The 122,701-nt window shown below is 31.6% G+C and overlaps 13 protein-coding genes and 2 pseudogenes across 33 annotated transcripts; 11 read left to right on the top strand and 4 right to left on the bottom strand.

Annotated features, from left to right (window-relative positions):
• Positions 1-15,239: 15,239 nt before the first annotated feature.
• On the top strand, positions 15,240-16,472 carry LOC100817478 (uncharacterized). The gene has a single exon (XM_003536639.5). The coding sequence runs from the start codon at positions 15,752-15,754 to the stop codon at positions 16,232-16,234; it is 483 nt and encodes a 160-aa protein (XP_003536687.1). The 5' UTR covers positions 15,240-15,751; the 3' UTR covers positions 16,235-16,472.
• Positions 16,473-22,767: 6,295 nt separating this feature from the next.
• Positions 22,768-26,898, top strand: LOC100818012 (ubiquitin receptor RAD23c). Its single transcript, XM_003536640.4, has 12 exons — positions 22,768-23,046; positions 23,968-24,129; positions 24,320-24,373; positions 24,520-24,623; positions 24,734-24,817; positions 24,960-25,137; positions 25,347-25,499; positions 25,571-25,639; positions 25,733-25,780; positions 25,863-25,972; positions 26,133-26,211; positions 26,642-26,898. Exons 1-12 carry the CDS (start codon positions 22,981-22,983, stop codon positions 26,759-26,761), a joined length of 1,227 nt encoding a protein of 408 aa, XP_003536688.1. The 5' UTR covers positions 22,768-22,980; the 3' UTR covers positions 26,762-26,898.
• A 1,482-nt stretch (positions 26,899-28,380) lies between these two features.
• On the top strand, positions 28,381-32,088 carry LOC100818548 (putative glycolipid transfer protein). The gene is made up of 4 exons (NM_001253330.3): positions 28,381-28,825; positions 30,245-30,417; positions 30,641-30,786; positions 31,734-32,088. The coding sequence occupies exons 1-4, from the start codon at positions 28,616-28,618 to the stop codon at positions 31,838-31,840; spliced, it is 636 nt and encodes a 211-aa protein (NP_001240259.1). The 5' UTR covers positions 28,381-28,615; the 3' UTR covers positions 31,841-32,088.
• Positions 32,089-36,156: 4,068 nt separating this feature from the next.
• Positions 36,157-38,317, top strand: LOC100783993 (uncharacterized). Of its 2 annotated transcripts, none has more exons than XM_003535681.5 (3): positions 36,157-36,488; positions 36,574-36,655; positions 37,874-38,317. In XM_003535681.5, exons 1-3 carry the CDS (start codon positions 36,372-36,374, stop codon positions 38,020-38,022), a joined length of 348 nt encoding a protein of 115 aa, XP_003535729.1. In that variant the 5' UTR covers positions 36,157-36,371; the 3' UTR covers positions 38,023-38,317. The 2 variants fall into 2 exon arrangements, with proteins under 2 accessions (XP_003535729.1, XP_006589695.1); XM_006589632.4 differs by having other exon boundaries at positions 36,166-36,488; positions 37,871-38,317.
• A 2,087-nt stretch (positions 38,318-40,404) lies between these two features.
• LOC100784523 (serine/threonine-protein kinase prpf4B) lies at positions 40,405-49,117 on the bottom strand. 9 transcript variants are annotated; one of them, XR_005886782.1, is made up of 17 exons: positions 48,590-49,117; positions 46,898-48,048; positions 46,585-46,757; positions 46,035-46,201; positions 45,858-45,926; positions 45,528-45,600; positions 44,854-45,010; positions 44,461-44,752; positions 44,234-44,348; positions 43,959-44,122; positions 43,630-43,704; positions 43,334-43,514; positions 43,110-43,212; positions 42,726-42,790; positions 42,178-42,229; positions 42,044-42,070; positions 40,405-41,858 (listed from the first exon to the last, which is right to left on the bottom strand). XR_005886782.1 is itself a non-coding variant. In XM_041005995.1 (13 exons), exons 1-13 carry the CDS (start codon positions 48,935-48,937, stop codon positions 43,184-43,186), a joined length of 2,994 nt encoding a protein of 997 aa, XP_040861929.1. In that variant the 5' UTR covers positions 48,938-49,117; the 3' UTR covers positions 43,010-43,183. The 9 variants fall into 9 exon arrangements, 3 of the variants coding, with proteins under 3 accessions (XP_040861929.1, XP_040861930.1, XP_014618908.1); XR_005886781.1 differs by having other exon boundaries at positions 40,405-42,070; XR_005886783.1 differs by having other exon boundaries at positions 40,405-42,070; positions 42,178-42,790; positions 46,585-46,754.
• Positions 49,118-53,528: 4,411 nt separating this feature from the next.
• Positions 53,529-55,753, top strand: LOC100785048 (cytochrome P450 CYP73A100-like; annotated as a pseudogene).
• Positions 55,754-56,500: 747 nt separating this feature from the next.
• On the top strand, positions 56,501-60,372 carry ALMT17 (aluminum-activated malate transporter family protein). Its single transcript, XM_003536642.5, has 6 exons — positions 56,501-57,397; positions 57,767-57,907; positions 58,006-58,275; positions 58,542-58,678; positions 58,754-58,900; positions 59,361-60,372. Exons 1-6 carry the CDS (start codon positions 57,019-57,021, stop codon positions 59,970-59,972), a joined length of 1,686 nt encoding a protein of 561 aa, XP_003536690.1. The 5' UTR covers positions 56,501-57,018; the 3' UTR covers positions 59,973-60,372.
• A 1,335-nt stretch (positions 60,373-61,707) lies between these two features.
• LOC100819623 (serine/threonine-protein phosphatase 2A 65 kDa regulatory subunit A beta isoform) lies at positions 61,708-67,415 on the top strand. 2 transcript variants are annotated; one of them, XM_003536643.5, is made up of 13 exons: positions 61,708-61,986; positions 62,494-62,907; positions 63,317-63,563; positions 63,711-63,823; positions 64,478-64,557; positions 64,819-64,960; positions 65,099-65,179; positions 65,857-65,961; positions 66,174-66,356; positions 66,450-66,542; positions 66,719-66,858; positions 66,952-67,018; positions 67,100-67,415. In XM_003536643.5, the coding sequence occupies exons 2-13, from the start codon at positions 62,521-62,523 to the stop codon at positions 67,217-67,219; spliced, it is 1,758 nt and encodes a 585-aa protein (XP_003536691.1). In that variant the 5' UTR covers positions 61,708-61,986; positions 62,494-62,520; the 3' UTR covers positions 67,220-67,415. The 2 variants fall into 2 exon arrangements, with proteins under 2 accessions (XP_003536691.1, XP_006589702.1); XM_006589639.4 differs by having other exon boundaries at positions 61,750-61,986; positions 62,497-62,907.
• A 4,923-nt stretch (positions 67,416-72,338) lies between these two features.
• LOC100785584 (probable carboxylesterase 17) lies at positions 72,339-73,492 on the bottom strand (annotated as a pseudogene).
• A 7,214-nt stretch (positions 73,493-80,706) lies between these two features.
• LOC100775242 (uncharacterized) lies at positions 80,707-81,644 on the top strand. Its single transcript, XM_003536645.5, has 2 exons — positions 80,707-81,279; positions 81,512-81,644. The coding sequence occupies exons 1-2, from the start codon at positions 80,943-80,945 to the stop codon at positions 81,565-81,567; spliced, it is 393 nt and encodes a 130-aa protein (XP_003536693.1). The 5' UTR covers positions 80,707-80,942; the 3' UTR covers positions 81,568-81,644.
• A 230-nt stretch (positions 81,645-81,874) lies between these two features.
• TGA12 (bZIP transcription factor 12) lies at positions 81,875-85,976 on the bottom strand. Of its 2 annotated transcripts, none has more exons than XM_041005997.1 (11): positions 85,716-85,976; positions 85,463-85,548; positions 85,311-85,384; positions 85,058-85,228; positions 84,522-84,626; positions 84,372-84,431; positions 84,044-84,106; positions 83,891-83,948; positions 82,910-83,181; positions 82,572-82,817; positions 81,875-82,289 (listed from the first exon to the last, which is right to left on the bottom strand). In XM_041005997.1, the coding sequence occupies exons 1-11, from the start codon at positions 85,784-85,786 to the stop codon at positions 82,140-82,142; spliced, it is 1,356 nt and encodes a 451-aa protein (XP_040861931.1). In that variant the 5' UTR covers positions 85,787-85,976; the 3' UTR covers positions 81,875-82,139. The 2 variants fall into 2 exon arrangements, with proteins under 2 accessions (XP_040861931.1, XP_003536694.1); XM_003536646.5 differs by having other exon boundaries at positions 84,044-84,121; positions 85,716-85,970.
• A 3,078-nt stretch (positions 85,977-89,054) lies between these two features.
• On the bottom strand, positions 89,055-93,115 carry LOC100786110 (CTL-like protein DDB_G0274487). The gene is made up of 7 exons (XM_003535683.5): positions 92,919-93,115; positions 92,349-92,797; positions 91,321-91,504; positions 90,990-91,214; positions 90,774-90,890; positions 89,962-90,195; positions 89,055-89,523 (listed from the first exon to the last, which is right to left on the bottom strand). Exons 1-7 carry the CDS (start codon positions 92,979-92,981, stop codon positions 89,308-89,310), a joined length of 1,488 nt encoding a protein of 495 aa, XP_003535731.2. The 5' UTR covers positions 92,982-93,115; the 3' UTR covers positions 89,055-89,307.
• A 4,345-nt stretch (positions 93,116-97,460) lies between these two features.
• Positions 97,461-104,276, top strand: LOC100527455 (GDT1 domain-containing protein). Of its 9 annotated transcripts, none has more exons than XM_041005556.1 (13): positions 97,461-97,709; positions 97,799-97,867; positions 98,356-98,415; positions 98,569-98,616; positions 99,130-99,218; positions 99,332-99,368; positions 99,448-99,495; positions 100,177-100,245; positions 100,340-100,384; positions 100,470-100,531; positions 100,799-100,871; positions 101,246-101,331; positions 104,151-104,276. In XM_041005556.1, the coding sequence occupies exons 1-12, from the start codon at positions 97,692-97,694 to the stop codon at positions 101,315-101,317; spliced, it is 690 nt and encodes a 229-aa protein (XP_040861490.1). In that variant the 5' UTR covers positions 97,461-97,691; the 3' UTR covers positions 101,318-101,331; positions 104,151-104,276. The 9 variants fall into 9 exon arrangements, with proteins under 9 accessions (XP_040861490.1, XP_006588417.1, XP_014618016.1 ...); XM_006588354.4 differs by lacking the exon at positions 104,151-104,276 and adding an exon at positions 102,512-103,899; XM_014762530.3 differs by lacking the exon at positions 104,151-104,276 and adding an exon at positions 101,726-102,074.
• LOC100786624 (protein SEEDLING PLASTID DEVELOPMENT 1) lies at positions 102,953-107,869 on the top strand. Its single transcript, XM_003535684.5, has 9 exons — positions 102,953-102,976; positions 104,307-104,630; positions 104,711-104,925; positions 105,459-105,609; positions 105,718-105,909; positions 106,106-106,273; positions 106,462-106,638; positions 106,717-106,878; positions 107,330-107,869. The coding sequence occupies exons 1-9, from the start codon at positions 102,953-102,955 to the stop codon at positions 107,621-107,623; spliced, it is 1,707 nt and encodes a 568-aa protein (XP_003535732.1). The 3' UTR covers positions 107,624-107,869.
• Positions 107,870-110,256: 2,387 nt separating this feature from the next.
• Positions 110,257-115,654, top strand: LOC100776333 (glycine-rich RNA-binding protein RZ1C). Of its 2 annotated transcripts, none has more exons than XM_003536647.4 (4): positions 110,257-110,415; positions 110,514-110,649; positions 114,388-114,881; positions 115,170-115,654. In XM_003536647.4, the coding sequence occupies exons 2-4, from the start codon at positions 110,539-110,541 to the stop codon at positions 115,402-115,404; spliced, it is 840 nt and encodes a 279-aa protein (XP_003536695.1). In that variant the 5' UTR covers positions 110,257-110,415; positions 110,514-110,538; the 3' UTR covers positions 115,405-115,654. The 2 variants fall into 2 exon arrangements, with proteins under 2 accessions (XP_003536695.1, XP_014618910.1); XM_014763424.2 differs by lacking the exon at positions 110,257-110,415 and adding an exon at positions 111,763-113,351.
• The last annotated feature ends 7,047 nt before the right edge of the window (positions 115,655-122,701 follow it).

Raw genomic sequence — 122,701 nt, forward strand, 5'->3', positions numbered from 1 at the left:
GCGTTGGAGAAAGATATCATGCAGGATGTGAAGGAGGGCATGAAGAATGAGAAAGAGGGTCACGTCCAAGGCAACTTGAGTTTGGATCTAAATGCCACTCCCCAAAACCCTACCTGATCTATAAATAAATAAAATGCATCCGCAACTCCTTGAGTTTTAGACTTTGTGTTCAATTATTCTTATTTTAAAAGCATATCCCTTCCCCAAGGAGAGATCATGCTAATTTGTTTTCAATTCCTTTGTGGAAGATAAGTGTAATGATAATTGGATGATAAAAATATTTAATAACATATACTTAATGTTTTTTTTTATTGTATGCATTAATTAAATGTGCTACGTTAATATTAAATATTTTACTAATATATATAAGATGTCAATAATTTTTTTTTTTTGTTCAAGTGTTTTATACATGAGTTACAGTTGCAATACTTTTCGTGAAAATAATGCTATATATGATCCACTTTTATAAATAAGGAAGAAGTTCGAATTGAACTTAAACTCAATCAAAACATATTTTACGCCAAAGTCAAGTTAGAATCGAATAAATACGTACCTACAAATTAATGTTTATTTGTTATGCTTAAACATTAGACAGCTGAGATATCCTTTACATAAAAGAACTAGCTAGCAGAGAATAAGGGATAATGTTTTCCTTGTATGCATGCGAGAAAGAAGCATTGAGAAGTAATGCAGTAGATCTTTTTGTCTATCTAAAGACTAAAGGTATGTAGTAGCAGTTACCCAGATACACGGTGGTGAAAGCCACCTACTATAATTCATTTTATTAAAAAATATATGTTTGCGTTTTTTTAATGCAATATATATTTGCATTAGTTTATTTATTGTTTGAATTTTCTCTAGTGCACGCAATTTTTCTAATACCTATCCACCGAGTCAATAAATCAATGAATATAAATTATATAGTTCTTTATATATGCAATAAATAACTTTTGTAATTTTAGTCTAATAAATTTTTTCTTTTTATTAGTGGTGAACAACGGGCTGAAGCTCAAAAGCAACAACAAACAGAATCTAAGGAACAGTCAACAGTCATTATCCTGGGCATGGAAGCCTCAATGAAAAAAAAATATTTCTTTTTTAACAGTTTTATTATTATTTTCTACGATCATAAGTAATAGACAAGGTGGATGTGATTAAAAATATCGATGCAACTTTGCAAACATGAAAGAGGCATTGAGAAGTGATGTAATAGATCCAAACTTTATCTATTTAAATTTTAACGTATGTAGTAGCAGATACCTGGATACAGGAGAAACGGTGAAAGCTAATTTAATTCATTTTATTTAAAAGAAATAATTTATTTATTGTTGGAAATATTATATATATACATCATAAGCTAATCAGATTTTAATTAAAAAATTTCAACCACCCATAATATATTCTCAAATCACTAACATACGTAAATGAAAAAAAAAAACTTATCAAATAACAGAATTCATTCGAATTTATTTATAAAAATAATTAAATCGAATAGAATGGGATTCCTAACCAAATCGGTGGCTGATTACTTCTTCTGTTTAGTGTTTATGTTCCATTTCAAAGACCTAGAAAGAAGGCTAAAAATTAAAGCAAATGCTATTGCAAACCTACATCACTAAATGAAGAGAACAGTGAGCATTCGTGGCTAGCTACTGTTATTTATGTGCCCTTTCGCCCAATGGAAAGCCAATGAGGCACTAATTTAGAAGGTATAATAAGTAACATTCTAAAATGAAAATTATGAATAAATATATATGTCGAAGATTATCAATTTTAATAAATAATTATTCTTTATTTTATTATCATATTTATTATTTTATTAAATTGTTAATTTAACAAATACATGATTAAAATTAGAGACTTATTATTATGATAGAAATTATGATAATGAGAAATAAATTCTTTATAATTTTAATCTAAAGTAAGATTATTGTGAGTAAGACATCAATAATATGGATAAATCAATATATATGTAATAGTCTTTATTGGATAAAGATTAATAAATCTTATTTATTAAATTACATATATAGATTATGTATACGTGAATCTAATCATTAAACTGATTTAATTGAGAATTCCTAATAGGTAACATTACCTTGATATGTCAAAAGTTCTCAAAAAGAAATATAATAATTTTGTTCGACATGAGATTATCATAGTAATTAACAAGTTATTTGTTATATTTTAATTTCAGACACCCAATGTCTTAGGACACTAGTTGAATGAATATTAGATATAATTAAATACTTATAAAATTAATGATTAATCAATAAGGAATTCATAAATTCTAGATAATGAGTTTGAATTTTATGATATAATTAAGACCTTAGTCAATAAAATTGAATGAAAAAAGATGAGAGTTTCTTAAGTCATTCATTAATTAAACATGTTAGCTTATTAGAGTTTGACAATAATAATGTACTCTAAAGTTAACCTTGAACTATAAATGATGCAGACAAATATAACATTATTCTTTTATTGGTTGGTTCTTGAAAGTAAAAAATATTATTTCATGTTATCTAAACGTTAAATAGTGTTGCTCGACGTCTACCTTAATTAGTACATTAATCATTATTAATTTAGTATCGATTTAGTATTAAACCTATGAAGTCACACATAAATAAGTGTTTCAATCTTTACAAAAGAAAATAATTTATTTGATAATTAAATTAGATAATTTAATTTAATCAAATACATATTTTAGTGAAATATTATTATATTTTTTGTTAGCACCAAGAATATAATTAATATAAAAAGTAATATTATTTTATAGATGTGAAAGTTGTTCATAAGATAAGAATAATATTCTATTATTACATATCAATATTAGATCATATGATTAATTATCGTAATTAATTGTAAATTATTTTTGTCTTACATAAAGAAGGAAACTTCTTAAAAGGAAACTTCTTAAAAATAAAAGATACGAGATAATTTTTGTTTTAATAAAGGTAAGGAAATATGAAATTATTTTAAATAAAATCTTTTTTTCTTTGAGTAAAGGCTCAAATTCACATCTTTTACACCTAAAAAATAAAAAGAGAATTTGTTCATAGTTTTACTTAGTAGAGATTCATCTTGTGAATATAGGCAGAGTCTTCGTATTATTAAAAAATTGTTACTTCAAAAATGCATATCCAAATAAATAAATCTATTATTCTTTATTTATTATTATTTTATATTTTGAATGTAAAATAGAATCTAATTTTTTCACTAAGTGTTAAAAATACTTTCATGTAACTATCAAAGACACCATAAAGATGTCATCCAAAACAGAAGCCAATGAGCTTGCAAGGTCACAGAATGTGGATGCCAACGTCTAAAGCATGAGAGGATTGCTGGCCTGTCCGTCACTCTACTCTCTGATCTGTGTGTCACAATGGGAAACATCCACAACTCCAACAAGAATTTCTACCGTGCACCTGAATCACCCTTTGTGATCATTTCTACCGCCTTTGTTGTAGATTCAGTTGTAATATGGTTAAAATAGTGCGACATGTTAGAGATAATAACAATCATCTCATAAGATAGTTTTTGGTTTAATTAACTCACTCTAATTCTAAAATAGTATATAAATATATTCTAGCAATTAATTATTATTGAGTTTTTTTTTAAAGGAAATTATTATTATTATTGAGTCTATTAGACTGTTATCATACCATTAGCAAATGTCTAATCTTGCAAAGGCTTTTGTTAAATAAACCAACTTTTTATATTTTTTTTATAAAATTTATTTAATTTTTTTTCTTCAAATAACATACAATGGCCCATACATGTGCCGGAGAGGACAGGAGAGGGCACCACGCATGGGAGAATCCTGATCCCATATCTTTCACTATACTCTCTCACCTGTGATTTCATTTCCCTTTCTCATTTCTCTTTTGAGCTATTTTTGATAATTTCATTTCTCGTATTATTCTCCAGCAAGGTATCATAACACTAAAAAAAACATGCGAGATATAAGTAGGAAGCTTCCATGATGAAGGATCTCATTGGAGTATTGGTTTTTTTTTTTTAATACGATATCAAACGATTTAAAATACTCACATACTCTATTCAACTAACTCAATTAGATCATCTTGGTAGTCGAGCATTGAGACCATTAGAATTTTTTATTTTACTTCTTCTTTAGTTGGTTTTTCAGCATTTTTTGACAATTTCATTTCTCATACTATTCTCCAGCAAGGTATCACTCTAAAAAAAACATACTACCTACATGTAGAAGGCTTCCATAATCAAGCATGTCATTTGAGCATTGAGACCATTTTACACCTTCCTTTATTGCTTTTCAAGTCTTAGCTGATGTAGTTTCGACCTCTTTTCTGAAGGTTTTTAATACTTTCACACAAAATCTCATTTGTCTTGCTTGTAATGGAATTTGTCGAGGCCATCTTTTGCGTGTTTGTAATGGTTTTTAGTTATTTGTGTTATTTTTATTCATTTTAGTTATTTATCTTTAAAAAAATGATTTTAGTTTCTTAACTTATAAATTTGTGTCAATGTCATTCTTCCACTGAATCATTAACGTGAAAGTAACTCGTTACATTTAAAAATTGGTCTGCATGTGTTTGCAAGATTTATAATAATTTTATATAATAGCGGTTAAAAATTGTCATAAAAAAATAATTTATGCACATGGTTAAAAATTGTCAACAATATTATTTAAAATTAAAAATCTTGCAAAAAAAAACTTTAAAAAAACATAAAAAAGAGAGCATGGGTTGCAACGGCCATTTGTAAACTAGCTAAAAGTGAGCATAAATTTTTATCAATAGGAATTGGTTTACCTCATATTTTGGGCCAAAAATTTGTTTTTTTGTCAGACCCAAAAACACCCTTGAATCATTCACACACGTTCATTGAAAGAGACCTAAACAAGTCATGCCAAGTATTGTCACTCCTACAAAACCAAAACCCAGATATACTCCCATGCAATAGAACCCGAAAGAGCTGGAGCCCTTGGTTGAAACTTGAAACGGCCATTGGACAGGGTGAAATAAGAAAATAATATAATAGAAAAGAAAAGAAAAGAAGAAGTGGCAATTTGTAGAACTACAAATATAGCGAATTTTGATTTTGATTCTTGTAAACAATTTTCTCTGTTTTTTCTATTCCTCTTAAATATGAAATCATTGTTTTTTTTTCTATGTTAAAATGAGTGAATTTCGGTTTTGATTTCTGTCAAATATTTTTTTTCATCCTTTAAAAACCCAGATTTTCTTTGTTCTGTGAATGCATGCTAATTAAATTCGTATTTTTTTATCTACCAAATAAGTTAACAATTGCCCTAAAAATATACAAATGTGGGTTTGATTATTATATTACTTAATTTGACTCTATCTAGAACACACATAAATATTTGTCATATTTTATAAGTATGATTTAGAAGACATGTACAAGAATATTGTTTGAAGAGGGTTAAATGTTGCATTTTTAATTACTTTTTCCCCTTGTTTTCTTATTGATTTTTCATTTTTATTCCATAAAAGTTATTTTGAAGTTATAACTAAAGGCATGTGTATTGTTTGAAATGTAGAACATTTACTCAAACAAACTTTAAAAATAACTTTTATCCAAATATTATACATACTCATTAGTAGTTTACAAAGTATATACACTGTCTCTCTCCACTTCAAAAATAATAGATATATATATATATATTATTCTATATGAATATTTGCAAATCACGCTTTGACACTCAAGTTAATGATGATTTTACTAGAACAATAATATGTAGTAAATGCTTAGTTAACATTAAAAGCTGACTATATTTGTATTGGGTCATTAATTACATAGGTAGATATTTTTACAGTAAGGGTTCACCGAATAGAGCAAAATTTGTTGCCTATAATTGCGACAAAAGTTGTCAAGCTCCTCACACACAATTGCCTAATTTGATCATAGTACTAAAAAATCGAAGAAAATTAAATAACCCAGTTGCAGTAAGCAAAATGAGCATTATGCATTTGTTGAACAATAATTTCTCCAAGATAGGCAAAATTTTAAGCAATACTAATTGGCAATGCAAGCTTTGATTTAAGCTGACCCCAGACCACTCAGGTAATTCAATTGTAACAGTATAGTCTAGCACCATTATATATAATAGCTCTTCGTAAAATATAAGTATACTAAGTACACAGATACCTAAATTTTTTCCCCGAAGTTTAAAAAATATGGGGCAGAATCGAACAGCTACAACAGCTTTGCTTGCACAGGGAAGTTGTATAGTAGGCCTGTATAAAAGGTCAAATAATAAAGTAACACATCACAAACACATACTTTTGTAACTTGATACATTAACTTAACACAAATAATTGCACATAAATGCAAAAGATTAGAAGTTTGTTTTGGTTTTGCATAAAATAGCTGAAATTTTACCTAGAAAGATCTTTTCTATAAAATATGTAAGTCGCATTCATGAAGGACAAAAACCTTACCATATGTTGATGACTGCAATGGAATTAATTAACATTTCACGTTTAATAAAGCACCAATAACCAAAAACAAGTTATATAGTTATAAATTAATATGGATCAAGAACCAAGTAATCCAGAAATTATGTTTTACAATTATTATCACTTGAAAAACTAGCATATTTTGGCATTCAGATTTCCCTTGGAAACAAATCTTTTCTACCTTCAAGAAGTGTGCTTGGCCTGCAATATATACATGTAATTTGGTTAGCTTTATTGAAATATGCATCGGTGATGAATATTATATATAGAAACATGATCAAACATGATTCAGATGCAGTACTAATTTTGTAAGAGCCTGAAATAGGTAAAGTGTGACATAAACTTATCAGTAAGAAACCCAGCATATGGTAAATGTTATGCAAGGATTCAACCCATAAGTTGAAAATATCTATTATTTTAAAAACAGTCTAGACATTAGAGACTCGTCCACTTCCTTGTAAGATAAAAGATGATAAACTATGAAATATTCAAGTGCTGACCTGATTCTAAAACAATCTCTGCATGCAATTACAAAAGCTCGCCCATGGAACTAGCGCAAAAAGTAACATTAATTGAAAATATCGTGCATTACAATTTTTTTTCTTTATGCAACTATTATTGATTGTTCATTGCTCGTGTTCGATGACTTTAGATAAAAATGATTATTACCACGGGAATACCTAGTTTTATTTACAACTTAGTTTTCCATAATATAGTCCCTCCCGACACCGTGGATGAAGAGGTGGCGGCGCGGTGTGCCGCGGTAGATGTGGCAGAAGCGCCACTCAACGCCGTGGATGTTGACGACGGAGATGACCTGGACAGGTGGATCGGCATGGAAGTCGAGCGGAGGGAAGCACGAGTTGGCACAGAAACGCGGCACGGAGAAGCCGCCGCCGTTGTTGGAGTCGGAGGGAGTGAGGATCTTCGCGAATGAAACAACGTCGTTGTTCTTGCCGTCCTCATCGTCATCATCGTTTCGAACCTCCTTGGTGTAAAAAATGGGAGAATGAGAGAATAAGGGAAGCACAAGTTTGTTTGACTAGGGTTTAGTGTATGTTTAAGACATGGGAGATTGCAAAAATGGGAACGCGATCAACTGCAAAGAGGTAGGGCCTTTAATTTAGGGAATGAGAACGAAGACGATTTTTAAATAAAAACTGTTGTAATTTTTATTCCACAAAATTACAGAATTATCACCAACATACGTTTTAAGAGGATTTTTAATAATCGTCTTAAAATGTTAGTTATTAATTTTTTTTTTCACTTTATTAATTAAAAAATTGTCACCGTAATACTTCTTGAAAATAATGTCATAGAATATAACATTTGTAGTAGTGTCATGTGGAATTGCCACACGGTCTTGCATGGATCGAACTTCAGTTTCACTGTACTTCTCTTACATCTATATTAATTAATATCACTATGCTTCGATAATTTAAGATATTTGGGATTTTTTTATCAAAAGACTAACAACCTAACTTCTTTAATCAATTTCGTATGTAACCTTTCTTTCTGCAATATTTTAGATGCAGGAAGCAACAACTGACAATGCCAAAAGTCTAACAGAGTTACTACATCCCATCCTTTTAGGTCGGTCAACCCAAACCACTCTACCGTTGACTCCATCAGCCAACTTATATATTAAATACTGCACACAACCCTCATCAATTTGAAGTCTATTATTGAATACAGTGCTAGTAAGGGTTCGAATTTTGAAGAGAGGAAACAAATATAATGACATAATTCTCAGAGAGAGACGGTTGCAAGCGACCTAATAACAGGAGAACGCAGGAAAGAAAAAACAAAACCAACAAACAACAACTTGTCTTTTTTGACAGCATGAGCCAAACTCGTACATGTTTATTTGTCAATAAAATATGGACCACGTTATTTGATTTTGGTTGCAAATTGGTTCTAGATACTTTATGACTAATATTTGAATTATTTTGTTTCACTTTTCCCCTTCTCTTCTGTCATTTTGTTTTTGCAAAAATTAATACAAAAAAAGGAACTTATAACGAATACTGAAATGAAAATTTCAATAGACTTGTAAACAAAAATGACAAATTCAAGATGTGTACGTGTTATAATTTGTTTTATTCTTATATATTAACGTGAAATTGATGAAAGTCATAATTATAAAATTCTCATAATCGTCAAAACCAATTTTTTATAATCTAGTTTAAAATAGCAAAATAAAAAGAGACAAATTAAAAACGCACTAACAAGTTCATCCACATGTGTTCTTGCTTACTCTAGTTAAACAAGACAAATTCAACTGCTCTCTGATCGACCAAATATGCTTTACTCGGGATTCTGTGTTTCTCCATGTGACGTAAGGTAGCATTCATGCGATGATGAGTAAATCTGTGTAGATAAATTTATGACAAAAAACAGAAAAAGTGTAGACATAAATTTATGCTCATCATCTATAGCGTTGAAAATCAACTTATGCCGTAGGACTATACATTAAAGCTAAGGTATATCCTATTTAGCCACAATGACTGGGTGGTGTGGTGTGGTGTGTATGGGAACTTTGTCCTTTTTTGTATACATTGATAGACATGGATGTTGGAATTGATTGGATTAGGTTAGGCCACGGATTTTGTTAGATTCCAAACTTATTTTTCTTGTGCTTGATGCGGACTTCGCCACCACGTAGACACGGGTGCGTCGACAGAGAGAGAAAAGGGAAGACTAATGGCTAGGTAATATTATTTCTGTTGGTTTCGAGAGGGTTGGGGAAAAAAGAAAAGGACCCTTTTCTGTACAAAATAATTCCAGAGCAAGGAACATATTTGTACGAAAAGATCATCAATAATGAATCCAACTTTATCAAAGTGTTCTCCCAAATTATAATAATTCAATTTCGTGTGAACTACAGAGAAAAGCATACCCATCCTGTTATAAAGGCCAAGTTGAAAGGAAAGTAATTAAAGGGTTGTCGACCATATTCAAACTACGAACGTCTTCTTTAGATGTTAAGAATCAAGTTTAATAACATAATGTAATTTATGATTTAAAAGTAACTTTGTTTCTTCAATTATTTATAATCTGCTATCATTCAATCATATTATTCTATAGGATTTGAATTTTAAGGAAAACGTATGTTCAATTCTTATTTTGTGTAAAATTTTCTTTTATTAGTATCGGTAACGAGATCAATTCTTAATTCAAAGAGTTAAAAAATACTTGTGATCTATGACCTAAAAATAGAATGACAAAATTTGTATATTTTATACAATTAAATGACTAAATATCTTTATTTTAAATAGGAACTCTAAAATTATAGATTTTGAAAAATATGAAAATTAAATATCTATATTTTAATATAAGATGATATATTTTGAAAAATAAGATACCAAAATTATATGCCTAAATTTATAAATTTTTGTTCCTCTTTTCCCCAAATCCACTAATATTATAGAAGAGATAAAAATAAACTTTAAACATTTTAATTCCCTCATTTTCGTATCATTCCTTCAATTTTTAAATTTTTTTTATGTAAACGAGATAAAGTTAAAGGAATAAAAATATTCATTTCTTCTCGATTATTTTCTTGGAACCAAACACACAGTTAAAATGGTTTAATTAAATTGCTTCAAAACATACAACCTTTTTACAGCTTCAATATGGAGAGAAATTGATTATCGTATACTCACATTTTTTTAGGGCATATTTTTTTTTATTCATTAGAAACATAAAAACAAAGGAACTACACAAGAAGTCTAAGTAACCCAAGTGCATCTGCTAGTAGGGATAGAAACTGTTGGGACTTGGGAAGTACAGTTATTCCAAACTAAGAAGGAACGGTCATTAGAAGCTCCATATACTTATATGTTTAATTCCACGAAGATGGATAGAAATTCAAAGTTTCAATCTCAAAAATGGGGATATGAAGCAAAATTGGTTGATTAAGAAAGAAGTCTCGATACTATATATTTGTGAACCATTCCTCTTGGATGATTATAGATATTAAGGTAGATTCAAGCATGATGCATTGTATTTGAATTGAAAAGTAGGAGAACGACGATTAATTGCTTTGAAGGAATTTTCTTTGACACGGATTTTCTAGGTGGAAAATTAACATGGCCCACCAAAAAACACAAAAAAAAGGGGATTAAAATGGGCAAATGCTTCGTCAAAAGTTAACTAAATGTCAATACCACTTCCTTGAAAACGAAGTAAATGTGATTGTGAATACTTACTAAGCCAAGTTCGTGAAGTTAGAAAGCAAATAGCCAATTAGTTCGGAAAAAGGGATTTGTAGTTCCCTCTAAACAAGGAATCGGTGGAATCAAGGATACTTAACCTCATGCTCCTAAAGTTACAAGATTGAAAATGATTGACAACTTTGCTCCGACCTTTCCATCACAACAACGCGTGTTCGGCGTGTTTAACTTCCTACATAAACAAGCAACCAAGTGATCCAGAATTCACACGGCGGAGACCTTTTTTTTTTTTTTTTTGTGAGTATACTAATGCACGAGTATTTTTTTAACCGAAAATTAGTCTCTTTCAAAGAATAAAAGTTATTGAAATAAATATATTAATTCCATACACGTTAACATAAATCAAATATCAATCAACCTTCTTAGTTCATTTACTATGTCAAACTTTGTAGATGGAAGAATCATCATCATCATCACTACCCTGGAATCTCTGATCTTAAGGGATTGCCTTGGGCAGTTCTTTTTTAATAAATTTCCCCAGAATAAAAAAAAAAACTTTATTGATGGAATCAAGTCGTCTAACTTTCATCACAGAGTTTGGTTTCATTCTTTTGAAATGCAGAGAAAGCTTGGCCATTGTACAAATCCATTTGATATGAAATTAGATTATCTTATGCGTTTGAGAATGATCATAAGATTTTATATTATTTTATCCTATGACATGTTTATCAAATATTAGTTTTTATATTTACTTTTAAATAACTATTTTTACCCTTAAAAAATAAACTAAATGGAACTACTGAGTACATGTGAAGTGGGGATGGATTAGGATGAAGACATGAAGTCGTGGTACACTGGACAGTGTGACTGACTGGTTGCCACTGTGGGCCGAGGGGGGTAGATATAATAATTTTGGGAGCAGCAACTAGCATTGAGGATCCCCAACTACCTTTTGTTCCACCTTAAAAACATGGCCAACTATTCGGGGAAGTTCCCCTAAGGAAATGAATAGAGTAAGTCTTAGGTTTCTTTAGTTTCTGGTCTAAAACAAGGATCAGGTTAAGTGGCGTGTTATTGCAATAAATTAATCCAACACCCACTCGGGCTTCGCTTTCTAACACAGCAACCCATCAAAAGGGTTCCCCCTGCCCCCGTTTTAAAATACTTTAATTTTCGTTTACTTATTGTATTATAAAGTAGTAAGGTACGACATGTTCCAATTATGTTATATTAGTAAAATTACTCGGCTATCATAATAGCAAGTTAGCAACAACTATTTGACTAGACAAGCAGACAAGCTCATCTATATTGTAAGACAATTCCACAACCAGCTAAAATTAAATTACTAGCAGTAAGTTATGAAATATCTATACAATTTTTTATTTATTAATTTAAACACTTTTTTTTCTCAAAAAGTAAACACGTGTTTTGCATTGTAATAATGGAAAATGTGTACGAACATATTATATTACTTTTTTTGTGAAATACTATATTTATAGTTTTTTTTCTGAATGATATTATATTTATAGTACTTACTTATCCTTTCTAGAAAACGATAAATAAAATGCTTCCATCTTTTATGATGAAATATTTCAATAAATGTATTCTTTTGGGGTGTATACCAATTTGTTATGACATTTTTTTTATTTGAATAATGTAACCTGTTTTTTTAATTTTATTTTATATTTCCTTGAAATTTTTTTTGGAGTGTATTATTTTTTATTTATTTATTTTTGTTGAAATTTTATGTATGTGTAAGCGTGTAGGTGAGATGAAATTAAATAAGTTTATCAATGTCTTTATCCGATTCAAAATTTAGATAGGACTATTAATTAGGATATGAATTTAACCAAAATAATATTTCACAACATAAGAAACGAGAATAAATCAGCCCAAATTATCGACATAATATATATAGTTAACTTATAAAATTAAATACGTATACAATATAACTAAAGTTATTTTATAATATATATCTCGAAAAAAATGCCATTAATATGATATAAAACATGATATTAAAATATTAATATTTCTAAACTTAAATAGTATGTTGTGAGTAGTTTAAAGTGCATCATCGGGTTAGTGGAATGAAACAAATCATAAATATTCTTATATATGTGAATACATATGAATCTTATTCTTTCTGTCAAAAATAAAAAAAAAATAAAATATATATATATATATATATATATATATATATATATATATATATATATATATATATATATATATGAATCTTATTCTAGAAGATTATAAAATATACCAGACATGGTAAAAAAATATTTTTGGGATGTATAATTTTTTTCAGTTATCCAACACGCACGACGGCGCGTTGTTTAGGTGAAAAGTTAAACAAAATATTTTACTATAAAGTTGTTTTCATTTTTGTATAAAATAATATATAATTAATTTATTTTTACAAATAATGTATCACGTGAAAGTTATTAAGATGTTTTATATTCTTTTTAATATATAAATTTTCAACTTTCAAGAAATATTCTCATTTCCTTTTGGGATTTTTTTAATGACGAGCCTTGAACCATTTTGTATGGCGTATCCAATATGCAAGCAATGTACTTATGAAATGAGACACAAAAAAATATTTAAATACTAAAAACATTGAATACATTTAACAATGACCTTAAAATATCAAAATTGTTAATACTTTACTTTATTAATATCAATGAGTCCACGATCATTTTTTATCTTGATGAGGAAAAAAAATTGCATATAAGAGTGGAGAGTGGAAGAAAATAGAGAAAGAAACTTGTATAAACACCACCTAGTTAAAAAATATAAGATTAGTTTGGTGATAAAAAGTGAAGGGAAATAGATAAGAAATTTGAATTATCCATTAATAAAATTAATAAACTAATAAGTAATATTTTCTGTAAAAAAAAAAAACACTACCCAGTTTTTTTTTATTCCTTAACTATTATTTTTCTCATTTTCTTTTTTTATCAGTTATTAGTTTTCTCATTTAAATTATTATATTATTCTCTCCATGTCTCGCTTACTTTTCTCTTTTCCAGTCTTTAATTCAACTCTCTTTTCTTATCTATTACTTTTCTATTTTTCACCTTTTTCAAATCACGCACAACATTTATGAGATTATAAATTATTGAGTAGTAAGACACTCTTAAATACAAACTTAACTTACCAAATTTTGTCAACTATCGCGTTAATAACCGATAAAATTGTTCTAACTTATTTAGTAAGTTAAAGTTTGAGTTTTAAGTATGTAGCTCTATAAAATATTAAAAAGAAAATTTTAAAGCTCAAATATATTGTATAACTTGAGTTTTTATAACATTTTTAGCTTACGACCATGACTATCTTTTACTACAAATACTCCTATTTAATCATGAACACTTATACAATGATAAGGTTAGCTTTGTGACATGGAACTGAGATTTTTATTTTCATACATAATACTTTGAAAGTAATTCCTTATTTAAGGAGAATAAAACATGCATAAGAAAAATTAATTATCCTTCATTTAAGAGCAACTGAATGCCTTACTGAGGTGGTTTTATTTTAGGGGGAAATATTTATTATAATATTCATACGAAGTTGTCACCGTAAAAACTAATAATTGATTTTTGTTGAAGATCGTAAGCATAATGACCAATAAAAATATATTACTGAGGTCGTTTTATTTTATGTCAATTATTGGTAGGTACTTTGTTTAAAGAATTAAACTATTTTAGATAAATAAGACGCTTAATTAAATAAAGGCTTAAATTGTAAAAACAAAAAAATACTAAATTGTAAGGAAAAAATATATTTAAGCCTTGACTAAATAATATTATAACAAATCATCAAATATCATCAATTTTTTATAGCAGATATAAATCAAATTCGAAGTCAAAGCAGATAAATGATAAATAATCTATGTACCAAAAAAAGATACATGATAAAATAAGACAAGTTAGAAAAACATTATTCATTGCAATGAGTTATATCTTCTTTTTTCCGAGAAGAATGAATTATATCTTAATAAATGAAATATCTGAAGAGTTGTTAAATCTTATAATGTGGATATTGTAAATGTCTTAATTTAAAATTATATATAAAATTAAGGGGGTAAGATAATTTATCTCTTATTATATCTTTATGTGTATATATACTATATAACACTACCTCTGGACTTAATAAATGAAATATGAGTAAATTAGTTAAATTTGTTTATATTTTGATTTGAAAGTAGTTTTAATTGTTAATTTTTAATGAATAATGCTTAATTTAAAAGTAAAGAGTTATTTTAAGGGAAGATATTGAAGCAGACAACTTTTGAAGCACGTGAGAAGCGTTGAGATGTGAAAAGCAAATGTTTATCTTTTTTTGCGAATAGGAATAGTTAAAATGTAGAGATAGAGAAGAGAAGAATATCTGTGTCCCATTGATTGAGGCAGAGATAGTGGGCAACATTATCGTAAAGGTTTTTAATGCAAAATTATTGACGTTCCCAGCACTCAAGTAAACCACCACCCTTTCCTTTTCTTTCATTTCAAACCTTCTAAGAAGGCCCATTCCCATCGACCAGTTTGCAATTTTGAATGAAATTTCAAGTCTAATAATTAACCAAATCCAATCAATAAAAAAAAGAACTTTCTTTCCCAAAATGCCCTCAGACTTAACCCTAATTTCCCTCCGTTTGATTTTCCTTTCACTACCAACCAGGCCGGATAAAGAAGCACGAAAGCGGTGATTGACCAGGCAAGTGGGACCCGCGCCAACTGACCCGGACTCCAACTCCAAATTTAACTCGACTTAATATTTTAAGAAAGGAAAAAGCAGCCACCATTTTCTTTTTCAAAACCAAAACCAGAAAAAGCGAAAAGCAAAAATAAGAAACATGAAAACAAAAAGGCAAAATCAAAGTGTGTATCTGATGGGCTAAGAATTGGGTCCCACGCGCCTGCGACGTCAGCATCATTACACCGTACTCTCTCTCTCTCTCTCCATTGTCCCCCTTTATATATAAGCCTCACCAGATCTCTTCGCCACCACAACCCACCGTGTCAACTCTCCTTCAAACACCAGCGATTAAACTTGTCTCTCTTTAATCTCTTAATACCAAAACGCTACCGTTTTGCTCTTTTATTTCTCTCTCTCTCTATGGATTGCAAGAAGCGAGTTCGGGATGACTCGGACGAATCAATTCTGGAATCGCCCGAGGCGAAACGACTCAGGGACGATTTACTCGAGTTCTTCGACGACGCCGATGATGCAGCTTCCACTCAGGACCTTGACTCCGTCATGAAGAGCTTGCAGGAGGAGATTTCCGGCGTGACGTCAGATTACGGCGAGTCTCAGGCGCAGATCGGATACCTCCTGGAGGCCTCCGACGACGATCTTGGGCTTCCTCCCGCCGGAAACTCGTCGGCGCCACAGGAGAAGAACGTGGAGGCCGAGTTGGTTCGAGTCGCGTCTGACTCGTCCGGAATCGGCGAGTTGTGGGAGTTTGAGGACCAGATTCCGAGATACGACTCGTTCGATTTGGGAATGGGGTTCGGTTATGAGTGCGATGCTACCGAATACGCTGCGTTTGGTGAACTTTTCGATCATTCTGATGTGTATTATGACTCGTGGCGGCAATAGAGATTTAATGAAAACTAAATGGAAAAAAGGGTTTTAGAGATGTAAATGTTTCTTCTCAGCTTTTTTATTCTTTTAGATGAAGGGAATTACAGAAGAAAGATTATAAAGAAGGACTTGGGATAACAAGATGCAAAGGAAATTGCTTCGTTATATTTTTTTATATTTTAGTAAGGGAATGCTTCTGGCTACAAACAATTTCTGCCTATGGTACTTGAAAAATTAATTTTGGTATATTGAACACCGGAGTCTGAACATAATTTTGGTCTCTTAAAATCTATCTAATTATCAAGGAGACAACCGGCCCAACAGAGGACCTAAAGTGAATTATTTACTTTTAAAAGAGAATTATATGCAGTCTTTTTTTTTTAATATATATGACTTTTTTTTATCTATATATGTGATTTTTTTAATAAAATCCAGTAATAATTATTCTTTTTAGATTTAAAGTATGTTTTAGTTGTTTTATTTTTGTATAGGTCTTGCAAGGAGATTGTGTATGTAATTTTTTTAATAAAATATTAATTTTTAGTTTTGTAAATTAAAAATAAGTATTAAAAAGTTTTACACTTTTATTAGCTTGAACGAGGTTATGTAAGGCTAAATAAATCCTCCTTATAAAATTTGTAATGGAGTTTTAGGGTGTTTGAGTGTCTAGTTTTGATGTTGAAGAATTGATTTCAAATTTATAATTTATTTTGAATAAATTTTTATATGTTTCATTTTATGTTGGAGAATAATTTGAATTTGATTCTAGGTTTGAGTAATTTTAAATAATTTAAGCGTTAAATCTAAAAATTTGTACTAAATTTATCTCTTAATTTGACTTTATAATAAAAATATTCAAAAGTATATTATTTTGAAATTAATTATAACCAAAATCAATTTTATTTGAAATTAATTATGTCAACTTTCATCCAAATATGTATTGAAATTGGAGGTGAGTTAAACTCATGATTTTTTAAGAGTACTGAAATTGGAGGTGAGTTGAACTCATATGATTTTTAAAGAATTAAAGAGTTGTTTTGTGGTGAATTCTTGGCGATTTTCTGTGTTTGCGGATGCATAAAATTAAACACAATGAAAAAACAATATTCAAGTTGATTTGGCGTTTTTGCATTGAAATATGTGATTTTTAGCATGTTTGACTAAATGTTGGTGAGACTAAGCATGATTTTGTCCACAGATCAAAATTCTTCCTTTTGTTTCATTTTGTATTGAATCGTTTGATTTTTTTTTTGTTGGGTGAATAATGGATTGTTGGATTTATCTCAAAATTCGTGCAACAACAATTTAGTTGGAGAATCGAACATGCACTTTCTTATTCGTCGCAGGTGTAATGTTTTTTCAAATATTACCTTTATCTGTTTATTGCCTTAAAAAATCATGATAAGTTTAACTCTATCAATCCAAACACACACTTACTTCATTGTTAAAATTGATGGACAATATTTTTATATAAGCAAGGGAGAAAAAAGGGATAGACATTGGTCTTAAATTTTAAAAATAAAATAAAACTAGTCCATGAGATTTGATCTGATAACTTAAATTTTAATATTTTATTATGATATTAATTTGATCATTTTCCCCCCTAATATTTAACACAATTATATATCAAATACTCTAATATCTTTGATTAAACTAAAACAACCCAAACCAGTTGATGAAATTGCTCGACAAATTGTGAAAAATATTATAATTTATGGGTATTTGACATGTTTTTTTTTTAAAGAAAATGTGTTAGTAAAATTTAATGTTGTTAGTGTAAAAAAAATAAAACAAAGAACATATAATGTTAAAATAAAAGCTTTTAAACTAAAATAATAAAATAAGATAAAATTTACCACAAATGTTTAACTAAATAAATCTCTCAAAGTCATGTTTAATTATATATTTTTTAACTTTTAATTTAATTTTTAATAAAAAAAATATAATATACTGTAAATGAAATAAATTTATTTAATGTTTACTTTTTATTTTTGTAGTTATTTTTATCTTTATTCACTTTTTTTTAATTATACAAGTATCTCTGTGGCTAACTACTTTCTCCCATCCTCACCAATCACCATTGCTCTCTCTCTCTTTCCAACCATGTCATTCCTTCCTTCCCTTTTAGACTAAAACGACTCTTGAATGCTTATCTTCTCTTCTCCTCTAACCTCCCTTTAGGTTTTAAAACAAAAACTACTTCATTATTTTCTTTTTTCTTTTTAACGGTTAGATTGGGCGGTAGGTTTGGTAAGGGTGGTTGTAGACAGTTCATTGACAAGAAAGAAGGCTGGTGGATTTTGGGCCTAACTTGTGCTGTGTTGGTTCAGTTTCTGCTTGTTGCTGAATTGTACAATTTGGGCCAGTTTTTGGTAAGTAAGCCACTGTAGCTTCTATTAGTAGGCTCACACCTCACCGCACTTAAACTCGTATCCAATTGAAGGGTTACTCAAAAATAGTGCAAAAGAGAGTTGAATTGTACAAAATAACAAAAAAATAAAAATAGTATTGTTCTTGCAAAGCACAGATAAAAAAAAAAAAAAAAATTCTAATTGGGGCGGAGAAGGACATGGTATTTAGTTTTCTTTTCTGTTCCATGTAATCTTTCTTATGGGAATATGGCTGGGGAAGAGAGTAAAGGTAGGCACACACGACAGGTAAACCTAACTCTTTGAATTCGACCCTATGCCAAAATAGAAGAAAATGAATTAGTTTGGGTAATCCAGTTGAGGAAAATGACGCCGAATACTGCAAAAGAAAAATATAAATATAATAAATAATATGATGTAATAAAGAAATAATAAATATTAATGGGTTGTTTGGAATCATCACATTAAAATATCATTATAGACGAGTTAAATTACCTTCATTTAGTTAAAAAAGTTAGTTTAAGATCTCAATTTTTTTTTACCATAAGTCACTAGTTCTTAACATTGCAAAATACTTCCTCTAAAAAAAAAACATTACGAAATACCCTCTCCAAAAAAAAAAAAAACATTGCAAAATATATCTTCTACTTCCACGGACACCTTTAATTTGTCTTGTTATCAATCAATTGCTAACGAAAAATTTGAATCCTTAATTCTTTGATAACCACGATTCTGATTCTTGAATTTGAGCCTTCCCCATTGTTACACCTTTGGACTTATTGAACATTTGCATATGCATACATGTTAGAGTTGTTAAAACTTAGGAGTGTTCACGATCCATCTCGTCCAACCAATCAAATCCAACTCAAAAAGGATTTTTTTATGAGACTGGGCTTAAGAAAATGGTAATTGTAAAAATGAATCAATTACATAAAATTTACAATTAACTATACAATCTGAACTGGTAATTTTGATTTAATATTTATAATTAAACATTTTTTATTTTTCACATTAACTTAAGATTCTTACACAATATATTTATAATGGATGCAATTGATGAAAACAAAATAAATATTTTTTTTCCTTTTTTTTAAAAAAAAAACTTTCATGATGCAAAAGAAAATGTTAATTGAACTTTCATAGCAAATTGTTTTATTATTTTTTCAACGCTACGTTAAAAATTATAAAGAAGGCAAAAGAAAATAGTAACTAACGAGAGTCGAGGAATAAATATTTCAAATTCTCATATTATAAGTTAATAAAAAAATATTCAAAAAATCTGGGCAATACGTTGTAAAATAATACTTATTAGTTTTAAATAAAAATATATTACTTATTTGATTGAAAGTAAAAAAAAAATAGTACATAACATTTTTTTTACCTTATTGATTAAAAAAATAAAAATCAATAATACTTGAATTAAGATTTTTTTAAGATAAAATTGGGAAAATTTTGTTCCTTTTCATTTGGATGTACAACTTTAGATGTATATACATTTGTTTGTATTATGGATTTCTCAGATCATAATACAAACAAACGTATTATGGACTGCTTAATTTATAATATATTTGTATTATATATTACTCGGTCCATAATTGTATAAGACTAGCGCGACATAATAGTGGTTTGATGCAGCGTGGATGTCCATGGGTCATAGTAATGCATGTGGCGGTGGGTGGTGATTGGGTGGCACTGAGTGGTTGCGGTGGTGGTGTTTGGGTGGAAGTGGGGTGCTGTGACCATGGAGGTTTGGGGAGAGGTGGTCATGGATGTTTGCTTGGTAGAAAATCAAGAGGGGATTTTTAGGGTGCTCCACACAAGAAATGAGGTGCATTAAGTAATTGCCTTATTTTGCTGTTTTTATAATTGGTTTTATTTTGTTGGCCTGCTCAAAGATCGAAATTGAGGGAGTTACAACATTATGGGTTTTATTTTGTTGCCTTGTTCCATTTGAAATATCTAAACTTTTGTTATATCAATAGGAATGAGTTGGATACTCTAGTCAATATCATCAGCATTTGCAATAACTTTATTGGAAGATGTTTTATTTCTTAAAAGATTTAAGTTGTGAGTCTGATTAACTAGTGTTCTAAAAATAATAATTAAAAAATTAAAAGATAATAATTTATAATAAAAATCACGTGAAAATACATCTAAACGTCATAAGAGAATGTATTTGCCTGGTTCTCAATAAAATATATTTTTTCTGCCTTGAGAGCACTGATTTACCTTTATCTTAAAGTATTTTGGTAGAAGAAATGCAATATTGAATTTTTCTTAAGCTTGGAAATGGTAAAAGTTGATGCTTCCACCTACTGTTGAAAAATAAAAGAAAATAGGTCAATAGCTCCCAACATATCAACATTTGAATTTCAAATTTCATCCAATACCAAATAAGTATCGAAGAAAAAAACTAAAGACATTCTTATCATTAGCTTATTGGATAGCATTTACGTTGGATGAAGATTTTTCGGGAAAAAAATTGACAAAAGATTTTTCGAAAAATTGGACCTAACATTTATGTGATTGAAATAAATATGTAAATGATTTTTCGGAAATTGGACCTAGCATTTGCATGATTAATTTAGATGAAATATTTACAGAAGGATGATAGAAAGTTTGGAGTAATGTACGCATTTAATGCACATATTGGAAGAAAGATGGATTATTTTTAATTATGATTTTAATCAAACTTCTCCCAGACTTGCAAGAATATTAACAAAATTCTTACTTATTTCTATTCCAGTGTGTAGGCCATATTTGTCATGCAAAATGTACGGGAAAAATATATGCAGAATTTATCGCGTTAATAATAAGAGATATGGTAAAAAAAATAAAAAAATTTATTATTATTATGTAACATTTTTAAACATCTTAACTAAAATAATTAGTAGAAAATTATATTTAATTAAATGTTTTTTTTACAAATATGTATACGTTATTTCATTTTTTTTATTTATTTTCATTTGATTGGATTTGGTCGTAAACATCCCTGTAGAATTAGCCCTGAATCTTAATGTGTTTTGAAGTAATCATTATTTTCTTATCTTATATGCAAAAGAACAAAGCTACCATTAATAATTTTTTATCATTGATGAATTTTCATAAATATTCCTTTTTTTTTTATCTATAAGAATTGAATATGGTATCAAATATTTTACAATACTCACACATATCCTCCTCGCATTTAGACCTCTTAGTTCATAAATATTTATTTTATACAACTGATTTTTTTTAGTTCATAATAAATAAATAATTTTAATATTTAAATTATATTTTAGATTTATAATAAATAACTTATGTCGTGGTACATTGTTTTTTTTTCAAAATTATTGATAATTTATTTTAAAAGACATTTGAAATTAAAGTTAAAACTAAAGATAATAGAATGATAAATTGAAAAAGATAAGAAATTAAGTTAAAATGTTAAATTGATATTAAAAATATAAAATAATATATCATATGTAAGTTTGAAATATATTTAAATTTTAAATATCAAATTTATATATATTTGAAATTAATTTTTAATATTCAGTTACAATTTATTAAACTATTTCGTTGATATTAAAATTTATTAAAACACTTTTTTTGTGATAATAATTAATAAAGAGAAAAAAACTAATGAGTTTGGTATCTTTAACTTTTTTATTTCTCATACTTTCTCTCCTCTCTAGTTTATTTTTGCTTTACCAAACAAATATAAGTAATATAGATATAGAAGCCCCTCACAATGTCTTCCACATTTTCTTTTGAGAATGCATATAGCCACATATCCCATACATGAAATGGTATTACTAGTCGACATATAATTTACCCTATTTTAACCCCTTATTTGTGAGTGCTAGCCATTGTTTAGGCCCACCATTTTCTTTTATCTAAGGATTAAACACATTTAATCTTTAAAAAATAGAAATAGTGGCAATCTTTATCTTTTATCTGAAAAAAAAAAAACAAACACACGATCCAAAAAATTTGATAAAAAGGTTTCAAGTGCGGAGGCGCAACAGCGCAGGATAGATAAACACCGCCCTCCATGTCAGACACATAAATCCAGCTAGCTCTCCACTTCAATTCCCATCCATCCTTCATCTCCACCGTCCACGTGGCCACCAAAATCCCATCGAAGGAGCGCGTTCAAGCACCCCCCCGTAAGCGCGTGAGGCTCATCAGTCAAATACTGCCAACATAAACTAGTATATTTTCGGGTATATCTCCTTTTATTTCAGAAAAAAAAAGAGGTTTTTTTCTTTACACTTCGCCTCACTCTCTTTTATTTCGTTCCTCTATTCGCTACGTCGTCGTTAGGGTCGTCTTCGGATCGGTGGAACTTGACTGCGCCGGCGTGAATTCCGACGCTGCGAGTGGCACCGAATTGCGATAGCGGTGACGAATATGAAGGTTTTCGTTAAGACTCTCAAAGGCACTCACTTCGAAATCGAAGTGACGCCGCAAGACACGGTTTGGCCCTCGAAACTTCTTCCGATTGGTTTTTGTTCCGTTTTTTCTTATTTTCTTTGTGTAGCCAATCGGATTGTCTCGGAAGTTTCGCCTCCTTCCAAGAGCCCTGAAATTGACTGTTAATTAGGGTTTGTTTGGTGTTTCGCTTGTTCGAATTGTTATTGAATTTTGATGGCAATTTGGATTTTCTTTATTACTTAAATGTTAAATTCTGGTTTTCAAAGTGATGACTGATTTGGTGCGTGGAATATGCTGTGGAGCGAAAGAATGAACTGTATTATTCTCGGCGGAACATTTTCTCTGGCTAGATGGCTTTTTCTTTTAAATAACTTTAATCTTCCGATTCATTGCTTGTCGGAACTAATGACAAAGTGTTTGCTGATGCTCCTCTGGATTCTAATCATTAGTGGGAATTATGTTTTCGGAGGTTTGGGATTCTTGGCACATGATAGTGAATAAGTTCCACATTACACCCTTTGGCGCATTACTTCATAGGACCATCAAACCAGTTTGTGCTATAAGAAAAATCTGGACAGATACTAGTTCTAAATTCTGATTGCTATTTCATATTCATGGGAATTTCAATAATTGAGCATATCTATCTTTATATACTGCTACAGTTGGATCAATAACCATGTTATCACTGGTTTGTCAGAATTGGCACTTCTTAACAACGAAAACTGTACTTTATATCTGAGTAATGTGTGCTTTTTGTCTTTTGAAAGGTTGCATGTTTCTAACAATTGAGATTTTCCTAAATGCTTTATATGACCCAAATTTGGAGTTTTATTTCAACAAATGCGTCAATGCTTCATCCTTTAGTCAAGTGGATTTCGTGATCTGTTTCTGCCATCCTCTGGTTTTCCTGAACTTCAATAATCAGTCTGTTACATTTGTTGTAATTGCTGCTATTCTTTTCAGGTTTCTGAAGTGAAGAAAAATATAGAAACTGTTCAGGGTGCAGATGTCTATCCTGCTGCACAGCAAATGCTAATTCATCAAGGGAAAGTTCTTAGGGATGCTTCTACCTTGGAGGAGAATAAAGTAGTTGAAAATACTTTCATTGTAATTATGCTATCAAAGGTAATTTTTTCTTTTATTTCTTTCTTTTTTAAAAACTACTACACATTGGCCTTTTGAAGTTATCGAAATATATTCCATTATTTTGTTGCATATATTATGTTGTTGTTTAAATTTTATGAACTACTGGTTTGCAATAATTATATTCATTTATTCTGCTCTAAATTACAATTATGTGCTTAAAATATGCTAGAGTAAGAGCCCATCCGGTGAAGGATCTACTACTTCAACTGCTCCATCAACCAAGGTGAGAACAGTTTGCTATGTTATGAATATTTTTAATGTTACTATCATTTTGGCTTTTCCCTTTTTTGGGATATGGTAAGACAAAAAAGCTTAATCCATCTTTAGGGGTTATGTAAACGTTATCTAACAATTATGCATTCATTGCAGGCCCCACAGACAAGTACAGTTCCTGCTTCAACCCCTCCAGCGTCAGTAGTTCCTCAAGCTTCTGCTCCTGCTCCTGCTCCTGCTCCTGCTGCAACTGGGGCACTGTGAGTGACTGATTCATCATGAGATTTTCTTGATTTGTTTTGTTAAATTTCAGTTCCATATATTTTGAAATGTATAGTATGCTATCTAAAGCTTCCTTTCAATTTGACAGGCCTGCATCAGTTACTGCACCTATATCTTCACCTTCTCCTGCTCCAGCCCCAACTCCTGCTCCTATATCTTCAGGAACTGCTGTGTAAGTATTTTGTTACCTGTGATTTTTGGAATGTGGAGTTTGAAATACCTGTTAATTCTGTATCCTGAAAGATGGAAAACACTCCAACTTGATTGATTCTTCCTTTTAAATTTTGTTGTTAAAAGAGACTTTTATGAACCAGGGAAGGGTCTGATATCTATGGGCAGGCTGCATCCAATCTGGTTGCTGGAAGCAACTTGGAGGGAACAATTCAGCAAATTCTTGATATGGGTGGAGGGAGCTGGGACAGGGATACCGTTGTCCGTGCTCTTCGAGCTGCCTACAACAACCCTGAGAGAGCTGTTGAATATTTGTATACAGTATGTGGATTTTAGATGTTAAATTCCTTGCTTAATGATTTTTATCTGCTGTATTTCAGTTTATTTTATTTTTCAAATCAGTTCAGCGTCATAGTTATTTGGGTGGAGGTTTATGTTTAGATAGGTGGTTTTTTTTCTTATTTGATATTTTGATTCTTGCTTCTTCTTCTTCTTTTTTTTTTTAACTTAATATCATTCATAAATGTTAGGGTATCCCCGAGCAAGCTGAAGCTCCACTTGTAGCCCAAGTGCCTGCAAGTGCTCAACCTACAAATCCTCCTGCTGATGCTCCACAAACAGCACAACCTGCTCCAGTTACCTCAGCTGGACCTAATGCTAATCCATTAGACCTTTTTCCCCAGGTAGCTATTACATTGTTTATTATTGAAGAGAATGAAACCTTCTGGGTGGTTCACTTAACTTTGTGTAACAGGGTCTCCCTAACGTGGGTTCTGGTGCTGCTGGTGCTGGTTCATTAGACTTTTTACGCAATAGTCAACAAGTAATCACTATCTTTCTCAGCATTTACCCCGAATTTCTTACTTCATAGATATGTTTTAAATAGACTCTTGAATTTTGTTCATTTGCATTTCAGTTCCAAGCCTTGCGAGCTATGGTGCAGGCTAATCCACAAATATTGCAGGTTTTCTTCTTTGCCTTAGTTTATCATGGTGTCCTATATTATCTTCTTCAGGGTTCCCTGATTTTTGTTCTTGCTACTGCAGCCTATGCTACAAGAGCTTGGCAAACAAAATCCCCATCTAATGAGATTGATTCGAGACCATCAAGCTGACTTCCTTCGCCTGATAAATGAACCTGCAGAAGGTGCTGAAGGGTAAGGGATCATCTTTTGCTGTTCTTTGCTAATATTTTGTGCATTTGTGTGTGGTGAGGGGGTGGGGAGGTGGGAGGGGGGGGGGGGGGGAGGTCTTGTTATCCTTTTTACCTATCAGCCTCTGTCCACTGGCTTATTTTTTGCTGTTAATATGCTTCAGGAACATATTGGGGCAGATGGCTTCTGCGATGCCACAAGCAGTAACCGTCACTCCTGAGGAGCGGCAGGCAATTGAACGTGTAAGTTTGACTTGGCTATATAAAGACTTAAATGATAGATGTTTTCTTGCTCAAGTATTTTAGGACTATGAAAACACCAGTTTAATTATTAAGTTAAAACTACATACATCTTTCTAGTGCCTTGCCACTATGTATCATGGTTCCTTGGTAGGATGTGATACATAATTTACGTATGTTGATTGAGTCTGTCAAGAATAATGATAGTTGTAGTATTAGCATTACACATTTCTAAAGCTGGATTTAAGCATAATTAGATCAAATTTAGCCCTGTTCCTTTTCCTCAGAAACATCATGGATATTGTTTTAAAATTGAGTCTATGCCTTTTTCCGTAAGTATTTTTAGATAGACCCATGCTGTTTCTGAGGAACACCAGGGGTTAACTAGTTCCTCTGTAATTTCTTTGTTTTGCAATGTTGTGTTTAACCCCAGCTTGAAGCAATGGGTTTTGATCGTGCAATCGTATTGGAGGTGTACTTCGCTTGTAACAAAAATGAGGAATTGGCTGCCAACTACCTTTTGGATCACATGCATGAGTTCGAGGAACAATAGATCTCCTTTCGAATTTGCCAAATTATTTCGTGTCATCTTTTTTCTCGATGGGTCTTTGTTACATACTATGTTTAATGAGGTAATGCTTTTGATAATGTCAAATCTCAAGTGGATAAGGGATGTTTTATTCTCCTCCATATTATTGCCCATGTATTTATCATTTCCAGCCCGTCGAGGGTTTCTTAGTATTTCATATACATAGTTGTTTGCCTTGTATTACTGGTATTGTGCATCCTTTTAACGTGTGTAATTGTGCATGCTTGTTCATTCGCAAGTCGATAGATGTGTAATTCGTTTGACACAGACTGTTTCTGGGTTCAGTTCATGTTTTTGGAAATATAATGACTTTTTGCTGTCAGTTTTATATAAAATAGTTCTGTTTTTAAAGTAGAAGGGCATTAAACTTGTTTTGACAAGACTAGTTTTTTGCTTTTGTTTTCCGAAAACCTTACATTCAGACCTCTTCCCCTATTGTTGTGTCTTTAGATCATTTCAGCAATTCCAACTTGATGCACGACTGCACATCTGAGCAGCTGAAACCGGCAACCAGGTTCCGCTGCGTTTCACTATTTTCGTTTTTAACAACTGTCGTCCCATGTTCTTAGAACCAATCATTGTTATCTGCTCGAACCACCACACCTCATTCTCATTCACCGCCGTATGGGCTCGTACATAATTCGGTGAAATAGCTGAGCAAAGAGAAGAACTTGTCAAACACGTCTTACTTTTTTTTCTTTTAAAAACATTTTATATATATATATATATATATATATATTTTAAAATTAAATAAAAAACAGAATCAGTCAAGATCATAGTCGCATTTAAATTTTGAAGTGAGAATTTCGCTGCTTAGTCATATTCACTTTGACTAAAATTAATTGAATATCTAATATATTTTTTATCCATAGATTAAAGATATGTATCATAGTTTATAATAATAATTTATGCACTTTTATCAATCAATTAAATTAGTCTCCTTTAGTAATTGAATGTCTAATATGATGTCTGGATTCTAATTATTTCAAACAAAATGCAGACATTCAAGAAAATAAGACAGGATCATGATAACTACAGAACGTTGTATCTGCTATAATTTTCAAATGATAAATAAAAATAAAAATATTGATTGTAAGATAGCATGTGATAATCTTAATCTACATCCACAAAGTGATGCTCCTAATGTATGAAGTAAGGTTAGTATTCCAGCTTCAAACGAGAAAAATGCGCATGTCCTTTTTTTCGTGGACATAAATTTTGTTTGAGAAATGATCAATTATTTTATATATGATGTTTAAAATAATTGTTACACAATTCAGCTGTCTTGCATGATAATCTACCATTGAGTGACCATAAAAAAATGTTACACTTCAAGTGTATTTAAATTAATTTTAAAGTTTAATAACAAAAATATTTTAAAATAAACATAATAGAGTTCTTTTTTACTTAATCTTTGAAATATTTTTTATTAAATTTAATTTCTAAAATCTAAAAAAAAATGTGAAGAGAAAAGAGAGAGATGGAAATAGAAATTCCAACAACATACGCATGGTCATAATGGGCTGGGCTATGGGCCCAATGGTTGCAGTTAAGTAGCGTGATAAGGAAGTAATGTAAAAGGCGCGAAGGTTGAATCGTAAAGCTCCACGAAGTTAGCAGCGGTGGACGTTTCTCTTTATGATGTGTTTCGAGGAAACGAATCGCTTAGTTATAGAATTTGGAACCTTTGGCACACCGCATTTGTAGGGAATGTTCCAACGCAATACAAAAACCCTTCCCATCTCACGCGTCTTAGACATTTCAACGATTATCAAATCAAATTTTGATATTAAAGGATTCGATCGAAGAGAGTGAAGGATGCCCGAGATGGATGAGCGCGTGGTTATACAGCAACCTCTTTCAGCCATAGCAGAGGCGTTTGAGAAACTGTCCAAGAGGGTGAAGGAGAGGAACAACGGCAACGATATTCGCTTGGACACGTTCTGCGAGGCAGCGTCTCTCGTCTCCGTTCTCTTCCGTTCTCTTGGCCTCGCCTTCAAATTCGCTGAATTGGAATACGTCGCCAAGGTTCCCTTTTCTTTCTTTTAGCGCACAATTTAGATTTCTTGTTGAGTATTGTCATTAAGGTTTTAAATATCATGAAATCATGGCTGTTGATATCGTGACAAATTACATACCAATGTCGTCCCAATTGCAGTCGCGTTATGGTTCATTTTTTAAAACCTTGCTGATCGCAGTTTTTATCATTCAAACTTCAAATTTAGATTATTGAAATCGTGATTAAATAGATAGATGTATATAACGAATTGTGTTGTTATTTAAATTTTAATCAATGTTTTCTTTTCTATTTTTTTTGTGGAAAAATTACGCTAACACTTCCTGATTCACATGATATCTTGTGAATTTCGAAGAAACCATGTGGAATATCATTGTAATTCCCTTTCCTTCTTGTTTTTCTTAATCTAACTATAACTTTTGTTTTATCAGCACAAGGATTGGGTTTGGTGCAAAAAAGTTAGTTCTTCACAGCGTAATCAATTAAGGTTTGAAATGTTTAATATCTGATTATGCATCGAATAAGATTGACTTGAAAGGAAGATATGTTTAGGAAACTATTTTTTTTTTCATCTTATATTTTAAAATTAATTCTTCACTTCATAAGAATTAAATTCCAGATTTCAATGGTTGAACGAACGCTAAGCACAAACAAGTAAATTTTTGTTTTGGTAGTGCAAGTGGAAAATTTAAACAAGAAGATTCAAAATTGGAGGCTCGTACGGGCGGGCAATAAACAATTATGATTACAATTTATACACAGTTTCGATATTTTCATTTTCTTTAAAAATTTTAATTCCTCCGGTTGCTCCTTGTGATCAAAATCATCTTTGCTTTTTTTTTTATATAATTTTTTCCAATTTGAAATTTGTGACTTTTGTTGAAATTGGATTATGTATAAGCAATTGAATAGTGAGCCAGCACTAAGTTTGCTACCAAATGTGGTAATGTACACGAAGAAAGTCAGATGTTGTGGTCAATGTGGTGTTACTAAACTTGACTCCATCTTCTACTCAGTTGTTACTAATTGAATTAATAATAACTTTACAAATAATATACAAGTTTGATGTATATGTATTTAAGTATGTGATGAATTTAATAATAAGAACATTACAAATAACATACAAGTTTGATGTAAGTAGGTTTCATGTTGGATGGATAATGGGTGGTAATATACAAGGCTTTAGATATATTATTCCTAAAGCTTCTATGCACGGTTTTATGACGCTTCATGACGCTGATTGTTTTCTTGATCATTAGTTTATTCGGAGTTACTTTTCCTTCACCCAATTCCTGTCTAGTATTCAGGGCATCGTGTTTGCTTTACTTCCCAAATTTTTTACTTTACTTCACTATGTTTTCTGGGCTCTATATTTTGAACTTCTAACCTTGTTCTAACGGTATGAATATGTGTGATGTTGATATGGTCAGCTACATGGACTATTGGAAGCATCAAAGACATGTTCCACTCTACCCGATATTCTTAACCTTGATGTCGCCAGTGACACAGTGAAAACATCTGGAAGCTTTTCACGTAATCTGCGAAGAGTTCGGCAGGGTCTTGATCTTGTCAGAGCTATATTTGAACAACTTTTGTCAACCGAGTAAGAAACCTTTTTTGTTTATAACAACTCAAATATGATGCTGAATTTTCTGTGATATACAAATAGCAAAAGAGAGTACCGTTTTCCTGTCTGTTCAGTTTCAGCTGCGTTGAACCTCTGTTCCATAATTCTATCGTTTACTTTCTTATAACATCTAATTAATTCAAGTGCCTTGTGTGGGTAGTGGGGACATCTCTGATTTGTTATTTTTTGACATTTTCAGCGATAGTTCTCTAAAAGAAGTGGCTTCAACAGCTTATGGACAGGTTTGTGCACCGTATCACACATGGGCAGTAAAAACAGCTGTATATGCTGGGATGTATACACTTCCAACGAGAGACCAACTTTTGATGAAGCTCAATGAAACAGGTAACTTACATTGTTTAATTTTGTTCGGTGAAGGGCTTATTAAAATTTATAGAATCAAATATATGATGTGTTTATATAGATATTAGTGATGAAAATAAGCTGGATCGAACAAGGTTTTGCTTAAATAATTCTGGCCTATTAAACTCAAGACCCAACTAGGTCTGTTATAGACTTTTTTCAGACCTTATCTAGCCTTTTAAGTTTGTCTTCACTTGTTAGCCTATTTAAAGGTCTATTTCATGGTAAATTAAGTATGAGATATTTAAAAATAGGCTTATGAACTAATAGGCCAATAGAGACATATTTTATGTAAAACAAAATATAAGCAATGTGAATTAAAATCATTATTTACTTAAGGTCAATGACTGATTTATTTTAAAAAAAAAAAGTATTTAGCCTGACCTAATATAGTCTATAGGCCATACACCCTTGTTGGGTGATTTGACCAGACCTATTTCTACTCCTAATAGAGATCAATTTTAAAAACGGATTCCATATGTTGATAGTTATTAGTTAATTCCTAACATGCGAGATCACCTAGTTATCCTATGAATTTTCTATTTGACAACTAGTCATCCTATGAATTTTCTATTTGACAACTCCATACGTAAAACTTATCTATTCCTTTGTTGTATGCTTAAATTAATTCTTGATTTAGAGTTTGGGGTTTAAACGGCTTACCTTTTTCTTTGTATCTTCTATTTAATTATTTTCAATTTTGCCAGAAGTTTATTTACATCAATTTCGGTGTGAACAAAGAAAATTAGCCGATCTTATTAAACAAATTAATGTAAATAAATTGGCCGATGTAAATATTCTCATCTTTTCAATTTTTTAAACAAGATTTTAATCTTTAGGAAATTGGCCGATCTTATTATCATTTTGATACGATTTTCTTGCACCAATCCATCTTACATACCTAAACTCTATCTTAAATGTTTTTGCAGAGCAATCAGCTGATAAGAAGATGAGAAGGTACATTGCTGCCTCGCTTCCAATTATAGAATACATTGATAAACTGTACCTTGCTCGAAATATTACGTTGGACTGGTGAATTTATGAAAAGAAAAACGAGAAAATCTAAGAAGTTGAATGCCCTTTCTGTCTGTTAGAAGGCAATGCTGTGGCTCCATTGTTTATCAGCAACCTTAGTACACATGCTTCAATTTTTGTACTATATATAAGATGTAATTGTGTTAGTTTTTCTCAACGGCTCTTGGCCCCTTAGGGGGAGATGCACCAAACAACCGAATAGGTTTGTACTAAATTGCTAACGAAATGCATGTGAAATTTTTAGTTCCATTTTGATTCGTAATTTTTTATACCTGTATATACATGTACATCATTTGTTTTGAATGACAGAAATCGTGATATTTTAATTCTGTGAGAGTACTAGTAATGAAATGCGGATGCAAGACATTCGGGGCATTATTAGATTATTACCGAATATCAAATCAGTTTTCTATCACTAAAATGATATATGTAGGTTTTATTGGCGGTTTGAATTGATATATATTATTCGTATTTCAGTATGCTTTTTGCTCATCTATGATTTGAAACAAAAAGATTTCTGAAAATGCAAATAACAAAAGGTTGACACAAGGCATTCAGTTCATATTGGAACATGACGCCCTACCACGGTTCTGGACTTGCCTTGGACTTAGGTCGTACTTGTATAATTTTTGAGTGTATAATTTGATTTTAATTTTTTCTTATTTTCTTTCCAAACAAAACCTTAATCCTATGACTTATCATTTATGACTTTTAGTTATTTCTTAACCTTTTTACATCATTTTTCTATTTACTCCAAACTCCTAAACAAGAATTTTATGGTAATAAAATCAATGGGAGAGAGGGTCGATACCAAAAAAAAAAAAACAATGGGAGAGAACTCCAATAAATTATAATTGAGTTAGTTAAGTCATGAAACAAAAAATAATGTGCAAAAAACAATGTTACACAATATCTTTCATTTTTTTTTATTTTATCTCCTCTTGCACTCACCGATCTACCGTGACTTTCTTTTTAGACTAAAAAATCAATAAATAATTGAGATTTTTCACTCTGATCCAACAGGGTAACAAACTTCGATTCTTCTTAGACTGTATGAATGAAGACTACCAGTTAAACCAATCAATAAATATACCATTTAAATTATCTGCTTTCTTTATGCCCCTGTTCCTTTTCTTTGACTATTCGGGGGTAATTACTTTGGTAATGAAAGCTAAGATATGAATGTAGGTGCCAACGGACTTGAGAGAATCCAATACCAAATGATGAAATGAAGGACTAAAGAGTAAAAAGATTTTTATTGAAAAATCCAATGTTTAAAATTAAAACTGCTTATTGCTTACAGGTAGATTCTCAACATAATTGCCGTTTACAACATCCCTAACTGCAAACAATTTTAAAGCTGTTTCTCCCTGTCAAAAAAATTAGTCAATGGTCCTCAGGATAGCTCCTAAATGATAAAACACAATGAAAGTTAAGGGGCAAAAATCACAAGATGTTCGGCCTTGAGCCAAGCAGCTCCTAAACAAACACTATCGATTCGTAATATGGTGGTGGACATAATTTTACGTTGGAAGTACAAAATGACTACAATGCCAGGCTTTCTGGGTTTTCAATTATTTTTGAGAATGTCTGGAGGAAAGAGGCCAAGTGAGCTCCATAAATAATTCGATGATCAGCTGTTACATTCACCTGAAAAAGGAAGTTTAGACCCAATTAATTCGATCAGAGATATTTTAAAAACAATTCTGATTCCATATATGGTCCTAACTCCTAACTATAACTGACATAAGAGTTATATCTGAAGCGTGTATTTGTCCTTGTGCTTCTTAAGAGAAGTCAATGACATGCATTAATCAAGAGTCGTATGATCATATCCATCTCTCCATATGATGCATGCAAGTTGAAGACTAGACAAATCCCTTTTTCAACAAACAAATGCATATGATCATTGTGATGTAGTAAATTTATAAAAAAAAAATTAGGATCAGTTCGTTCTAATTCCAGAATATATTTCTCTCACTGTGCACAAATTCCAATGCAAAATCATTTAAACACACATTCTAGTTACATTTAAATGGTTCAAAATCAATTCTACCCAACTTCAAAACAAAAAATTTAGTAACTACTCACTGTATACAAGATTGTGTCGCTAATACTCAGTCAACAGTATATAAGATAAACAAGTCCGTTCCTTTAAAGGGCCATGGAATGTAGCAGAATGTCAGAGTACAGTACCTAGTCACTACTCACTATATAGTATAGTAACTGATATTGTAGCTTGCTTATCTTCTCAATCTGTTAAACAATTGTGGACAGTTGGCAGTCATACACGTAGTGCTCAGTCTGCACCTAAATACTTTCTGTGTCTAATTGAGACTTTTTTTACCTTCCTCTATATTAGGGCTGGGCAAAAACCCATGAGCTGACCAAACCGACCAACTGTAAATAGCAAGCTGAACCTAACATTGTATTAGTCATCAATTTTCTTGAGTGTACACCAGTAATTTCCTGACATGTGGTTTGAGTTGGTCCAACTGCAACTTTTGTTAGCCCGAATTGGAGTTCCCACACCTTTTCCTGCCTAAAGATCAGAGGCTCCGCGGCAATTGAACGTTAGGTGACTCACCAACGTGCTAATTTTATAAACCCAACGACCACGATATTTATATTCACAGTTTAATTTCGTCGGATCAAAAGTATACTAATAAAAATGGCCTTAGTATTTGTACTGAAAAAAAATTAGTCGTAGTGGAATGCTAGCTTTAACGTAGAATAGTTTGTGGTATTCTTGTCATTGAAAATGTTCCTACATAATTTAAAACTTGCTCCAATAATAGAATTCCTCATAGAAATTTCACCACCCATGGAAGGCGATGGTTCGAGATGGAAAGCAAGTTTTGGTAATTTTGTCCTTCCGTGGAAGGATGTATTCATTTATTTAAGAAATAGGTGTTAAATCCAAGTTAACACTATGTGCGTTTCTCGTGGAAGAGCATAAAGAAAATTAGACAAGTATTTGAAATTCTTTGAGATATCGTTCCATACTTCGATTCGTCAAATAAGCTAAAGTGCCTTTAAAAGAAATGGAATACAAAAGTAGAAAGAATTTTCATTGATTTGTATGGTAATGGATTTTTTTTAATGATTATGAATGTTTAAAATATCTATTATGGACTGGGCTTATTATTAGACAAAAATAGGATGAAACTTGAAAGGCGTTCGGATGCTTTTTATCCCCTGTAGGCTGTAGGCCGTAGGTATTCGCGTCTTATATACAGTATATGTTATGATTGATATTTGGATATAAATTCTCGTTATATATATATATATATATATTTAAAAAAAATGTGTATTTTATAGATATTTTGTTAATGAAAAAGTTTAAAACACGTACATATAGTACTAGATAATAATTTTTTTTATTAAGGCAAAATCTTACATATTTTTAAACGTACGACTAATTAAAATTGTGCGCAATTTTTTTTGTTTTATCTGTTTCATGATTTCGCCTTTTCTTTTTGGTTTAAGGATTCCTTTAGGTGTGATGATTGATTGAAATGAGGGTACTAAATTTCATCAGGTTTAATCATGTTTATGTTCCTAAAAAATAGATAAAGTTTAAATAATAACTATAATTAGTGGCAATTAATGTTTTCTCCACAAAACGATTGTATCGTTAGTCCAAATCACCTCACCTCAATCGATAGTTCGAGACACCCAAGACAAAAACATAAACAAGATAATACTTGTGTTGTTCGTACATCTATTCATACATAGATGAGTCACTGTTTTCCCATTGGCGTGTTGAGTTTGATCGTCTAGACTACATGACTTTTGAAAGTAGAATGAATACCAGAACGTCAATCCATTCTACCCTGGAATGGACCCTGCTGGAGCCAATTGTTTGACTTTAGTTATACACGAGGACCTACGATAATGAATCCAATGCTTGTAATCTTTTGGATAATAATAACTATGTTACCATGATAGGTTAAATAATAAATACTCAAACATCTACCCGGCCTTTAATTTACTCTCTCACTCCAGAAATTATTATATGGTAGAATAGAACTATCATATTTTTTACTAATCTCTACATTGCATGATCAAATCTTATTAATTTTTTCTTATAATTGGTTCACTCTTCCTATTGGCTTAAGCCAAGGCACAGTGAAGGAACCACCCACTAGAAGCTTGGCCGAGTCAACTAAGCGCACCATCAGTGTAGTTGATCCATTCAATTAATTTAGTGCCGGGTTTACTAAGCAAACATGAAAAAATAATTCATAGTTAGAAAAAAATCAACCAAGCACTATATGTGGGGCCAGGTCCAGTACATAAGTGAAAGAATAATCTCCGTTAACATAGGCATAAAACCTTACCTTTTTCTCTTTCTTTTATATTCATGCTTTCTCCATTTTCTGCCCACCAAAAACAAGCATCCCAAACTGCTCTATCATCGTAGAAAGTGATTTTCATAGTCATAGATCATTTTCTGCACATTTCTGCAGGATGAAGTTGATCCTGCAAGCTTATTAGACATACCTAGGCTTTGCTAAGTTAATGCTGTTATGGCTTTTGAAAATGGTTCCAAAAAGGAGCTTCAGAAAGTTGGTCTAAAAATCTCCAAGAGCTTTCCTCTTACTAGGACTACTCTGGCATCTATGGAGTCTTTGTCCCTGCCAGTGGTACTGTGAACACCTTACTGTATTTTCAGTTTTGAGATTGGTCATGACTTTGTGTGTGATGTTTGGGTTCTTTTGCTGAGAACAGGTTCAGGAAATTGTTCTTTCTGCTGATATGCAATGTGAGAAGTGCCAGAAGAGGGTTGCTGATATTATTACTAAAATGAATGGTAAGTAAGTTGCACATGATTGTGAAATTCAGACATTGTTCATTGATTGGTTTTGGAGCTCTATAGAGAAATAAGAGATCTTACTGTTTTTTGATGAGGTTAGTATGTTGCACATGATTGATTGCATATGATTGTGAAATTCAGAATCACACACTCACTAGCTTCTCCCCTATGAAGAGGTTAAAGAGAAAAAGCGCAGTTGGCCCGTACTGTTTTTGTTGTCACTTTTGATTAGGGTAGCATGTGTTTTGGCTGCTAAACTGGGGAACACTTATTTATAGCTGTACTTTGTACTAAAACACTCTGTTTTTGGTCTTTTTCTTTTTGAAACTTTCTTATGTTTAGCTTGCTTCAACTACGATCTCCATTCCATATGTGTTAGCCACCCACACCACAATTAATTTCCTTTTCTATTTATATTCTTATTTAACAATTGATATAATAATTTATTACAAGTAATAATGAGATATTAGATAAAAAACATTTTAATTTAAATACGATAGTACTATATTTTACATCCATTAATGTAACCAAAAATAAGTTTACGCCCATTAAATGTTACTAGGTCTGCCTGTGTTATGGAATGGAGGTTGTAACTTTTTACCTGTCATCTTTTAGGTAGTCTGAACTTACCTTCTTCAGATGGCTAATATCTTAAACCTCTTGGCCTCTTCGGTACAAAAGACACAAAAAAGAACAAAACCGTCTTTAAGCTTTATCTTTTAGTCAAGCAAAAATCACCAAAAAAAAAATATATGTTCGTAAAATTAGCATTCCAAAATAGTATCATAAAGAATGTTATTTAAGTATATTCTTTATTACTGTGAAAAAAAAAGTACCACCTTTATTACAGCTTTTTTTGCATTATTTTCTTTTTGGATAACAAAATAAAAGAGATGCACATTTCGAAACTCTTTTTTTCTTTAACTTTTTCTCTCTAAATTAAGTGTTAAAAACGGTGTGGTAGTAACATTTTGTTTTATTATACCTTCACGGTGGTTTGCTTACTTGTGTCATCAGAAAATTATAGCCGCGGTTTTATGAGTTAATACCCTTTCGGTGGTTTGCTTACGTAGATTTCAGTATTTTACCTTTAAAACCGAAACAATCAGTAATGCTTTCTATTTGATGAATTTTGAGATGCAATTGTAATGGTATTTCGTTACTTTCTCTTGCTAGCTCTTATAGTTATACCACATGTTATTGATTTTTCAGCAGAGACCGAGTCAGTGGTGGTGAATGTGTTGGAAAAGAAGGTGGTACTTACTTTTAGATTACCAACTATTGGTAAAGTAATCTCACAGCAAATTACTCCTGTCCCTAAAGTTGCCATTATTAGACGGATATTTCGATCTTCACGGAGTTAACAATGACTTACAACGGATCCACACGTGCATAAGATTCGGTAAACTGATTATCCAATGTACAGCTGAAAGTGTATTTGTATTCATTTGAATTTGTTTTGTAATTGCCTTCTGAATTAGCCACTCCAAGTGTCCAAGTGATTTTACGTCTGTTTATTTTAAAGGAAAATAGAATTAATTTTGACAAAAAATAAGTTTGAGGAATGTGTAACCAAATTAATCTTTTGAAAAGTAAGTGTATTAAAATGTGTGCGGTGAGACAAATTGATGCCAAGCAGGCATGGGATTATGTATTAAACAATAATTTCTTTCCACTAGAGTTTGGACCACACAACGCACAATCCGGTGGCAAATTTCGTTCATAGAAATGGGAAAGTAACCCACCTTTCCCCTGCTCAACTGAAATTAGAATACTTAATTTTGTGCATTGAGGTTCCCTTAAGGCTGCTTATAGACTTTAAACTTAAGTGATGCTTCGGTTTTTCAGTGTTGCCTTAGGTTAAGGCAATGCAAATCGTGGGCATCAAGAGATTATTCCCTCCCCACTCTGTAATTATGTTCTCGAGTGAATTAAGCGTTGAGGTAAAGGTAAGGAAGGATAGGAAGACTTGAGGGAAAAACAACTTCCATTTCTTAGTTTAGTCAAAGTAGAATCAGATTTTAAAAGGAAGAGAATATTTTTGCACTGGTAAGACGATACACGAGAAAAATCGTCGTTTGGTCACATTCCAATTCTCAAAAAGTCAAACCCCCAAGATATCATTCTTCTATGCCTCTTTTGCTTATCCAAAATAAAACCAATCAACGGTTCTGTGACTTCTGTCACTACAAGCTCCATGTCAGAAAAGTGTTAACTATTAACTTCTCAATTCTCACAAATAAAATAAATTTATGAATTTTTTCCGAAATTATTTACAGTGTGTATTAGAATTTTTTTTAATAGACAAGTAATTACTATCTCTGGTCCCATGAACTGACAAATTTGGATATCGGTTAAATAGGATAAGAAAAATCAATTAAATACGAATAGTGTCAAGTGACTGCGAGTTAGAGATGAAAAAGATCTACCAAAACCCGCGACGGGAGAAAGGAAACAATATGACCATTCAAGTTTATGATAGATGCATTCAGAATGCGGACTTACTTACATTTTCTGCTCCAAATTTACATTTAGAAAGCTAATTTTTACAAATTTCCAAAGTTGTACCATTAAGAGCCATTGTCTCAGAAATGTTGCACATCACGCTAAGTTGTTTCATCCCGTTGTAGAGCCTCACCAGCCTCATGATTAAATATTTGAAATAACTATAACCATTTTTTTTATGGAAAATAACTACAACAATTAACAGATACCAAACTTAAAAAAAAAAACTATTTTTTCATTTTGTGTCGTAAACGCTCGTGATATTAAATTTCCATGTCATTTCAAACTTACGTCTAGTATTTTCATGACTAAATTTTATGTATTAAGTTTAAATTTATAATATTTGCTTGTCTTTTATTTATACTTTTTTTTTTCAAATACTGCCATAGTATAAACATCTTCATATAAATTATCAAACACGTTGTTTTATAAATAAATAAAAATAATAAACTTAAATAGCTATCAATTTTGATTTAAAACAACTAAAGGCAAAATTGGAAAGTTGAGTAAAAAATAAGTGAAGAGAATAGTTCTCCCTTCAAATTTCGATGCATGTTTAACAGCAGTCAGGATAACCATAAGGCTGGTCGAAAAATAGGGAGGGGGGCAGGGGGGTGTCACTAATTTGGCTTGCAAGTTTAACCATAAGGTCGTGCTCTAAGAATGCTGATCATAGCCTACTTCTCAAAAAGCGCACAAAAATGGCATAAAACACTCGACTTCGTAAAAATAGCTATAGAGCTTCTTCATCAGCAAGGCAAACACGAATGGTATTTGATTTATATTTTCAGAACTGTTTAGTTTTTAAAAACTGAAAAAATAGAAGAAAAAAGTGTTTGATGGATTAAAATGGAAATAGCTACTGGGTTTCAACTGTGGACTCCCGCATACTTGTGTCATTCCATGAGCCTGGCTTGTTGCCAATGCCTATTTTTTTCTTGTAAGCTAATCCGAAACAGCTTCACAAAGGCAGAAATACACTTATCAACCTAACTCAAACCCCGCAAATATTTCAACCCGTCTGCTTTAATTAAGAAGTGGAAAGGAAAACATCTTTCATCTGTTTCTGTTTTTTTAGTTTTTAAAACACTTTTTTTTGAACAATTTTTAAAACTAATTGATTGATGAGTAAAGGAGAACTGTTTTAGAAAACAGTTTTCGAAACAAGCATGAAAAGCAAATAAAACAAGGCCTAAATTTCTACAACCAAAACTAAATACCCCACAGCATCAGACCATTTATAAAAGGACTACCAACTCCACCAGATCGTATTTTCATTTCCATATCTCGATCTAACTTACACACGTACATCGTACATTTGTGTTTGGGTACTGCCCTGCCCAAACTATTAGTTTTTGAGAAAGTGGAATAACAATCATTTATTTATATACAAGTCTTCATAGAGTGGGGAATCAGAGACAAGTCCACGTGGGTTTCAGGGGTGAGGATATCATAGTTACATTCTTTTGCAACCCAGGTTGTTCCTCAGAGGAGGAAAGCTAATAACACATGCAATACCATGTGTAGAAGCTGGACCGGCAGGGTCAGAGAATTCTGAGAATAAAACTGAGGCCTAGGCCTACCATGCATACCGCACTACCCTGTGTAATTGCCACTTCATTTCCACTATTCTCTATATGTTCAATCTCCGTTAGCTGACTCAAAAAATATTCACTCCAAACTACCAGTCTTGCAGTATTTCTTACCCATGAAAATTGGTACTCTGGAAATCGACATTCTTTTTGGAATACTTTACAAAAATGCTTTACTTGTGGAAAATGCTATTTACAACATTACACAGCAGAAGAGATCAGGGTATTAAATGAATAAACGTGACATATATCAAGCAAAACAGAGTTTTCTAGATAATCAGGTAGAAACTACCCACATCCAAGGACAACCCCGTTTTGAAAGGTTTCCATTAATCACAACATTTGAGACAAATCTTATTTGTTTCTCCAAGATACAAGATTTATCCATAAAATAGGAAGTGGTGGTCATTAGGTAGTTGTTTCCAATTATAGAACTCAGAAATTAGTAAAGCTATGGCTATCAAGTAAATCTTCTCCCACTGGGTGAGGTTGACTTAGATCAATTGATATCATAAGCTACGGCTAATGATTATTTTATTTAAAATTTTAAAGCTATTTTATTTTCTCTTCATTCTCAAAATTGAAAATATAAAAAAAGGTAGATTAACATAATGTAAATGCCATGATGCCCAATACACTGAAGGCTACCAAAAGAATTTGGCTCACCTTGTCACCCTCTGCCCATGATGAACACTGAAGGCTACCAAAAGAATTGAGTTTTGAATCCGGAGGTGGGTTATTTGCAAGTCCCCTGTAAGGCTCTATCCCAAACCTAGACTGGGCTAACCATCCCCTCCCCCTAAATTTAGAAATACCCAAAACTCACATTAACGGAAGTGTGATTAAGAGTGTGTACGTGTATTGCGTTACTTCAAGAAATGAATTTTACCAAAAAAAATAAAACTCCGTTCCATTCTCTAAAATAAATAAAACGGAATCAACATGCTCGCCAACGAGTGTCAAGAAAAAGCACAAAACTGATCAAACAATGTTAGGGGTTTAGGAGAGCATGAAACAGAAGCATAGCCAAGAACAGCATGTTTAATCAGAAGAAACAACACTGGCACAGAACCCTACCACAAAAATGATGACCTAAACCCCATCTACATTAAACATCCGAAACACACAACAGGTAAGTTTTAACACAATTGGAAACTTGATATTCATAAAATTTAGAAACAGAATCAAGAACTTGGTGTGAAATTTCTACGAAACTGGATGCCAAGGACCATCAATGCAATCAACATTGACAAAAGATGAGAGAGGAATTGGACTTGAATATACTTACAAAAATTGCAGGGCCAAGATGCACGACCTAAAAAGATTTTAAAATGGAAAACAAATCAGATCCATTAAAATTTTGAAATTTTAATCTATACCACATACTTAACAGAGCAATAGTGTCTGAATGAAATTGCTCACCATGAAATGAATTCGCTTCAAGAACACAGCGAAACACATCCAGTGGAATTGCCTCCAGAATGACCGACCATGGATAAGATGCAACACAAGTTCATTAGGATATACATATAGGTAAATTTAAGAAAATAAATGTTAACAAAAGAATTCAAGACATCAGATGGAAAGAGATGCTCAAGTACATTTGAAGAAATAAGATATCTACACACCCAACTCAAGTTACATAACTGAAAAGAATAAAAAGGAAGCAGAAAAGGCAGTGCTTGGGATTCCATCATTTATACTGAAATGATTTAAAGGCAGTAGCAGCTAGGCAAATGTATCTGGATGAGGAAGCAGGTTCGATACTAACCATTTCCCCTCCCCCTAACCCATGTACCTAGCTAACAACATAAACAATTAATGTGCTCAGATGTGCTCAAACATCATCAACAATAAACTCCCACTCAAATGTGGCAGTTATTCTATTGGCACTGCCAATGAATTTTAATGGAAACCATAATTCATTCCAGCACAGTGAAATTAATCTCCCAATAAACAAGCCAAGGTACCTTCTCCTGGGTTGCTTTTAAGCATCTAAGCATGGAAGGGATGCCTCAAACCAGTGATATGTCTCCTGAATGAGAAATTAAATTAGAATCTCCAGAATCCAAGGAATATATATGAATTGGTGAAATATGAATTGGCAGTAATAATGAAAACCAAGGGCGATAAGAATATAATCTATGCAAATAATACTAACCAAACACAACAAGAGTTACATAATATTGCAAGCAGAAATAGATAATAGAAAAAGAGTAAATAAAGAATCTATCAAAGGAATACAAAATTGAACTTCTCATAATAAAATTTTCCGAGAATTTAATTGGAAGAGCAATGTTTGAAGTACAAATACAGCTACACTAAGGGAAACTGCCATTGGCAAGTTGTCTTACAATAGAAACAGTACATTCCACTGAAAGAACCGCCAGTAAAGTGTACGCCTGTAGCAAAATCACCATATTTCACTTCAACATGCCGACAACTGTGATGACACTCCTTGGGCCATACACAGAAGATAAATAGTACCAAATAATTAGAACCTCAATATCAATTGGATCATTATGTACAAATATCAGTATCATTTTGGGAGTCAAGTTCAGCAGCATTATTCACTTGCCAGTGATGAATGGGTGGTTCAGAGCTTGTGACACTGTCAGCCTCTTGTCTGGATCCAAGACAAAAACTTTTTCCAGAAGATCCTTAAAGTTGGCTAACATTTTTGGATCCTCCCCAGGAGAGCCAGTAATGAGTGTCCCAATATCTTTTGGCTTAATGTTGAGTATCAGCCGCTTTATGGTCTAGTAAGGAATTAAGGAATAATATTAGCACCATTACTCAAACTCTTCAAAAAAATCCATTCATTCTAACATTGACAATAGAATTCCTTGAAATACAATCTAGAGTCTAGCTTACCTTTTTTGTTACAGGATCCTCCTCAGTAGCAAGAAAATTCAGATCCTGATCAAAATGCTGTTCAGTAAATGCTCCCTGAAAGGAAGATAGTAAATAAGTAGATATCATTAACAACATAACAAATTTATTTACACCAAAAATTGAATTGAAGGTCCAGCCACATAAGAGGATTAATATAGGAATTAAAGTCACAACAGATACACAATTAAAAGAAACAGACTGGACAATAACAAACTTGTATCAAGTATTAAAATAATTCATACTCAACACTCAAACAGTGGCCAGACACTAATGATAAAAAAAAAAAAAATGAAACAATATATGTTTACCTTACGCAGCATCTTCTTTGGAAAAGGACCCTTCAGTTCCATGTGAAGCCGTAGCATGTCATTGTTTGTAAGACCTGGGAAAAGAACCTTCCCTATATACAACTCATACAAACAACAACCTACAGACCAAATATCCAATGGATGATCATATGGCAAGCCAAGTACTGCATAGAAACATTCAAAAGCCAAAACAGTTGGCATCCATGAGGCATTCAACAAGAAAAAAACAGTTTGGGATTATGAAATCATAAATCATAGCAATGAATGGAACTTACTTATTTCCGGGGCACGATAAAAACGACTCACAAGATATGGTGTAACTTCATTTTTACCAGCAAACATGGCATTGCCAAAGTCACAAAGCTTCAAAACATTTTTAGACTCATTTACCTTATCAAAAGAGGAAATTGAAGAACTAAATGTTAGATAATAGATATTTCTTCTTGAAATTAACAAAACTAGGAAAAGAAACAATCTAAACACAACAGTAATTTAGGCATACCAACATATTATCTGGCTTTATATCACAATGAAGAACACCACAGTTCCGGAGATGCTTCAGAGCAATAAAAAGCTGTTTTGCGTATGCTCTCACAGCTGTTAGCCTAAGGCCAATATTGCGACCAAACTTCTTTAAAACCTCTCGCAGATTCATATTTAGAGATTCAAAAACTAAACAAAGATGATTCCTGTATCTAAAACTTGAAAGGAAACGAACACAATGACGCTTATCATCTGGATCTGCACCTACTAATTTCTTCAATATGACCAATTCATCCATACCAGCCTTGTACCTATGCCACATTAAACATATATAACAGTGAGCAAAAAAATAAAACACTACCCAAAAGCAAAAAAGTTTACTGAGGATTCCCAAGAAAGAAACATCACTCACATGGTGTCATTACTACGAATAATTTTTATGGCTACTTCTTCTGGCTCACCATTTCCCATCTTTAGATTCTTTCCGCGAACAACTGTTGAAAAGACACCCCTCCCATGTGCAGCAGTGACTTCATATCGGCCATCAAGTATTTCACCAATACGATAGCCTGCACAACAATATCACAGCATAATATCATGAACAGAAAAACAAATGTATCCAGAGATTTTCCAACAATTGCAACAAAAATCAGATAGCCCCCAAAGGTTTTCCACATCATAATGACAGGTTTCGCCAGCAGATTCACATGAAATGCCTCATAACCAAAGATGTGATTGTCAAAATTAATAACTGAGTCTTAAGTGTCACCATTTAAGTAAAAACTAAAAAAGTTAGTTAAGGGTATTTAAATTGAGGGGAAAACTAGCATTTATGTTTTAATTGTTTTCCAGTCATCCCTTCCAAAACATCAAAAGTAATGTAACAATTTTGATGGAAAATCCGTGCTAGTCACATTTTAAAGAACAAATACAAAAACAATTTAACAATGGCCACCAAATAAAGAAGTTACATAAACAACTTAAAATATTTCTGACCAAGACATGGCCCAAAAGTTAGTCAAGCTTCCAGGCCTCAACTCAACAATCAAAAGAAAATGATCAAAGCAGCTAGATACAATTACTTACTATAATAACCCTCTGCATCGTCCCAATTGTCATGTAGGCCAGCCCTCTCAATCAGTAAACCATCTCCTTTTCCCTGAAAAGAAGGTAGGAAATCTTAATAGTTAATCTAAGAGCAAATAAATAAATAAACGAAAAATCAACTATTACCCTAAAAGGCAAGCTTGACAGAGAGGCTGTCGAAATTGTATCAAAGAATGTATACGATGAAAAGGATGCAGAAACAGGTGCTTTAAATTCATCCATAATCAGAAATGATAACATAACATACTACTAAGTCATGATATTATAAAATTAAGCAGGCACATAATTAGAATATAACCAAATACTTACTGATTTCCGAACTCCCGTTGGCGTCTCACCAAATATATCATCACAAAACTTGTCCTCTGACCTTTCACTCTGCAAGTGTAACAAATGAGATTCAAAATTAAATAGATGTAAATATATAAATTCTAACTTATAGAGTAATTTTTACTTCAATTTTAAAAAAAAAAATTAAGGACAAACCTTTGGAGTACCCTCTCCCAGACCTCCAGCAGGAGACATCTTCTTAGAAGCAACATTCACATTTTCAGGAGATTTCCCAACAGCAAATGATGGCTCCAAATAATCAGCATCATCATTTTTACCATCACGAGCTTCAGAGATGTCATTAGGAATGGCTGCCTTCTTGTCTAATAAGAGTACATTACAAAGTTACTAAAAGCAGTCCAGGTAGGAAGATAACAAGGGAGAAATGGTACAATGATCATCAATTTACCACATTATTCAACAGTTAGATTGATAAAATTTACTTATTGTCAAGTGTTATAAAAGTTTTAATTTTACACAATTTGACAGTTTGTACGGATTGACAATATCACATTTCAAGAAAAATTTAAAGGGGAGGAGGAGGGGAAGTTTCTTATGTAAGATATCGAGTAATCATTTGAAAATCAAAGTGCTGACAAGAATACTACAGATAAAGACAATGAATTATAACTTGTAACTAATGGTCATTTTAACTAATACTATGAGCCCACATTACAGATCGTTAATGAAATGGGGAAAATAATACCGTTTCCTTCATTTCCAACCGCTTCTTCTACTTGCTGATGCTGCTTCTTGTATTTCTCCATTATTGCTTCCCTTCTTCTTCTACTCTCTTCTTTGATCCTGTTGAGATCTTCCTCTTCTTGCTCAGGTAATTGTAATGTATCCTCCTCTAAGTCATCTGGTTCAACCTCACTGCTGTAATCAATATACATAAAAATAAAATAAGTATGTTATTCCAGAAGGAACTTAAAAGGGATAGAAAGGAAGAAAAAAAGAAATGGATAGAAGAAAACTCGGAAGTTTAAGAAATTTATAATATAGTTAATGAAACATACCTTGTTAGTTTGCTTTCACCCACTTCTGCAGTACTTCCCATTGAGCTATAAACCTTTACAGGATTATCAGAATTTCTTTTTCTTTCCCAACGATATTCATTTTCTTCATGCCTTGAATGTTTTCTATATCTATCTCCATTGTCGTCACCATCCTCATGATGCAGATGCCTATTCTTACCATTAGCAGTGTCTCTATCTTTGTGCCTATATTTATCATCATGTCTTTCCCTCTTCTTAATATTATCTCTTGCCCGATGCTTATCATCCCTTTCATTCTCTGGGTCTTTATCTCTCTTGCCACCTCTTATTCTGTCCCTACTTCTATCTCTTTCCTTTTCCCTTCTCCTATCCCTCTCCATCACTGTATCCCAGCTCCTATCTCTTTCCTTTTCTTGTCTCCTGTCCCTATCCTCCTCCCTCTCCCTGCTCCTATCTTTTTCTATATCCCTTCTATACCTATCACGGCTCCTTTCACGTTCCTTTCCCCTTTTGTGTTCCCACTCAATCTCTTTACCCCTGCTAGTTTCCTCTTGCTTCTTTTCTCCGTGCAAGTCTCTATCCACATCTCTATCCCTGGCCTCTCGATTGTGATATCTGATACCGTATTCCCTTCTATCATCTACCACACTGCCATGACCATGCTCCCTTCCACGTGCCCTCACTCTTTCCTCATCATGGTCATAGTCAAAGCGCCTTCTCTTAGAATGAGGATATTCGTCTATGATACTACGAGAGCGAGACCTGTCTCTAGTATGACCAATTGATCTTGATCGACTTCTATATCTACCATGAGAAGGAGAACTTCCTGACATTCTATACTTTTCCCCTCCACTTTCGGAGGATGAATTCCTATGGTAATGTGCTTTCCTCACGTTAGCCTCCAGTGTTGGGTCATGAAAGTCACCTTTTAGTTTCTCATTACCTTTAAAATGTCCAAGTTCCCCATTCTGCCACTTATCCCCTTTGGAAGATTTAGGATCCAAATAACCATTGCCCACACCATCTGTACGAGCTTGAGCATGCTTTCCATCTCGAGTCTCAGAACTTGAACGATTAGGAGAGACATCATCTTGTGCATCAATTGCAGGACTAATAAATTTATCATCCCTAATGTCTTCATTTCTAGTTTCTGAAATTTTAGTGAGGGGTTCCTGTCCAACACAAAGAAGAAATTGAGTGCAGATGCAGAGAATCACAGTGCTTGAGGTGATGCTAAATGAATTAAACAGTGCATTAAATCAGTCCATGAGCAAAAATAAATTTACAAAACTCATAACCAGCTCTTACAAATTAACTGTAAGCCACCAGTCTTCACTGAAACGCCTAGAGAGACTTCTTTTGCAATTCACTCATGTTCGTGTAGTGCAACCAGGTTCTTACATATCTATGAAACACTGACAGGGTACTATACCAAAGCTCTCAAGGATAAAAAAAAAACTCATTATACCGTCCGAAAACAAAGAATCACAGTGCTCTGCTTGGTCACCAAGAGGAAGTGAGATACACTGAAACACCTAAAATACTGATACAAAAATCGCAACCAAAACAACACAATTACGAAAGCAAAAATTTCTTTCAAATCCATTTCAACGGCCTCTACTTTCTCCGCAACCAAACAGATGTCACGTGTAGCAATCCACAAAATTTAAATTAAATCAAATAAATAAACAAACAAATTCAATCGTAACATACCGAATTTTGATTATCAGATCGAACATCTCGATCTCCTGTCACCTTGATTTCACCGGGTTCAACATCAGATTCCGTCTCCTTTTTTCCAACCTCACCGTCGAGAGCCTCATCTTCAAGGATCTCTCCCTCCTCCACATCGTCGTCATGGAGATATCTGTGCGAAGTTGGAGAAGGAACCGCAGCAATTGTTCGATCATCGAATTCAACCTCTTCGTCGCGCTTTTTGCTCCCGTGGCGGTGGCGATGGCTGTTATGGCGGTGCTTGTGACGCTTCGAGGATCTGTCCACGTCCTCTGGAGAGGAAGATCGGTGATGCTTGCGACGCGAGTCACGGGCATCGGTGGCCATGATCGGATAAGGGGGTTTCGATTAGGGTTAGGGTTAGGGTTTGTTTGTTTTTGTGCTTGAATACGAAGGTACAATGGCAGAGGAGCGAACGGTTGTAGCACGCGCGGAGGTTTCGTATGGGATCAGATTCAAGGCCGGACCGGACCTGACCTACAAGTACAACTACGGAATATCGCACGTGCCTTACAAGCGTGCCCACGTATAAGCATTCCCAAATAGCTGGGTTTTTTTTTTAACAGTTACATTTTTTTTGTGATTTTTTTTCTGTGGTTACGATTTTTTTTTTATTCTGTGTAACTTGAATCATGTAATATTCTGTTTATATTATTACATCAGATAATTTAATTTAATTTTTTATTTTTATAATTAAAGTATATGGATCCTTTTATAAATATAACATTCTTATTTTTTATTTTTAATCGAATATTTTATTAAAATTTATTTTTATCTTTAATTAATTCTTATTTTTTTTCTGATTCTAAACATAATCTATGCTTCTCTGCTAAGCTGGCCACGACCATTGGTTACAGAAAAACTCGTCTTCACATTTTATATGTAAAAAAGATGAGTATTATTGGTATATTTTTTTCATCTTAAAAAAATAAAATATTTTAATTATATCTAATAAATTGGTCTTATAATTATCTATTATTTACTATTATAAATTTTATCCAAAATTAAAATAAGTATGTTTAATAAAAAAAATTGAAATATATTTTTTATATTTATCGTTAGTTTTTTAAAACAAATTAGAGAGAAACATGTTTATAATTATTTATATGTCATAGAAGTAGCTCTCGTCGTCAAAATAGAGAGCTGGGATAGAGATGGACGTATAGGGGGTAAGCACGGACTTTAGCACCCTCCTTTACAAATGCAATTAACATATATACATTAAAAAATAATTATATTAATATCAATTATAGATTTTTAATTATAATAATATATTTTGTAAAAAATATGTACCTAGAATTTGTTGTAGTCAATCTTTCTTGTTTAAAAGTAAATATTAGATATATTCTAAAAAGATATTGTTACCTTTTAATATATTCAAACAGTTTATAACGTAAATATTATATATACTTAAAAAAAATATTATTAACTTTTACAATTTTGTAATTTTTTTGTAACGTAGAACACTAAAAAAATTTTGCCAATTGATTTCCTTTTTCAGTACTATTATTTTCTCAATTGTTACACACTCGATTCTTCTTCGTTACAGATTTTCAAAAATATATATGGTGTTTAATTTAGATTTGTTTTAAGTTTTTTTTTTTGTGATTGATTATAGAGAGCATCATGAGAAAATCTATTCTTCATGCGTAGTTAAATAAAAAGTACGATACATTTAAATTGTTAGTCTATTGTACTAGTTAAAATTTTGGTTAATATTTATTATTAGTTTTTCAGTTCCGTGACTGAGTTTTGGATCCGTCCCTGGAGAGAAAAGCGAGGGCGTAACTGAGAGCTGCATCAGGCAAATTACCGATTCTATCAACCATGGTTTAGAAGGCAAGATGAATGAATGAAGCATGGAAATAATACGGTGGAAGCTAGCATGATCTCTGTACCCGTTCATATGATAGGGTTAGGGATCGGATATCTAATTCTAATTAATATTAATCAATATATATATATATATATATATATATATATATATATATATATTCAATATACTTTTCTCAACATTTAAACAATTCAAAATTTTCCTTTTTTAAAAAATATCAAGATAACAATAAAATATATATATTTCAAATTTTTATTAGATATACTCGTTGTAGTTTTGGATAAAATATAATTACAAACTCAATTTATTAGATATAATCATAGTATTTTATTTTTTAAAAGGTAAAAAAAAATATTAATAACACTCAGTTTTTGTATAAGAATGCAGATACGAGATCTCTTCCTCGACGTGGTCAGTGGCGAGATAGGAGACACAGCATAGAAGCGGCATGTAGAAAGTGTGCTCCACTCTTGACGACAAGGGGAGAAAAAACTAGATTTAGAATCAAAGAAAAATAGAAATTAATTAGAGATAAAAATATCATTTAATAAAACATTAAATTAAAAAAATATATATGAAATTTACGAAAAGATCTTTAGACTTCAATTATAAAAAAAAAAATTAAACTAAATTGTTTGAAATAATAATGTAAATCATGTGATATTACATGATTATTTTTTTTGTTAAAATTATGATTGAATTTTTAAAGTGCAACAATCTTTTTTTTTTACTTTATTTATTTATGGTTACATTAGCATAAACACGTGCCTTCTTCTGTTGAGCCATCGCATTTTTTATTGTACTAAAATTAATACTATATTTTCAACAACAAAAATTAATACTATATCATAATATTTTATTTTGTTATGCATTAACTTTGTATATTGATTTTAATATAATAGTTTTTTTTATATATAATTATTTATATGGATTTTTTTTACTTCTTATGCCTTTATTTTGTTATGGTAAAATTCCATAGCAATTTGGTATATTTTGAAAAACTGAAAACTTCATATGAAAAGTCAAAGAAGCTATATCCAAAAAAAAAAAAGTTAAAGAAGTATTTTTTCAAAAAAATAATCCTTATAAAGAAGATGAAACAAACCGAGTCATAATATATTATAACAATATTTCTTATGATACATTGACATATATTAATGTGAATGTGACAGAGAGAGAGAATTAGACAAATTGATTTGTATATCTATCAATTCTATTTCTTAGGTAAGAAGTCTTTTACATTGTTATCAGATCCAAACCCTTCTTATTTGACTATTTCACATTATCTATGTGCTTTTTTCTTTGTTGGTAAAAATAGTTTTTATTTTTGATAAATAAACTAAAGTCTGTTGTTTTTAGTAGTGAGTTCAGTAAAGTTTGAATTGCAACATAACAGACTTTACCATTTACAATTTAACTATGTTTCAAGGTAGGATTTAGTAAATTAATCCTACTTGAACATCATATCTTTTGCACTACAAATCTATATTCTCCTAGATTTACACCCAAAATTAATATATATTGTTTGTCTAAAAATATGATGTGGGAAAAAAACTATTAAGATGATCAATCAAAATAAAATTTTTTATAAAGTCAATGAATACTTTAGATTTATAACAAGAATATGAAAAAAAAATTAACACAAATGATAGTAATTTATGTTTCATAAAAAGTGATTCAAGATTTAAATCAATACAATGATGAAAAAAATATTAAAAAATATTTTTTCATAAATAAAAATAAAAATAAGCAATTTCATAATAGATTGTTGGTGTAATTAATTATATATTTCAAAATAATGAATACATTCTTTTAATTGCACTAATCATCTACCGTGACCATGAGATTAGTTATCCCCTTTTTACTTAGATAAATTAAAAAAAATCATATTATACTGTTTTATCTTATTCCAATTAACCGAGAGGAAATTAATTCACTTAAAATTAATACCACACTGCATAAAGAAGAAAACGACGGAAAACGTGAAAAATTGAACCAAATTCAGATCAAGGACTTACGTTTAAGAGAATAAAGGCTTACGTGTTAAATATAAAAAAAATATAGTTTTTCTAAAAAAATTTAGTTTGATTTAGTTTTTTTTTTATAATTTTTGTGTTTTTAGATTCTACAATTTTGAAATGCACTATTTATAATTTTCCAAATAATCTAGATAACATTTTATAAAGTAATAAAAGTGATTTAGATAATGTTTAGAGGACAAAAAATTGCATTTTAAAATTAGAATCACAACAAATTTTAGAGAGACGAAAACTAAATTTCAAAAAATTTAAAGGGACAAAAAACATGTTTTATAAAAAATAAAATAAAGACTTGTGTGCGTATTTTTTGACAATGCATGATTCCATGTTGGCATAACCAATCATTATATTTTACCCAGCCACAGGTGGGCTTGGCTTGACCAAAGTGTACGTGTAAGAGACCCCCACTTGGCCATGTCTGCTTCTTAAGCAAGTAAATCCATCTCCCCATGTACCTATGACAATACTAACCGTGAGGATCCATCCCAACTCACTTAGTCACTTTGATTTTGATGAAAAATATTTAAATTAACCGGATATCAGTTTGAATTTAGGGATTATCCTAATTTTTTTAATTGAGATTGGGATTGGAATGAGAATATCACTACTCGGTTCTTGATGTCCGTATTCATATTTATTTATTCCAATAATAAAATTATTAAAATGTCTTTTGTTATTTTAGTTTAGAGTTTTCAATTTTTTGTTCATTTGTTTAGGTTCCAAGTCATAACAGGTTTCACACTTTCACTTTCATTACATAGCAATACAATGAATTTTATTTTAGAACTTTTAAATATTTTAAGATTTTTTTTATGATTTTTGTAAGTAAATATGTTATAATAAATTCATTAATATAAAAATAAATGTGTAACAATTAATTTAATTTTTTTAAAATCAAATTTTAATATAACTCAGCCATGTATTCATCACAAACTTGGGACACCCACCTCGTACCCCCTAATATATAAACATATTTGCTCTCTAATCTCACCATCCATTAAATTACATTAATTCCTAATCCTAGCTACGTTTCCCTCCTCAAAAAATGGGTCTTCAAACAAAGAAACCGCTCCTTTTCACTCTCGTAACAATATCACTTATTTCAATGACAAAACTCTTCATTCTTACTTTTCTATACCTTTTTCTCCATCCAATCTTTCCATTGCTATTGCCACCATCATTTTTGTTCTAATCACAGACAAATTTTCCTCATCCTCTAAAAAACACTCTTCCACTATGCCCCCAGGTCCTCTATCTGTTCCAATATTTGGTAACTGGTTACAAGTTGGCAATAACCTTAACCACCGTCTTCTAGCATCAATGTCACAAACCTATGGTCCTGTGTTCCTACTCAAACTAGGTTCCAAAAACTTAGTTGTTGTCTCTGATCCCGAGCCTGCCACCCAAGTGCTCCACGCACAAGGCGTGGAATTTGGGTCTCGCCCGCGAAACGTTGTGTTTGATATCTTCGCGGGGAATGGGCAAGACATGATTTTCACTGTCTACGGTGACCATTGGCGCAAAATGCGTAGAATAATGACGCTGCCATTCTTCACCAACAAGGTCGTCCACAACTACAGCAACATGTGGGAGGAGGAGATGGACTTGATGGTGCGTGACCTGAACATGAACGACAGAGTGAGGAGCGAAGGGATAGTTATCAGAAGGCGGCTTCAGTTGATGTTGTACAATATCATGTACAGGATGATGTTTGATGCCAAGTTTGAGTCTCAAGAGGACCCTTTGTTCATTCAAGCCACCAGGTTTAACTCTGAGAGAAGTCGTTTGGCACAGAGTTTTGAATACAATTACGGGGATTTTATACCATTGCTCAGGCCATTCTTGAGAGGCTACCTCAACAAGTGCAAGAACTTGCAGTCTAGGAGGCTGGCGTTTTTCAACACCCACTACGTTGAGAAAAGAAGGTATAATAATTAATATTAGCTTCAATTTTCATATACTAATTAGTAAAATTACCCTCCAAAATATACCTTATCCATCATATTTAATTAGTCAAATGGACAAATTATTAAAGAATGCTGAGAAACATATGATACTTAGTCTAAAATTTATCTGATGTTTTTAGGTGTTATTCTCCGGTTAGTATTGGAGTTTTATCTCTGTAATTTACATAATTCTTTAATGCAAATTATGTATATTGCTAGTTACACAAGTGAAACTTCAATTCTAATTGACGATAAAATCAACACCTAATGAATTGTGTAAGTTTTTTTTTTCTTGTGACCCACATTGTGACATGGACTAATTTGATTGAAGAGATGTATATTCTCGTGCCTTCAAATATTGATCATATTTAATTTTACTCTTTATTCTATTTGGTATACGTAGTTCCTTTAAATTCAATTTTTAATGTGAGTATTTGTTGGTATGTTGCTCTACAGACAAATCATGATTGCTAATGGGGAGAAGCACAAGATCGGTTGTGCAATTGATCATATCATAGATGCTCAGATGAAGGGAGAAATCAGCGAAGAGAATGGGATCTACATAGTAGAAAACATCAATGTTGCAGCAATTGAAACAACATTGTGGTCCATGGAGTGGGCAATAGCAGAGTTGGTCAATCATCCAACCATCCAAAGCAAGATTCGTGATGAGATATCAAAAGTGCTTAAAGGGGAGCCAGTAACAGAATCCAACCTACACGAGCTACCATACTTACAAGCCACTGTGAAAGAGACATTGAGACTTCACACACCAATTCCTCTTCTGGTGCCCCACATGAATCTGGAAGAAGCAAAGCTAGGAGGGCACACTATTCCAAAAGAGTCAAGGGTGGTGGTGAATGCTTGGTGGCTTGCCAACGACCCATCATGGTGGAAGAATCCAGAAGAGTTCAGGCCAGAAAAGTTCTTGGAAGAGGAATGTGCAACAGATGCAGTTGCAGGAGGAAAAGTTGACTTTAGGTTCGTGCCATTTGGCGTGGGAAGGAGGAGTTGCCCTGGGATCATACTTGCATTGCCAATATTGGGGCTGGAAAGTTGGTGACAAGTTTTGAGATGAGTGCTCCAGCTGGGACAAAGATTGATGTGAGTGAAAAAGGAGGCCAATTCAGCTTGCACATTGCCAACCACTCCATTGTGTTGTTCCATCCAATTAAGACACTATGATTAATTTGGGTCATAACGAAACAACACTTCGCTTATCAACAAGTCTTAGAGTTGAGTCTCCCGGTGTTGCTTTCCTAGATGCATTTGTTTATCTTTCTATTTCAATTGTATACATTATACTGCGTGTAATGTTTCTCCATAAGGCAGTTTGAATTAATTCTGTCGTTATCACTATTAATTCAACAGTATAAAACATAGTTTTTCTGTTTTTGCAGTTTTGTAACGAGTCATATATAAATGTCTCATGTTTTTTCATCTCTTAACAAGGTACAACATGCTACTGAAGTATAATTGACGTCTCTTGTAAAACATGGTAATGATCTCCATTTGATGCATGGACCGTATAGATGTGCTTGGTGGATTGTAAGAACAACACACTTGTACCATGCACATAAGTACTTAACATGCCACATAAGAACATGACAACACTTCATTAAGCAAGTTGGGAGTTTACTCTTTACTTTAACGTGTATTCAACTTTTTTAAAAATTTAATTTGGTCTGTAGATTTTTTTCAAATTATACTTTTGTAAATAATGATTTGTAAGTAAATCTATATACTTACATCTAAACAAGTTAGTTAAACAAAATTTATTTCAAATTAAATATAATATAAAAATTTCGGAAAGGGGTATGTTTCGAAATATTCCATGTTGCAGATGGTATACGTGTGCAGTTGCGGATCAAGAATGAAGAAAAGAACAATAAATTGGACTTATGCAGATAACGTGGCTGCGGTTGAGTATGGATGCTAATTAAGAAGAGGTTTCAATAAAAAGGTACGGTACCAAGGGAGTTCGTGAATGCGTAATCCTTTTCAACAATCAACGTATCTGTGCCTCTCTGCTAAATTACTTTTAGACATTTGTGGTGAAGTCAGATAGTGCGCCAAAGTCATATACAAGCCCAGATTTTGTGGTCCTCAACATTTTGTTTCAACCATGAACTTAATTATGTTCTTTCACTAGTTCCCTTTATACAAAGTCTGTAAGTTTCTCGTGACTTCAATAGCCAAAAGGATGAAAAAGTTTTTATTTCGTGACTTGACTTCAAGTTTGTTTGTTGATTATTTCAGTGAATTTTAATTGATCTATTTGAAAGTTTTTGTATCAGTTAGAATTTTAAGTGTTTATAAATAAGTTATCGAAAATAGGAGGTTAAAAAAAATGAAGAATGGAGAAATAATAATATAAAAAAAACATTTGAAGACAATTTCAAAAGATGATATTGTTTGTTTCCAAAAATAACAATAACGGAAAACGGTGTCAGTTGGCGGGTTCGTGTGCTCTTCCTTCGCCACAGCAAGAGGCAACAGTCCCTTCATTCTCTCCTTCAACTATGTTCCACTGTTCCATCCAAAAATGCTCTTTGCCTCATCATCTCCATCATTCCCTCCTTCTTCGCAATGAATAACCAGCAGCAATCAGAGAGAATGCCCGCGAGAGTGGGGTCATTCAGACACAGTTTCTTGGAGAAAAGCAAAGAGAGGCTCCTCTCTAAGAAGGATTGTAAAGACTTTGACGATGACGACAATGCCGCCCCCAAGCGTTCCTTCCTCGACGCGCTCTCTGATGGCGTCATTAGCTTCCACAACTGGTCCAGAGACGTTGCCTCCAAATTGTACGAGATGGGTCGCTCTGACCGACGCAAAGTTATCTTCGCTGTCAAAGCTGGCTTATCCTTAGCCATTGTCTCGCTTGTCATTTACATCGAGGAGGAACAATTTAGCAAGTACTCTGTCTGGGCAATCCTCACTGTTGTCGTTGTTTTCGAATTCAGCATAGGTATGATTTTGATTAATTTCTACGCCACATGTAGCCAAATTTATTAACTTTTTCTCATATATTTTAAAACTCCACTAGATGTCATGTAAAGATTCACCAGGATCATGAACACGTGGTGCTCCCAGACCATACAATAATCTCTTGACTTTTTTGTAACAAATTATTGTATAGTTAGGCCCGTGTCCATAGTCTCAATCAATCTCTTTAATTTAGTTTTATTAACTTTCACCTAATATGTGAAAATTGGTTGGGGTAAATGGTCAAATTTTGGGAATATTTAATAACTTCTTGACCCTTTTTTTGGTTTTTTAATTATGTTGCTTGATGAAAATGTTAACTTTTTTTTGTGGTGATGATGTGGGAGTATAGGTGCAACCCTTAACAAAGGTTTTAATCGTGCTTTGGGAACAATTTCTGCTGGAGTGCTTGCTCTGGGTATTGCACAGTTATCCGTGTTGGTTGGTCGAGCTTTTGAGGGGCTTATTATTGTTGTCTCAATTTTTATTGCTGGTTAGGCATTTTTCTTTAATTGATGGCAAGGCAACGCTCATGATTGATGATGATGAGGTCGTGCGTGGGTTTGATGACTGTGTTGTTGTGGTGTGCAGGATTTTGTGCGAGCTACGTGAAGTTGTACCCTGCGATGAAGCAATATGAATACGGCTTTCGTGTATTCTTGTTGACATTTTGCATTGTGTTAGTGTCTGGGAGAACCGAGTTGCAATTTTTCAGCACAGCTTTTTACAGATCGGTTCTAATTGGCATTGGTGCTGGTGTAAGTTTGTCTGTGAATATTTGCATTTATCCCATTTGGTCTGGGGAGGATCTACACAAATTGGTGGTGAAAAATTTCATAGGAGTTGCCACATCTTTAGAAGGTTTTGCTCAACTTTCCTCACATGTCACGTGGGTCCTGATTAATTAGAAAACAACATTAAATATTTAGTTTTAATTTTCATGAGCTTTTTCATCGTTAACTAATTTAAAATCACTCTATATAACAAATCTATAATTGGATAATAATAGGATAAAAGTAAATTATGTGAGTGGATTTTAATTAAATTCTTAAATATATTAGGATCTTAGAAACTTGTTCTTGTTGCTGACTTGGTAGATTTGTTGGTTCCTGTGGTACTTTGTTTAGGTTGTGTAAATGGGTACCTACAATGCGTTGCATATGAGAGGATCCCATCCAAAATACTTGTTTATCAAGCCTCTGATGACCCTCTTTACCGTGGTTATAGAACAGCAGTGCAATCGTCAACTCAAGAGGAGACTCTGGTATCCATTTTTGAAACACTTGCTAAAATGGCAAAACCATAGTGTCCACATTTTACAAGTTTTTTGCTCTTGCAGGTAGACTTTGCATTATGGGAACCACCTCATGGTCCATACAAGATGTTCAATTATCCTTGGAGAAGCTACGTCAAAGTCAGTGGAGCATTGAGGCATTGTGCTTTCATGGTCATGGCAATGCATGGATGCATACTTTCAGAAATACAGGTGAAGGGAACCTTTCCTTCTTTGATTTGTATTTTTGTTATTGTTATATGCTACCTTCTCGGCTTCTCGCTCTAGGGTGTTGTATAGGATTTGCATGTGCATGTATGAACTTTTGCCCCATTACCATTTTTATGAATTGTTCTTTCACAATGATTGTTTGCTTAATTTATCCTTTCTACTTTCAATCCTCTGCTAGCTCCCAACAACATATAAGATCATATGTCTTTCCATGAAATGATTGTTGCTAGTTTAGATTGTTGTTTGTCATTAATACATGTCAATTTTTTCTGGTACATAATTACAAATCTGACTGTATTGTGGATTACCTACATGAGTTTACATGCATTTTCAATCAGTCGTAAATCTTCTTGCTATAACTTTTAAGATAATTGATATAAAAGTTCACAAACTTATCATACATGATGATTTATTTAATCTTTATATGTTGTTTATGTAACAGTCGCCTCCGGAAAAGAGGCTGGTTTTCTATGATGAACTTCAGAAGGTTGGCATTGAAGGAGCTAAAGTATTGCGTACACTTGGAAGCAAAGTGGAAAGAATGGAAAAACTAAGCACCGGTGACATTCTCTTAGATGTTCACGAGGCAGCTGAGCAATTGCAGATGAAGATTGACCAATTGTCATTTCTCCTAGTGAATTATGAGAGCTGGGAAGCTGCAAGAGAGCATAAGGAAAAAGAACAACCTGAGAATTTGATTGATGTTAAAGACAATGAGAACAAGCCACCGGAGATCACTTCCCTCGATGAAATAGGGGATGGTCCAAAACTTAGTGTAAGAATAGAGCCTTCTATGCCAGAATCCAATCTTCTTCCACAGACTGCGTCCAAGAGCTTTCTTGGGAAGTCACATCTTTCTTTTTTCGCAGATGGTATAGTAAATGAGCCAGAATCCAAAGTGTATGAAAGTGCAAGTTCCTTGTCTTTGGGAACATTTGCTTCAAATTTAATCGAGTTTGTTGCGAGGCTTCAAAATCTTGTGGATGAATTCCAAGATCTTAGTGAGAAGGCCAAATTTAAAGACCCCTTGAACAAACTTTGCTCAAGTAGCTAGAAGTTAGTGGCAACTTGTTGGGACAGACTCTACTCTACAGTCTCCTTGTTTATAAATTGGAGGTCGTGAAAGATGTCAAACAGAAATATTTTGTTTCATTTATTAAAAATAAATTTGAAGCTGAAGATGCAATCTTTTTTCTTGGCTTCTATAAGAAAATTAAAAAATCTCTCTGGAGAAGTGGGAGGATTAAAACTTAATTACAAATTTACAATGTCCAAAATATCTTATCATCTTTATATACTCTGTATAATTTAAACAACCATCTATGATTTGTTTTACTTTGTAAAGGTGTCTCTTCAATCTGCTATAGTTCTGCAACGTGAGCTTCTATTTACAAAGATTCAACATGAGCATGAGGAAAGATTCTGCAGGAAGACAAAATGAAGCCGAGAACATGGACGGGAATTTAAACAAACTCTTGTGATAAGGATCCATCTAACCAAGTCATATATGAATTTTCCCGATCGACCAAATATTATATAGAATTTATGTAAGTATACGAAGTATAAAGGAAAATAGAATTTGATCAAAATTCAATGATAGCATACTTTTTCTTTTTTACATTCTCATTCTCCATATTGTTTTTTTGAGAGAATACTCCATATCGTTAAGTATGATAAAAATAATTTATTTTAAAAAAATGATTTCTAATTGAATAATTTTTAACTGGAAACTTTTGCAGTGAAAATGCACGGAAATTAAACTTAAGAAAATAATATATTTTTTATTGTTAAAAGATTAGTAAAAAAATTAATGTTAATTACATTGTTTATACTTTAATATAAAAATAAATCAATTCATTTTATGCAACAAGTTTAGGCTTTAACGTTGTTATTTTATTTTGACTAATCTTGAATGTAATAAATTCCAAGATTAAATTTAAAATGAAAATTAAAAGTTTATTTCAGTAACTTGGATATTAAAAATTGTTAGAAATTATTTAAGTTAAATTAAATATTGATTAAACAACATAATTATGTTGTTTAATTTCAATTATTATATTTTTATAATGTATATTCTACAATTTACTATTATACTTTTATTGTGTTGATTTGTGTAATGGTTATAATATCTTAAAATATAATAAAATCTATCTCACTTAAAAAGATGAAACACAAATCTAATAAGTATTATAAGAAATATATAAATATACTTGCTAGAATCTTAAAAGATGTAACATCTAAAATTATTATAAGTTACTAAAAAGTATTTGTTAATGAAGTACTGTTATTTATAAAATCAAACAAACTCTTTTGACATCAAATAAAAAAAAAAAGAAACTAAAAACCAACTTAAATATTCTGTAAAATATAACAATTTTATCATTTCTATTTTTTCATGCACTATTTCACTTATGATCCAAAGTGAATATAACTAACCTATGCTAGTTATTTTCAGTTTCATTTTGTGTGATGTTTTGACACAAGTAATATAATTAATATTTTAGATTTTATAAAAAAATAATATACAATTTAATGAATTTATTAATACATATTTTATCTTTTATATTATCTAGATATTCTCTTATTGAAAACTTCTTTATTATTTATCACTTCACAAAAAACAATTAAGAATATAATAAAAAAATCAATATTTGATATAGTAAAATTTCATTAAAATTAAACAAATTTTTGCTAAACACCTCAAACAGAATGGGAGGGAGGAATATTTTTAAAAAATAATTCTGATTAGAAAAAGGTAAAAAAGAAAAAAAAAAAAAAAAAAGCGTGAAAGTGCTCAACGCTGCGTTTTAATGTTAAACTCGAGCAGAATAGGTGATTCGAATGCCATTTCTGTGTGTGATCACATTGTTTCCCTCTATCGTCTTCTCCCTCCTTGTTCAATGGTCTTAGGGTTTCCGGTGTCCATGCGTAGAAGCTAGCAATAATGCGTTTTTGAAACCCGTATTCATCTGTATCCAACGATTTACTAGAAGGAGATCGCAATTTCTCCATCTTCTCGTTTCGGTGGCTCGTGAAATCGAAAGTTATCGAAACTTTCGCGCGACACGGTACAGTATTTTACTCCTTCCTATCTGGATTTAAAACTCCAGGTTTTCTTTCTTGATACTTTCCTACTAAATATTTTGATGTCGAATTTTCAATTGTTTGGTTTTGTGAGCTCTTGAAGTATTTTAGATGTCGCATACGTGTCTTTTAATGTTGGAACCGTAATTAAACTTAACTGAATCCTATAGTTTGGTACGCGCACGTGCAAACTACACATACAATTGAACTACTAGCTGCTACTTTCCTGTCGTTAAACTCTTGATTTGATTTTATATGCGTTACTTTAACTAGAGCTGAAAAAAAGTGAGTTAAGTAATGTGTATGAAATTAGTTTATTAAATTGGAGTTCCAAGTTCAGCTGATTTATGCATTTAATTCATGCTGGTGTGGTTAATTAGTAGTATTTGCCGTTTGTATACTAATAATTGTACTTCTATTTTCTCATTAATTTTTGAATTGTGGTTGTGTTTGTTCTTTTAACGATTTGATTAATGTGCTGATTCTGCCAGAAGTATTGGGAACCAAGCAAAATTTCTATGGCTGACGAACCACTATATCCAATAGCAGTGCTTATAGATGAGTTGAAAAATGATGACATCCAGCTGCGGTTAAACTCAATTCGCAGGCTATCAACAATTGCGCGTGCTCTTGGGGAGGAGCGAACCCGTCGAGAATTAATTCCATTTTTGAGTGAAAATAATGACGATGATGATGAAGTACTTCTTGCAATGGCAGAAGAGTTGGGAGTGTTCATTCCTTATGTTGGGGGAGTGGAACATGCTAGTGTGTTGCTGCCACCGCTGGAGACACTTTGCACTGTTGAGGAAACCTGTGTGAGAGATAAAGCTGCGGAGTCACTTTGTAGAATTGGATCTCAAATGAGGGAGAGTGATTTGGTTGAATATTACATCCCGTTGGTGAAGGTCAGCTAACGTTTTTTTCATCAATATAAATGATTTTATTATTACTTGTGAGATTCACCATGAATGTTACATAATTTTTTTCCTTTTCACTTATGGTTTTGGGGCTTGATGTGGTTCTGATTATCATATTAATTTTACTTTATTTCCTGGAATTTGACAATTTTCTATTACTTGAACATCCTAGTACTTAATGAGATAGAGGTTAGTTAATGGATCTGGGTTAACTTGAGTGGTGCTTGAAACTTGACTCTGCAATTTATAACATTTTTGTTGTTGCTAAATGCTAAGTGATCACACATGTATTAGTGCTTGTTTGTCATTAATGGTGTGTTGTATGTATCCTGCTAGTTCCCATTGATTAAGTTGATTGAACATTCTGTCCAATTCATGCTGTGATTATTTTGTTCAGAGATTGGCAGCAGGTGAATGGTTTACTGCTCGAGTCTCTGCATGTGGACTATTTCATATTGCATACCCTAGCGCACCAGAAACATCAAAGACAGAGTTGAGATCAATATACAGTCAGTTATGTCAGGATGACATGCCTATGGTTAGAAGGTCGGCTGCATCAAATCTTGGGAAATTTGCTGCAACTGTTGAATATGCTCATTTGAAGGCTGATCTCATGTCAATTTTTGATGATCTTACTCAAGATGGTAATTGAATACATATTTCTTGTTCTTTGTAGATGGAAAGTGTCTGTCATTTTTGTCTATTGCATATTTACATTGGTTGTGTGATTGTGTTGTAGAATCTCCTGAATGTACTTTCCTCTTTTAATATGTGTTGTAATCTTGGAACAGATCAAGATTCTGTCAGATTGTTGGCTGTGGAGGGCTGTGCTGCTCTTGGCAAGCTGTTGGAGCCACAAGATTGTGTTGCACATATACTCCCGGTTATTGTTAACTTCTCCCAGGTACATGATAGGAACTGGATATATATATATATATACACACACACACAGATATATACTAGCTTCTGATATTTGGAATAGGAAAACAGAATGATAAAACAGTAAAAATGACAAAGCATAAGATAGGAAAGAACCATCCCTCAAGCCAACAGGCTTGGCCAACCTTTTCCAAAATAATTCCTTACCCTCTGTTACCGTCAGCCAGGGTTCATAACCAACTCTCCATCATTCCAAAATGATTACCTGCATTACTCTTTCCCCCAGTGACATCTGTCTCCACTCTGTTATTTCCCTCTCCCTTCTCAACTGAATTGTTCCCCTCTAGCTGGATACCTCCCTCCATAGGCCATCAATGGGCCTATGGGGTTTTCTTCTTTTATACACATTAGTTATTGGCCTATCAGTACATTTTTTTTTAATTCCCTCTAGCTGGATACCTCCCTCCATAGGCCATCATTGGGCCTATGGGGTTTCTTCTTTTATACACATTAGTTATTGGCCTATCAGTACATTTAGGAGTGGACAAAAATTATAAAATAAAAAAAAAATTAAATCTCTATTTAGTTTGCCTGCATTTATATGTCTGTAGAATGTTATATGCACCATACCAAATATTCTTTTTTATTTATTTATGTGATTTAATTTCATCCTGGATAGGATAAGTCTTGGCGCGTGCGTTACATGGTTGCAAATCAATTGTATGAGCTTTGTGAAGCTGTAGGCCCTGAACCTACCAGGTATTATTATTATTATTATTACTACTATTATTTTGCTGATTATTGCACATGCTGCATATCTTTCTATGATAGTGCTATGTTGTGTGAATATATTGTATTATGACTTATAAGCTCAGGTCACTAGCTGGTGTATTGGACGTTCATGATATGCTAATAATGCTTAATCATGTGATTTTTGTATTGATTATCTCTTATGATTACTAAGGCCCAACTCTGAAGCCTAAGCAATATATTTATTTTTCTTAACTATTGTTTATGAAGAACGGAATTGGTACCTGCTTATGTGCGGTTGCTTCGAGATAATGAGGCTGAAGTGCGCATAGCAGCTGCTGGAAAAGTGACCAAGTTTTGCCGGATTTTAAATCCAGATCTTTCAATTCAGCATATTCTTTCTTGTGTGAAGGTATACATCTTTGGAAAAGAAATTATAACACATTAGTATTACTGATTATATACAGAGGCTTTTCTTGGTTTTGGTTGGTCAATTCAGTATGCTAAATTTATATTTACAGGTTTAAGTTCTTTGAAACAACTTTTGCAGGAATTGTCATCAGATTCTTCTCAGCATGTCCGGTCTGCTTTGGCTTCAGTAATAATGGGAATGGCTCCAGTGTTGGGAAAGGTATAAGTGTCAGATATCAGTTTCTGCAGTTATTGTTCTCTAGACAGGAATACACATTATCTGTATCATGAAGTTGTTTGGGGCTTGAGGGCCCTTGTACGTTAAAAGTTTGTAATTGGTCCCTGGCTAAGGTTTTGTTAGGGTTCTGTTCAAAGTATGGGGACCTATTTGAGAGGTTTCAAACAATTTAGGAATCAGGTAAAGGTTGTGGTTTAATTATTTAGTGGGTCCTTGAATTATTTAAGAATTTTCAAATAGGTACCTGTGCTTCAAGTCCTAGTTAGAACCTAATAAAAATGATATATAAGACCTAATTACAAACTTCTAAAGTATAGAGATTTAAAATTTCCAAATGATTCAGGAACTAACAGATTAATTTAGCCTGTTTTATGTTTGACTGCTTGTGCAGTTACTTTGTGGTAACTGACATTTGCCTTTTTCTGGTATGAATACTTATATTGAATTTACTAGATTGTGATACTTTAATTATGCAACTAATCTTGTATCACAAGTTTTTAACCTTTCTCCCCCTGTCTCTAGTTTCCAAGAATTTTGTACCTTCTGTCTCCATTCTCTCATAAAAGATAGTACACAAAATCTATTTTCTAGGCTAATTGTGATAGCAGTAGTTTTTTGGTGTAAATGTGAATCTCAGTTCTACCTTATCTTCATTGCAGGAAGCAACAATTGAGCAGCTTCTTCCTATTTTCCTTTCCCTTTTGAAGGATGAATTTCCCGACGTGCGCCTAAACATTATCAGCAAGCTTGATCAAGTGAATCAGGTTGTTATAGTTTCTGTAGTTAATTTAATTTTCAGAATGCTTTAGATTTCTTTTGGCAACCTTTTCTCCTTTCCTCTGCTGATATAATTAATTCGAGCATGCAGAACTGATGCTTATATTTAAGCCTTTATGTCCGCATACCACCCGATACTCACAAAATACAAAGCAAAAGAAAACTTTTGGAAGACATTTTAATCAATATATTTTTGCAGGTTATAGGAATTGATCTGTTATCTCAGTCTTTGTTACCAGCCATTGTTGAGCTTGCTGAGGATAGGCATTGGAGGGTCCGGCTTGCAATTATAGAATATATACCCTTATTGGCAAGTCAATTGGGGGTTAGTTTTTTCGATGACAAGCTTGGTGCTCTTTGCATGCAGTGGTTACAGGATAAGGTTTGTGCTCTACACTTCCTTGCTAGTGTGGGTGCATTTTGGGAACTGCATATTGCACATGACGGTTTTTGTTAACCACCTTAGTTATTGTAGGTTCATTCAATTCGTGAAGCAGCTGCTAACAACTTGAAACGCCTTGCTGAAGAATTTGGTCCTGAGTGGGCTATGCAGCACATAATTCCTCAGGTTCATCTATTTACTTAATTTATTATTAACGAAATGATACACCAACATATGTCAACATTAATTCGTCTGTGTGGGTTTTTGTGCATGTCTTGAAATATATGTTTGCTATATGCTATTACCTTTTCTATTCTCCCAAGTGTAACTTCAGAAGTATCTATATGGAATGTGTGGAACAGGTTTTGGAGATGAACAACAACCCACACTATTTGTATCGGATGACTATTCTTCGTGCTATCTCTCTGCTTGCTCCTGTGATGGGCCCTGAAATCACTTGTTCAAACTTGTTACCAGTTGTTGTTGCTGCATCAAAAGACAGGTACTTTGTATTACCTTTTGAAAGCCGGGTACATGCCATCATTTCCATACAGTTTCTTTAAGTTCCTAATTGCTGCCATTTACTCCCTTTTAGAGTGCCCAACATAAAGTTCAATGTGGCAAAGGTATTAGAGTCCATCTTCCCCATCGTTGATCAGTCTGTAAGTATCATTCTTATGTTTCCATCTTCTGTTCATCTTTCTTTGTCTTAGACTCTTACTGTGAACATCATTGTCATTCAGGTGGTGGAGAAGACTATTCGTCCATGTCTGGTTGAGCTCAGTGAGGATCCCGATGTTGACGTGCGATTTTTCTCCAACCAAGCACTGCAGGCAATTGATCATGTCATGATGTCTAGCTAGGCAGAAATGGTTCCACACGCAATTAATTAGGTTGAAGACGTCGGAAGAGATGCTAATATTTCCAACTACCATAAATAATACTGCATATTTATGTTTAGTGCTTTTCAATTATAGCTGAATGGTTATTTATTTGTGAGTAACTACTAGTCATTGACCATTGATGTGATTTAGTTCCCATTATATGCTAATTTCCGTATATTATGTGTTTTTTCTTGATTGTAGTTTTCGTAGATTCTTCGTTCCTTGTTGTAATGTTCTTCTAGGCAATGAATTGCATATTTCAAACATTATCCAAAACACCAAAGTGTCACAATAGCTCGAGCCTTCTCTTGCATTTTGATTTCAATCAGGGAACTGGCTCGCATTGATAGATTTATGGGATATGTATTATTTGTGCTTCATCATTGTCATATACTATTTTTAATCGTCGTGTTTGTATAACAAGATACTCATGTGAAAATTAACATGATTTCATACATTTTTAATATTTTTACCAAAACGAATTAAAATGAAATAAAATAGTTTTGCCCAAACATTTTAAAACAAAACATCACTGGTAAAAGAGTTTTTTTTTTTAGGCAAAGCATCTGGGTAAAAATAATTTGATAAATATTTTTATATTAAATATTCTAAGATACTAGTTAATATTTAATATTATAAGCATTAATTAAGACGTGCTAACATATCTTTATCGAGGATTTCTTTTTCCTAATTAGATCTTTATAAGTATAGTTGTGAGATTAGTCTTTTAAGTTGGGAGTGATAATTAATAATTGGCTTAATTACTGGTCCTTGAATTTAGGATTTGTGTTTTTTTGTGTTAGAAATTTAAAAATATCTTTAGTCCTTAAATTTTGATATTTTTTTCTCTTGACATAATAAATTAATACTTTATCATTTTTAATATTTTATAGCGATTTTTTAGTACTTTGCAACATTTTAAAAATATAAATTCAAATTGAACCAGTATTATGATTTAATTGGAAAAATTAATATATTTTCTAGTCAAACTAGTTTCAAAAATTTTAAAAATTGGTTTTTGGTATCAAAACTAATTTGAAACAAGACTTAATTAGTTATTTAATCTCTAAATTTAATGTGTTTTTTTTAGTCTCTAAAATTTAAAATAATTTTTTTTTCCTAAATTTTGATAAATTGTATCTTTTTAGTATATGACAATCAATTGATACTTTGTTATGATTTTTAGCTGTCATAAATTAATTTTTATTTTTTAATTATTTGAATTTGTATTTTAAAACTATCACAAAATATTAAAAAAACCTATCATAAAGTATTAAAAATTACTATAAAATGTCAACTTATTATGTTAAAAACTTTAAAAAGTAGTTTATCAAAATTCAGAAGAAAAAAAAATTCCTTAATAATTAACTAGAGTCTTTTTGACAATAATAGGGTCTCAACTTAAATCATGCACTATAAGTACAATTCTTTCGACTTGTAACTCACTTTCAATGTAATCAAGAGTTCATGAATTTTCTATATATGATTTACAATCAACCATTAATTTAATTATTCTGAAGTGAGAAAGTATTGGGTAAGTGAGGGAAAGGCTGAAAGTTGTCACACATTCCAGGTGAATTCCAATTTGGAGAGCTATCTGAATTCTCAAATGTGTCTCCAATTTTTTAGAATTCATGGCTTTCCCTACCTACTTGGAAAGCATTAATCTAAAATGGAAAATGTCATTCTAAAATCTAAATTATTAACAAGTTTTAGATTAGGGTGGCAGGAGGGAATGGATCTGTCCTATCAAATATGACAAGAAGAATTTAAATTTGTGTTTATATCATCATAAATATTAACTAGGTAAGGTTATTTAATTATATTTATAAGAATCTCTTTATATATATATATAATAATTTTTTATGACAATCAATTAGTTATTTTAATTATTCAATTATATAATTTGATTTTGACTTTTTTTTGTCCCATAAATACAAAAAAAAATTACATAAATAATACAAGTTGAAGAATATTCATGATGAGAAATCAGTCCCCTCAAACCAATTTCTTACCTTCACTTGTTTTTTTTACATTGACAAATCAGTTTTTCTCAGGAATCCATTTTTTAATGTGACATTTTTTTTCAATTATATATTTATTTATTTTGTTTTAAAAATATTTTTTAAAGAATTTTTTTATTTCCTTTTAAATTTCCATTTTATGATTTATATATTTTTTTAAAAAAATTAGTTATAGGAATTAGTTAATTCCTTTAAAAATTTTATGGAGGTGATTTTTTTGTGCTATTTCGTTCATATTTGATGTTTTATCGATTGAATAATAATTTAATCTCATAAATATAAATTGAGAATTGAATACAAATTTTATTAAAAACAAAATAATTTTAATTATTTTTATAGAAAGATTGAAATATTTTTTTCAGAAATAGAAATCCAGTCTAGAAAAAAATATCTCTGTCATACAATTGTTAAGAAATCGGTTCATGAAACCAATCTATTAACTCATGCGGAAAAAAAGATACCTGAAAGAGATCAATTCCTAGAAAATTGATTTTGAAACGCAAAAAAAAAAAAAAAAAAAAAGTTAACAAATCGGTTCCTAGAAATTGATTTTTTAACTCATGCGAAAATTATATTAAAGAAAACAAAACTGTGCAAGAGAGAAATCTCTCACTAAGCACAATAAAATGTATAATTTGGATAAATAAAAATAAAGGTGTATTATTTGAATAATTTTTTAATTTTTTTTATATTTCAGGCATAAAAAACTCACATTCTTCTGACTATAGTAAACGTTTTGAGATCAAATTTACTACTAAGATTAGAGGCTCCATAAGCACTGTGAGTGTGAGGGGAATATATATATATATATATATATATATTAGAGATCATGAAATTGTCAATGTTTTTTTTTTCAAATTTATGACTGAAGTTGTAAATATATTTATTTTTTTATGTTAATTTTTTAAAATAATTGTATATACCTTTTTAAAGTTAATTTTTTATAAAAAAAAATTGTAAATCATTTTTTATTTAGTTATTAAATAAATAAATGTTTTTTATTCTTATTTTTATTTTTTATAGTTTTATTTAATATTTTGTATATATTTTTTATATAGTTTTATTTAATATTTTTTATATATTTTTTGATATTATTTTATTTGATATATTTTTATATTTAATATTTTTTTGCTAATATTAAAGAATTTTATTTATTTTTAAATGAAAAAATAATAAAAATACGTAAATTTAAAAAGAATAAAGAGAAACATAAAAAGATAACATAATACATTAATATGAATTGACTAAAATTTAAATGAAAATATTAAAATATTTTGTCACTAATATTAACTTATAATACATTAAAAAATATAAATTTTATTCTATAAATGAATTTAATATTAACAATAGATAATAATTTAGTAATATAAGTTGTTGTTAAAATAAAAATAACATAATACATTAATATAAAATGAATAATATAAATTAAAAAAATATAAAAATAATATTAGTTGTTACTAAATTAATGTATTATGTTTTTCTTTAATATGTATTGTTTATTTTATATTGATGTATTATGTTATTTTTATTTTAACAATAACTTGTATTACTAAATTATTATCTATTGTTAATATTAAATTCATTTATATTAGGATAAAAAATATATAAAATATTAAATATGAAAATTATATTAAATAAAAAAATATAGAAAATATTAAATAAAGTCATATAAAAAATTTATACAAAATATTAAATAAAACTAAAAAAGTTAAAAAATATTTATTAAATAATTAAATAAAAAAATATTTGCCATTTTTTAAAAAAATTAACTTAAAAAAATACTTACATTTTTATAAAAAAATTAACGTAAAAAAGTAAAAAAAAAAAGACATTTATGACTTCAAAATCATAAATATATATAAAAAATAAAATTTACAACTTTAAAGTAAAAAAAAAAAAGTAATAGCAGACGACTTCTAACACAGTAACATTGAAATGATATTAAAGCCGAATAACACAAATTTATCACAAAGTTTTTCCTTATTTAATATACAAGAAAATAGGGGGAAAAAGGAAAAAAATAGTGAGGCCCATTCAAATATCCTCCTTTTTTTTTCAATTTGGAAGACAATAATAAGACAAAGTTTAAATGGATACAATAGCAAAGTTATCCCTATTTATTTACATATTTTTTATTTAAATATTTATGTCATGTTATATACATATTTTTTTCTTTCTTTCACTTTTTACACATTAAATAATAAGAATAATATAGTATTTTTCAGCATTAAAATCTTTTTCCTATCTTAAAAAAGTTAGATTTTTATCTTACGAGAATAATTTTGTGAGATAGGTTAAAAAAAATTCGGAAAGCAATATTTTTTTTGGAAAATGCATTACTTTTAATTAATAAAACATGAGAAATAAACATTCTCAATTTCTTTTTGAAAACTCAAAAACTTCTCTTTAAACAAACCACCGGTACAAAACAATTAACGATTTTTTATTGACCATTGATTTAATTAAATAATCGTGATACAAATTTCGATTGCAATTTTTCAGTGGACATAATTATATATGGATATGGCTATTTTAAAGGGAGAAAGCCTATGCAAAAATGAGTGTGTATCCACTCAAGAATTAAATTCAGGGCAACTGTGTATATACAATCTCATCCATGCATTTAATCAGGCTCTCATACCTTTGAGATTTTTTTTAGTAAGCTACTATTATTCTGTGTAATGTGTTTTCGTATTTATTGCTGAAATTATTTTTTTAAAAAATAAATTTCTAAAATTTCTAATTGTTTTATCTAAGTTTTTAACTTCACTATTTATTGTTATTTCAATCTCTAAATATACGTGGATATTATTACTTAAATTGCCATATATATTTTATTTTTAATTTTGGACTAATGTAATTAATGAATTACACTTTTAAAGTAGTACTTATTTAGACTTTATTTTAGAAACTAATGTAACAGCAAAATTGTACATTTTCAACGAATAAAATGATAATTTACTCTTTCTATTGCATTAACAGTATAACACGTACATACCTTCTCATTTCCTTGAAGATTTAGCAATTTACAATAACCAGTTTTGAGTTAATTTTAATTTTATATACACGAGAGATTCACGAAGCAAGCAAGAAGAGTATAAAATTAACAGAGAATCAGAGAGCCATGAAGGACTTAACACGAGCCATCATTTCCTTGGTTCTACTCTTTGCTACCTGAGACTTGCTCAGAATCTGAAACGCATGTCCAACACCTCTAAACACCCCATACTCAACCCTTTTCCCTGCTCTGACCAAAGCATCACAAAACTCCAAGTTCCTATCCTTCAATATGTCCATCTCCGAGATGCACACCAAGGTACGCATGAGCTTCAACTCCTCCAACTTCACCAAAAGGGTTGCACCATGGATGGTCACGTTTCGCACCACACGGTAACGCCAAGCGCCAATAACTATCAGAAGCTGCCAAGTTCAAAGCAGAACCAGGTGATTGAGCCATGCCTTTCTCGGAATCTGTTCTCACTTCCCCACCAAAAAAAGGTTGTATCAAAATAAGACCCTTCAAATTCATGGGTCTTAAAGTTAAAGCCGCACCATCACATGCACATAGCCTAGTGGCAACGTTGTAGGCTATGTTAGCACCAGCACTGTCCCCACCTAAGAAAACACTAGAGAAGTTGCACTTTGAAGTCCACCATTCAGTACCACTACCCTTGTTGTTGTGTTGTTGATGTAGCCACATGATGGCCTTTAATCCATCATCATAGGGTGCTGGAAGAGGGTTCTCTGGGGCCAATCGATAGTTCACTGACATAATCACACACCCAACTTTGGTAGATAGCCTTGCAAGGAAATCATGGTAGCAACTCCATGCTGCTGATCCAACACAGAATCCTCCACCGTGAAAAAAAACGAGCAAAGGCATTTTTTTGTGTTGGGAAATTGGAACATAAAAACGTGCCCATATGTTTGTGACACTGTCGATGACCATGTCACGAGATGTCACATTTAGTTCTGGACTCATTGTACTAGCAGTGACACATGGAACAACTTGCGGTCGTTCCACGTATCCATCTTTGTGTACTCTAATAAGGCCTTGTATTTCCTCAACTACAGAACCATGTGGTGGATAGTCTTTGGGAACAGTGTATTGTTGTGGCCTAAGGTTTAGATTTGAGGTGAGAGTAGCCATTATTTTTCTTGTCATGTAAGAAGAGGCTGAAACAAGAAACAAACCAAAGAATTTGAGGAATGGTGGCTGGTTTTGCAGCCTTGTATGGTTTGCTTATATACACGGGAAGTGAGTGGAAAAAGGATGAATCAATCTTTTCATTCCACGTGGGAAGTTGCACAATTCGACACACGTTTCCACGTGAATTCACATGTGGAGGGTCATCACAATTCTCAAATAACTCATCGCTTTCTTTTCTTTCTTTCACTGCCTAATTGGGAAGCATCAACCTAAAAAAGGGACAGCGTCGTTCTGAAATTAGAATTATTTACAAGCTTCAGGAAACTGGCTGGTGTGCATGTCAGAGGTTCAAAGAGACCAATCTACTTGATAAAATGTAGGGTCTCATCACTTTAAATTTTCAACTTAAATTAAACATGAGTCCTTTTTGTTTAATCTGATTATAATTTTATAATTATTTTGATTTGAGCTTAACTCGAAAAAATCTGTAATTCTTTTTTTAAATATCAAACTTTCTTTAGATTTGAATTTTATTTTAAATAGTCAAAATTAAATCCAGACTTTTATAACTTATAATAATAACTCGTTATAATTCATAACCCGCATTTGATCGAATAATCCATTTTGATAGCTCTAATTAATGCTGTCTTATTGTTAAATTACCCAATGAGCAGCTAATTGAACAGAATGAGAATGCGTGCATTTGATGAGTCATGATTAGTGATTACGCGTCTATCGCTACTCGCTAGCCACTGATGTTTCACCTTAATCATAGACAAATTGACTTTTGTTTTATTTTATTTTATTTGTAAGATATGAAGTTCATTCTCACAATGCTTGTGGTATGTTCATGCAACTATGCTTATGTCATCTATTATTTTATTTTACTTAAATTCTCATGTTCACAGTTTATACGATTTTTGCCGTTCAAATTAAATCATTAATCGGATGGAACTTGAAAATAAATTAGATTGATCGGATTCATGTATTATCTAATTATATAATGTTACGTTTAATATAATGTCACGTGATTTATATCGTAATATCAAATAATTTAGTTTAATTTTTTTGTTTTCTTAAAATAAAGTTTAAGAATCTCTTGGAAATATGATTTTTTTTATTTTTAATTTAATATTTTATTAAAAGACATATTTATCCCTAATTAATTCTTATTCTTCTTAATTTTAAGCCTAATATTTTATTCTCTATGTATAATCTTTCTCACCGTCACCAACTGTAGAACACTTTTTATACGACACTTCCTGTGTCGTGACTTCTATCTAGCTATCGACCACCAACCGTTGCAGAAGAGCTATCGTCTTTGCATTCCTTGTGCAAAAGTTGAGTGTTGTTAATATATTTTTCTTAGCCTTTAAAAAATGCTTTAATTATATCTAATCAATTGATCTTGTAATTATCTTTTATCTAACATTAGAACAAATATGTCTTTTATCAAAAATTAGAACAAGTATATAAAATAAAATTTTAAAATATATGTTTTTTATCTTTATCTTGATTAACTTGATAATATTTATAATTTTTTCTCGCTAACTTGTTTTACAAAAATTAAGATAAAAATAAAAAATATATTTCAAAATTTTATTAGATATATTTGTTCTAATATTAGATAAAATATATATTCATTCTAATGTCAGATAAAAAATAATGAGATCAATTTATTATATAAAATTAGAGAATTTTTTTTAAAAGGAAAAGAAAAAATATATTGATAATACTCAACTTTTGCACATGGGAATGCGGAAACAAGAGCTCTTATGCAACTATGGTCAATGACTAGGTAAGAGGCACGGTGCAAGAAGTGACACACGAAAAGTACTCCAGTGTTGATGATAGTGAGAAAAATTATATACAGGAAAGGAAAGAATATGCTAGAATAAGAAAGAATATAAATTAATTAAAGATAAAAAATAGTTTAATAAAATATTAAATTAAAAATAAAATATTAAATTTACAAAGAGGTCTTTAATCTGATGTGATAATATAAATAGCATGATATTATATGATTGGATAATATATATATATATATATATATATATTATACTGGTATAATTTGTTTTCAAGTGATACCAAAATAATAAGCTTAAAAAATTATTGGAGAAGCAAATGTGGTATAACAATTTCGTATTTAATTTTAACAACTCTTACTATTTTACCTTTGCCCAAGGAAAATAACAAACCATTATTCTTTGGCATTCTATTTCGTTACACCCCACCCTTACATGCCATTAGTGTGGTTATAAGAGGAGATAAGAAAGAAAAAAAACTATAGTTGTTTCTAAACATACGCATCGTAAGGATGAGTACAAACAAAGAAGACGAAAAAAATGTCAAAATCCAACTATTGATATGGTGCTTCTGTTGAGCAACCATGTTGGGCAACTCTAAAAAGGATGGAAAAAGATGTAGCATGGCATTGTTGACATTTTAAAACAACTGAGCGTAGTGGCCTGCAAACATTACGGGCTAACTTTAGGTTGCCTCCCATTAGCATCATTTCATTTTCAGGTACACTGTTTGGAGACATTACATTTACACACTTGAGAGGTTGAATTAAATCATTCTAGATATTATTTTTAGAGAGTGATATATAATTGATGATAGTTAATTGGTAATCATTATGGGTCACAAAGCATCTAAGTATGGAGGGTCACCGGTTTTCAGGATGTCCATTGAACATGCTACTCAGTGAACCCCAATAACTTTGGGACTTAATAAATAAAGCAAATAAACCTCAATTGGAGCTCTGAAAGTCAGAACTTATTGCTTGTCCTTTTCATTTTATCTTGAGAAAAGCAAGCCTCTTGATTGTGCAGGAATGGTGCTTGTCTTTTGAGTTACATGCATGCATCTTCTTTGAGTTTTTTTTCTTTTTCAAGAACGGAATAATACCATTCTAGAGTTGAAATTGAAGGATCATTTTTTTCCTAATGTGGAACGAGTTGTCGAGGATTTTGATAATTGCCAAAAATTCAAAGAACAGAATTTTGAAGGACTATACAACCGAGGAAGACGTAAGAGTCATGGCATATATACTTCATGCTTAGTCAACGATTTAAATATTTAAGTCTTCGAATATACATATTATTTTTCTTGCTTGTGATTTATATAATAGTTTAAGAATAATAAACAACGAAATTGTTTACAAGAATTATGAGTATCTTGATTTTGTGCTTGCCGAATGGCAGCAAGTCAACACTTCTCTTCTACACATGTTGCAAATAATATAGTAACTCCCTATGTTTCTTTCCAACTATAATTAACTCAATATGAGTGAAAAAATGTTACTGCAAACCTCATCTACGAGCAAGGTTAAATTTGATATTGCCGCAACCAATAACCGGGGCATGATATCTATCAATAGCATCAACGTGCTGCTTCCAATTTAAGGTGGAGCAGAGACTTAAAGAATGACATTCTAAAGAGGACTACGAATACTCTTTTTCTTATTCACCTTATGCCGCAATCTAATCTAAATATAACTTCATATTAGCATTTATAGTTTCAATCTACGAAAATAGATTAAACTTAATCATTTATCAGAACTCATTTTACCCAATTTATCTAAATTAGTATATTCTTTAGGTAATATTAATCTAACATAACTAAGTAATGATAACAGAGTACCCTAAAGAACTTATAGGTTCAATGTTTTATTCCTAGATACACCCAAATTCATAATAAACATCTCAGTTTTAACATACGCTCAATTTTCTTATTGTCGCACAAGTCAAAGAACAAAAATCAAAGAGATCTGATAAAAGTATTATGCAATTTGTTAATGCTGCACTTTCTGATCTTGACTATTCTCATTCTCGACTGCAACTGGAGGGATTGGAAAATAGATGAGACAGATACAAGATAAAAAGTGGTACGCTTCTTGTCTAAAAAAGTTGTACTTGTTAAGTTCTTTTTATGCACACTTGTAGATCAAGGAATATGGAATGGTTTATGAAAGTTACTGGGCCTAGGAGCAATGCCCCATATGTTCTTCTTTTGCCAAAGTTATTAATTATTTTTATATTAGTATTTGTAGTAAGAATTTTTTATAGATTTTTTAGTATTTCTTTTTTGGATTCTGACAAATTTATGAGAACCTAAACTCGCTCAACCTCATAATTTAGAATTAAAAAAACTAATGTAAAGTAGTATTTACTTTCACCAACAAGGTTAGGTTAAAAAGAATAGTTAATCTTCCGCAATGTGGTGAATTAGAATTTAAGTTTTTTATTTTAAAAAATGATCACATATTTGTAATTACTATGAGTAAAAAATAGTATTTTCCATATTATAGTATTAACTTCCTTGCCATTCGGAGGAATATCCTTTGCTTTAATCTATTATTTAGTCTTTGACGATAAGTTAAATACTATCCTTAAACAGTAGGTTATAAAAATGTCAATAATAAGAATAAGAATGAGAATGAGAATGATTTCTAAAATAATAGAATGAAAGTTATATTGGATTCAATAATAAAATATTAAATAAAAGATAACTTTGTTGTAAAATATAACTTTGATCTTCTTATTTATCCAATTCACAATTTTGGTTCTCTAATTTAAAAGGAAAGACATCTAGCCTCTCAATTTTTTAAAATCCTCAATTTCAGTCTAATATTCAATTTTATCTATATTTTTTTATATTTTAACTAATTAATTCATTGTTTATGTTAAGATTAGAATTCAATTGGATGGGAAAAAATAAAATATATATAAACTTTAAGATTAAACCAAAGTTAATTATTTTAAAAAATTAAAGATTAATTATCTCTATTTAAAAATAAAAAGATTAAAATTAAGAATTACATTTTAGCATAATCTATTTCACTCCATTTTCTACTATTTCACTATACTCCGCTTATGTTAAATACCCGAAATGAAGCCTTCGGCTGGAATTGCTGGATAGTGAAAGAGAATCTCTTTGCTTCCATTTTTTTTGTGTGGATATCAATGATATCCAAAGCCCAGTCCAAATGACTCTAAAATGGCCCACAAACTAAAAATCATTTCAATACCGACAATTTCATCATGTTTGCTGATTTTAAATACTCTCCTTTCTGGAAAATATTATTGATAAATGTAAATCTGAGAGCTATAGTAATAACTGATATAAATATATATAAATATAATTAATAGTTTATGAATTGATTCATTATTTTATGTAGAAAGGGTTTCGGTATAAAGAAGAGATTAATAAATCATTCTGCATTATGTTCATAATTGAGATGATAGATTTCTCATGAACCATAAAATGGGAACATGTGTTTTATAATACCACCTAGGGAGCATTCGATAAAAGATAATTTTTTTCATATCTAATAATCATGATGTCTGAGAATTTCTTTTTACTGCATGATGTCTGAGATGTTTGAGAATCTTGATTCTTAATAATTATGATTCTTAACAATAATTAAAATATGTTCACTCAGTTATAAAGATTCTCATGAATGCTTACACATGTTTATAAGAATCAAAGTCTTTATGTTTGGTTAAATTAGAAATTATCATATATACAAGTTTTTTTTTTAATGTTCCTTTAGAGAAATGAATTGATTATATACACTTATATAAATTTTAATAATTAAGTTTTTTTAATATATTTTATTTATCATGAGAGCATTTATTGTTTAAATTTTTTTAAAATAATTATATAATTAGATAACTTTTGTGGTACAAGTATTTTTCATAAACTTGTATGCAGTCAATACTACGAAATTATATAATAAAAAAGGTGTTTTCCCAATGACATATTAAAAATTATGTGAGTTGCATTGTTAATTCCCTAGAAGTGGTTCTCATTTGATTCCCAGTTTATAATTGCTGAGAACACTAATGGCTCGTTTGACTAAGCACATCATCTCGTAACTATACAATTTAATTTATTTAAAAACTAGAGTGTTGTTATAATAATATTTTTTTATAAAATATTTGGATAAGTATAACATAAAAGAAAAAATCACAATTCATTACATGCCGTTCACTTATCAAATACTAATGAATTTTTTTTCCATAATAAAAAATCTAAATAAGAAAATGACTTGCTATTAATCTATTTCACGTCATTGTAAGTTATTTCAGTCTTATCAGCTCACCCTTTAGTTTGCATACCCAAAACGAAGCCTAAGTCTGGAATTGCTGGATTGTGAAAGAGAATCTCTTTGCTTCTATTTCTTTCTTTTTTAGGTATTGATGGTATCCAAAGCCCAACAAAAAACTACTCTGAGATGGCCCACGGAGGAAATTGTCCACCAGAATCTTTTGCCAACAGCTGTCTATGGCCTATGCCATCTCAATTATACAATGTAGATCTTCACCACACCTCCCAATCCACCTCTCAATTATACGAATAAATAAAAAATTATGATAAAGATGTTTTATGACAACACCTAGTATCACTGTCCTGAAAAAAAAAAGAGCTCACAACAAGTCACAATAATTCAATAAATCGGTTTTTATATGATTTTCTATACTCAACAACACTTTAAAATATAGAACTCGCAATATCAATTTGAGGCCAGTGTATCTTTTTTGAGGTACAAGCTGTTTTTTTTAACTGATCATTTGCTAATATCAAGTTACAGAGAAGTTGGATTTTTTTATTTTTTATTTTACCGTGTCAAAGCTCCTGAATACATAAAGGAAAGGTGACTTGGTGAAAACTTTGCTTTGGACGTTAATATATCACCCAAATCTTGGTTAAAATTAGTGGCTTGAAGCAACTAGTCTAAGATAACTAACAATCATTATCTTTAACCACGAATTTTTTGTCAGGAATCTGTGACATTTATTGTGTCCCCCTTCGTGTTAAGAATTTCATCATAATCATAATACATTACAGGCTCCTAGTTTGAATACAGTATCATGGGCAATTCTTCAAAGAGCATGCCAAAAATGGAACCAAACTTGTGTTTATTTTTTTAATAGCGTAATCAGAGTTTCAGCAATCCAAATATCAGCATATAAGATTTGACCGTTTTAACGTTAGTTATAAGAAGTGAACCAACACCAATAAGATACTCTTAATTAACGTCTTCCAATACTTGTAACACAAACAGGTCGAGGTTACGAATAAATTGTTATTTAAAAAATTGATATTTAATGGTAAGGTAACCCAAACCATAAGCATGCCCTGATGTTGATGTTGGGTGATGAATAATGACCATTAATGTCACTAGAAAGTAACCGCCAAATGCCATGTGTTCTGATCCACTTGATTTGGTAAATATTGATTTAATGATTGCATCATAAAATTTAAAGTATCGGACATTTGCTAACGTACGAAATGGACATATTCTTCCAACTTGGACACTATCGGAGATGAGATTTACACACTCCTACTTTCACAACACTGACCTCAAAGTAATCTCTTTTCTCTCTTATTCATCCATCTATACATAAACCTAAACACCCTTTTATTATCACGTCCCAAATCATAATTTCCTTACAGCAACATAAGCCTGCAATTCAAGTTAATTTTTCATTAGAAAGCTTGGTTAATCCTAAATCTTGTTATGGAGATGAATTCAGTTCCTGGTGTTATGTCTGAGGCAGAATATGAAGAAGATACTTTCTATGCTGAGATTAGGAGGCAGATTCTGCTATTGACATCTGAAGACAATGAAGATTTACTAGAAACAAGAAGTTTCAACCCCATTAATGTCACAAATGGTGGTTCAAACAGGTCAGCTTACAGCTTTAACTGTGCATCTCCATCCGCAAGCAACTTTTCTTTGTGGGAAAGACATAGTTCTGGTTCACCACCCCTTTGGCTAGTGAACTTGTGGAAGAATGGTAAAGGTACTGGGGTGTTCATTCCACAAGTGGCATGCAGGAAAAACCAAAGACCAGGTAGAGTTTTGTTATCCCTTGATTAGATAAACTTTTCAATGGGCATTTAAAAAATAAAAATAAATCCCCCCCATCTTTATGAAGTAATTTATAGATATTAGTAGAATGTTATTTCATTTTTCTATGTATTATTTTCATCTTGAATAAATTTATGCAACCATTGACTTGCATATGACGAAACTGCTTGAAGAAAATTGAATATCTTACTAGTGTTCTTTTTCATTCTTGGCAGGAAGAATGAACAATAGCAGGAGAAAAATCTATAGACCAGTGGTAAATAAGGATTGAAGATTAAGGAAATTTGTATTTAGTGAAAATTGATTATTGTCGCTTGCTCATAATAAATATAGCATAGGTTACAATGATGATTCGTTTGAGGACAAATTGCAGAAGATAAAAAGGGAGAAAAGTCTGTACAAAGTTTGCCTTTTCATTCTATGGTGATTTTTGTTCAACTTACTGATATGTACCGTCATTACAGGGGATGTGATACTTTCTTAATGTAATTTTCTATTAGATGAAAAAAAAGGTGTCATCATAGTTTTGGTGTTTAAATTTGGGATTTCCTTTTACCATGTGTGGATAAGAACGGAAAGGAAAACAAATGATTCATATCTATCAATAAAAGTTATTTGCAATGCCATCTAGTAGTAAGTCGAAAGGTGACAATGATTTGCATTTAAGCCTACGTAATTCTATTCCTACGCATAACATTGGCACAATATCCGCTTGACATATCAATAATATACAAATTTCTCAAAAGTTAAAAACTTGTACAGATCAACAAGATGCAGTAAGTAGCAACTTCCAGAGAAGATTATATCATGGAAAACAAGTATTGTTCTCGGTGTGGCTGGCACCTAGTACTCTCTAGGACACGCTAACCATAATGAATTAAGAGCTCTAAGCCGTGAAACGTAATCATTTATCACAAGTAGCGCACGAGCAGCTTGGAAAGTGGTCAAAATTCGACGCATCTGTTGCAGAGTTTGTTGCCTCAATAGGTCAGCCTAAGAAAGACAACACATACTCAGAATACAATTGATATAAACTTTTGAAGGTTTTTGGTAGTAGTGAAAATTAGCAATAATGATTTAATGGCCTACTGTTTACTTTTTTAATAAAATGTTCACTGTATACATTTCATGTTATAAACGTTTTAATCGTTTCAAATATAAATATAAATCTATGGAATAAGAAAAGAATGAATGTGCTATTTTACAAGTGAAAACTGAAAATAGAACAGAAGATAGTGTTACAATCAAGTACTAGTGACCAGGATTAGTTGTTACCTGATGAAGGAAATTCTCTAGTGTGGCCAGCTTGCCCAGTGCAATTGCCATTTGGCCCATGTACTCAGCAACATTTCCAGAACCAGAGGGCCCTAAAGAGGAGGAAGAAAGTGTCTCTGAAAGAGACTGCTGCAATGCATCCATGCCTTGTGATAATGCATCCTCAGCCTGCTGGGAAGACTGCTGCAGATTGTAAATGCCCATCAACTGCTGTTCGGTTAACGGCTCAAGCTGGTTTCTAACTATCTGCACAAAAGATTCATTAACACTCAAGACAGAATATATACTCTATACCATAGAAAAGCAAATGTGAGAAACTCAAATGGTCAATCAATCACCTTGAGAAGTTCCGAAGATCGAAAACCACCGAGCCATATGAAGCATCTTTCTGCAGGTGTCTTCCACATCCCAGAAAGTATGTGAAATACATCAGCCTTTGCCCCTATGCTCTTCAACCTAAATAATTCATCATAATGTGCCATCACTCCATCTACAAGAAGGTGCAGTTCATTCTCATCCATTTGAGAATTTATAGCTGATCTTATATCATTGATCAGCCGTTGATGCTCATCAAACCAACGGGCATAGTCCATGTCAAATGCTAGGGCACCTGAAAGATACAAAAAAAAAAAAAAAATCAGAGATGACATATTCACATTCCCTCCCATATTATAAAAGTAATTAAATCTCAGCACACTTAAGCATATTCAGCATGAAACTTGAGCTTCAAGAAATTAAGCAAATGGTTTTTATCACTTTTGGAATTAAGAAGGTAACCCCAATATCTAGCCATGATAATACCCTATCCAGCACCAACAAGATACAGACAAACATATCAATTTTGATCATCCCCTCAAGACGTCAATAAGATTTTCAAAAAGTTGAAAATGCACAAGTGAACATCCCTACATTTTAAATTTAAATCATTTGAAAATGTAAGAAAGGTAAAATGTTTGGATTCAAGAAATGTAAAATGATTTAGATTTAAATCCTCATCATCATTCTTGAATATGACCAGATACACGTGCATGCATGTTTTTAAGTTGCCTAAGAGACTTTGTGGGCAGAGATTTTCGTGTGTGAATAATCATCTATACACCAATATCATACAACTTCAGTATCCAATGCAAAGACACCAAATTCTCTTCCTAACATTGCAAGTATCTGTGGAATAACGATAACAATAACTTACATTCCTTTTGTCTTCCCCAGCTACCATTCTATATTATACAGATATCAGAAAAAAAAATTGAAAAACACATACTCAATAAAACCACCATGTTTCTGACATTATGAATGAAATAGTCATCTTTAATTACCATTTCCAACAGCAGAATGACTGCGATCCCCCTGGTTTCCAGTTGCAATAAATGCACCCTGGAGAAAATAGCAACCCAAAAAACAGTAAATAGAATAATAACAAAAGTAAATTGAATGCAAATTATATATTGAAAACCTTTAACTTCTCACACCTGCTGACGTGCCCGTTGAAGTTCTTGCTCTAATTGCGCAAGTCTAACTCGACTGGTCTCCAACTGTTGCACATATGCCTATTTAAAACCAAACAATCTAAACCACTCAAACATGCTCCATTAGCGTAATCCTAAGACTTATGTGAGAAGTGAACTTGTTATTTCACTATGAGTGATGGGCAGAAATAAAAATCAACTAGTAATAGTGAAACTAACTAACAAAATATGAGTGATAACTACCTCAACTATAAGCCAGTTGGGATAACTACCTCAACTAAAAGCTTTTAGACAAGTTAATTAGAACCAAACTTGTCCCAAGAGCAATTACCTTTTTCCTCAACCGACTCTTCCTAGCAGCCTCACGATTCTGAGCTAGCCTACGTACGGTCTAAAAGAAAGCATTCACAAAAAGTAAGCTATCAACAACAAAACAAGAAGTAATAATAAGCACAAGGTTTTGATGCAAGCAGCTAACAACCTTCTGGTCTTCAGCTTTAACCTTAGTCTTACTTTGATCCTGTGAGTCTACAACTACAAGTGCCCCGTCCCCAACTCCATTGCACCAAGACACAGTTGAGAAACACTGTCAAACATTAAAATCCACAATTCTCATCATCAGTATCACTATCCAATACCCAGATATTAATTAATAATAGGCAAAAATGCTTGGTGTCTTATTATTTATTTATTTTTATCTTTTTCCATTGCTTCAAATGTTTTACTTCATTTATAAAGTGTTTTCTGTTAGTCCAAACTACTCATTCTATAAGTTTTAGCAATAAGGATGTTTACTTCAACCTTCATCACAAACATTCATCTGATGTAGTGGTTGTGGCATCTGTGACAAAAATAGTGTAAAAAGACCAGTTTGTTCTAATAAAGACACTTAGATAAATTTGGGGAACCAAACTAAAAAACAAAAAAACAAAATGAGTAACCGAAAAAGTGTATTTTAGCCTTTGTAATAAAAACTTTCCAAATCAACAATATGCCAAGAATTCTATAGAGACCCACTTGGTTTTTATCATCGGTGTCTATATCTGTGCAAGTATCTTCAGTGTGTTGGCTATCTTCTGCCCAGTTCTCAACGTGCCGGTTCCCCATGGACACGGTGGTGGCGCTATTGGTTCCTCTCTGAAACATGCCTCGCTGCTCTATCGAACCAAATTCTGCACACCCAAGGTTCTACGCAAAAATAGATAAGGCACGCGTGCACAAAACGTATCTACCTAAAAACGAAAAGGAAAAAGAAAGAGAAGATTAATACCGTGTTGAATGTCCCACACTGCAAGTTGCTTGCAACAACAGCCACATTGCTCGACTTTGCACCAAACACAGAACCTGCAGCAAAGGATATAGTTTAAAAATTAAAATTATTATAAATATATTTGTAAGGACTGGGAGAAAGAGAGTATTAACTTGAGCTTAAATCAACGGCATCGTGTTGCCGAAAAGAATGCTGAAGATCCGAGAAACGCGTTGGATTTCGGCTGGGGTCATTTCCCCTGTTTCAGACCAGAGAAAAAACAAGGAAACTCTGTTTTAAAAAGATACATTTTTTATATCTAATCATGAAAAGTATAAACACATGCATTTGTTGCTGCATGTGAATCCTTGTTCCAGCTATCGTTACTCATTTCACAAAAAGAGGGAAAATAAAAATCATATTTACCGGTGATAGAAGGGAGAATGGGAATATAGAGGTGAGGTCGATTCTGATTCGGTTGTGTTGAAGCTTTGCATCTTTTCTAAGCTAACTGATTAGGAAAGTAGCATCATCGTCTCATTTTGATGTTATGTTAAAGAACACAAGTGGAAGCAGAACAGAATATGGAAATGCAGTTCGAAGCATAAAGTGTTGGATGAATGAAGCTTTAAGAAGAGTGTGGACTGTAGTGTGGTGTTGCATCACCAGTACGGCTTATTTTATTTTATTTTATTTTGTAGGTTTTTGAAAGCTTTTAAAAATATAATAAATAATTACTTTTTTTAAAAAAAAAATCACTCCTTTTTTATTCACTTTACAGTTTATAGTCTGCAATCCATCCTCGTTGTATTCCGAGGAATCTTCGGATTCGGATGTTTGAGTTATTTATTTACTTTAAAGAATCATTAAAACTACGTTAATTTTTTATCTTACTGACCAGTATTATTACGGAGACCTATATTTGGGACGGAGGTAATGTTACGGAGTATACTTATTTCTCTTAAAATTTTATTATAATTACATTTAGTTTCTTAGTGAGTGAATAATCAATCAACTTAACTTTGAAATTGTAATAATGGATCTTGGTTACAATTAATAAGATATTATTTTATACATAATTATTAAGATATTTTAAGAATATTTCAGTTAATTATTAGTACAGTTTTGAAGACTAAATTGACAAAGTAATTTATACAATTACTCCCGTATCTTTGATCCATATCCCAAGACAGAAAAAAGTGTTTGGACAAAATATATTATTATATGATTGATCCTCTGCTCTGCATGCTTCTCTCCCTCCAGCCTCCTCCAGGAATAGGATACTACACAACTGTGCTCTCAGCTCTAGCTGCTCTCAGCTCTGATCTCTATCATCTGTGCAAAGGTTCTGATATAAATGCAGGTTAAATAATCATTACTATTTTAAAGTAATTAAATAAATATATTCTATTCTATTATAGATTTATGGTAATAGTATAATTTTCAGTAAACTAAATTTACTTAGATGAACATATAGTTATTTAATTATTTTTTAAAAAAAGTTATCAACGATTTTGATGTCTCTACGCGAATAATGAGAAAATAAATCTTAAAATGATTATAATAACTTAACTGTAGCCTTATCATTTTAAAAAAGTTTATATTCGTAAAATGATAGGGCAGTAAGAGTATTTATTTCAGTATCACATACTCTTGAGATATTTAATATGCATGTCACATAAAGCGAGGGTAGAGCTATCGGAAGGAGTGCATATGCTGAGATCGATGGGATGGTGATGAGATTGAGGTCAAGTAAAACAAAAAATAAGGCTTCAATTTTCTACTCAGTATTATTCTTTCCCTTTTACTACAATAGAGTACAACTACAGTATTTGTTAGTGGTATTTTCGTTATTTTAATTTATCTCAAAATATTTTTATTTTAAAAAATAAAAAATATATTCACAAGTAGTTAAGAAACAACAAATTAATACATTAGTGTATAGTAGTATATTTTAAGATTAAAAATATTAGCGTGTAATATTAATAATGTGTTCTGGGCTTCTGGGTTCTAAGCTACAAGAACAGGAGCAGCTAAGCTATGAGATAGGTAAGGTTAAATAAAGTAAAATCTTTGCTTGAAAGGAACCTCAACCTCTTGCTTTGGCATTGCAGTGTCAGTGTGTAGAAGAAGTAGTAGTATGTAGTATGTCTATATTATACGCTAACGTTGGTGTGGTGAAGCTGAAGCCTGGAAGTCTGGAACTTACAGCGTAAAGCTAAAATTGGAAAACGTATTAAAGCATTTATACCACTTGATGACGCATCACCTCAAACTCTTTTCTTCTGCTTTTTGTGTCAGACTTCCTTTATTTATACACTTTATTTAATTAATAAACCTCAAAGTATATGTACATGATAGTATGTATATACTTTATAAGTTGGTCTTAAAAATGCTACTACTACCTTATGAATCTGTTCTCTGAAAAGTTGTTACAGTTTAGTTTGCAACGTTCAAAGATTAGTACAAATTACTTCGAGGCAATGACTCTTTAAGAAATGTAAGCGTTAGTGGCCGTGTTCATGTTATCAATTATCACACATAATTTATTTTATATATATATATATAAACTATTTTTAAAATAAAGAAAAAAATTATTAGTCTTTTTAAAAAAATTGAAAGACATAATTGTGAGACTGATGCTAAAGTAGTACAATCATCAATCTTATCAACAATTCAAACATAACGCAGAACGTTGCAGCTGTTGCGTGCAGGTTAACTGTGTGAGATATCAGAACTCTGAATAAAGCCAAAATATAGTTTTATAGTAAATGATTAAAAAATAAAAAATGAACTGATATAGAAATTGGAATCATCTTCATCAAAAAGCACATGCCAAAAGAAAAATGTGAAACAAAATCTACACGGTGCAAAAGGTTCTGGAAGTTGCTTTGCTAAAATGTCCATTTGAGTTCTGATAATTAAGTCAGAAATAGTCACCTGCTTCAGTTTTTGGGCTAGTTGTAAAATTTTACCTGAAAAACAATTCGTTTTGTCCATTAATTTTTCACCTCTAAACTTCAAAAGTTCTTTAATTGATTCCTCTACAATATCATAACCCTTCAAAATTTAAGATCAAAGAAAAATTCAAAAAAGACAAAAACAAAGTAATAGAAAGACCATATGGAAAAGAAATTACACGGACTATATTAAATCTTCAAAATGATGGAAGGAATTAAGAACTCATCGTATTTTTTTTATCACTACTCATCGTATTTAAATCAACGAAAAAATAATTGCATGATCATAATCGTAAGCAATTCACTTATGAATAGGTATACAAACATTTTACAACTGATCATAATCGTAAGCACTTTATAGTTTGAATAATTTATATGCAACTGCAGCTGCAGTTAATTCCCAACCGTTGGTTAAGCTGATCTGTGAGTATTATAAATCGTCTTACATCGTATTCAATTTCTACTATAAAAAAAAATCCGCATCCGTTTAATTCACAAGCAAAATGAGTCAACCCATCATAACATTATATGGACCCAGGTCAACATGGGCTGCAAATCAAACGAACCAGTTTGCAAATCATGGCCCATATATTCACATCTAATTATTAAACAATGTTGTACTAACAATTAATTTAACAAATATAACTACATTAAGAATTACATAAAATGCAGAATTCAACAATTAAGATGACAGTACACACGAAAAAAATGTTAATTATGAAATTGGAATTTTCAAACCAATATCAATAATATTCACCCAAAAACTATGCAGCAAAAAAAACACACCCAAAAAAACATCTCAATATTTTTGCCAAAAAACTTAAGAAACTGTACATTTTGTAGTTTACACATCAATTCACAAATTTGAACACAAGACAATCACAGCGTACTGTTACACCTCTCTTTCCCCTTTCACATTCAACATTGCTGCTGATAGCTAGCCAAACTATACCCCCAGAGACTCTCTCCTATTCCTATTAATTTAACTAGAAATATGAAAAGAAAAATGTGCATGTAATGGATAAACAAATTGCTATGGTAACAAACAATGTGATTCCTTAAATAGATGCGTTTTGTTGTACAATGTCATCGAGTCGATTGTGGGTTAAAACTTCCCTTGCTCGAGCACTCCTATATTGAAGTCTCTGATGAAGAGTCTCGGACATCTGGTTGAAAAATTCAGCATCCCATCTCTGAATCAATAAGGGGTCTTCTGCATAGCAGATATATATGGATGTAACAGCACTTTCCACCACAACCATGGCCAATCCAACCTGAATAATTACATATTTTAAGTCACATGTACACACAAAAATAACACACGTTCAACAATATACAGCTTTGACTGACTTTAATAGTCAACGACTCAACACACAACATGAGAGTAATATTCAAGGCATGCCATAATTAATTTAGCTCTGTCATACATAGCTATAAATAAAATGAACGTATTCAGCATTGCACAGTTTGAATACTTTTCATGGTCAACATGTAACGGGAAACGATAAGTATGGCGTGCCACAATTATAAGTTTTTTAATTTATGGAAAAGCCCACAGGACTGAAACAATTATACTGATACAATCCAATTGGTCACAAGTGGTTTATGCACAATATCTCAATATTTCTCACCATTTTTAGAGAATAAAAAGTTAACAAGCAGCATGTAGTCCAAGTCCCAAGAACAAATTCTAAAGGAGATTGTTAACTTACCAGTACCATCCCCATCAGCATGGTTGTGTATCCAATCATAATAACTCTGTCTTTCCATTTAACCCATGCCCAAACACCAGAGCAAGTTCCAGTAATCAGCCCACCAAAAACAGTGCCCATTAGAAGAACAGCACCAGAACAATCATACGCCACAAGTGCTTCAACCCCAGTTGACTGAAATAACTCCCATGCATCTCTAGCTGAATGGTTAAAGCTTTTACCATAAACAGCAATCTGTAAGGGACATAACCATGACGCATGCCAGACTAAGTTTTCCAAGAACTCGTACACTCAACAAAAATAAACACAATTTGTCATTATGCTATATTTCAATCATCAAAACAAAATAGACTACTGTTTTTAACAATCCACAATTCATAACAAATCTGATGTTGGAATATGCCCCACACTGATCTTTTTACACCATTCAAAGAAAATGCATTACCGTTGTGTTTTCTTGCAATGCCAAGTGGTGCCAGAGCATAAATGTTTTCCATATCTTTCTAAATTTATCTTTATCGGAATTCTAGTAACATTTATTCTATTTATTCATTTTTAACTTTTATATCAGATACTAATGCTTGAAATAATTTAACCACTTCATATCCTTGACTTTGCTAAAGCAATAAAAATATGATTTTGATGATATATAAACTGATTAAACTAAGACAACTCTGGCAATGGCATTTCCTAAGGAAGCACCAGCAATTAAACTAAATGTAAAATTGTAAATCCACAATAACCTGTCATAATAGAAGATGCAATTAGTATCATATAGAAGACTAATTAATGACATGGACAAAGAATTGTACCTGAACATATGCATACTTGTTAAAAAAACGAACAAGAGTCTCCACAAGATGAAAAAGGAAATCAACCAAGCAAAGTAAACACTCATTATTGCCAATCTTTGACCGAAATCCCCGTATCTGAAAGACAAATCAAAATTTTAATAGAAGAAAAAATGAAAGCAAAAGCCTCCATAAATTAAGGAAATGAAAATCAAATAGGTCATCATGATTGGTTACCTCCCACCGTAGTGTCCTAATAGCTGCAGTAAATAACGAACCATAACAAATGCTGCCAAAAGATGTTGTTAAAGCATACTGTAGAGATTTCATTAAGGAGTTAGCTGGAATAGAAGCTGCATCTCTACCACCATGAAAAAGAACAAGAAACACCATCCCAGACACTACAACATGCACAGTATTACATAGTACTGCACCTGTCCAAAATAAGCTCACAGAGAGAACCTGCAAGCATGAATAGCAATATCAGTGTAATCAGATGTGGAAAGTTTAGAAATCTGATGCCAAAACCAATCCAAACAAGAACAGATAGCAAAACTTGCCAGCTCACCACAAGAAGCCACCAGCGTCCACCATCACCCATGCTTGAAGCCACAACACCCGCTGCTCCAAATGACCATAAGGCCATCCATAAAAGCACGACAAACATAAATGCATATGCCACTCTCATAACCTCGGGAATATTCCAAACCATCTTCACAGCTTTTTGCAGAACCAACATCGTAAATGGAAGTCTGCAGAAGAAAAGAAGCCACAAGAGACCATCTTATGGACTCAATCAATTATACAAAGGCTAAAAAGAAGCTGCAGAAAAACTTAACCACAAAATTAGAAACTGGCAACATTAATCTTTCAAGACATACAAAGAAAAATTATTTAAAAATGGAATAACAAGTTCACAAATGCTTATTTGCATTTCCAGGGAAGGGACACTGTTGAAAACATAGGAATTGGATGGCAAAAAAAACAGAGAATATATTCAAACAAGGACATTATGTAACAGAGATATTGTCCTGCAAAATATGCAAATCAATCGCCACTTTTACAGTACACGGCAAAGAAGAAAACTAAATTGAGATGCATTGTTGACTTTTAGATAAACCAAAATACTAAGAATAACTTACTATTCCAATCCCATTAGCTTATGAGGAAAAAAAACATCTTTTTTTCCAGTTCTAAAAGAACAGTGAATTGATACCCGAAAAAACAAAACAATGGCAAATTATTCTTAATTATACCATACTAACAACCAAGGTCAATGTCTGTCTTTTGACCCACAACGTTTCTTGATACACATATGATTACAAACCTACAAGGGGTATTTCCGGTCGTTTACGGATACTAATTTCCTTCGAGAGAACTGAAGGCACTAAAAGGTGGGTTTACCTCCTCCCGACCAAGTTTTCTTCATACACAAGAGTCAAAATTCAAACCCCTAACCACTTGTTTAAGAGATCTGAGCCCATTAGAACTGAAACTGGTTTTAAATCCACAGTTGGAGTAACAACTAACAAGAAAACAATTTAAATCCAATCCAACATAAAAAAAATGTAAAAAAAGACAAATTGAGGCCAATACCTGTCTATGACTGAAATGACATACAGGAACTGAATAGAAGCTCCAATAGCAAAAGCAACCCCCCAGAAAATCTGGCCAGCCCAGAAGCACAAAACACTAATGACAGCAAGGTAAGTGGTGAGTATGTGAACAGAAACCTTCATCATTTGAGTAGCCTGAAAACCCAACAACAACAACCAACTCCATCCAAGGAAAGTCCCAACCCCACCAGCAGCAGCATACAGTGGCCAGTAGGTCTCGGTCAACCCGGATTCATTCTCAGAAAACCGGGACGTGTACTTGTCAATGTTAAGCCTATTCTCTCTCTCGAACCTATTTAGACCAAGAACCCCCATAAGAAACCCCATCCCTATCAAATGGATTAAGAATATTCCTAACCAGAACACGTCGTGCCACCGTCGCGACTGCTCCGCCGTCACGCCTTCTCCTCCGCCACTCCGAGCAGCACTCTGTCACAACAAAACAACCCAATTTAGAAACTCCAAATTCATTTCCAAAGACTAAAACTTTTGGCATTAAGACACTATAAGTACACTCCCAATGATTGATTTGAGAGAGTTGGGGTAGTACCTGACCAGTGGTGCCTATGGAAGCGAACTCGGAGGAGGAGGAAGAGGAAGAGGGAGAATCCATATTGGGAGCAATGGAGAAACATTACATTATACTATGTACTACGTAGAAATAAAATCATGAATTTGGTAAACGTAAGAAATGAGGCGAAACCTTCGAGGGTACAAGGTCAATGGTTGGCTGGAGGATTTATTTTAATTTCTAGGGTTTTGAATTTTGATTTCAATACTGCTACTATTTTTTAACACAATTTTGGATAGAATTATTGTTTGTTTGTTTTTTCAACAAATATTAATTGTTATTTGGTTCGTTAGTTTTTATTTACAAAAAATTCGAATTCTTTCCTCATTTGTCACCAAAACAATGTTGTATTTCCTTGGATAAAATTATTCTAAAAGATAACTATATTTAATGTTGAAACTTTAAATCGTCCATTCAAATAGAACAATCATATAACAGTTAATAAATATTCAATGTAATTCAGCTTTTGAAAAAATCCTTTAATCAAATAAAAATATAATAATTGTCTAACAAACGCAGATGAAAGTTGAAAGTGAAAATTAACGTCTAACAAACGTTAAGGACCGGTAATTTTTATCTAAACAGTATTTTTCGATGAGCTTTTAGAGCAGTTAGAGTGGAGTTGCCACGCGGTGTATGTGAATATGTGATTGTAAATTGTAATGTTCATAACTTTGATGTGATGGGTTTGGCTGGTTCTATATATCCTTAAATGTTTTAATTTTCACTTTGGGGCTCATATCCCCTCCTAGTATATATACAAAAAATCACTTAATTTTTCAGTTCTATCTTAAATTGAAGCTCTGTTATTTAATTTTAAATTTTTTATTATAAAAATGTCAAGTTAATTTCTTTTAAGATAAAGAAATTATATCTTAAAATAAAATATGGTTATAATTTTTATTTTTCTAATTAATAATATTTATTAGATTTTATTGTCTAAAAAATATTTTAAAAAAGTCAAACCCATTACTTTTCTAGTTTCTTACCATGTACTACTACTGTATTACTGGTAGTTTTTGTCTGCTATGATTGTCAACATAAAAATAAAAGGTCAAGAAAAGGCTCGCCCTTATGAGTTTAGAAAATGTCATTAACTTTAACATAAAAATTATAATAAAACTATACATCGTTTATTAGTAAATTACCCAAAGTCAAGTCGACAGGCAATGGAGTAACTAGACCAATCTCATGCTAGATCTGGTCCTTCTGCTGATTATTTTAAACAAAATCTGAATTCTCATATACTTGTCGATGAACAAAATAAATAAGGAAAACGAAAAAGGATAAAAAGTTGACGAGCTTTTTCTTTTCAAAGATTTTTATTTTAGAAATATTTTTTTTAATGTGAAAATAGAAGGCTTGCACATGTGAACACCTTACACATCAACTTATGACACAATGCCGCATATTTCTCTTCTTTTAGAATCTTGAGTTCATTTTAACTTCAAAAATTAGTTTAAAGAATGAGGATTAATTTTCACTTATATATTTTACTCTGATTTTATTTTTATATCTTACAACTTTGCAAAAGGAGTAAGTGAAAAAGACTTATTTATTATAAATTAGAGACAACACGTGCTTTGAATAATGAAAAAACAAAAAAGGAGAGAGATAAATAAAGTATTTGAAAGAGAAAAATGAAAAAAAAAAAATGGACCATTTATTTAAAAATGTTTTGATTTATCTATTGATGGATGAGTTATAGGTCGGCCTTTCTGCTCATATACGTGACTTTTTTCTTTAAAAAACTACTAACCATTTATTTTTGTGCGCCTAAAGTTCAAACTTTACTTAGATAAACTTGCATGGAAAGGAAGAAGAAGAAAGGGGGTGATAGGGGGAAGGGGTGTGAATGGAAGGAATATTATGTCTCAAACCCCCTCCAGCCAACTTCTTTTAAACCCTATATATTTAAATAGATCAGATTTAAAAAGCTGCACCCAAAAGGTAATATTAATGTGACATACTACTTTCTTATTAAAAGATTATAGGTTGGGAAGTGTTAAATATTAGCTTATATAATTAGAATTGATAATAAATAAATACCTTTAATTATATATAAGATAAATCCTTCTACTTTATTTTTAGCATAAACATGTATTTCAAAATTATATATTTTTTTATAAGTATGTTATGATTTTTTTTAATATAAATGTATATTTTAAATAATTATATTTTACTTTATTTTTTATTAAATAATTATATTTTAATAAATATCCACATCTTCTCACGTATACCCCACACACACAATATATATATATATATATAATTCATAAATATTCACTTAATAGATACCAATATAAGTACAATTTATATAGGTATAATAAAAATAATATTAATCAATAGACTTAATTGCACTTTTTACTCTTAATTTTTTTTTGATGAATTTTACCTTAAATGAAAATTTGTTGTTTTTTATCACCAACTTTTAAAAATTAAAAACTTTACCTTTACATGACCTGACATGCTAACATAATTATATCTGTAAGTCTAATTTTTCTTTTTGGCGAATTATAAGATTTATTTATAAAAAATAAATATTCAAAGTAACCGAGAAATCGAAATTTTGATTTATAAAATATTAAAAATGAATTATAATAATAATAATAATTACTAAAGTATAGTTTTAATTTGAATAAATAAATAAATAATATTTTTTTATTTATAAGAATCAAAAGAGAATATAAAAAATTTAAACTAATTCATGTAATATGTTTAACCAAAGTAGACCTCTTGACCATCAATAATTTAACAGTATGAATAGTAATTTAGATGCCAGAGCGTTTAAATGCATCTAAGGGCCCAAAAAGATTATTGGAGAGAGATTAGAGGATTCTTGCAGGAGATGATCCAGATCCATTCATGAAATAACAGAGTAGAAAATTCAGTAAATAAATAGCCAAACACCTACTATGTTAATAAACCCCTTGATTAATTATAAGGTTGCTGATATTTTGATTAATCTTTGTATCTCTAACTACTAGATCATTCATCCAAACTCTACCTTTTCATGGAAGAAACCAACAAAAAGTCGGATTAAAAATTTATAAAAGCTAGACATCTTTTACCATTGGGAAAGCTCACAAATTGTCGTTTATGGCTGTATGGTAGTTGTTTCAAGTTCTAGCTTTAAGAATCTCCCATTACATCATCATTTGAGCCTCCGGTTGTCATGCTATGGTTGAATTGTTTTTTTATTGGGTAGAAATTTTAAAAATATTAAAAATTTATAACATTCATATATTTTAATCAATCTTTAATTTGATGTGATTTAAATACGGGTTGAATTTAAATTTGATGAAAAAATAAAAAAAATCGAAGAAGCTACCGAAATGGTTTTTGTGTTTCAACTTGATAGATTTTTTTTTTTTTTTTTTTTACATCAATAACCTGATAGCTTGAAAACTACAACTCCTCACCCCTCCACCCATGAGGAATCAATCAAAGGTGATGTTCGGGTGAATATTATTCAATACTTTTTTAGTACCATTGCTAAATGTAAATAGATACTTTTAATTTATTTGGCATTAAAAAGCAATTCCCAAAATGAACATGAAAGGCAACATAATATACCTTTTGTGCTATTTTGAATAAATTTATTTGATACATTGTTAGTATAAAATCGTTTACATAATTAAAAAATTAAAAAAATATCTTAAACATATTGTAAAAATTAATGATATTGAAATATTGGATGATTGTATAATCTGTTTACAATATTAATATATTTTAATTGTAATTAATATGAGAATATTTGGAAAAAATGTGTGATTATACAAGAGTAAAAGATTTGAATATTAGTGTGACATTAATTGAAAAAAATGGAAAAAAAATTGGTTAAAGTGATTTGGATACATAAAAAAGGCTATTTTTTTGTGAAAAAAAGGCTATTAAAATACTAATAAAAAATAAACTACATTGTTTTTAGTGTTGAAAAAAAATTGTCACTTTATTAAACAAATCAAGTAAAGAGATTAAAATTTCCTTATTTTTCATCCTTCTATTTTCTTCCCTTCTCGAATCTGTCTTAATTACTACATACACCGTATTGTTTTTGTGGATAAAAACCACCGAGAGAAAAGGTCATTGTGTTTTTTTCCCGATAAATTATAAAATATGTTAATCTAATAATTGTGTTTTGTCCGTGCACACTAAAGTTAAAATAATGGCTCGTCACTAAAAAAAAAAAAAAAACTGGTCTATATTGAATGGACTTATTTTTTATTTATTACAATACTACTAATTTATTGTTCACCAAAAATTCAACTGGTTTAAATGAAAGCAAAAAAAAATTGTTTCGATAAACTTTTTTAAAAATGTTGTAATATTAATTTATATAAAATACGTGTTTCTATTTGTAAAGTAGAAATTAAAATGATTTTGTAATTTTAATTTTTAAGCAAAAAGCATCTTTCATTTAAAAAAGCATGGAAACTTAATGGGTAAAATAAACAAAAATTGTAGAAAGATGCATCTTTGTGATGCTTATTTTAATTTTGAATGATTTTTATCCATATTCTGAGGAAGGGAATTGAATCCCATGCTCTGCACAAAATATAATTTTTTAAAAGCAAAAAAGAAGCCACGCACTCACACGTGCACCTTCTACTCTGAGCAGCGACTATACATTTGTCCTTCTTCAATGTTCTCCTTCCTCCGATAACTTTCACTATAACCAACGAACACACTCTCACATAACTCTCTCTCTCTCTCTCTCTCTGAGTCCTTCTTCTTCTTCGTCCAGCCAACATGAGCTCAATCGTTCAGGTGCGGAACCTTTCGTTCTCATTAAAGATTTCCATTCTTAATTTTGGATTTGCTTTTCAATCACTTTTTATTTATTGCTGTTTTATTAGGGTTTCTCCAAGTCACTGGCCATGACCATTCTCTCTGAGATCGGTGACAAAACGTTTTTTGCAGCTGCGGTTAGTTTCTACTTTTTTTTTCTAATTCGTTTGTAGATCGTGTAATCGGTTGCAACAGATTAATGGGTCGGTTTCTGTGGGCCTGCGTGTCTGGATTATTAGAGTGATGTTCTGGACTCAAACTAACTGAGATAAACCCTTGTTTGTTAATTTATTTAATAAAAAAATTCGTTATGTTATGTGTCTATTGGTTGAAATTTAACTAAAGTACATAAACGTTTTTTATTGTGAATTTTAGAATATGTATTCAGTTGTGTCTCCTGTTATTTGAATGTAAAGTAAAACGTTTTTAATTGCTCTACTTCTAGCAAACATATGTCGGACGGTCGGAGGCCATGTTTAGTGGAGTGAGTTTGAAGAAATGCTTAGTATTATTCATTTATTATCTCTTTGCATAGCTCTTGACGATGAGAAAGGGCATTGATATTTGTTTTTGTTGTCTCGAGAGTAAAATTAGAACTCTGACTGTTTGATATCATGATTTCTAGATACTGGCTATGCGACACCCTAGACGCCTAGTCTTATCAGGTTGCTTATCGGCTTTGATTGTAAGCATCTTTTCTTCTTTCTCCTTTTTTTTTTTTTTTACTATGCTATCTTTGTTTCTGAAGGTTTCATAATTTGCTTATTGTATGATTTAGTTTTTCCTATTCTTCCTCCTTTTGAGCTTCATAATTCCTTGTAAATTTTGAAAAATCTAGGTGATGACCATTCTCTCTGCTCTTGTTGGCTGGGCAGCTCCAAATCTGGTGAGCACTCTTTGTTGCTGGTCTCGACTAACAATTCTCATCATTATTTGTTTGTTCTTATTATAGAATATAGATACTTAAGGGGTGCTATCCTTCCATCAAATAAACATAGTGTATGTGTTGAGATTTTAGATATTCGGCATGTATGCATTAGAGGTGTTATCTACATCTTGTTTAGCTCTATATTTTTTTTTTGCTCAGCAAAATAGTATATTCGTATATAAAAGCACCAGATGTGCCAGTCCCGTTTACATCATTCTTTGACATGGAAAAGGAACCCCACAAATATGATCTGTCCGGGTATAACTAGCATTAAGTAGACCGGTTACAAATTATTAAGACAATATATGTTGCTAAATAATATGTAACACCCACTCAATACCTGCAGACCCCATCCACCAATTGCTACCTACATGTGTTTACAAATGAAATTCCACAATATATGTTTAGCTCTATATTACTCTTTCTTTTTCCTTGATTTCTGCCTTTAGTAAACTTCGTATAATTCTGCAGATCTCTCGCACATGGACTCATCACATTACAACATTTTTATTCTTGGGATTTGGACTTTGGTCCTTGAAAGATGCTATATTTGAACAAGGGTGATTATTATTTCTCAATCACATCATTTTGCCAATCCTTTTATAATGAAAATAAGTTTGCATCTGAATCGAGACTTTTGGACTCATGTTTAATGATTTCGTTCTATGGACAGGGATGCGGAAGAATTGGCTGAAGTTGAAGCTAAATTGGTTGGTTTGTCACTACTATTTGATTTCTTATTTTAAGTCTTTTTTTTTCTTCTTGACAGCACCATGGTATTGTTATTAGGATAAAGATTGGAAGGCTAGCAATGGAGCTACAAAAAATAGCAATAAGGTAAAATAAAATTTGTGTTGTCTTCATTCTCTGTCTGTCCCCATGTCATACTCTTCTGATATGCATCAAAATGTTAAGTCAGGCTTTAAGGCCATGCATGATCACAACACATATAATGGACCCATTTGGGTAAACAACAGAGTTAAACATTTATACAATAAGATCTTATTAACGATAGCTTATTCATAAGTTTGATTGTGAAGCTTACTGAAATAAGCTAAAGAGAGCTTTTTTCTTGAAACTTACTAAAATAAACTAAACAAAGCTTATAGGAGGTTACAAGCCATTTTACAAACCTACATTAGCTTCCCCAAACACCTTCTATATGTTTTTTCAATAGAACATATTTTGTTTACTTCTTATGATTGTCAAGTGGTTATGAGATCCTTGGAAAATTCTTACAACTACTACAACAGAAACCAAGAGAGAGATTCTTGATAACTAGATTGCAAATAAATTGCTTTATAAATATTTAGTAATTGGATAAGGACTTAATATCTTGTAGGCAAAGCTGCAATAGTAAAATTTACAATTGGATGACTCCCAATTTAACAGCTGGATGAGAATTAAGTAACTTATTTCCAGTCTCTAGTTGATTATGATATTATACTAAAACAGAATTCAAGGATGCTTTATTTTGGTTGTTCTAATACTGTATATATTATGCGTTTTATTTCCCAGGATGATGATGCCACAAAAAAGCATAAACGGTCATTTTTATCTCAGTTTTTTTCTCCTATCTTTTTACAGGTAATAAATTATTAACCATTGTATCTCTATACAGAATGTAGCTGAACACTGAACTGGGTTAAGTTTGATCCCCTTTATCATCTCTATTCTACAGGCATTTTCAATCACCTTTTTTGGTGAATGGGGTGACAAGAGCCAGGTGAGGATATTGCATAGCCACACAAGCTCTTTTATTGTAGTCCGCTTCATCACTTCATTAAGCACACAACTTTTTTCTGTTTCAGCTGGCTACCATAGGTTTGGCTGCAGATGAGAACCCATTTGGTGTGGTTCTTGGAGGGATTCTGTAAGTTTTGACTTTTAATTTTTCTGCCTTTATTCTGGGCTCAACCTATTTCCTTGGGACATTGCCTATTTTTCCTTTGGTTGCCCATGATGGCATATGTTATTTCAATAATTTGTTGCTGTAATTCTCATACATGTGTAATGTGTATATGCCTTGCACATGCATTGTGTTTGTCTAGATGCATAAATATGTATTTAGGATGTGTCACAATCCTAAGGTCCTGCAATTTTGTAGGAGACAAATGTAATTCTTAATTACTTTTCATAGGGGACAAGCATTGTGCACTTCTGCTGCTGTTGTTGGAGGGAAGAGTTTAGCTTCTCAGATATCTGAAAAAATTGTAACAATTTCTACTCCTTTTTATTATCAGTGCTTGTTGTCCATCTGTTTTTTCCCCCCTTGTCTTTTAAATTTTTAATTCAATATTCTGTATCTGAGAAAGTCCTCATGCATCGAGTTTAAATAATTCAAAATTAGTTTCAGACTACAAAAAAAAAATGGGAGTTATGAAAACAGAATATATAAGAATTAATGGAACAGGTGATGGAATAATGAAGAGGATGCAATATGTGAATAAAAATACAACATTATAGCCATGAGTCCTTAGAACACTTTTTGATGTAGTGTGCAATTCTGATTTACTACCATATTACTGTAATATAGCATTAAGCTGAGCCTGTATGTTATCTAAATGTTGTTCTCAATACTTTGCAGGTTGCACTCTCAGGTGGAATTCTTTTCATTGTTTTTGGAATTCAGTCATTCCTCTCTCCAGTTGAATCATGAAGGCTGTGCTATTGGTTAGTGATTATTCATTGTGTTTTTTACAAGACATGTTTAGCAAATATGTTTGTTATTATGGTTGGGGTTGGTTGCTAAAAATGCTCAGCTTCGTGCCTAATCCTCCCCAGGTCATAGATTTCATTATTTCGACCCTTTTGTAGTTTAAAATAAATTTACCATTGTAGGATGACAGCCAAATTCAATATAAACAGTCAACGTGAGTGGATTGTTATGTTTAGACAAACATGTGCCTACACTTAATCTCTCATTATATTCATCCCTTCATCCATTAAATCCACGTGTAAATTTCCAATGCTTGAGGAATGTAATGGACTAGTTTGGGGGAAAAAATTGTCTTTAGTTTCCAAGGTTGTTTTATTGATGTCCCTGGGAAACTGTCTAATGCCATAGAAATGGGAATGCATGCATCTTGGAGGAAGTAATAAAACAAGAAGTAGAGGGGTTGATACTGTTGGGAGGAAAACCATGCTTACTTCAGTTGCTTGTATGCATATGATGTTGACAGTGTTGAATCAATGCCCTTGGGGGTGATCTTTTTGTCCTTGCTTGTGTAAGAGGGGATGAAAAACTTTTCCATCATTGGAGCAGTAGTTCAAAGTGAAACTGGTGGGTCACAACGCATTGTGCACCCAATTTGGGTGCACTTAAGTTATGTACTATAATCTCTCCTTGCAAAGTGGGTAGAACCATCCCAAGTGCTGTAACTTGACTGATTATCACTCGTGATCTTTGTCTCTCACAAGGCTGATCTTTAGTTGTTTCCCCCTAAAGTGTCAAGCACCATTGTACAAGTCTTGCTCCACACCGATAATTTCAACTGTAACAAACTTTTAAAAAAATCCTAGTTAACCGCTCCACCCCAAAATGAAAATTCTTGCTGTTCAATAGTGATGGTGACCTGCCATGACCTCCTATCCCTTGCCAGTATAAAAAAGGATCTTGCCAACCAATGTCAGAAGAACAACATTGATTAAGAAACTAAAAAAGAAAAAAATATTTATTGTGGATATTATAAGAGAAGATAAAAAAAAAATTATGAATGATGTAATTTTACGTCTTTTAATAAAAATATTTTTTCTTTAAGTACATTAGCATGTCCTTAGCATCTGCTTATAAAAGAATGTTTAGAGACGCCATAATCCTAAATAACATTTTTATGTGAGTTTGTTATTACAGTTGGATGATGTCATGCTACCAAATTGATGCCCGACAAGTAGTTATTTTTTCGTATTAGAGAATCAAAGCTTCGGAAGGTGTTTCTCCATGCGAAAAAGATTGAACATTTTTCATTTATAAAGAAAGCAAAAAACCGAATTGCTCAATTTGGCAATGAATAGACAATTGGTTAGGTCATCCATAATTTGATGAAGTAAAAAATTAATTAAGAATTAATTGTAATTGGGTAAGAATTAATGGCATAAAACAATTGTAAAATAAATTAAACTTTATGAGACTTAGGTATATACAATTATTGTTTAGTTATTTTATCGTGAATTTTTTATCTTGTAGAATAAGAAATACGATTTTTTGAATTAATTTAAAATTTATTTAACTTAATTTTCTTATAATTTTTATGTTGGTTTATTATCTAATATATAATAGTTGAACTATTGAACTATGAATACTTTCACTAGAACAACGGTCAGTGTAGTTTAAAATATTGGTATTGAATTATAACTTAAAAAAAATAAATGGTTAATATTGTGATGCAAACATGCACGCATAAAGAAATATAAATTATAGCAGAGAAATTAAAATTTACAAAAAATCAACTAATTATCATAACTTCACGCTCTTTTTTTTTTTAACCGCAATTCACTTTAAAAGTCAAATTTAATTTTTTTCGGATGTCTGCAGGACGCTTAAACTCCAATCATTTTCGTAAAAAGCTGTAAAAAAAAAAAAAAAAAAAACTCCAATCATTTTCGTGAAAAGTAAGAATCTCATCTAAAGAGGTTTGAATGTCTTAAATCTTAATGGACAAATGCAAGTACTCCAAGTTGATATGCAAATAGGATAAATTGGGATGAAGGAAACGGATCACAGCTTTATAAATTGGTTGTAACCGATATTAACCGGATCGTGACGTATTTTTAAATTTTAAGGATTATTTCGTTCAAGTTCATTTTGAAAAAATGGATATTTTTTTAACTTTTTGAAAGAGTTTCTGAAAATAAAAATATTTTTAAAAATAAAAACTGACATTTTTTGGGCTTGGGGATAAATTACCTTCGGATTAATTTTGTTCGGCGCAACTTCACATAATAATGATAATATTTCAAATTTATAATTCTTTAATTAAGTTAGGCATAATTTTAATATTTCTTTGTTGCCTTAAGATAATATTATTTTGATATGGCTCATTTGGAAAGATAGTTATCAGACATCTTTAGTGTTAATATTTGCATTTTAAAAAAATTTATGAAGTCGGTAGAGCTGAATATTGTTGATGAGAGTCTTGAATAATTGGTGTAAGATTGTGTATCTCTTTTTTTCTTTTATTTTTTTACGGTAAATGTAACATTGTGTATCAAAATTTTATAATTACACATTTTTATTTTAAACATGAGTTGACTTAGTAGCAATCCAATGGCCAATCAAACTTATCTAGTCAAGATTAACCCAAAAAAAAAAAGTTAATTTAAACACGAAATTGCTATAGAGGAAATTGAGATTCCTATAACAAGGGATATAGATTATTGACTGCAGGATCTTACGATCCAATGGTTTAAATATTTTTGTGTTAATATTCTATTAACTTTTTAAAGTATGAACGATAAGAGTTTAGGGTGAAGATTTTGTTTCTTGACTGCAGCGAATCCTATTCCTTAAGCAACCCCTAAAGTCCTAACACAATAGAAGAAAAGAAGATACCACAGAATCTCTCCATAATAGTAACAACCACCTCTGCAACACATAGCAGATATAATAAAGAGAATGAGGGCGCCAAATTCGCACGTGCTCCTCATAGATCTCCCACTTCATATCCTCCCTCCGTCCCCCACGCTTCCCTAGAAACGGAATCCCATGTACGGCTTCGCCGGAGATTCGCCGCCCCTCCGATCGCTTCTACGGCTCCTCTCCATCGACGTCTCGCCCGGAGGACCTGAACCTCTTCCTGGAGCTGCTCCCTCTGACGTTGCGGAGGGAACTGTATCTCCACACCGAAATCGGAGGCCTCATAGAGGTCGTCATGGATTTGGGTAGAAAACCTCTGGCACGGTTCCCTTCCGGTGATTGGGTCATCTCCGAACAACCCATTGCGCAAGAGGATTTACGCCATGCCATTTCAAAGGTAATGAATTTTTATTGTTGTGTTAGTTACTTAGTTTAGCTGTGATGACTGATGTGTGATGATTGGTTGGTTGGTTTTAGGTTGGTGAGTTTTCTGATGACAACAGGTCAGGTATTGATAGGTCTTTGCATCGGATAAGTGCGATTCGGAATCGGAAAATGCAAATCATTGGGCTTACTTGTCGTGTGGGTCGAGCTGTGGGTGGCAGTGCTGAAATCATCCGTGATTTGGTTGAGGATGGAGGTTCTATCTTGGTCATTGGACCTCCTGGAGTCGGTAAAACAACCTTAATCAGGTCAACATTTTCACTCTCTCAATTTATTATTTCGTCGAAACGACTTGATTATAATTAACCTACATTAATTAGGATGTCAATGCGGATATATAAGGTTGGTTGACTCGATAAGAAAGAAGGGAAGGAGGGAAAAGTCACGGATTTCATTCTTTGCTAATAAAAACTAACAATCTAATAATTCACATTTACTCATAAAAAAAATAAAAATTAGAATGACAATGCATTCACAGTATACAAGTTTATTTACCTTGTTAATGCATTAGGTGGTCAAAATGAGTTGATTATTATTAGTCTGTTTTTTAGACTGTTATCCAATAATTGATTGTTATGTATGATATGTTTATTGACTTCTATAATAATTAACTTAAGTTATACTTGGGATGATTTCTGATTGATTAACGGTGTAAAATCTTTTCATTGACATTGTGTGAAAATCAAATCCGACTTTTTCTATTCTAGACATCTTTAGCCATTTTTTAGGTGCCTTTTTACTTGATTTGCTTGTCTGAAGAAGGAAGCTTTTTCTTGTGCAGAGAGATTGCTAGGATGCTGGCTGATGAGTTCAGGAAGCGTGTTGTAATAGTGGATACCTCTAATGAAATTGGAGGTGATGGAGATGTTCCTCATGCAGGAATAGGCAGGGCCAGGAGGACGCAAGTTCCAAATGTGAATATGCAGCATGGTGTTAGTACAAATCTCATTCATTTTTGTGTTAGTTGATTACTTCTTATACGAAGGGTTTTTAAATAATTTACAATATTCTGTGACACCGTTTATGTGTATTTTATGCAGGTTATGATTGAAGCAATTGAAAATCACATGCCTGAAACCATTATTATTGATGAAATTGGAACGGAGCTTGAGGCATTGGCAGCCAGTACTATTGCTCAAAGAGGAGTTCAATTGGTTGGAACGGCACATGGAATGACCATTGAAAACATAATAAAAAATCCTTATCTTCAGATTCTTGTTGGTGGCATAGAGGTGCAAAGTTGCACTTTTAATTTTCCTTTCACTTTTATGATTTATAATCAATAATGATTAATTAAATGCACTCCTCTGTTTTGGCCCCCCTCTTCTTTCTCAAAGTGAATCGGTCTTAAATTTTTGAACCACATACAAATGGAATGTGTAGTGCTTTCCCACATTTGTAATATTATTGAATCATTTATTTGAATAGAGCGTGACCCTTGGAGAAACTTCTGATTTAACTAACAATGATATCACGAGTTCTGAAATTGAATCTAGTAAGGATGATAAAGACCATCCACGTACTTGGTCCACGAACTGGAGTACCAGTGTACCTGTGATGACGAGGAGTTCACGAATGCAAGTTTATACTTATAAGGTAAGTTTGAGGTTGCATGTGATGGATAGAGTCTTGAGTGATTGGAAACTTTATCATGATTCCGAAACTTTAATAACTCTATCATTTTCCAGTTGCATAGATTTCAAACTCGAAAGAATAGATTGCCCAAAATATTTTTTGAGGCTCTTCTTTTTAATCAGCATTGTTTTCTTGTTGAATGAGTACAGATTCTTGAAGCTGATCTACTACAAGTTGCAAAGGTAATGGGGCTTGAAGATGTAATAGATGTGACTGATGACATTGGAACTGCTGAAGCAATTCTAGCATCCAGTTCTGAGATCCGACAAAACCCATGGATCCGTGGTGTGGCAAAATTCCATCACGTACCTGTATTTGTTATCAAGGTGCCCTCTTGCTGCATCTTTAGCTATTCTTCAATGTAAATCTCCTTATGTCTTATGACAAACTTTTGTTTCTTTCAGTCCAATACCATGGCACAAGTGGTCAAGGCAGTGCGCATGATCCTTGGGCTAGAATTCTTTGGCCCTACACCAAAGAAGGCATTAAATGAATGTTTGGATATTGAAATCGAGGATGATGAACCTAAACGAAAACCATCTTTGGAAGAGATTGATGCCTTGGAGGTACACACCCTTCACATTTATTTAATTAGTATTTGATTTTACTAAAATGTATGTTGGGTACTAGTAGTCCAGCAATTGATTTCTGCGCTTAACTGAAAGATGGTGCACTTGACAATTGATTTAATGTCTGGCTTTCTGAATTGGAGGCCATTTCCCATATACATTGCATTCATTCATATGAAGACAAAACCTAGAGTATCATATCCACTATCTAGAATAAATAATATATGCATTGTGAAAAAAGTTTACACTCTTATTCAATCATAAACTATTATGAATGATAAGTTTCTGACTTTTATAATAATTATTTTAAAAATTATTGATACCATAAATAATTTCTGATTAAACTGACCGTGTAAAATTATACACTAATTATACATGTCTATTAAACTCTTATATCTAAACCTCTATAGCATTGACATTATTTTAATTTCTTTTACTTGGCTGGCAGGAGGTCAGGCTTGCAATAGAGTACATTGTGATTCCTGGTGGAGAACCTGTGGAACTTCTTCCTAGACGCTCTGAAATTATTGCCCGGCAGCTTGAACTCGTTCAAAGTTATCAGTTGGCTGCTGAAAAGTCAGGTAGCGATCAGAATCCCAGGTTGCAAATTCTTCCCTTGAGGCTAAATACAAAAAAACCCTCTAAATCTACTATTGGCCGTAAGAAAACAAGTCCTACCTCAATGTCTACTGGTGACAGCGGCAATGGCATCAGTGTCACCAAGGCTTCCTATTTTTCCTGAATAATTCAAATTCTTTCCCAATTCTAACATATTTCACTTCACTGGTTTGTACATGTATGATGCATATGTAACATGTACAGTCATGCAAGTGGTGTAAATAATTTATTTATAGCCTAAGAAGAGCTTGTAGCTCAATTGGGGTGTGACATTTATGACGGAAGTTTGATCCTCCGCCAAGCTACCCCTTCTTGTTTCAAGGTATATATATTGAAAAAATCAATCTACATAAAATGTAATATTTAATTATTTTACTCCTCCAATATATTTCAATTTATAATGGTACGCATATGTATTTGTTCGTTAACTTGTGTAGCTGGAGCATTAAAAATACAGAAACACTAAATATATAAATATGTTCCAAGTTAATCGCTTTAAAAGTTGTGAAATGCTTTTGCTTTCTGTTTTGTCATGTTTTTCTGTTAAGTTCGTTGACGGTTAGACTACTAAAAGAACTCCAAGGCCAGCTTACTAATTTAGTGATTATTTGTGCCATTTGGTTAATTAATATTTTATGAGTCCTACTGTTTGAACATCGAATTTTGAATATAGGAATTGACACTGTATATGTTTACTTATATTTCTTAATTTTTTTACGTTATATATATACATATATATTGACAGGGTCGTATATATATATATATATATATATATATATATATATATATATATATATATTTAAAAAGTGTATTACCGATATTAAAGGACAAAAAATTGTTGTCTTTATGTTAAAATACGAAAATGGTTCCTCGTTTTCTTTAACCATCATTTAGATAATTTTCTCCGTAACCACGTATAGAAGGAAAAAAAATATAAACTATTTCATAAATCAAAATTAGTTTATACATAAGTTAAAATTAACTTTTTTGATGAAGCCAAAATCATTTAGCTTCTTCAAAAAGTTAATTTTAACTTGTGCTTAAAATATATTTAGTTTATAGGATAAATCTATTTTTTTCCTTCTTTATTAAGAAACTTATTCAAATAAGGCTTAATCAATGATGATTTTAACCAAAGGTTATTTTTTGGTACATTTCAACTTTTTTGGAACAAAACCAAAGGGATTTGTTGTTTAATGTTCATAAAAAATAGTAGAAAAAATGAAAGAAAAAATAATAATAAATGAGATATTTTTAGGCTATTTAGTAGGAGAAAAAATAAAAGAAAAAAGATAAATATCTTATGGTTCTAAACACAATACTAAAAAAGGATCTGAGACATGTTAATAGAAAAAAGGTGTTTGGAAAAAAAATCATTAAAGAAATTAATCAAATTCTTTAGTAAAAATTAGTCTTTGAATAGATTGAAAGATATTCCATATTAATAACAGGATAAAAAAAAATGGTGAAAGAACTTTTTTCTGTATATTTTTTTCCGGTTGTTGATTTCCTTCTTCGCTCTAAGTAAAAAAAAATAAAAAATCACAAATTCACAAAGTGTTATCACAAATTGCTTCAATTCTTGAAAATTCTAGATAGTCCTACATTTTATAGAACTATCTTCTCTACTGTGACTTAATTATATTTGCATATATCCATACAATTTACAGATTAATTTAGCACTTGCTTTACCTTGAGTAAAATTGTTTTTGTGGAAGATATCTACAGTAAACTAAAATTATACTTCACGCAACCAATTATTTTTTTCAAAAAAAAAAAAACAGACGTGCATGTTTATAAATTAGGCTGTATTTGTGTTTAAGGTTGTAAAATTATTTTGTGGAAGTTGAAGTAGGTGTTACTAATGGTAGCCTAGGCTCTGCGTTTTTATCCTCAGATGATGCAATTTTATGATTTATGCACGTAAGCACGTTTACAATACGTTTCCAAACACGTTCAGTTTCTTGCAACAATGTGTGGACAGTACTTATTTTATTTTATTTTGTTACAGTACTTATTATTTTATATTTTTTTGACAAAACAGTACTTATTATTTATTTTCAGCTCACTTTCATTAGCGAATATCTATAAGATACTGGATATTCGAATCATGTCATATAACATAATTTAATATCATATCATATTTACATCATAAATATTTTTTTTTTATCAATTTAAAGCTTTTATGAAATAAAATAATATTACAAATGATATATCAAATTTATTTATATATTTTGTATTAATTAATTAGTGAGAAAGTATTACATATATATATATATATATATATATATATATATATATATATATATATTATTAATTATGCACTTATTTAGTGAAATATTCATTATGAATAATGAAAAATATATTTTTTCTCATTTTAAAATGTTTTTTAGAAATCATAATACATACTTAATAAATATAATTGTAAACAAATGGATATTTACAAAGTAGATATTTTGATATCCATATCCACCGAATGAATATTCATATTTTATCCTCTCTTTTTTTTATTTATAGGAATTCATATTGTATCCTATTAAGTACAAATGATCTGTATGGATCTTTACAATTTACAAACGTGAGTATTCCCTATCTTTACTCTTTCTTCTCATTCTTTGGATTTTAAAAAACATTCTCGAAATGTAAAACTTAAATAACTATATTTATAACTTTATCTTTTATCATTTGAATTTTTAAAAAAATATTATCACAAATATTTAATATTAACGTGTTTATAATCCCTTCCAGTTATAGTTTTCTCAAATAGTATCATTTCTCCAAACGTAGGATAGACCTTGAAACAAACACGGCCTTAACACTCAAAATAAAACAGTTTCATTTTTGCGTTATCGTGGAGTTCAACTTCGAGGGTTTCCTTCACATCTCTGTAATTTCCATTTCCACAGTTACTCTTGTGTAAGTATCTCAAAATTCAAGTTGCAGAAGATTTCTTCGCCCTGCAATTTTGTTCTATTAACATTTAAACCGTCGGCATTTGGATTTGTGTGGTTCAGGAATTAGCGAGATTTGAAGCGAGTGATGGCTGCGAAGGAAGAGAATCGAATATTTGTTGGAGGTTTATCCTGGGACGTTACGGAGCGTCAACTCGAGCATGCCTTTGCTCGTTACGGCAAAATTCTCGAATGCCAGGTACTCCTTTCTCTTCCAATTTCAAACAGAAATGTTTCCACATTTTAATATCAAACTATTTAATTACTATGAAAAGGGGATCTTGTTTCTTTTGTTTTTCGTGATGTTAGATATGCAATTTCTCGAAGTAAAAGTGGAAGGGGCATTTTTTATTTTTTATTTTGTATCTGACGTTTTAATTGAATCTAACTGCGTATCAAAATAAATGATAATTTTGTATGATACTATTTTGAAGAGATCCTTTTCTGTGCCGTTGTGGTCTCTAATTAAGGATTGGGGCGATTGCAAGGCCTGGTTTTGGCTGAGTCTACTGCTTAGCGATTTTTCTTTTTTTAAAAAAAATTCATGTGTTTTCTGGGTGAAGTTTTTATGATAGGATAGGATTCTGTACTATTTATTTTTTATTTTTTGTCTTTCTGGATTGCTGGTTGTGAATCTTGTGATCTTTGAGATGCTGCAGATGGAATTTTTAAAAGATGTTTTACCAGAATGGTTTCTTCGTGGCTGAAGCTCATTTTTTTCAATTTTCTGATAAAATGATAGCTTGTGGTAGTAACTGTAGAGCTAGAGCTGGAGATTTGTGTGGTTTGGATATGTGGAATTTGGTGCAAGGAAGGTAGTTAAGCCAATATCAGTCTGACCTGTCTGCTATTTGGCAGAGAGATTTGCTGTCCTTATGATTCTTTAATAAAATCATTGTAGTTTGGAATGGGTATTTAGCTTTATGATTGGGCTGACGAGTCACAAGTGGAGACAGAGAGAGAGATAGTTAATACCATAAAATGGTTTTTGGAGTTTTTTTTTTAATACCTGTTTTGTATGGCTCCACAGATCTATGCCTTGATTGCATGATTAATAAACTGAGAAGTACATGACACTTGTTTGATTGAGTTACACAATTCTTTTGGGTAAAGAAATTTTTTTCCTGTCCAAATCCAAAGTCCAAACTAAAGAAGCCATGTCTTGTCTGTAAATTGGCTTCCCTCTTATTCTAGTAGTAAATCTATTACATGATGGCAATGGTTACCAGTGGCATATATAAGAAACTTATTATGCTGGACATTCCTTCTTTTGCTTCTGTCTCTAATCAATTATTGTCCAATATGATTGTAGGAAATTAGAAAAAGGACATTAACGACTGCTATCTCACATGAAGCCTTTTCAATTTTTGTTGTCCCTTGATATTTTGATATGCTATGGAAACTGCTTATACCCGTTTCTTTAGTTGTAGAAGCATGGGCAACAGACGTGCCATCTTATATACTGACAATGCATTTGGTAAGGTGTCATTTCTTGTGGTCCTGAAATTTGGAAAGATTCAGATACTTCATACGTAATGCAGTTCCCAAGGAAGAAAGTAATGTACTCTCTGTTTTTAATGGAAATGAGAATTCCCCACTAACTAATATTGTTCCCTTCAAAGTATAGATAGAACCATTTCAATGGGCTGTGATTGTGTGGTGCTCAGTAGACCAGCTAAAGTGATTTGTTATGTGAGTTCAAGAAGTCTTTCATATTTGCATCAGTTGAGCAACCCAACTTGCTGCACCTTTGGCAGTTTTCAATAGTTTCTCATAGCAATGTAAAGTTCAGGTGTTTGGATATTGTTGTGTCTGGTTGATGTCAACGCTCTTGTAACATATTCTTGTAAATACCCAAACTGCGTATGACTCTACACCATCAAGTTCTGCATCATTACGGGTCCTGTTAGTACTTAAGTGCTGCAGAGCTCAAAATTTTCAATCTGAAGCATTGGGATCATAGGCAATTGCTGTTCAGTTAGTGAGTTCCTCTCTTCTTTATGAGATACTGTGTCTCACCAGTTGATCTGCCTATTATAGCTAACAGTGTTGAAGGTTGAATGAATGCCTTTGATTTAGTCATTACTTTCTTCTACTTTGGAATAGAGTTCATTGGTTGGAGATGTTTTCTTTGGTTTTGAATGGCCGTGATTTTGTTGGTGTGCTCTTAGATAAAGAATCCACAGCTGCATAAGAATGATTTTCTGCTAAAATGCTGGTGTGTTGTTGGATAAGTCAGTTAAGAGGCGGCAGAATTACCTAGAGTGGTAGGCATATAATTGCAGTGTAGTCAATGTTATGCATTCATCTCCCATGTTGCTCAGTATTGTTGCCACATAAGATTGATTTTTTTTTGCATCTGATGAGGTGAATAAATCACAGAATGTAGCTGAATTGCTCAAGAAATGAAAGCATGATCTCCATAATGGAATGCTGTGAATGCCTGTCTTGCATTCTGTCTTTCAGAATTATGGAAAATTATTTGCTGGCAGAGTTTTTGTTATGAAGATATATACAATGTGAAACTCATCATAAAATTGGGGTTACGACAAAATGATCCGGTGACTGTTGAAGTGAAAGCCCTACAGTTGGATTTTTGTGATTATTCATCTGTGGCTACATATCGTTGTAATGTTAATTCTTCTGGGTCGGAAAATAATAGTTCCTAATATAAGTGCTTTTTTTTCAAATAAGTCAGATGCTAAGAGTATGTTTGAGGAATTAGATTGTTAAAGGTCATTCATGAAGTCATGAACCAGTATGGAACATGCTGAAATTCTAGCTCAGAATGTGGAAGTAATTGTTGTAAGAGATGTTTGTTGTCAAATATGGACTTGGAATTCCTCTGAATGGCTTAGCTATATGAAAACCATTCTGGTGCTTTATCATTGTAACACAGAAGTAAGTTGCCTGATTATAAGTTTTGCTTTTTAATTAAATGCTGTTTGTATCTAGTAAATAAAATACTAAAACTTAACTTGCAACACAAAACTTTCTTCAGTCATATGTTTCCATTTATTTATGGATAATACTTTGTCCGAACTGAATGCCCATTTCAAATATTTTTTTTTTTAATTCTGTTCCTGTAAGAATCATTTTATTGACCATCAGCAATTTGGAGTAATGATTATGCTGCAATTGTGTGACTTCTTTCTTATGTTTTTATCTATTTAAGTTTGGGTGGTGGGTGATGGGTTAAGCCTTGTTGAATTGAGAATGACCCCCAGAAATATCTGAGATTATTTTCAGAGATGGAGTCTGGGCAGTAACTCACAATATTAAGAATATATATCAGGCAACATTAATCAATGATGCTCGAGTGTTGATTAGAAATTGTTAGATCAACATTGTGGTCAACTAGGCTCCAGCTTTTGTAGTTGAAATCTTGTAAATTGATACTTTTGTGACTGTTAACAAGAAATCATTAGCTACAACAGTTTCTTTTAGGCCCCCAGTTTGTCCAAGCAATTTGTAAAGAGGGCCTTTTTCTTTTTTTGGCTTTGTGTGGGCGGAGAGTTCACCACATGATGGTCAATGTGCACTTTTTATTCTTTTTGCGACATGAGAGCTATTTTGACCTGTCTTTTACTTGTCTTCTTTTTATCCTCATCTTGTTTTTATGATGTGGTTCTATTTTACTGGTTTTCTAATGAACTTTGTCAGGGAGTAGCTTCATATATGCTGCAGTTTCTTCTACTAACTATAGTAGCTTGGTATTTCTCATTTATTTGTGCTGACTTAGCTATCTATCCATTGCTGGTAGACATTTTGTGTGTTCTCAATTAATGAGTCTTACAATAATGGCTATACAGTGGTCATTTGCATCAAAAGAAGCATTGGTATTGTTCATCCTCATAAATGCAATAAAAAATTGTTAGCATTAGTTGTGTGAATTGCTATTACTTAGCATGTGGTTCTCAAGTGGTGCTTCCTGTAGATCATGATGGAAAGGGATACAGGCCGTCCACGTGGATTTGGGTTTATCACATTTGCAGACCGTAGGGGAATGGAGGATGCAATCAAGGAAATGCATGGACGGGAAATTGGTGATCGTATCATCTCAGTCAACAAAGCACAGCCCAAGATGGGGGGTGATGATGCAGACCAAGGTTACAGAGGTGGCTACTCATCAGGTGGTAGGGGAAGCTATGGTGCTGGAGATAGGGTAGGACAGGATGACTGCTTCAAATGTGGGCGTCCAGGGCATTGGGCCCGAGATTGTCCTTTGGCAGGAGGTGGTCGTGGTCGGGGTGGTAGTTCATTTCCTTCACGTCCTAGGTTTGGAGCTGCTGGTGGACATGGGGATCGCCTGGGTGGTGAACGTGATCGATACGTTGATGATCGGTATGATGGAGGACGTTATGGAGATAGGGATCGTTTTGATAACCGTGACTACAAATATGGCAGCCGCGACCGCTATGCTGGTGACAGGTATACAACTATACATATGTTTGTGGTTGTTATTAAATTACTGCTCTGGTGGTGCTTTTGCCATTTTTCTAAAAAAAATAAATTCTTACTTCATTTAATTGATAATATGGCAATTACAAAGACTCTGATTGCATAAAGACTTGATCTGATGATCACTTAATCTGATTTGCCTTTGAGTAGTATGTGTTCTTTCTTCATAAATAAAATGGAGCAGTACCTTTATTGGATATTCCATGAGTTCTATGTATTTATCATTGTCACCATATTTATTAATGAAAAACTGTGTAGGTATCCAACCAGTGGAGATCGATTTGCAAGTGATCGATATGGCGCTGGCTCAGACTACCCACAAAATGGTTATGGCAAGGAAAGAGGGTATGACCGGTACAGTGGTCCACGAGGAGGTGCTGATAGGTATGGAAGTGGAATGGGAGGTCGAGATGAAGGAAGGAGTTATAGGGGTAGACCTGGTCCATATGACCGCCCAAGCAGGGGTTCTCGTTCATCACTTGATCGCTACTGATTTCTACTGCTGATGTTTTTAACGGGAAATCCAAATGCAGAAGCCACATTAGAGACCTAGTTCTTGTTCTTGTTACGTAGGACATCCTGTTTGGGACAACTGCTACTGCTAGATTGTAGTTTCATAGATTGTGGATTTCATAGTTTGTTTCCTTATTTAGATCGTGCCAATCCCTGTTGATTTTTCCCCCGCGTTTGCTTGACGCTTTGACTAACTTCCCTAATGCAAGTAAGCATGATTTATCGCTGCATTCCAAACTTTTCTTTGTCAGGTATAAGTGTTCACCCAGGAAGAGTACACAGGTGAAAGGGGCATGTGTTTATTGAAATACGTAGAATTGGTATAACTCGTCATTATTTTCGGGCTTAATTCTTGACTCAACATTTTTTGTCAATAACCACTCATTTTCAATATTTGGTTGAAAAATATATTTAAGAGCATTAGAAGTAGGTTAAAAATTTGTTCTTTGGCCACAAAAAATTTCATTCAAACCTAGCCCTGTTTACCCACTACTAATATAACATCCTGTAAAAGAATTTATAGCATGTGAGGCTAAAGTCCGAAAGATTTAAAATTTAATAAAATTAGCTTTTTTTGGTCCAAATTAAAATCATTTTTAGAAGATATTATTAATGGGTGTAACTTAGGGTATGATTGGACTTAATTCCTCCTTAATGTGGCAGGTTACTTTTAAGTAAAGGCCAATGAAAAGTTTGTCGATCTAACTCCTTTACGTAAAGTAGAATTGAATATACAAATTAATTAAAAAGAAATAAGTCGTATTTGACTTCTTTTTATATCAATATTTGACTTTTAAGTTAAAGAACTATATTATAAATAGGCATGGCAATTTGTTAAAAAAAAAAAAAATAGGCATGACAATTAAAAATTAAACATGTGGATACCGTTAGATCCCACTTTTAGTTGGACGGGAAAAATTCACTTTGATTAAGGTTGGGATCAGATTTTTTTCCGTTTGAGAAAGCGATGGTGGGAGTAGGGTCGAATATGTCACTTTTCATCTCACACTTGTTCTCGTACTGGTTCCGCTATCTATATTTTTATAATTATTAATAATATAATCATGCATTTATATTTAATTTTATTATTATATATTATATGTAATTGTTAATTACGTAATTATTTTATATTTTACTTTTATAATTACTAAAATATAGAATAATTATTTTAATAGTTAAATAAATAATATAATACTAATTATAAAAAAATTAAAATTTGTACATTTAACTAAAAATATAATTTAGTTTTTAAATATCTCCATCTTATTATTCTTTATTAAATTATATATATATATATATATATATATATATATATATATATATATATATTGATTTATTTAAAATATAATAGCAATTATTTTAAAATAATATGAGATGGATTTTCCACATGTTTCTTCAAATTCGATAAAATATGATGGAAATGAAATTTGATTATATTCTTTTACCTCATCTTTGATAAATTTGCACCTGAATCCGCTTGGCCTTTTTCAGAGACAGGGATGGATATAGATAAATCCGTCCTTGACCCAACCTTTTTTATCCCTAATTATAACAATGATAAAAGAAACCAGAAAAGGTGTACAAAAAATGAACGCGTTTGTTAAATAAGGGGAAAAATAATAGTTTTAGCAATTGAAAGCACTGATTATTGGAATAATTGGAAATTATATTTGTGAATGCATGATTGGCATGTGTCACATTTTGCTTCATAGCAGACTGGTCTTCCTTTTTTGATGGGATAGTAACATTTGGCGATTGTTTTTAACTTTTATTGCTCCAGAAATGTTATATTTTAAATTAGTTTTTGAAAAGGTTGAAATCTTAACACTTTCAATTGCTAAGGCATAATATTTCGAAAATCAGTTTTAAAAGAAAATACTTTTAGTAAAAAAATTCAAACACACGTGTGAATAGAAAAAAAGTTGTGGAAATAAAATCATCTGCTTTATTAGTCATGGAATGGATTGGGATCATATTATGGCTTGACTTCTCCCTCCCATTTGGATATTCCGAGATGCAAGTTGACTTTAAGGAAACCCAAGTAAGCTCCAATTTCGTAGTCACTCAAATAAAGAACTTTGAATTTCATTTCCTAATAAATAATTAGCCTTTCATTTATAACAACCAATTTTTGTGCCAACAAAGGTTATTCTTATGATAAGGATAAAACCCAAGTCTATAGATTTGAATCTCGTTGGCCATATAAGGATTTTGTTAATAGATAAGTAATAAATATATCTTTGAGCATTTTGAAATATTTTAACCCAATTAAACCCTCAAAATTCAATCCACTTAAACTTTAGTTTAACCAAAAAAAATAAAAATAAAAATAAATCCTGATATTTTATACGCAGATTTAAATGTGCTCACCTCTTGTGTCAGTGTGTCTTTATATAATGATTTGTCGTATCGTATTTCTTTCATCTAGAACTAGAATGATTAATTTCTATTTTACTTGCTGATTTGAATGAGCTCACCATATTACTTAGATAAAGAATAAAAATGCAAGCATACATCATCGTGACCAAAAATAAATAAGCTCTTAGTAAAACTTTTGGTATGTAACGCTACTTAATAAAAAAAAACCAAGTCCATTGTTTGTCGGTTTGTCTACACATGCCAATTGTGTTCTGTACTAGTGCTTATCCATTTCTTCTGGAAATAACTAATGCATTAAATATGTCACAAACTACTAATTGGGTCCATGTTTGCGTGGGAACGTATCCACGATGCATTCTTTGACCAGCCAATAGCTGTCTTTGTTGAATGCATATATATCAACATACATGTTAGAGTTGACTCATAATGTGGAACGTAAGCAAAGTCTTTATTTTGTATTTTTTTTTAATATTTATCCAAAGTTCGGTTTAAGTAAGTAAAATCTTATATACAAAATTATTTTTATTCGTGTCTAATTACTTGTTTTAAAAATCAAAATACTTTTATAATTGTATAAAAAATACTTCTATTATAAGCTACGCTACCTTTCAATTTTACGTGCTGATTCCTTTTGATACTTTTCAAACATGGATCGGAAAGGATATTCTTCGCCGTGATGACGTTAGAGATAAATAATGTTGAACAATTAGTTACAAAATTATTGCATAATAAAACATTTAAGTTTCAACTTAGGTGGACCGACCATTCAAAATTTCCTATATTTGGATTCTGTCATTCACACTACATTGATATGATGCTCAAATGGGCTATAACTTGGTGTTTTTGATTTGATTAAACTATTTATTTAGTTCTTAAAATTATACAAATTTTAATTTTTAGTCTTTATAATTTAAAATTATTTATTCATACTATTTTAATCCCTTTAGGTTTTATATATAACATTTTAAATTTATTTTCAGTCTAAACTCATTGAAACTAAAAAATTATATATATATAAAATGTTTTACAAAGTATCTAATCATAATTGATTATGTGATAATTTTTTTGATTTTTAAAATAATAATATTAAAGTAATTTAAACAGTAATTTATGATTGGATGATTTTTATATTGCATAAGTATTAAACTTGCTCTGTATATAAACTAAAAAAATATTATTTTTAGCATATAAACTAAAAAATAAAGTTTGTACATTTATATGAATGAAATAAATAATTAAACTTTTTATTTTTATATATAGGTTAGGCAACCCAAAGGTAGTACGGGAAGCGGAAGTGTATATCTGGATTGGACGATCAAAACTTCAAAAGTCAAGATTTTTGAAAATTATAACTTCTCAAATCTAACATCTTTTTTTTTTTTTTTATTCCTTCTTGAAGTAATTTCCAGAAAAAGAAGATAAAGTAGATTTTGATGCCGGGAAATTAGTGCCATTGACCAGTAATATCCTGGTCAATAATGATAATCAAAGTGTACAACTTATAAAAATCAAATAATTCATTCAAAAAGAAAACTATATAATGATTAACCTTATCAATTTTATACAAATCAAGAAAATTATTAATTTATTTTTAATTTTTATTATTCATCATTAACATTATATATGATATGAATAAAAAAAAATTATATTATATTGAAAAATTAAAACAATAATTATTTTAGATTTTTTTTACACAATAATTATTATAGGACAAGGTAAGTAATTTTCAGTTTTTTATATCCCTAGGATTTGGATTCAGTGAATGTCTGGATCACTTTTTCTATTTTAGACCATTAGATTAAATTCGACGATTTAGATATTCTCATTTGTTTAAAAGATATTTTTTAATTTTATAATTAACTTAGCTTTTATATTTTTTTATACTTTAAAATCATAAAAATACGATTCAACTTGTAAATTAATTAGTACATAATTATTCAATTTAATCAATGATATCTAGAAAATATTTTACGATTCATAACAGTTCTATTCGATTAACATAGTATTACTTCTAATGAAAAATACCCAAGAAGTGCATAAAAAAGATTGTTAAATTTTTTGTGATAGTTCTTAAATTACTAAAATGTTTTCGACAATTTGAAAATTATTCAAAACCACCAGTTAAAATAAAATAATTTTATAATAGTTAACATATGTACTTAGTAATATTTGTATGATTTTAAATAATAATAATAATAATAATATCTTTTGAAATAAATGACAAAATCTGAACCATCAAATTAATCTAATGACCTAAAAATAGAAAAATCACTGTCATCGAATCCTCTCCCAACAACTCAACTATCTATCCTCAGGAGAAAAATAAACTTAACCATTCGAGAACTTGTTTAAGTGAAATCTCGATTTTTGGAATTTTCTTTTTGATAAAAATCTCTAGCTATATATGGACATGGTTTTTTCCACTGGTATGTTTTTTAATACTGAGTGACTTTTCCTGATTACCAAATGGGCAAATACCATTATATTGGTATTTTAGCTGTTATTTTCATGCATTGATGCAGGGGTAATGTATATATCTTGCTAGAAGCAATTGAAAGGCATTTATGGGGGCATAGTATATATCTTCGAGTTTTCAGTGGCATTGAGTCTATTCTGGGGCGGTGTTGTATTATTCCTGGGTTAACGGTTAGTTATTAGTAATTGTCATCTGTGGAACCCCTCACATATTAAATCCTTTTTTTGCCGTTAAACAAAAACATTATTTTGCTTTTCTAGAGGAGAAATTTCTACACAAACATACAATAAAAAACTAATATTACATATTCATCTTCTTCTATTATTTACACAGACATATTTTTATTATTCATAATGTAAATTCTAGAAAAACTCAAATTTACATTGTTGTTTTATAAAAAAAATTACAAAACTAAATTGAGAATTCTGGTCCTTCAATCCAAATTCTCAATTGTGTTTTTTTAAATAATTTTTTAAAAATTTAATAAAATAATATAAATAATGTGTGATATCTTAAACAAATATAAATATTAATTTATTTTTATTTTTATTTTTTAACTATTATTTTGAATTAATTTCCTTTATTTATATTATTTTATTATCTTAAAAAAACACACAAATGAGAATTTGGGTTCAGAAATTCGAATTCTCAACTTGGTTTTGCAAAATTTAAAAAATCACAGTGTAGATTTAGTTACCTTCTAACTTGAATTTACATTATCAATAATAAATAGAGGGATATGCATATTAGTTTTTTTTGTTGTATGATTGTGTAAAAATTTCTTCTTCTAGAGGAAACACACTTGAACACTTCAAATAAAACAGCTTCTTTATATGCGTTCTCTAAAAAACTAACTAGGTTAGTTTTATTTAAATTTTTTTTATCACATATGTCTGATTCAATTTTTTAATATTTTCTTTATTTAGTAAGATATGTATAATATATATCTTTATTGAAATATTATCTTCTATGGTGTTAAAATGTTTGAATTCTGTAGACTATTGATATGTGAAGTAAATCAGAGTCACCAAAAGAGGTAAATAGTGACTCTCATTAGATTAGGTGTATGTTTATGTTAACGTTGCGTTTCCTCAAACGTAGTTTCCTCAAAGGATTTTCTTCGTTATTTTTGCGTTAAAGTGCATGGAAATTCAGGCTACCATAGCCAAAGTCTTATTTCTGCTCAAGTTAAACGGTTAACCGTTAAAGATATATTTTAATTTTTATGCTCAGAGCTAGAGTAAGAAATTTCTTTCTCGTACTTTTTAAAACATGCAATCAAAGTAAATCTAAATGTTTAGAAACTAATTTAAAATTGTTTTAAAAAATGCAGTTTCTAGTTATTATCAGATGTTGGTTTTGTTGTAACTAAATATAGTAATGCATCTAATTTGGAAAAACTAGTTTAAAACTTATCTAACTTATATCTTAATTTACACAATAAACTCAATTTAATTATGCAATTAAATGAGAAGCAAGCAAGAGAGCATAATGAGATTTTTACTCCGCCCCTTATGGGCTACATCTAGTTCTTACCTCCTGTAAAAATAAAATAAAAATTGAAAACATATCAATAATAACTGTATTCTTTATCTTCAAGCCCCCACAAACTTTCAAACTAGTATTCTTTTGAGGCTTCCACGGGTTGTACATTAGTAATCTTATTGCCATCGCCACTCCATTTTTAGACCTAAGTTTGAATTAATGCCTCATCCAACTTATTGCCATCACCACTACATTTTATATTCTGAGGTGAAAGACATGCTGATGCTGTTGTGTGGAAAGAAAAAATGACATTGCTTTGACTTTAGCATTTTTCAGTCTTCTTTATCTGCATGGTATTCTTCCCGTTCTTTGCGGCTGGCTGGCTTGGGTGTAAGAGAGTCTCTTTTCTATGCACAACTTGGACTAGTTGTCAGGCCTTGGTAAAGTGTTGTTCAGTAGCCTAATTCAATGCTACAACTTGATGCTGCCTTGGCTGGGGCCACAAGTGCTAAATTGATTATTTTTATACGTAAAAATCGAAGATAGATATACTATTCATGTATCTTACTTAGACTCATCAATTGCCAAATTGTTTAAATTAGAATATTATTTTACTAGTAATTTAATTAAGAAAATTTCAATCATAAATCATTACGGTGGAGCGGAGCATCTATAGATTTTTCCTAGTTGTTGGGGGAATTTACTAAGAGAGTGATATTTGAATGAATGATATTAATTTATACTTTTCACGTTCATCTTTAAGCTAACAGTTGGTTGATGAGCTGAATTTGGAGAAACCACCAGGCTGAGACTTGAGAGTACTGAAAGGTGGATGAAGATTTGATAAGTCCAATAGTTGACAAATCGCTGAATGACAAGGATACACCCATGTCTATGATGAAGCCACGTGCCTATAAAAGATTATACTATGTAGTAG

The sequence above is a fragment of the Glycine max genome, chromosome 10 (genome assembly GCF_000004515.6).
Source record: "Glycine max cultivar Williams 82 chromosome 10, Glycine_max_v4.0, whole genome shotgun sequence".
Classification (NCBI taxonomy): Eukaryota; Viridiplantae; Streptophyta; class Magnoliopsida; order Fabales; family Fabaceae; genus Glycine; species Glycine max.

What these genes read in the sequence shown, in the direction of transcription:
- LOC100817478 (XM_003536639.5), top strand. Translation starts at nt 15,752, where the DNA reads ATGGATTGCAAGAAGCGAGTTCGGGATGACTCGGACGAATCAATTCTG.
- LOC100818012 (XM_003536640.4), top strand. Translation starts at nt 22,981, where the DNA reads ATGAAGGTTTTCGTTAAGACTCTCAAAGGCACTCACTTCGAAATCGAA. An exon ending in CTGTTGAATATTTGTATACA is followed by an intron (nt 25,138 to 25,346) that starts GTATGTGGATTT and finishes CATAAATGTTAG; the next exon opens with GGTATCCCCGAGCAAGCTGA. An exon ending in CATTAGACCTTTTTCCCCAG is followed by an intron (nt 25,500 to 25,570) that starts GTAGCTATTACA and finishes TTTGTGTAACAG; the next exon opens with GGTCTCCCTAACGTGGGTTC.
- LOC100818548 (NM_001253330.3), top strand. Translation starts at nt 28,616, where the DNA reads ATGCCCGAGATGGATGAGCGCGTGGTTATACAGCAACCTCTTTCAGCC. An exon ending in GAACAACTTTTGTCAACCGA is followed by an intron (nt 30,418 to 30,640) that starts GTAAGAAACCTT and finishes TGACATTTTCAG; the next exon opens with CGATAGTTCTCTAAAAGAAG. An exon ending in GATGAAGCTCAATGAAACAG is followed by an intron (nt 30,787 to 31,733) that starts GTAACTTACATT and finishes ATGTTTTTGCAG; the next exon opens with AGCAATCAGCTGATAAGAAG.
- LOC100783993 (XM_006589632.4), top strand. Translation starts at nt 36,372, where the DNA reads ATGGCTTTTGAAAATGGTTCCAAAAAGGAGCTTCAGAAAGTTGGTCTA. An exon ending in AGTCTTTGTCCCTGCCAGTG is followed by an intron (nt 36,489 to 36,573) that starts GTACTGTGAACA and finishes TGCTGAGAACAG; the next exon opens with GTTCAGGAAATTGTTCTTTC. An exon ending in TATTATTACTAAAATGAATG is followed by an intron (nt 36,656 to 37,870) that starts GTAAGTAAGTTG and finishes TTGATTTTTCAG; the next exon opens with CAGAGACCGAGTCAGTGGTG.
- LOC100784523 (XM_041005995.1), bottom strand. Translation starts at nt 48,937, where the DNA reads ATGGCCACCGATGCCCGTGACTCGCGTCGCAAGCATCACCGATCTTCC. An exon ending in ATTCGTAGTAATGACACCAT is followed by an intron (nt 44,753 to 44,853) that starts GTGAGTGATGTT and finishes AATGTGGCATAG; the next exon opens with GTACAAGGCTGGTATGGATG. An exon ending in CAAAGAAGATGCTGCGTAAG is followed by an intron (nt 43,705 to 43,958) that starts GTAAACATATAT and finishes TCTTCCTTTCAG; the next exon opens with GGAGCATTTACTGAACAGCA.
- ALMT17 (XM_003536642.5), top strand. Translation starts at nt 57,019, where the DNA reads ATGAATAACCAGCAGCAATCAGAGAGAATGCCCGCGAGAGTGGGGTCA. An exon ending in TGTCTCAATTTTTATTGCTG is followed by an intron (nt 57,908 to 58,005) that starts GTTAGGCATTTT and finishes TGTGGTGTGCAG; the next exon opens with GATTTTGTGCGAGCTACGTG. An exon ending in AGTTGCCACATCTTTAGAAG is followed by an intron (nt 58,276 to 58,541) that starts GTTTTGCTCAAC and finishes TACTTTGTTTAG; the next exon opens with GTTGTGTAAATGGGTACCTA.
- LOC100819623 (XM_003536643.5), top strand. Translation starts at nt 62,521, where the DNA reads ATGGCTGACGAACCACTATATCCAATAGCAGTGCTTATAGATGAGTTG. An exon ending in GTAGGCCCTGAACCTACCAG is followed by an intron (nt 64,558 to 64,818) that starts GTATTATTATTA and finishes TTGTTTATGAAG; the next exon opens with AACGGAATTGGTACCTGCTT. An exon ending in TGGCTCCAGTGTTGGGAAAG is followed by an intron (nt 65,180 to 65,856) that starts GTATAAGTGTCA and finishes TCTTCATTGCAG; the next exon opens with GAAGCAACAATTGAGCAGCT.
- LOC100775242 (XM_003536645.5), top strand. Translation starts at nt 80,943, where the DNA reads ATGGAGATGAATTCAGTTCCTGGTGTTATGTCTGAGGCAGAATATGAA. An exon ending in CAGGAAAAACCAAAGACCAG is followed by an intron (nt 81,280 to 81,511) that starts GTAGAGTTTTGT and finishes CATTCTTGGCAG; the next exon opens with GAAGAATGAACAATAGCAGG.
- TGA12 (XM_003536646.5), bottom strand. Translation starts at nt 85,786, where the DNA reads ATGCAAAGCTTCAACACAACCGAATCAGAATCGACCTCACCTCTATAT. An exon ending in TTAAAGCTGAAGACCAGAAG is followed by an intron (nt 84,432 to 84,521) that starts GTTGTTAGCTGC and finishes GCTTTCTTTTAG; the next exon opens with ACCGTACGTAGGCTAGCTCA. An exon ending in TAGAGAATTTCCTTCATCAG is followed by an intron (nt 82,290 to 82,571) that starts GTAACAACTAAT and finishes TGTCTTTCTTAG; the next exon opens with GCTGACCTATTGAGGCAACA.
- LOC100786110 (XM_003535683.5), bottom strand. Translation starts at nt 92,981, where the DNA reads ATGGATTCTCCCTCTTCCTCTTCCTCCTCCTCCGAGTTCGCTTCCATA. An exon ending in CCATAGGCACCACTGGTCAG is followed by an intron (nt 92,798 to 92,918) that starts GTACTACCCCAA and finishes TTGTTGTGACAG; the next exon opens with AGTGCTGCTCGGAGTGGCGG. An exon ending in GTCATTTCAGTCATAGACAG is followed by an intron (nt 91,505 to 92,348) that starts GTATTGGCCTCA and finishes TTTCTTCTGCAG; the next exon opens with ACTTCCATTTACGATGTTGG.
- LOC100527455 (XM_041005556.1), top strand. An exon ending in TTTCTCCTATCTTTTTACAG is followed by an intron (nt 100,246 to 100,339) that starts GTAATAAATTAT and finishes TCTATTCTACAG; the next exon opens with GCATTTTCAATCACCTTTTT. An exon ending in GTGGTTCTTGGAGGGATTCT is followed by an intron (nt 100,532 to 100,798) that starts GTAAGTTTTGAC and finishes TACTTTTCATAG; the next exon opens with GGGACAAGCATTGTGCACTT.
- LOC100786624 (XM_003535684.5), top strand. Translation starts at nt 102,953, where the DNA reads ATGAATACTTTCACTAGAACAACG. An exon ending in GGTAAAACAACCTTAATCAG is followed by an intron (nt 104,926 to 105,458) that starts GTCAACATTTTC and finishes TTTCTTGTGCAG; the next exon opens with AGAGATTGCTAGGATGCTGG. An exon ending in AAGAGATTGATGCCTTGGAG is followed by an intron (nt 106,879 to 107,329) that starts GTACACACCCTT and finishes CTTGGCTGGCAG; the next exon opens with GAGGTCAGGCTTGCAATAGA.
- LOC100776333 (XM_014763424.2), top strand. Translation starts at nt 113,211, where the DNA reads ATGGAACATGCTGAAATTCTAGCTCAGAATGTGGAAGTAATTGTTGTA. An exon ending in TTTATCATTGTAACACAGAA is followed by an intron (nt 113,352 to 114,387) that starts GTAAGTTGCCTG and finishes TGCTTCCTGTAG; the next exon opens with ATCATGATGGAAAGGGATAC. An exon ending in GACCGCTATGCTGGTGACAG is followed by an intron (nt 114,882 to 115,169) that starts GTATACAACTAT and finishes AAAACTGTGTAG; the next exon opens with GTATCCAACCAGTGGAGATC.